At 43.7% G+C, this 144,179-nt stretch overlaps 2 protein-coding genes across 2 annotated transcripts; both read right to left on the bottom strand.

The window, feature by feature from the left end:
- Positions 1-32,807: 32,807 nt before the first annotated feature.
- On the bottom strand, positions 32,808-84,361 carry FAXC (failed axon connections homolog, metaxin like GST domain containing). The gene is made up of 6 exons (XM_077289674.1): positions 83,901-84,361; positions 72,209-72,344; positions 44,592-44,788; positions 44,183-44,400; positions 38,248-38,364; positions 32,808-34,886 (listed from the first exon to the last, which is right to left on the bottom strand). The coding sequence occupies exons 1-6, from the start codon at positions 84,161-84,163 to the stop codon at positions 34,597-34,599; spliced, it is 1,221 nt and encodes a 406-aa protein (XP_077145789.1). The 5' UTR covers positions 84,164-84,361; the 3' UTR covers positions 32,808-34,596.
- Positions 84,362-108,921: 24,560 nt separating this feature from the next.
- COQ3 (coenzyme Q3, methyltransferase) lies at positions 108,922-139,474 on the bottom strand. Its single transcript, XM_077289673.1, has 7 exons — positions 139,156-139,474; positions 133,231-133,309; positions 118,904-119,053; positions 118,143-118,242; positions 117,344-117,586; positions 116,421-116,580; positions 108,922-113,956 (listed from the first exon to the last, which is right to left on the bottom strand). Exons 1-7 carry the CDS (start codon positions 139,250-139,252, stop codon positions 113,769-113,771), a joined length of 1,017 nt encoding a protein of 338 aa, XP_077145788.1. The 5' UTR covers positions 139,253-139,474; the 3' UTR covers positions 108,922-113,768.
- Positions 139,475-144,179: the final 4,705 nt, after the last annotated feature.

The raw sequence follows: 144,179 nt of genomic DNA, 5'->3' as shown, positions 1-144,179 counted from the left end.
TGTGCTTCTATTGTGGTGATTCAACTCATGTTATATCAGCATGCTCTAAACGTACAAAAAAGGTTGATAAGTCTATTTCAATTGGCACTTTACAGTCTAAGTTTATTCTGTCTGTGACCTTGATTTGTTCATTATCGTCAATTACCGCGGATGCCTATGTCGACTCTGGCGCCGCTTTGAGTCTGATGGATTGGTCCTTTGCCAGGCGCTGTGGGTTTGATCTAGAGCCTCTGGAAGTTCCTATACCTCTGAAGGGTATTGACTCTACACCATTGGCTAGTAATAAACCACAATACTGGACACAAGTGACTATGCGTATGAATCCAGACCATCAAGAGACGATTCGCTTCCTTGTGTTGTACAATCTGCATGACGTTTTGGTGCTCGGATTACCATGGTTACAATCTCATAACCCAGTCCTTGACTGGAAAGCTATGTCTGTGTTAAGCTGGGGATGTCAGGGGGCTCATGGGGACGTACCTTTGGTTTCCATTTCGTCATCTATTCCCTCTGAGATTCCGGAATTTTTGTCTGATTATCGTGATGTTTTTGAGGAGCCTAAGCTTGGTTCACTACCTCCTCACAGAGATTGCGATTGTACCATAGATCTGATTCCGGGCAGTAAATTTCCAAAGGGTCGTTTATTTAATCTATCTGTACCTGAACATGCTGCTATGCGAGAATATATTAAGGAGTCCCTGGAAAAGGGACATATTCGTCCTTCTTCATCTCCCTTAGGAGCCGGTTTTTTCTTTGTATCTAAAAAAGATGGCTCTTTGAGGCCGTGTATTGATTATCGACTCTTGAATAAAATTACAGTCAAATATCAGTATCCTCTGCCACTGCTGACTGATTTGTTTGCTCGAATAAAGGGGGCTAAGTGGTTCTCTAAGATTGATCTCCGTGGGGCGTATAATTTGGTGCGAATTAAGCAGGGGGATGAGTGGAAAACCGCATTTAATACGCCCGAGGGCCATTTTGAGTATTTAGTAATGCCTTTTGGTCTTTCAAATGCCCCTTCAGTCTTTCAGTCCTTTATGCATGACATTTTCCGTGAATATTTGGATAAATTTATGATCGTGTATCTGGATGATATTTTGATTTTTTCGGATGACTGGGATTCTCATGTCCAACAGGTCAGGAGGGTTTTTCAGGTTTTGCGGGCTAATTCCTTGTGTGTGAAGGGTTCTAAGTGTATTTTTGGGGTTGAAAAGATTTCTTTTTTGGGGTACATTTTTTCCCCCTCTTCCATTGAGATGGATCCTGTCAAGGTTCGGGCTATTTGTGATTGGACGCAACCTTCTTCTCTTAAGAGCCTTCAGAAATTTTTGGGCTTTGCTAATTTTTATCGTCGATTTATAACTGGTTTTTCTGATGTTGCTAAACCTTTGACTGATTTGACCAAAAAGGGTGCTGATGTTGCTGATTGGTCCCCTGCTGCTGTGGAGGCCTTTCGGGAGCTTAAGCGCCGCTTTTCTTCCGCCCCTGTGTTGCGTCAGCCTGATGTTACTCTTCCTTTTCAGCTTGAGGTCGATGCTTCCGAGATCGGAGCTGGGGCGGTCTTGTCGCAGAAAAGTTCCGACTGCTCCGTGATGAGACCTTGTGCGTTCTTTTCACGAAAATTTTCGCCCGCCGAGCGAAATTATGATATTGGTAATCGGGAGCTTTTGGCTATGAAGTGGGCTTTTGAGGAGTGGCGTCATTGGCTTGAGGGGGCTAGACATCAGGTGGTGGTATTGACTGATCACAAGAATTTGATTTATCTTGAGTCTGCCAGGCGCCTGAATCCTAGACAGGCGCGCTGGTCGTTGTTTTTCTCTCGGTTTAATTTTGTGGTCTCATACTTACCAGGTTCTAAAAATGTGAAGGCGGATGCCCTTTCTAGGAGTTTTGAGCCTGATTCCCCTGGTGATTCTGAACCTTCAGGTATCCTTAAGGATGGGGTGATTTTATCTGCTGTTTCCCCAGACCTGCGACGGGCTTTGCAGGAGTTTCAGGCGGATAGACCTGATCGTTGCCCGCCTGGTAGACTGTTTGTTCCTGATGATTGGACCAGTAGAGTCATCTCGGAGGTTCATTCTTCTGTGTTGGCAGGTCATCCCGGGATCTTTGGTACCAGGGATTTGGTGGCTAGGTCCTTCTGGTGGCCTTCCCTGTCTCGAGATGTACGAGTTTTTGTGCAGTCTTGTGATGTTTGTGCTCGGGCCAAACCTTGTTGTTCTCGGGCCAGCGGATTGTTGTTATCTTTGCCTATTCCGAAGAGGCCTTGGACTCACATCTCTATGGATTTTATTTCTGATCTCCCTGTTTCTCAGAAAATGTCTGTCATCTGGGTGGTGTGTGACCGTTTTTCAAAGATGGTCCATTTGGTGCCCTTGCCTAAGTTGCCTTCCTCATCCGAGTTGGTTCCTCTGTTTTTTCAAAATGTGGTTCGCTTGCATGGTATTCCGGAGAATATCGTTTCTGACAGGGGGACCCAGTTCGTGTCTAGATTTTGGCGGGCGTTCTGTGCTAGGATGGGCATTGATTTGTCTTTTTCGTCTGCGTTCCATCCTCAGACTAATGGCCAGACTGAGCGAACTAATCAGACCTTGGAGACTTATTTGAGGTGTTTTGTGTCTGCGGATCAGGATGACTGGGTTGCCTTTTTGCCGTTGGCGGAGTTTGCCCTCAATAATCGGGCTAGTTCTGCCACTTTGGTTTCTCCTTTCTTTTGCAATTCAGGGTTTCATCCTCGTTTTTCTTCCGGTCAGGTGGAGTCTTCGGATTGTCCTGGAGTGGATACTGTGGTGGATAGGTTGCATCGGATTTGGGGACAGGTGGTGGACAATTTGGAGTTGTCCCAGGAGAAGACTCGGCATTTTGCTAACCGCCGTCGTCGTGTTGGTCCTCGTCTTCGTGTTGGGGACTTGGTGTGGTTGTCTTCTCGTTTTGTCCCTATGAGGGTTTCTTCTCCTAAGTTTAAGCCTCGGTTCATCGGCCCGTATAAGATTTTGGAGATTCTTAACCCCGTGTCCTTTCGATTGGACCTCCCAGCATCTTTTTCTATCCATAATGTCTTCCATCGGTCATTATTGCGCAGGTATGAGGTACCGGTTGTGCCTTCCGTTGAGCCTCCCGCTCCGGTGTTGGTTGAGGGTGAATTGGAGTACGTTGTGGAGAAGATCTTGGACTCCCGTGTTTCCAGACGGAAACTTCAGTATCTGGTCAAGTGGAAGGGCTACGGTCAAGAGGATAATTCTTGGGTGACAGCCTCTGATGTTCATGCCTCTGATTTGGTCCGTGCCTTTCATAGGGCTCATCCTGATCGCCCTGGTGGTTCTTGTGAGGGTTCGGTGCCCCCTCCTTGAGGGGGGGGTACTGTTGTGAATTTGGTTTTTGGGCTCCCCCGGTGGTCACTGGTGGTACTGGACTTGTGTGCTTCACTTTCTCTGTTCACCTGTTTCCATCAGGATATGGGTGTATCCTATTTAGCCTTGCTGCTCAGTTATTCCAGTGCCGGCCATCAATGTAACCAGAGCCTTTCTGTTGCATGTTCCTGCTTCTAGACTACTATCAGCTAAGTTGGACTCTTAGTCCTAAGTTTGTTTTGCATTTTTGTTCCAGTTCACAGTTATGTTATTTTTCTGTAGCTGGAAGCTCTTGTGGGCCGAAATTGCCACTCCGGTGTCATGAGTTGACACATGAGTCTTAAAGTAATTTCGGGATGGTATTTTAATAGGGTTTTCAGCTGACCGTGAAGTTCCCTATTGTATCTTCTTGCTATCTAGTAAGCAGACCTCGCTTTGCTGAACCTCCCTTCATACTGCGTATGTCTTTTCCTCTGAACTCACCGTCAATATATGTGGGGGGCTTCTGTCTCCTTTTTGGGGGAATTTCCCTATAGGTAAGCCAGGTCTGTCTTTTCCTCTATTAGGGTTAGTTAGTCCTCCGGCTGGCGCTAGGCGTCTAGGGATAAAACGCAGGTACGCCACCCGGCCACTGTTAGTTGTGTGGTAGGTTTTGCTCACGGTCAGCTCGAGATTCCATCACCCAAGAGCTAGTCTGTTGTTTAAGTTCTCTGACGTTCCCTTGCCATTGGGAACCATGACATTCTATATACTGACTCTGGGCATTTAGTCCTTGCCGGTGAAACATTTGTTTTCCTGTGCAAGTGCTAAAGCTGAGTAGCTGGACTGGAGTCGTAGTAGTAGTAGTGATCTGTTGACTGCTGTTGTACGTGAGAGTTTATATCCTGGTCCCTATTACTATTTAGTTTATTCCTCCCTTTCCCTATCCTACTCCCTAATGTTGGTGAGTGCTTTTGCATGATAGTGGTTTTCTGTTATCCTGGTTTTATCTTTGTGTCTTGTTTATCTTACATTTCTGTCCCATGCCTCATGGGGGTGGGGGAGGGGACAGTTAAGGGTTTAAGAGGAGCATAGTAAGGTTGGAGACCCAGGCCTCTCTACCTTCAAGAGTACCCCTTGGACCGGGATAGTTAGGTTCCCAGTTTCAGGGACAGATTGAGGCCCCTCTCCCTTACTAAAAACTGTCACAGCGTGACACATAAGCATAGAGGCAAGAGGATGAAATGCAATATTAAAAAAAGTTAGGAGCAAAGGTATCATATAAAACAAAATATCTACACATCAAACTAACCAAACATATGGCATATATATCACTTCTTGGGCACATTGAAGTATCCAATATAGTGACGCAGAGACAAGTAGAGGATCCACATATGTTATGTTACAGAAAACATGAAAAGACATGAACAAACGGATAATGCGTTTACTAAGGGTGATCAAAAAATATATATAAAAAAGATTAATGCGAGAATATACATCAGTCACAAACGTATGTGGGTAGTAAAGATAGGTGTCGCATGTGCCAAAACAATTACCACCTCATAATGGTAGAGTCTATATGTCCATAACACAGGTAAATTTAGGTACAGTACAGACCAATAATTTGGACACATCTTCTCATTCAAAGATTTTTCTGTATTTTCTATGAAAATTGTACATTCACACTGAAGGCATCAAAACTATGAATTAACACATATGGAATTATATACTTAACAAAAAAGTGTGAAACAACTGAAATTATGTCTCATATTCTAGGTTCTTCAAAGTAGCCACCTTTTGCTTTGATGACTGCTTTGCACACTCTTGGCATTCCCTTGATGAGCTTCAAGAGGTAGTCACCGGGAATGGTTTTCACTTCACAAGTGTGCCCTGTCAGGTTTAATAAGTGGGATTTCTTGCCTTATAAATGGGGTTGGGACCATCAGTTGTGTTGTGCAGATGTCTGGTGGATACACAGCTGATAGTCCTACTGAATAGACTGTTAGAATTTGTATTATGGCAAGAAAAAAGCAGCTAAGTAAAGAAAAATGAGTGGCCATCATTACTTTAAGAAATGAAGGTCAGTCAGTCTGAAAAATTGGGAAAACTTTGAAAGTGTCCCCATGTGCAGTTGCAAAAACCATCAAGAGCTACAAAGAAACTGGCTCACATGAGGACAGCCCCAGGAAAGGAAGACCAAGAGTCACCTCTGCTTCTGGGGATAAGTTTATCCGAGTCACGAGCCTCAGAAATCACAGGTTAACAGCAGCTGAGATTAGAGACCAGGTCAATGCCACACAGAGTTCTAGCAGCAGACACATCTCTACAACAACTGTTAAGAGGAGACTTTGTGCAGCAGGCCTTCATGGTAAAATAGCTGTTAGGAAACCACTGATATGGACAGGCAACAAGCAGAAGAGACTTGTTTGGGCTAAAGAACACAAGGAATGGACATTAGACCAGTGAAATCTGTGCTTTGGTCTGATGAGTCCAAATTTGAGATCTTTGGTTCCAACCATTGTGTCTTTGTGTGACGCAGAAAAGGTGAACGAATGGACTCTACATGCCTGGTTCCCACTGTGAAGCATGGAGGAGGAGGTGTGATGGTGTGGGGGTGCTTTGCTGGTGACACTGTTGGGGATTTATTCAAAATTGAAGGCATACTGAGCCAGCATGGCTACCACAGCATCTTGCAGCGGCATGCTATTCCATCCGGTTTTTGTTTAGTTGGACCATCATTTATTTTTCAACAGGAAAATGGCCCCAAACACACCTCCAGACTGTGTAAGGGCTATTTGACCAAGAAGGAGAGTGAGGGGTGCTACGCCAGATGACCTGGCCTCCACAGTTACCAGACCTGACCCCAATCGAGATGGTTTGGGGTGAGCTGGACAGCAGAGTGAAGGCAAAAGGGCCAACAAGTGCTAAGCATCTCTGGGAACTCCTTCAAGACTGTTGGAAGGCCACTTCCGGTGACTACCTCTTGAAGCTCATCAAGAGAATGCCAAAAGTGTGCAAAGCAGTAATCAAAGCAAAAGGTGGCTACTTTGAAGAACCTACAATATAAGACATATTTTCAGTTGTTTCACACTTTTTTGTTAAGTATATAATTCCACATGTGTTAATTCATAGTTTTGATGCCTTCAGTGTGAATGTACAATTTTCATAGTCATGAAAATACAGAAAAATCTTTGAATGAGAAGGTGTGTCCAAACTTTTGGTCTGTACTGTATGTCCGTAGACCAGATAAATATAGATGTTGGTGTAATTAATGAGGCAAAATATTAAAGAATACCTGAATTGTCATGAATCCCCAATGGCTAGGGATAGCACAGGACAAGCAAAGTACAAATAAATAACGGACGAGCTCTAGGGTGATGGAACCTGGGCTGACCGCTGCCCTACGCCTGACAAACGCAACTAGAGATAGCCAGGGAGCGTGCCTACGTTGGTTCTAGACGCCACGCACCAGCCTAAGAGCTAACTAGCAGGAGCGCCGCTGATGCCACGAGCGCCACCAGAGGCCCCTTACCTCCAGCCCCCCTGTTTACTGGACAATCCTGTCCTTGCCACGGCCAGAGTACTCTCAGGTGGAGTCTCTTACTAGGTGCACTATAAGAGGTCTTCCATCTGTAGCCTCATCGTAGCTAATGCTACCTATTTACTTGCATTGTCAGAGAAATCTTACAATAGCCCCACATTAACAGCAACGCAAGATTTCATCCTGTGGCACAATAGGACTATCGCAATTTATTCTGGGCCACTACCATACCATAAAGTACCCTTACCGGCTTTGACAGATTGTATCTACAGTACCACTAAGCAGGGCTATCCGTCTATTATAAATTAAATATTATGCAAGATTTTCTATATGCTACAAGGATATCTTTCGTACTACACCACTATTCACCTTGCTAAGCGACCTCTTGACAAAGACTCGGGAAGAGTCGAAACGTTGTCAGTTTGACTTCTGGTCGCAACTTTGCACTGTTGAATAGTATATCTAAAAGCACTTCAATAAATTCACCTTTTGCATATGATACCTTTAGAGTGTGCGGTGTATTAAGTTTAGTCTAAGAGCTAACTAGTACTGCAGAGAAAATAAAGACCTCACTTGCCTCCAGAGGAATGAACCCCAAAAGATATAGTTGCCCCCTCACATGTATTGACGGTGAAATGAGAGGAAGGCACACACATAGAGATGATATACACTCACCGGCCACTTTATTAGGTACACCATGCTAGTAACGGGTTGGACCCCCTTTTGCCTTCAGAACTGCCTCAATTCTTCGTGGCATAGATTCAACAAGGTGCTGGAAGCATTCCTCAGAGATTTTGGTCCATATTGACATGATGGCATCACACAGTTGCCGCAGATTTGTCGGCTGCACATCCCAAAGATGCTCCATACAAGGCAGGATGGATCCATGCTTTCATGTTGTTTACGCCAAATTCTGACCCTACCATCCGAATGTCGCAGCAGAAATCGAGACTCATCAGACCAAGCAACGTTTTTCCAATCTTCTACTGTCCAATTTCGATGAGCTTGTACAAATTGTAGCCTCAGTTTCCTGTTCTTAGCTGAAAGGAGTGGTACCCGGTGTGGTCTTCTGCTGCTGTAGCCCATCTGCCTCAAAGTTTGACGCACTGTGCGTTCAGAGATGCTCTTAGGCCTACCTTGGTTGTAACGGGTGGCAATTTGAGTCACTGTTGCCTTTCTATCAGCTCGAACCAGTCTGCCCATTCTCTACTGACCTCTGGCATCAACAAGGCATTTCCGCCCACAGAACTGCCGCTCACTGGATTTTTTTTCTTTTTCGGACCATTCTCTGTAAACCCTAGAGATGGTTGTGCGTGAAAATCCCAGTAGATCAGCAGTTTCTGAAATACTCAGACCAGCCCTTCTGGCACCAACAACCATGCCACGTTCAAAGGCACTCAAATCACCTTTCTTCCCCATACTGATGCTCGGTTTGAACTGCAGGAGATTGTCTTGACCATGTCTACATGCCTAAATGCACTGAGTTGCCGCCATGTGATTGGCTGATTAGAAATTAAGTGTTAACAAGAAGTTGGACAGGTGTACCTAATAAAGTGGCCAGTGAGTGTATATAGATTTAGCAAATTGAGGCCCGCTGTAAACTAGAAAGCAGAACGATACAAAAGGGGACTGAGCGGTCAGCAAAAAACCCTAATCAAAAAACCATCCTGAGATTACAAGAACCCATGTGCCAACTCATGGCACATGGGGAGAACCTCAGTCCACTAGAGCTACCAGCTAGCATAGAGACATAATAAGCAAGCTGGACAAAAAACCAAACAACTGAAAATCAGCACTTAGCTTATCCTGAAAGATCTGGGAGCAGGTAGGCAGGAACCAAACAGAGCACATCTGAATACATTGATAGCCGGCAAGGAAATGACAGAAAGGCCAGGTAAAATAGGAAACACCCAGCCTCTGATGGACAGGTGGAAACCAAAGGCCGCAACCCACCAAAGTCACCCAGTACCAGCAGTAACCACCAGAGGGAGCCCACAAACAGAATCCACAACAGTACCCCCCCCTTGAGGAGGGGTCACCGAACCCTCACGAGAACCCCCAGGGCGATCAGGGTGAGCTCTATGGAAGGCGCGAACCAAATCAGTCGCATGAACATCGGAGGCGATCACCCAGGAATTATCCTCCTGACCATAACCCTTCCACTTAACCAAATACTGGAGTTTGCGTCTGGAAACACGAGAATCCAAGATCTTCTCAACAACATACTCCAATTCTCCCTCCACCAGCACCGGAGCAGGAGGCTCAACCGAAGGAACGACGGGCACCTCATACCTCCGCAACAACGACCGATGGAACACATTATGAATAGCATACGATGCTGGGAGATCCAAACGAAAAGATACAGGGTTAAGAATCTCCGAGATCCTATAAGGACCGATGAACCGAGGCTTGAACTTAGGAGAAGAGACCTTCATAGGGACAAAACGAGAAGACAACCACACCAAATCCCCAACAAGAAGTCGGGGACCCACGCGGCGACGGCGATTAGCAAACTGCTGAGTCTTCTCCTGAGATAACTTCAAATTGTCCACCACCTGATTCCAAATCTGATGTAGCCTGTCCACCACCATGTCCACTCCAGGACAATCCGAAGACTCCACATGACCAGAGGAAAAACGAGGATGAAACCCCGAATTACAAAAAAAAGGAGAGACCAACGTGGCAGAACTAGCCCGATTATTAAGAGCAAATTCGGCCAGTGGCAAAAAAGCAACCCAGTCATCTTGGTCAGCAGAAACAAAACACCTCAAATAAGTTTCCAAGGTCTGATTAGTTCGCTCCGTCTGGCCATTCGTCTGAGGATGGAATGCAGACGAGAAAGACAAATCAATGCCCATCTTGGCACAAAACGTCCGCCAAAATCTAGACACAAACTGGGATCCCCTGTCAGAAACGATATTCTCCGGAATCCCATGCAAACGAACCACGTTCTGAAAAAATAAAGGGACCAACTCAGAGGAGGAAGGCAACTTAGGCAAGGGCACCAAATGAACCATCTTAGAAAAGCGGTCACACACAACCCAGATAACGGACATTTTCTGTGAAACCGGGAGATCAGAAATAAAATCCATGGAAATGTGCGTCCAAGGCCTCTTCGGGATGGGCAAGGATAACAACAACCCACTGGCCCGAGAACAGCAAGGCTTAGCTCGAGCACACACTTCACAAGACTGCACAAAGGTACGCACATCCCTAGACAAGGAAGGCCACCAAAAAGACCTGGCCACCAAGTCTCTAGTACCAAATATTCCAGGATGACCAGCCAACACAGAAGAATGGACCTCGGAGATGACTCTACTGGTCCAATCATCCGGAACAAACAGTCTTTCTGGTGGACAACGATCCGGTTTATCCACCTGAAACTCCTGCAATGCACGTCGCAAGTCTGGGGATACGGCGGATAATATTTCCCCATCCCTAAGGATACCAGTAGGCCCAGAGTCTCCAGGAGAGTCAGGCACAAAACTCCTGGAAAGAGCATCTGCCTTCACATTCTTTGAACCTGGTAGGTATGAAACCACGAAATTGAAACGAGAAAAAAAACAACGACCAACGAGCCTGTCTAGGATTCAAACGCCTGGCAGACTCAAGGTAAATGAGATTCTTGTGATCAGTCAAGACCACCACACGATGTTTAGCACCCTCAAGCCAATGACGCCACTCCTCAAATGCCCACTTCATGGCCAAAAGCTCCCGATTACCCACATCATAATTGCGCTCGGCGGGCGAGAATTTTCTAGAGAAGAATGCACATGGCTTCATCACCGAGCCATCAGAACTTCTCTGTGACAAAACCGCCCCCGCTCCAATCTCGGAAGCATCAACCTCAACCTGAAAAGGAAGTGAAACATCTGGTTGACACAACACAGGAGCAGAAGAAAACCGGCGCTTAAGTTCCTGAAAGGCCCCCACAGCCGCAGGAGACCAATTAGCAACATCAGCACCCTTTTTAGTTAAATCAGTCAAAGGTTTAACAATACTGGAAAAATTTGCAATGAACCGACGATAAAAATTAGCAAACCCCAAGAACTTCTGTAGGCTCTTAACAGATGTAGGTTGTGTCCAGTCACAAATTGCCTGAACCTTAACGGGATCCATCTCAATAGTAGAAGGAGAAAAAATGTACCCCAAAAAAGAAATCTTCTGGACTCCGAAGAGACACTTTGAGCCCTTCACAAACAGAGAATTGGCCCGCAGAACCTGAAACACCTTCCTGACCTGTAGAACATGAGACTCCCAGTCATCAGAAAACACCAAAATATCATCCAAATACACAATCATAAACTTATCCAGATATTCACGGAAAATATTGTGCATAAAGGACTGAAAGACTGACGGAGCATTGGAGAGTCCAAAAGGCATTACCAAATACTCAAAATGGCCCTCAGGCGTATTAAATGCGGTTTTCCACTCATCACCTTGTTTTATCCGCACCAGATTATACGCACCGCGAAGATCTATCTTAGTGAACCACCTAGCCCCCTTAATGCGAGCAAACAAGTCAGTCAATAATGGCAATGGATACTGATATTTGACTGTAATCTTATTCAGAAGGCGATAATCTATACAAGGCCTCAGGGAACCATCTTTTTTTGCCACGAAAAAAAAACCTGCTCCCAGAGGGGACGAAGATGGACGAATATGTCCCTTTTCCAAGGACTCCTTAATATAATTCCGCATAGCAGTATGCTCTGGCAGTGACAGATTAAATAAACGACCCTTAGGGAACTTACTGCCAGGAATCAATTCTATAGCACAGTCACAATCTCTATGAGGAGGGAGCGAATTGAGCTTAGGCTCCTCAAAAACATCCCTATAGTCAGACAAAAACTCAGGGATCTCAGAAGGAGTAGATGAAGCGATAGAAATCGGAGGTGCATCATCATGAACCCCCTGACATCCCCAGCTTAACACAGACATTGTTTTCCAGTCCAGGACAGGATTATGAGTTTGTAACCATGGCAGACCCAGCACTAGTACATCATGTAAATTATACAGTACAAGGAAGCGAATCACCTCCTGATGAACGGGAGTCATGCGCATGGTCACTTGTGTCCAATACTGCGGTTTATTCATAGCCAATGGTGTAGAGTCAATTCCCTTCAGAGGAATAGGGACTTCCAGAGGCTCCAGACTAAAACCGCAGCGTTTAGCAAATGACCAATCCATAAGACTCAGGGCAGCGCCCGAATCCACATAGGCATCAACGGAAATGGAAGACAGTGAAAAAATCAGAGTCACAGACAAAATGAACTTAGGCTGCAGAGTACCAATGGCAAAAGATTTATCAAGCTTTTTTGTGCGTTTAGAGCATGCTGATATAACATGAGCTGAATCACCACAATAAAAACACAATCCATTTTTCCGCCTATAATTTTGCCGTTCACTTCTGGACTGAATTCTATCACATTGCATAGTCTCAGGTGCCTGTTCAGAAGACACCGCCAACTGGTGCACGGGTTTGCGCTCCCGCAAACGCCGATCAATCTGAATGGCCATAGCCATAGACTCATTCAGACCTGTAGGCGTAGGGAACCCCACCATAATATCCTTAATGGCCTCAGAAAGACCATTTCTGAAGTTTGCAGCCAGGGCGCACTCATTCCACTGAGTAAGCATCGACCATTTCCGAAATTTTTGACAATATATTTCCGCTTCATCATGCCCCTGAGAGAGGGCTAATAAAGCCTTTTCAGCCTGAATCTCCAGGTTGGGTTCCTCATAGAGCAATCCCAATGCCAGAAAAAACGCATCCACACTGAGCAATGCAGGATCCCCTGGTGCCAATGCAAATGCCCAATTCTGAGGGTCGCCCCGCAGGAAAGATATTACAATCCTGACCTGTTGAGCAGGGTCTCCAGAGGAGCGAGATTTTAAAGAAAGAAACAATTTACAATTGTTCCTGAAATTCAGGAAGGTAGATCTATCTCCAGAGAAGAACTCTGGAATAGGAATTCTAGGTTCAGACATGGGAGTGTGAACAACAAAATCCTGTATGTTTTGAACTTTTGCCGCGAGATTACTCAGGCTGGAAGCCAAACTCTGGACATCCATGTTAAACAGCTAAGATCAGAGCCATTCAAGGGTTAAGAGGAGGTAAGAAGCAGCTAGACAGCAATTAAGGGCTAGGCAGCAAAACTCTGAAGGGAAAAAAAAAAAAAATTTTTTTCCCTTAAACACTTCTTTTTCTCCTGCTTCAGCCCAAACAATTAACACTTTGTGGGCCGGCTATACTGTCATGAATCCCCAATGGCTAGGGATAGCACAGGACAAGCAAAGTACAAATAAATAACGGACGAGCTCTAGGGTGATGGAACCTGGGCTGACCGCTGCCCTACGCCTGACAAACGCAACTAGAGATAGCCAGGGAGCGTGCCTACGTTGGTTCTAGACGCCACGCACCAGCCTAAGAGCTAACTAGTACTGCAGAGAAAATAAAGACCTCACTTGCCTCCAGAGGAATGAACCCCAAAAGATATAGTTGCCCCCTCACATGTATTGACGGTGAAATGAGAGGAAGGCACACACATAGAGATGATATATATAGATTTAGCAAATTGAGGCCCGCTGTAAACTAGAAAGCAGAACGATACAAAAGGGGACTGAGCGGTCAGCAAAAAACCCTAATCAAAAAACCATCCTGAGATTACAAGAACCCATGTGCCAACTCATGGCACATGGGGAGAACCTCAGTCCACTAGAGCTACCAGCTAGCATAGAGACATAATAAGCAAGCTGGACAAAAAACCAAACAACTGAAAATCAGCACTTAGCTTATCCTGAAAGATCTGGGAGCAGGTAGGCAGGAACCAAACAGAGCACATCTGAATACATTGATAGCCGGCAAGGAAATGACAGAAAGGCCAGGTAAAATAGGAAACACCCAGCCTCTGATGGACAGGTGGAAACCAAAGGCCGCAACCCACCAAAGTCACCCAGTACCAGCAGTAACCACCAGAGGGAGCCCACAAACAGAATCCACAACACTGAATACAAATTTGCATGTATTATAGCAAGCTCAAGAAGGCACACAAAATTATCCTAAATATATATATAAATATCTTTTTTTCTCTATATATATATCTATATATATAATTGTCTAAGGGGTACTTCTGTCTGTCTGTTTGTCTGTCTGTAACGGAAATCCCGCGTCGCTGATTGGCGGCCGCAACCAATCAGCGACGGGCACAGTCCGGCCGAGAATTAGTCCCTCTCTACTTCCGTCCAGTCAGTGCCCGATGCCTGTTCCATACTCCCCTCCAGTCAGCACTGACACAGGGTTAATGGCAGCATTAGCGGACCGCGTTATGCCGTGGGTAACGCACTCCGTTAACACTGCTATTAACCCTGTGTGACCAACTTTTTACTATTGATGCTGCCTATGCACTCCTGACGTAACGTAAATGTCCATCTGATGTCGGGGAGAGGTTATTCCCATTTTAAACATTTCACACATTTCCTCATCATGTATTTGCAGTCTGCCTGACTACTGGATGAGCCCTTTCCCCTACTCTCACACAGATATGAGAGGGAGAAATGCTCGTGAGAACACAGAACACAAACATTAGTAACAGCAAGATGCTTTTTAGTTTTTATTATTTGTGTCCACTGTGTGTTTAGGTAAAGTATACAAGGAGTGTATATGAATTTGTATAATATGTGTGTATATACAGTGCAATGTTTGTATCATAGCACACAAATGAAAGTTGGACACATACTATGGTGTGTTGGAGCACATTGCAGCAATATTTATTTTATGCTAAACATCTTCCCTAGACTTACTCAATCTTTTATTTGTGGCCACACAGAAATATTGCTCCTAGCGTTGCTTATTAGTCACCTTAAAGGGTTTCCCAGAGGAACAAAAGTTAATTTTAACCAAAAGCTCTTGGAATAATAAGTTCCAAAATTGGATGTGTTTTATGTATTTAAACAATTTAAAATGTTCCTGTGCTGAGGTAATCTTATAGATGCGCCCCTGCTGTGTACTGTATAATGGCCGAGTCTGACCGTACAGGAACATGGTCTGATCATATCACAGCTCCTGGACAGAAGTACCCAGAAATGGATGGAAACAAAGTTCTGAAGTGTCCACATAGCAAGAGAAAGAAAGCACGGCACTGCTACTACTATCTTCCCACTATGCCCACTGCTATGTGCCGCTGCTGTGCCAATTTTTATGCCTTTTATGGGACACTCGGGTGCTCCTGATCCAATCAGATATAACAGTCCATTCGTAGAAAAAACAGTAGTGCACTCACCAGTCCTCTTGTAGTACGATCCTTTATTTAGAACATGTGCAGGTAAAATATAGGGAGAACGTGGAATGAAAGGACGACGGCCGTTTCATGCTGCTGCACTTCTACGGGTCCTGGTGTCGAAAGGAAATGGGGAGAAACCCTTTAACTGCCACCAACAAAGGGACCTCCCCTCCTGACATCACAATAAAATGTAAACCAAACCGTGAATAAACAGTGATGAAACATATATCAAACAATAAAATAAAAGCAACTGATAACCACATAACATCAAATAACCATTGTATCAGAATAATGTTCTTAAAAACTCCGCCATATCAATCTTCTCATTTAGACCTAGAGGGCCCATCGCGTTCGTACGAAGGATCCATTTCCCTTCCGCTCTGAGAAGCAATCTATGAAGGTTCCCCCCTCGTTTAGGTAACATAACTTGTTCTATCCCCGCAAAGCGCAAAATATTTGTATTGCCTGCATGAATTTGTCTTACATGGCTAATTAGCCTAGGGGCTCCCCTTCCTGTCCGGATGGAGTTAAAATGCTCCCTTACTCTGACAAACAGCGGACGGATAGTTTTCCCGATATAGAAAAAGCCGCACGGGCAGGTAATAACATAAACTATATGTGTGGACCTGCATGAAATAAACTGTCGCACATAATGGGAAATGGCTCCGACTTGTACTCTTTTGCCCGTAATATGAAACGAACAGAAATTACAGTGGCCGCATTTGTGATTCCCCTTAGGGACCCCACCTTCCAACCAACTGACCTGATCATTCTCAAAACAATTCTGGACCAAAAGATCTTTTATATTCCTCCCGCGTCGACATGCAAACAAAGGGCCATTTTTAGTCATTTCTGCCAAATCAGCATCTTTTTCCAAAATGTGCCAATTTTTACGAATAGTAGATCTGATATATTTATCCATAGGGCTAAATTTTAATGAAAAACAAACTTTTTTTCGTCTTTTTTTTGTGACCTCCTCAATGACACTAAGAGAGTTATAAACCGCATTATCGGCAGCTCTCTGCAAAGCTGAATCTAGTAACGGGCGAGGGTAGCCTCGTTGCTCAAACCTCTTATATATTTCCTGCGATTGTTTTTCAAACCCAATAAATGTACTATTCGTTCTTTTAACTCTCAAAAATTGGCTATACGGTAAAGCCTGTTTGGTGTAATGAGGATGTGCACTTTCAAAATGTAAAAGTGAATTAGATGCTGACAATTTGCGGAAAACTTCAGTATGAATTCTGCCTTCATGTACTGCCAATTTCACATCAAGGAATTCCAGAGTGTTTCCTCCAAACTTAGACGTGAACTTTAGATTCATGGTGTTGGAACGATCCAAGAAGGTGACAAACTGTGAGAAGTCCTTCTGTGAACCGTCCCACACCACGAAAATATCGTCCACGTAACGCAAGTATAATTTAATATTTTTGAGAAAAGGATTATTCATAGAATAAATAAATTTATTCTCAAAGACTGCCAAGAAAAGATTAGCTAGGGTACCTGCTACGGGCGTACCCATAGCGGTCCCCTCTATTTGCGCATACCAGTTTTTATCAAATTTGAACGCATTATGTTTCAAAATAATAGTGAGACCCTCACAAATAAATTCTGTGGTGTATTTATCCGTAGGGGTGTTATCCAAAATTTCTCTGATGGCTTCTACCCCATGTCATGTGGAATCCTGGTATATAGGCTTTCTATATCTATAGAAGTCAAGAAGAAATTTTCCTGCCAATCAAAATTCTTAACAACCTGTAAAAACGCTTTGGTGTCTTTAATGTAAGATGGAACATCATGTAACAATGGGCGTATCAGCCAATCCAAGTACCGGGACAAAGGCTCTGTAACAGAGCCTATGCCCGACACTATAGGGCGGCCAGGGGGGCAACTTAAGGATTTATGCAGCTTTGGTATGTGATACCAGTGTGGCTTTAATGGAAATTCTGGAAAAAGTTTTTCTACTTGTCTATCTTACCTAATTCAATATACTTCCGCAAAAATGATCGTAAAAGATTTTTATATTTGGTTGTGGGATCTGTTTTCAAAATGATGTATGTATTACTATCAGACAACTGTCTTAATGCCTCAGCTACATAATAATCCTTACTTAAAATCACAGTATTGCCCCCTTTATCGGCAGCCCGTATCACTGTATCAGACCAACTTTGCACTTCTTTTAAAGCTGACAACTCATTTGATTTCAAATTAGGCGGAAACTTACCATAGATCAAAGCCTCCATATCTTTGTTAATTTGGGCCTCAAAAATATCTATAGTACTGCCCGGGGAAACCGGTGGCATAAATGTAGATTTTATACCGCCTAAAAAGGGTACATTAGATGCTGCTCGTGATTTAAACAAATCTATCTCTGGTTCAGTAAGACTTAATAATAACTGAGTGTCCTCTCTCATATCAACTGTGGAGTCTTCCGCAACTAAAAACCCCATGGACCCCACCTTACAAGGGACCTCTGCTGGACGTGGAATTGGCACTGTTTTTTTATTAATTGTGAAATTTTTAAATAAATGTATCTTTCTCACCGCCTTAAAAAGAACAATTTTAAATTCTACTAAATCGAACTTCTCTGGCAAACAAAAATTAAGACCTTTAGACAAAACCAAATAATGTGCTTCGTTGAGCACATGGTTGGTGAGGTTGATAACCGAACTTGAAGGTGTCTCTATTAGTGATGAGCGAACGTGTTCACTCGAACCTGGTGTTCGATCGGACATTAGGGCGTTCGAAGGTGTTCGGTATTCGGCCGAACATCTCGCAGTACTCGAGTGAAATCTCGTTTTTGTTTTTCTCATTTTTGGCGGTTTTTCAAGGAGCCAATCATGTTAGGTGAGCCTTCTAAGCTACTAGCATGACGTAGGGACATGTACAAGACGAGAGCAGTGAGTGGCTGGCCAGATCAGGTGACCTGACCAGCCAATAGACTGCTTTCATTATGTTCGGCGCTTTCAGCCATTTGCAGTGTGAAAGAGCATAGGGACAGACGTGCTGGGGGGACTGGGAATTGATAGGGACTAGAGCAGGGACAAAGACCAGAATTAATCAGGCAGGCAGGGTGCAGAAATCAACAGCCCTTGTCAGGGCTAATCTACGTTTACTACTACTAGTCCTCTCTTGTATTTGCTGGCTAGCTGTGTGGCAGCTGGGACCAGGAGTGCAGCGGCCGCCATCTTAGCTGCGCACTCACTGTCTCAGTGCCAAGTCTCAATCTCAGTCTCCAAGTCAATCTTTATAGGCATTAGGCATTAGGCAGGGATCGTGTGTGCATTAGGCTGGGCTTTATAGTGCGGCGTCCGCCATTTTGGGCGAACGCCGCACTATTAGAATATCGGCTGCTGGATGTTCCTCAGACTCCATTTAGCCTCCAGCACACGCTGTCTGTAACCTCATTTGTGCTGCTGTCTGGGACTTGTAGTGCCTCAGACTCCAGCACACGCTGTAACCTCATTTGTGGTGCTGTCTGGGACTTGTAGTGCCTCAGACTCCAGCACACGCTGTAACCTCATTTGTGCTGCTGTCTGGGACTTGTAGTGCCTCAGACTCCGTAGAGTGGTACAGCACACGCTGTCACCTCATTTAATAATAATAATATTAATTAATAACAATAATTAATAAATTAAAAAAGGAAATATTTGCGGCCTAAAAATAAAACCGCATAAGATATAAAAATGCATTTTTGAGTGATACAGATATACCACACCTGGCCCAAAAATATTTGTTTAGTGTACACATAAGCGCAGTGTACAGAATACGCAATTCTGCCACATATATAGTATATATATATAGTATAGAATACCCTACATTCTAATCCAAGATTTTGTGTGTCCAAAAAACCGCATTAGATAAAAATTGCATTTTTATAGCACGCCATATCTAATAGTTAAAGAAATAAAGGGTATTTGATGTGAAGAAATACCACAAATATAAACACAGTTTTATATCTGTTACTGGTACCCAAGTTTTGTGGTTCAAAAATACGCTCTGTATTTAGTGACTAGGCCTGTTGCCAGATTTGTGCACGCCATATCTAATAGTTAAAGAAATAAAGGGTATTTGATGTGAAGAAATACCACAAATATAGACACAGTTTTATATCTGTTACTGGTACCCAAGTTTTGTGGTTCAAAAATACGCTCTGTATTTAGTGACTAGGCCTGTTGCCAGATTTGTGCACGCCATATCTAATAGTTAAAGAAATAAAGGGTATTTGATGTGAAGAAATACCACAAATATAAACACAGTTTTATATCTGTTACTGGTACCCAAGTTTTGTGGTTCAAAAATACGCTCTGTATTTAGTGACTAGGCCTGTTGCCAGATTTGTGCACGCCATATCTAATAGTTAAAGAAATAAAGGGTATTTGATGTGAAGAAATACGACAAATATAAACACAGTTTTATATCTGTTACTGGTACCCAAGTTTTGTGGTTCAAAAATACGCTCTGTATTTAGTGACTAGGCCTGTTGCCAGATTTGTGCACGCCATATCTAATAGTTAAAGAAATAAAGGGTATTTGATGTGAAGAAATACCACAAATATAAACACAGTTTTATATCTGTTACTGGTACCCAAGTTTTGTGGTTCAAAAATACGCTCTGTATTTAGTGACTAGGCCTGTTGCCAGATTTGTGCACGCCATATCTAATAGTTAAAGAAATAAAGGGTATTTGATGTGAAGAAATACCACAAATATAAACACAGTTTTATATCTGTTACTGGTACCCAAGTTTTGTGGTCCAAAAATAAGCTCTGTATTTAGTGACTAGGCCTGTGGCCAGTTTTGTGCACGCCATATCTAATAGTTACATAAAGAAGGGGTATTTGATCTGAAGAAATACCACAAATATAAAACACAGTTTTATATCTGTTACTGATACACATCAGTTTGCTGTAAACCAAGGTTTGGTTGCATAAAATACGCTCTTTACCGAATAGTCCTTTTTGCAACACGCAATATATCCTCTGTTTGGACAAATAGAGTGTATTTCACCTTCATAACTAGCTTTTCTAGCATAACCTTTACAATGGTGAACCCCAGGGGTAAGGGACGAGGACGAGGACGTGGTCGTGGGCGTCAAAGTGAGGTTGCAGGCAGAGGCCGTAGTCCTGGGCAGGGTGACACAGTACCTGCTTCTGATGGAGCACTGGAACGCCGCAGAGTACCCTTTTCTAGCTTCCTGTCCCAATTTACAGTGTCACGTGGCACACCCCTATTGGATCCCCAGCAGTGCGAACAGGTGATCAACTGGATAGCGGATAATGCATCCAGTAGTTTATCCACCGCCCAGTCTTCCACGCAGTCCACCAACGCTAGCCAAGGGAGTGGACCTCAGGATCTTTCAGCTCAACCTCCTCCCGCCCAGCCTGGCCCCTCCTTGGAAATTAGTGATTCAAATCCTGCATACTCCCAGGAACTGTTTTCCCAACCCTTCCTAGATTCACAAAGCACTGCTGAGCAGCAACCTGACCAGTGGGTCTGTCCCGATGCCCAAAATAGAGAGCTTTCCCAGTCTGTGGGTGATGAAAGTGGGGATTTACAAATAGTCTGTGGAGAGGTGTCTGAGGATGAGACACGGGTGTCAGACAGTGAGGTGCTTGTCAGTGCAGTAATTCCCAGGGGGGAGCAGGCTGATGAATGGGAGGAGGAGGAGCCGGTGGATGATGAGGTGACTGACCCCAGCTGGGTTGTTAGGCCTAGTCAAGAGAGTGCTTCGGAGGGGGAGGCAAGTGTAACATCAGAAAACGTTGCAAGAGGTAGACGTGCGACCAGAGGGAGAGGCAGGGCCAGAGTAATTTCATCAGACAGAGGTTCAACAAGTGAACCAGTTTGGTCGAGGCCTCGGTGTTCTAAAGTCTGGAGCTTCTTTAAAGAAAGTGAGGAGGACCGACGGACTGTGTTGTGCAACCTGTGCCACACCAAGCTCAGTAGGGGAGCCACCACTAGCAACCTAAGCACTACCAGCATGCGCAGGCATATGAGTGCTAAACACCCAACTCATTGGAATCAAGGCCGTTCACCTCCTTCTGGTCGCACCGCTGCTCCTTCCCCTGTGTCACATGCTGGCTCTGCCAGTAACTCCCCAGCCCAGGAGCCCGGCACCAGCGACTCCCGCCATGCAACCACCCCTGCACCTTCACCATCCCCCCCACAATCCACCAATGTGTCCCAGCGCAGTGTTCAGCTGTCTTTGCATGAAACATTTGAGCGCAAGCGCAAATATGCCTCCACCCACCCACATGCACAGGCCTTAAATGTCCACGTCTCCAAACTCCTGAGTTTGGAGATGCTGCCCTACAGGCTGGTGGAGACGGAGGCATTCCGCAACCTGATGGCGGTGGCTGCCCCTCGCTACTCCGTCCCAAGCCGCCACTATTTTTCTCGATGTGCCGTCCCAGCACTACACCAGCACGTGTCTCAGAACATCAACCGTGCCCTGACCAACGCGGTTACAGAAAAGGTCCACTTAACCACGGACACGTGGACCAGTGCTGGGAGGCAGGGACACTATATCTCCCTGACGGCACATTGGATTAATTTGGTTGAGGCTGGGACAGAGTCTGAACCGGGGTCAGCTCATGTGTTGCCCACACCCAGGATTGCGGGGCCTACCTCGGTGACTGTTTCCCAGGATTACTATACTTCTCCCCCCTCCTCCTCCTCCTCCTCCTCCTCCTCCACAAACACCACTTGTAAATTTCCATCCGTGGACACGCCACCTTCAGTCGGCAGCTGCAGTCGCAGCAGGACCGCAGTGGGCAAGCGCCAGCAGGCGGTGCTAAAACTGCTGAGCTTAGGTGACAAGAGGCACACTGCCCAGGAGCTGTTACAGGGCATGACGGCTCAGACGGATCTTTGGCTGGCGCCGCTGAACCTGAAAGCAGGCATGGTCGTGTGTGACAACGGGCGTAATCTGGTGGCGGCTCTGCAACTGGGCAGACTCACACACGTTCCATGCCTTGCCCACGTGTTCAATCTGGTGGTTCAGCGGTTCCTCAAGACCTACCCCAATCTGTCAGATTTGCTCACCAAGGTGAGACGCATCTGTGCCCATTTCCGCAAATCCACCACTTATGCTGCCACCCTGAGGGCAGTGCAACGGCGCTTACAACTGCCAGCTCACCGACTGTTGTGCGACGTGCCAACGAGATGGAATTCCACCCTACACATGTTAAACAGGGTTTACCAGCAGCGCAGAGCCATTGTAGACTGTCAGATGACCACTTCCACCAGAACCGGTAGTCAAGTTAGTCAGCTTCCTCAAATCTACAATGAGGAGTAGACGTGGATGTCTGATATATGTAAGGTGTTAAGCCACTTTGACGAGTCAACACTGATGGTCAGCGGGGATGACGCCATAATCAGCGTCACCATCCCGCTGCTTTGTCTGCTGAAAAAATCATTGCTCAGCATGAAGTCTGAGGCGCATCGATTGTCACAGGAGATGGGGGAAGAAGAGTTGACTGAGAGCCAGAACACCAGCCAGTCTGTTTCTCAGAGTGTAACTGAGGAGGGGGAGGAGGAAGATGAGGATGAAGAGGAGGAGACTGTGGGCGAGACTGAAGACGGTACCCATTCCCTCTTCTCAGTTCAGCGTGTTTGGGCTGAGGAGGAGGAGTTGGAGGAGGAGGAGGAGGAGGAAATGGAGAGTCGGCCTGTTGCGGAGGGGGAATTCTTACGTGTTGGGACTCTGGCGCACATGGCTGACTTCATGTTAGGCTGCCTTTCCCGTGACCCTCGCGTGAGAAAAATATTTTCCACCAGCGATTACTGGGTGTTCACCCTCTTGGACCCCCGGTACAAGCACAACTTTTCCACTCTAATTCCTATAGAGGAAAGGAGTATGAGACTGCATCAATACCAACTGGCCCTGGTGCACAAGCTGAAAATAGCCTTCCCATCTGACACCGCTAGCGGCAGAGGACGTGGTTCTGAGGGCCAACAAGCGAGGGAGAGGAGGGGAGCAGGCAGCTTGTCAAGCGCTGGCAGAGGATCAATCTCCAAGGCCTTTGCCAGTTTTATGTCACCCATGCAAGAGTATGCCACCAATCCACAGTCTAGACAGAGTAGAGGCGAGATTTACAGAAAGATGGTGAAGGACTACCTAGGTGACCATACCAACGTCCTGCATGATCACTCTGCTCCATACAACTACTGGGTTTCAAAGCTGGACACGTGGCCAGAACTGGCACTGTACGCCTTGGAGGTGCTGGCTTGCCCTGCCGCTAGCGTGTTGTCAGAGCGGGTCTTCAGTGCAGCTGGTGGCATCATCACCGATAAGCGTACACGCCTGTCAACTGACAGCGCTGACAGGCTGACGCTTATCAAGATGAATAAAGCATGGATTTCTACAGATTTCCACTCGCCACCGTGTTAAAGCAGCTCAAACTGAAGTCTGTCATGTCACCGTGCCACTCTCCGTGCTGACGCTGCTGACGCCTCCACATGCTGGGTCTTCGCTACCTCCAAACTATGTAATTGTGCCACTCTGTGGCCTCAATGTGTAAGGAATGATGCTGCTGCCGCCTCCTCAAGGGTCCGTCACCGTGCCACTCTCCGTGCTGACGCCTCCACATGCTGGGTCTTCGCTACCTCCAAACTATGTAAATGTGCCACTCTGTGGCCTCAATGTGAAAGGAATGATGCTGCTGCCGCCTCCTCAAGGGTCCGTCACCGTGCCACTCTCCGTGCTGACGCCTCCACATGCTGGGTCTTCGCTACCTCCAAACTATGTAATTGTGCCACTCTGTGGCCTCAATGTGTAAGGATTAAGGAATGATGCTGCTGCCGCCTCCTCAAGGGTCCGTCACCGTGCCACTCTCCGTGCTGACGCCTCCACATGCTGGGTCTTCGCTACCTCCAAACTATGTAATTGTGCCACTCTGTGGCCTCAATGTGTAAGGAATGATGCTGCTGCCGCCTCCTCAAGGGTCCGTCACTGTGCCGCTCTCCGGCCTGATGCTGCCTCCGCATGCCGTGCCCATAGCTGCCATGCTGTGTCAGGCTCAATTTCGGTGTGTTTCACCTGCTACCTCATCAAAGTGGGTCACTCTGTCACCACAAAGCTGTTGGCCATAATTTGGCGTAATGGTGCATTTGGGCAGCCTCAGAGGCAACTATGCATGCTGCCCCTGCTGTTTCCTGTCCATTCCAGTGTTGTTTCCATCATTTTCTGAGCTTCCCAGGTTTTTAGGCGACCTTCCCTGTGCAGAGCTTTGGTCCCGCTGAAAAATGTTCGAGTCTCCCATTGACTACAATGGGGTTCGTTATTCGAAACGAACACTCGAACATCGGGAGATGTTCGACTCGAACAACGAGCACCCGAACATTTTAGTGTTCGCTCATCACTAGTCTCTATTATGTCATTGGTCTCCAAGAGACTTGTTTCCTTTTCCATTGATTTCCGACTTCTGGTCCTTCTGCCGCCGCGGCGCGTCTTACGTCCAAAGGGATTGTGGCCGATGAAGTCTGGTTGGTGGATGTAGAAGCACTGGTAGCTCCGAAACTTTCATCATTGGCACTGGAGTCTGAGTCGGTAGTAAGATAGTCTCTTTTATTTTTTCTCTGGAAGTTTTTATTCCTTTGATATCTTCTCACATTTCTGCGGTTACCTTGCTGTTGATTGAACCTTTTCCATGAGAAAATTTTGCCCTACTCAAAATCCCCCTTATCTCTGATGAATTTGTCACGTTTTTTCTGTTTGATATCTATTTGTAAATTGACCAGCTTGTTGTCAAGTTTTTTTTCCAAAGTTGACCACTGAGTTTCTGATAATCTGGTTTTTAATTCTTCTTTTGTCTTAGCAAGTTCTATTTTAGTGCTTTCATAATTAGTCACATTTTGACGGAGCACTAGTGCCAAAAGATCTTGAGAACATTTCAATAAGATTTTTTCCCATTCTTTTGTAAATTGAATATTATCTTGAAATTGCGACATTTCCTTCCAAACTCGGAGCCCCCGAGGGACTCTGCCACAGTCCATGTATGATTTAAGGGAATTATTGGTCCAAAATAAATTGACTTCTCGTTCGGCAGTGTTGAACAACTTAAATTCTAGTGTCTTAGTGCTTAAAGAAAAAATTTCATCGTGGGTTTCACATTCAGAAAAATATGAATCCACGTTCTCCCGTCCTGCTAAAAGTTCAACGGACAAAGGCAAGGCATCAGGTTCCATGCTGTGGGAATCACAGCTGGTGATAATCACCTGTAGGCAAACTAAATTAGCTTGTATGGCTGACGATGGGGGGTAGCGTGCTCAGTGTTGAAAAAAGTTTCAAATGACCACATAGCAAGAGAAAGAAAACCTGGCATGCGCAAATAGAGGGGACCGCTATGGGTACGCCCGTAGCATGTACCCTAGCTAATCTTTTCTTGACAGTCTTTGAGAATAAATTTATTTATTCTATGAATAATCCTTTTCTCAAAAATATTAAATTATACCTGCGTTACGTGGACGATATTTTCGTGGTGTGGGACGGTTCACAGGAGGACTTCTCACAGTTTGTCACCTTCTTGGATCGTTCCAACACCATGAATCTAAAGTTCACATCTAAGTTTGGAGGAAACACTCTGGAATTCCTTGATGTGAAATTGGCAGTGATTGAAGGCAGAATTCATACTGAAGTTTTCCGCAAATTGTCAGCATCTAATTCACTTTTACATTTTGAAAGTGCACATCCTCATTACACCAAACAGGCTTTACCATATAGCCAATTTTTGGGAGTTAAAAGAACGAATAGTACATTTAGTGGGTTTGAAAAACAATCGCAGGAATTATATAAGAGGTTTGAGCAACGAGGCTACGCTCGCCCGTTACTAGATTCAGCTCTGCAGAGAGCTGTCGATAATGCGGTTAATAACTCTCTTAGTGTCATTGAGGAGGTCACAAAAAAAGAAGAAAAAAGTTTGTTTTTCATTCAAATTTAGCCCTATGGATAAATATATCAGATCTACTATTCGTAAAAATTGGCACATTTTGGAAAAAAATGCTGATTTGGCAGAAATGACTAAAAATGGCCCTTTGTTTGCATGTCGACGCGGGAGGAATATAAAAGATCTTTTGGTCCAGAATTGTTTTGAGAATGATCAGGTCAGTTGGTTGGAAGGTGGGGTCCCTAAGGGGAATCACAAATGCGGCCACTGTAATTTCTGTTCGTTTCATATTACGGGCAAAAGAGTACAAGTCGGAGCCATTTCCCATTATGTGCGACAGTTTATTTCATGCAGGTCCACACATATAGTTTATGTTATTACCTGCCCGTGCGGCTTTTTCTATATCGGGAAAACTATCCGTCCGCTGTTTGTCAGAGTAAGGGAGCATTTTAACTCCATCCGGACAGGAAGGGGAGCCCCTAGGCTAATTAGCCAGTAGGACAAATTCATGCAGGCAATACAAATATTTTGCGCTTTGCGGGGATAGAACAAGTTACGTTACCTAAACGAGGGGGGAACCTTTATAGATTGCTTCTCAGAGCGGAAGGGAAATGGATCCTTCGTACGAACGCGATGGGCCCTCTAGGTCTAAATGAGAAGATTGATATGGCGGTGTTTTTATGAACATTATTCTGATACAATGGTTATTTGATGTTATGTGGTTATCAGTTGCTTTTATTTTATTGTTTGATATATGTTTCATCACTGTTTATTCACAGTTTGGTGGGTGGGTTTACATTTTCTTGTGACGTCAGGAGCGGAGGTCCCTTTGTTGGTGGCAGTTAAAGGGTTTCTCCCTATTTCCTTTCGACACCAGGACCCGTTGAAGTGCAGCAGCACGAAACGGCCGTCGTCCTTTCATTCCACGTTCTCCCTATATTTTACCTGCACATGTTCTAAATAAAGGATCGTACTACAAGAGGACTGGTGAGTGCACTACTGTTTTTTCTACGAATGGAAAGTTCTGAAGTGGTCAGCAATGAGTCCGGATCTAAATCCCATTGATCCTGCAGAGAGATCTTAAAATTGCTGTTGGGAGAAGACAACCTTCAAATATGAACGAAGTGGAACAGTTTGCAAAATAAGTGTGGTCCAGAATTCCAGTTGAGAGGTGTAAGAAGCTTGGTGATGGTTATAGGAAAGATTCATTGCAGTTATTTATTCCAAAGGGTCTGCAACCAAATATTAACCCCTTTACCCCCAAGGGTGGTTTGCACGTTAATGACCAGGCCAATTTTTACAATTCTGACCACTGTCCCTTTATGAGGTTATAACTCTGGAACGCTTCAACGGATCCCGGTGATTCTGACATTGTTTTCTCGTGACATATAGTGCTTCATGATAGTGGTAAAATTTCTTTGATATTACCTGCGTTTATTTGTGAAAAAAATGGAAATTTGGTGACAATTTTGAAAATTTTGCAATTTTCCAACTTTGAATTTTTATGCAATTAAATCACAGAGATATGTCACACAAAATACTTAATAAGTAACATTTCCCACATGTCTACTTTGCATCAGCACAATTTTGGAACCAATTTTTTTTTTTTTGTTAGGGAGTTATAAGGGTTAAAATTTGACCAGCAATTTCTCATTTTTACAGCACCATTTTTTTTTAGGGACCACATCTCATTTGAAGTCATTTTGAGGGGCTATATGATAGAAAATAACCAAGTGTTCACCATTCTAAAAACTGTACCCCTCAAGGTGCTCAAAACCACATTCAAGAAGTTTATTAACCCTTCAGGTGTTTCACAGGAATTTTTTGAATATTTAAATAAAAATGAACATTTAACTTTTTTTCACAAAAAATTTATTTCAGCTCCAATTTGTTTTATTTTCCCAAGTCTAACAGGAGAACATGGACCACAAAAGTTGTTGTACAATTTGTCCTGAGTACGCCGATACCCCATATGTGGGGGTAAACCACTGTTTGGGCGCATGGCAGAGCTCGGAAGGGAAGGAGCGCCATTTGACTTTTCAATGCAAAATTGACTGGAATTGAGATGGGACGCCATGTTGCGTTTGGAGAGCCCCTGATGTGCTTAAACATTGAAACCCCCCACAATTGACACCATTTTGGAAAGTAGACCCTCTAAGGAACTTATCTAGATGTGTGGTGAGCACTTTGACCCATTAAGTGATGCACAGAAGTTTATAATGCAGAGCCGTAAAAATTAAAAATCATATTTTTTCACAAAAATGATCTTTTTGCCCCAATTTTTTATTTTCCCAAGGGTAAGTGAAGAAATTGGACCCCAAAAGTTGTTGTACAATTTGTCCTGAGTACGCTGATACCCCATATGTGGGGGTAAACCACTGTTTGGGCTGTAACAACTCTGCTGGCATCACGGCATGGCCTCTCATCTCTCAACTATCTTACCCACTGCTCCAGGCCATGATGTGGTTTCTGTTTCATGCCAGCTCCATATTCTGTGTCTCTGCTCTCTGCATACTTCCTGGCTGTGTACATAGGGGGGCGGTGCCTGAACTCTCTGGTTCTTATAGGAATCAGGTGCATCTGTCTAATCTGTTCCTGACCAATTGCCAGGAGGCCTCCAGTGTTTAGTGCAGCTCCACCCAGTGGTCTGGGCCTGTGCAATGTGTTAGCTCAGTTTGTGTTTAGCTTCTGAGTTTGCCAGGCCTTGCTCTGTGTTACTCCCTCTCTGGAGGCTTTACTCTGTATTCTTGCCTTGATCTTGTTGTCCACCCTCCAGGAGGCAGAATATCCTGGTGCCTGTGTCTTTGTCCTTGTTTCTTGTCTTGTTCCATTTCCTTGTCTGAACTTAGTCTTATCTCGGTCTCCTTGTCTGTGGTTTCCTTCCCTGCTGTGTCTTTCCTCGTGTTCTCAGTCTCCTTACACTCCGCACTCTTGCGGTTCTGCCTGCTCTGTACCTTTGTGGCTTTACCTCTGCTCCGCACTCCTGCGGTTCTGCTCCTTTCTACTCTGCTTATCTTCTGCTGCTGCAGTAATCTCTTGCTGCAGCTCCTCTCCACATTCCTTGTGGCTCCGCTCTGCTTAGCTTCTGCAGCTGCAGTAATCTCTTGCTGCAGCTCCTCTCCACATTCCTTGTGGCTCCGCTATGCTTACCTTCTGCTGCTGCAGTAATCTCTTGCTGCAGCTCCTCTCCATATTCCTTGTGGTTCTGCTCTGCTTAGCTTTTATTGCTGTGCTATCTCTTGCTGCTCTACTGCTCCTATCCACAGCCTTGCGGTTCTCTTCTTGTCTGAACAGGTCCCAACCTGTTCCTTCATACCTCATTCCTTTCTGCTTGTTTCCTTTCCTGCACCTCCTGTGTGAACAGGTCCCTACCTGTTCCTCCATACTTCATATCCGTACCTACACCTCCAGTGTGAAGAGGTCCCTACCTGTTCCTTCATACACCACATCAACCAGCCCTGTATTCTCTGCCATGACTGCCAGCCCTGTGTTCTCTGCCAACCCTGTGTTCTCTGCCAGCCCTGTGTTCTCTGCTGTGCCTGCCAGCTCTGTGTTCTCTGCCAGCCGTGTTCTCCGCCGTGCCTGCCAGCCCTGTGTTCTCTGCTGTGTCTCTGCCAGCCCTGTGTCTCAGCCGTGCCAGCCTACTCATCTGAGTTTCAGCCGTGCTCTTCTGCCAGTCCTGCCTGATGCCCGCACCAATCCTGGTGTTCCTGTCTCCCAAGTGGGATCAGCAGCCACAGCCAGACACCACCCTGGAGTAGCACCTGGCAGCTGCCTGCAGCACAAGCCTGACCTCACCATCAGAGGCTCCAGTGAAAACCCAGGCAGTTGTCATAGTCACGCCCCTTCCAGGGTAGTCTGGTTTGTGGCACAGTGGGGCCACAAACCCCCCGAGCTCACGCCCACCAGTCAGGGCGTGAGCGTGATATGGGCGCATGGGAGAGCTTGGAAGGGAAGGATCGCAGCTTGACTTTTCAATGCAAAATTGACAGGAATTGAGATGGGACGCCATGTTGCGTTTGGAGAGCCACTGATGTGCCTAAACATTGAAACCCCCCACAAGTGACACCATTTTGGAAAGTAGACCCCCTAAGGAACTTATCTAGATGTGTGGTGAGCACTTTGACCCATTAAGTGATTCACAGAAGTTTATAATGCAGAGCCATAAAAATAAAAAATCATATTTTTTCACAAAAATGATCTTTTCGCCCCCAATTGTTTATTTTCCCAAGGGTAAGAGAAGAAATTGGACCCCAAAAGTTGTTGTACAATTTGTGCTGAGTACGCTGATACCCCATATGTGGGGGTAAACCACTGTTTGGGGCACATGGGAGAGCTCGGAAGTGAAGGAGCGCTGTTTGACTTTTCAATGCAAAATTGACAGGAATTGAGATGGGACGCCATGTTGCGTTTGGAGAGCCACTGATGTGCCTAAACATTGAAACCCCCCACAAGTGACACCATTTTGGAAAGTAGACCCCCTAAGGAACTCATCTAGATGTGTTGTGAGAGCTTTGAACCCCCAAGTGTTTCACTACAGTTTATAACGCAGAGCTGTGAAAATAAAAATTCTTTTTTTTTTTTCGACAAAAATTATTTTTTAGCCCCCAGTTTTGTATTTTTCCAAGGGTAACAGTTGAAACTGGACCTCAAAAGTTGTTGTCCAATTTGTCCTGAGTACGCTGATACCCCAAATGTGGGGGGGAACCACCGTTTGAGCGCATGGCAGAGCTCAGAAGGGAAGGAGCGTCATTTGGAATGCAGACTTAGATGGATTGGTCTGCAGAGGTCACATTGCGTTTGCAGAGCCCCTAATGTACCTAAACAGTAGAAACCCCCCACAAGTGACCCCGTATTGGAAACTAGACCCCCCAAGGAACTTATCTAGATGTGTTGTGAGAACTTTGAACCCCCAAGTGTTTCACTACAGTTCATAACGCAGAGCCGTGAAAATAAAAAATCCTTTTTTTTTCCACAAAAATTATTTTTAGCCCCCAGTTTTGTATTTTCCCAAGGGTAACACTAGAAATTGGACCCCAAAAGTTGTTGTCCAATATGTCCTGAGTACGCTGATACCCCATATATTGGGGTAAAACCCTGTTTGGGCGCACGGGAGAGCTCAGAAGGGAAGGAGCACTGTTTTACTTTTTCAACGCAGAATTGGCTGGAATTGAGATCGGACGCCATGTCGCGTTTGCAGAGCCCCTGTTGTGCCTAAACAGTGGAAACCCCCCAATTGTAACTTAAACCCTAATCCAAACACATCCCTAACCCTAATCCCAATATTAACCCTAACCACACCCCTAACCCTGACACACCCCTAACCCTAATCCCAACCCTATTCCCAACCGTAAATGTAATCCAGACCCTAACCCTAACTTTAGCCCCAACCCTAACCCTAACTTTAGCCCCAACCCTAACTGTAGCCTTAACCCTAGCCCTAACCCTTGCCCTAGCCCTAACCCTAACCCTAGCCCTAACCCTAACCCTAGCCCTAACCCTAACCCTAGCCCTAGCCCTAACCCTAACCCTAATGGGAAAATGGAAATAAATACATTTTTTAAATTTTTTAATTTTTCGCTAACTAAGGGGGTGATGAAGGGGGGTTTTATTTACTTTTATAGCGGGTTTTTTAGCGGATTTTTATGATTGGCAGCCGTCACACGCTGAAAGATGCTTTTTATTGCAAAAAATATTTTTTGTGTTACCACATTTTGAGAGCTATAATTTTTCCATATTTTGGTCCACAGAGTCATGTGAGGTCTTGTTTTTTGCGGGACGAGTTGAAGTTTTTATTGGTACCATTTTTGGGCACGTGACATTTTTTGATCGCTTTTTATTCTGATTTTTGTGAGGCAGAATGACCAAGGTGGTCCATTGTGATTTGGAGCCGAGTGGCTAGCACCACAACTGACCAAGGTGGTCCATTGTGATTTGGTGCCGAGTGGCTAGCACAACGACTGACCAAGGTGGTCCATTGTGATTTGGAGCCGAGTGGCTAGCACCACGACTGACTAAGGTGGTACATTGTGATTTGGAGCCGAGTGGCTAGCACCATGACTGACCAAGGTGGTACATTGTGATTTGGTGCCGAGTGGCTAGCACTACGACTGACCAAGGTGGTCCACTGTGATTTTGTGGATTTGTTACATATAAACCCTTTAATGGATCCAAAGCGGGTTTGGACTTGCCTACTACAGTGCCAAGGCATGTGGTGAATCTGGACTCTGAGCTCCAAAGATTTTTCAGATGACAGTCCTATTTTGCGCTGTCTTACAAGCCAACCAACACTAATGTCTATATCTCATTGGACGATTCACAAAAAAAAACTGTGACCTTATTGATGATGAGATGATATATATCCTGTATGTGAAATTTTAGCAAAAAAGATTAGTATAAAGTTAACAGACGAGGTGTCAATGTGGAAGAAAGGTGATTCTGTCAGCTAAATAGGAAAGGGTTCTTTACAGTTAGAGCAGTCAGACTGTGGAATGCCGACCACAAAAGGTAGTAATGGCAGACACTATAACAGCTGTTAAAAAGGGCTGGATGATTTCCTCAGTACACATAATTGTGGTTTATAGAAAATTTAGTGGCAAAAAATGTATAATTGGTGGAGAAAAGTTGAACTTGATGGACCCAGGTCTTTTTTCAACCTATGTAACTATGTAATGATCTGCACAAAGAGAAGGGTGGGCTCTCTAGATGATCAAAAGGATTTCAGCTGGTCCGCCAATACAAAATTATGTAAAATAATGAGTAAATATTAACAATAATAAATCTTTTATTCATATAGGACTATCCATTTCTTTAAGCCAACAAAGTGATACAGGCATAATAAACATCTGTAAATTAAAAAAAATCTCATCATTCTCATCCCCATTGCATAAAGAGTTGTATATAAAGTCTATAAGGTTCTCTTCTCAGTAGATGATGCACATGTGACCACACGCCATCTATGTGGTAGACTCCACTAAACCTCCATAATGTGTGTCCTTCTAAGAAAGCAATGACCTGCAGTTAAGCAATGACAAGCACCAAGGAGAAGCAGAAAATCTATTTTTTCCCCCCATAAGGTGCTTCGGTTTACACAGATGTAACTAAATTGGAAAGTGGTAAGCAGAACAAAATATATTTTGAGCTGGAGAACAAATCGATGTTATGGCAGAACGGAGGAAAGGATTTTCTTAGCAAGCAATGGCAGACTTCCTCAAAGATGATCACTACCAACAAGGCATATCATGAAGGTCTCTGTGAAATAACCATGTTGTCCGCAGTCCTTGCTGGTTCTTGACGTGTAGATCTTCACTTTTGGGTCCTGCATGGTTCATGCACTCGCACAGTATAGCGTGTTTCAGGGAGCACATCCACACAAGGATATTACCAGCATCAACACACAAATGTGTCACACGTATCTAAGAAATTCTCGAGGAATGGTGTATTTCTCTAGGAAGAGGCAGTTCTAAAGCCACGTTCTGCACAAGACCTATCTTTCTGTTCCCACACCTAAGAGCACTGTTTATAGGGATGGCGGTGCTAGAACAGAATGTAGGTATGCCAATCACTAGGTATGCCTCTGTGGTGCCCGAGCCCACAAAGATCTGTACTGGATCAACTAGCTTTATATCATACTACTGGGAGAAGGAGTCTCCGTAATGTTTTTCTAAAAAAATAATTAATGGGGTTGTCCAGTCATATGACTTATCCTACCTTATATGTCACCAATATTAGATCTGTCACAGTCCAACACCCGGCATTCCCACCCATCCATCCACCAAATGTAAACAGCAGAGCTTGGGATGTGAAGCTCCATTCAATGTGTAGCAGCAGCTGCCAGGTACAGTTCCTATCTGATATTGATGCCTATTCTCTCTAATAAGAGCTGATCTGCAGTACTCTGCAGCAGCCGCTACACATGCTCAGCGCAGTTCCATTCAAAGTTTACATATGGTTGTTATTACCAGTTGGTCAGTGAAGGTGCTGGGTGTCGGACCCCCACCAATCTGTAATTGATGATCTATCCTTAGGTAAACAATATCACATGACTGGATAGCCCCTTTAACAATCACATTGATATACATGTGCATAAAACCAGCATTTGGATTCAAGGTACCTATTGCAACTCGTATAACTCATCTTTCTGGCAAAGCAAAAAGTGCAAGCTAAACATAGACTATGGACCACCATACTGACAGCACGCACATTCATTAGACGCTATCGCATTAACGTTTTTGGCTACGACGCTATAGACACTTCTGCTACAACAGTTTACTCGATTATCCACTGCAACGCCTGCACCGTTGGCAGCAAGACATTTGGAATAGTTATGATCAAGTTTTAAAGGCAAAGATTGAGAATCGTTTTCATCTTGTGACAAGTAACACACGTATTCATATAATATTAATGTTAAACATCTCCAGCGGATTGTATGTTCTAGTCGCGTTGTCTGACAGATATAAGGCTTTTATAAACCAATGATGTGTGCAAAACCTGTACGGATACTATAATGTTAGGATGGGGCTCTCCCAAGTAACCCCCAGTAAAGGCTGTGTGCTTCACTTGCATTGCTCATGATCTGTAAAGTCATCCATTTCCATATCCGAGTCAAAGAGCGAATGTCCTGTAAAGTCAGTATCTGGTGTCTGAGAAATGCTGTTTTCTGTCCCCTCATCATCAAAAGTCCCTGTCCTTGAGTAAAAGCTGAAGTCTTGCAGGGGAGTATGTGTCTTGCTGTCTTCACCGCTGTCATCGGTTTCATATAGTGAGTTGTCATTGTCATCATGCCACTCCGGCCAGAATTTCCTTCTTATTCTTTCACAGTACATGGCCAGATTGATGAGTTCCCCTATAGGAGAGAATAATACCATAAGAGTGTGTAAGGAGCGTTTTAACAGCAACAGATCTGTGCCAAGGTTGTATACAGTCTGTACCTATCCAGTGTCAGACAACATAAATGGGCCCAATTATTTGTCATGTTTATTTTTATTGTCTTGTGGTATTTCTGGAACCACATGTTTTATGAATTTTGTGCAAAGTAAAAAAAGGGCGGGAGGAAGGATGGAAGGAAGAAGAAGGAAGGAAAAAAGAATAAGGAAGGAAGAAGAATAAGGCAGAAGGAAGGAAGGAAGAATAAGGAAGGAAGGAAGAATAAGGAAGGAAGGAAGAAGAAGGAAGGAAGGAAGGAAGGAAGGAAGAATAAGGAAGGAAGAAGAATAAGGCAGGAAGGAAAGAAGGAAGGAAGAATAAAAAAGGAAGAAAGAAAGAATAAGGAAGGAAGGAAGAATAAGGAAGAAGAATAAGGCAGGAAGGAAGGAAGGAAGGAAGAATAAGGAAGGGAGAATAAGGAAGGAAGAAAGAATAAGGAAGGAAGGAAGGAAGAATAAGGCAGGAAGGCTGGAAGGAAGAATAAAGCAGGAAGGCAGGAAGGAAGAATAAGGAAGGAAGAAAGAATAAGGAAGGAAGGAAGAATAACGAAGGAAGAATAAGGAAGGAAGAAGAAGGAAGGAAGAAGAATAAGGCAGGAAGGAAGGAAGGAAGAATAAGGAAGGAAGAAAGTATAAGGAAGGAAGAATAAGGAAGGAAGAAAAATAAGGCAGGAAGGAAGGAAGGAAGAATAAGGAAGGAAGAAAGAATGAGGAAGGAAGGAAGAATAAGGAAGAAAGAATAAGGAAGGAAGGAAGGAAGGAAGAATAAGGCAGGAAGGAAGGAAGAATAAATAGATAGATTCCCATTTTTGAGTGCCGCCTGCCTTATTTTTATATTATCTGCTTTTTGGGCTGCAACCAAAGGGTTGGCATCTATCCTTAATTTTGAAGCTGGTTCTGTGTCCAGACTAGAATAACCGATTAATAATGGAGTCTCATTAGAGAAAATGGTTCTTGGTGTGGCGTTGCCAAGAAGCTGTCATGTTATTGTCCCTGAATACTGGATTCCGTCGTCATTACCAATTATATCTCCTCCTCTAAAATTGGCCTTTCAGGGATACAAACTATATACAGATAAAGTTGTTGCCCAGGCCCCACACCCCCTACAATTAAAATAATGTATATCTTTGCTGTGTATTGTAATGTAGTATGCTGATACGCTAACTGACCATAAGTTCATTTCACAAATAGTGTTGTATTTTTATAATTGGACACTAGATGGCAGTACGCCATCATAACATCAAATAGAAAATACAATGAGAAGCAGTTTACCAGCCTTAACCCCTTGTTCGATACATTATACATATTATACTGTATGTAAAACAAAAGATCGAAATGTAGTTCAAAATAATGGCAGCGCCCAAAGTCTAGGTACAAAAAAATGTAGATGCCTTTATTCTATCGTACAAATAAAGGAAAAAAAAAGTGAAGAATCTGCACTGCTGGTTAAAAAAAGGAAAATCCAAATTCACATTGGGATATTAAAACGGTTTTTATTCAGTCTACGTGTTTCTAGGTACCTTACTTCTTCCTCGGGACAAAAAAAACTTATGACAACAGGATGCTGCTATCTAATGTATAGACTGGTGAATTTACAAGCAATAAAGTTTGTATTTTTTTTCTGAAACGGAGAAATGGTCAAAATTACAAAACAAATTCCAGTGCTTTCAGACCTCAAATAATGCAAAGAAAACAAGTTCAAAACAAATCATTTAGGAACAACAATACTAATGTCTTAACTCAGGAAGAGTTCAGAAATCAATATTTTGTGGAATAACCATGATTTTTAATCACAGCTTTCATGCGTCGTGACATGCTTTCCATCAGTCTTTCACACTGCTTCTGGCGCAGAAATGTAAGCAGTTCTTCTTTGTTTGATGGCTTGTGACTATCCATCATCCTCTTGATTACATTCCAGAGGTTTTCAGTGGGGTTCAGGTCTGTAGATTGGACTGCCCATGACAGGGATTTGATGTGGTGGTCTCTTAATTTTTGCCAGACCTGTATAGACTATATGAGACATTTTGCAATTACGGTATTTACCCCAGATGGAAATCAATATACCGGTTTGCTTATTTGTATTTGCACTTTAGTATTTCTATTTTTTTCTTGCACTATCTGGAGTTTTTTATATACTTATTTCATGATATGCGCCGTTTGAAATTCCTTTGCATGTCCATTGATGACAATATTTATTGTCTAAATGAAATGTAATTTGTTAATATTAATATGACCACATCTAGGTTTGTTCTCTCTGTGTTCCTTATTTAATTTTTACTGAGGGTCTTTCATTATATTATTATTTATTTATATAGCACCATTGATTCCATGGTGCTATACATGAGAAGGGGTTAAATACAAATTACAGATATCACTTACAGTAAGCAAACTAACAATTACAGACTGATACAGACACACATATGTACATATGCTTCTAAGATATATGCTATTATTTATGTTTCCTGTTAACCTCTACATGTAGGTGTATATGCATGTGTATACGATTGTCCTCTGAAATCCCATTTTAATCATTGTTAATAAATAGTCTGAGGCCATGTGCACACGGTCAGTATTTTTCGCGTTTTTTTCGCGTTTTTTCGCTATAAAAACATGATAATAACGCGAAAAAAACGCTAACATATGCCTCCCATTATTTTAAGTGTATTCCGCATTTCTTGTGCAAATGTTGCATTTTTTTCCGCGAAAAAAAAGCAACATGTTCATTAAATTTGCGGAATTGCGGGGATTCCGCACACCTAGGAGCCCATTGATCTGCTTACTTCCCGCACGGGGCTGTGCACACCATGCGGGAAGTAAGCAGATCATGTGCGGTTGGTACCCAGGGTGGAGGAGAGGAGACCATTTTTTTATTTTTTTATTATTTTTAACATGATATCTTTTTACTATTGATGCTGCATAAGCAGCATCTATAGTAAAAAGTTGGTCACACTTGTCAAACAGTAGTAGTAGTGTGACCAACCTGTCAGTCAGTTTTCCAAGCGATGCTACAGATCGCTTGGAAAACTTTAGCATTCTGCAAGCTAATTTCGCTTGCAAAATGCTAAAAAAAAACGCAAAAAAAACAGGAAAAAAACGCAAAAAAAAATGCGGATTTCTTGCAGAAAATTTCTGGTTTTCTTCAGGAAATTTCTGCAAGAAATCCTGACGTGTGCACATACCCTAAATGTATATGGGAGATAATGGTTACACATTTTAACATTTGTCCATGATCACAGAATGTAACACTGCAGTTGACATATTTTCCTTTGCTCTTGTATTTACCTTTTATTAGTCTTTCTGGTCTTGTTCCCGGTAACGTCCACATTGCCTGAGCCAAATGTCCAAAAACAGTAGCATCTAAGCTTGAAAATTTTGGTCCCATGAGGTACTTTTTATCACCTAGAGAAAATCAAGTATTTCTTTAAGAATTTGTCTTTAAAGGAAACCTCATAGCTGATTTAGCCTTGAACCACGAGCTTGCATGAATCAGAGTCTCCATCATTTCAGTAAGGTATGTTTCTGGTTTATCACAGAAAACACTGAAAAGCCTCCTGAGGACCACAAGTCTCAGATGACTAGTCCAAGAGGCTGGTCCCCACCCCACTCTCCTTAAGAGACAAATGTCTCGCAATACACACATAAGGAGACCAGTTACTCAAGGGGAGCATGGCAGGAGGAAGACAAGCCACCTGTGCAGCACTGTCCATGGTCTGCTTTTTAATATATGTGTGACGCTAGACACTACTCAGGGACATGCCATGAAGCAGGGTAGTCAAATGTTCCGGGGTCAGATACCAAGAGAGCAAGTTGCAAACTAAAGGGGAAAGACAAAGGTGTAGTCAGGTCACGGTCCGAGGTCAGAATATCAGGGAGATAGTGGATCAGAGCAAAAGGGCTAGGCAAACGTATAATCAGAGGAAAGGTCCGAGGTTAAGAAGCACCTCTTCCGACAAGCCTACAACCTGCCGTAACCACCGATCAACCAACCGCTGCACGATCAGCTCTATCCTCACCTGCTGTATTCTCACCCATCCCTTGTAGATTGTGAGCCTTCGCGGGCAAGGTCCTCTCTCCTACTGTACCAGTTATGACTGGTATTGTTCAAGATTATTGTACTTGTTTTTATTATGTATACCCCTCCTCGCTTGTAAAGCGCCATGGAATAAATGGCGCTATAACAATAAATAATAATAATAATAATAATTAGATCAACAAAGAGAGCACAAGAATAGAAGGCAAACATGCACCACCTGGCAAATGGTACGATCGGCAGAGATCTGGGCCTGACAGCTTATCTAAGTATCTGGGTAATCACTTGGGACAGGGAATACCTGAAGGAAGCTCAGCACCTCCCAGTCACAGATTGGACAGCTGAGCTGTCTATCAAAATGCGACAGCTCCGTACGCCCCTGCACCAGATAGAACAACTGAGTTGTACAGTATGTTTTCCATGACATACCTGGCTAAAATGACACAGACTTTAATTCATACATAGTTCGGGCAGCATAAGTCAGCTGTCAGGTTCATTTTAACCATTTTGTGCATCATAATTCTCTTCTGTGTTAAACATGTCATTCAGATATAAATACAGGAAAGGATTAATTAAAGCAAAGTCAGGATATAGAATCAATTCGGATGCTGGTGGAGGAGCATGTAACCAGACTTGTCCACCAGTATCCTCAAATGGAAAAGCAGTTTTCTTTTGTGAGGTTTTCAATTGGACAAGGCACCTGGACAGGTCTGGTCACTGCTCCTCCACCAGCAGCCATTTTATGGACTGGAGAGTTATGAAGTCTGTGAAAAAAGCTGCACTAACAAGATCAGGAGGAGAAACTGTCACACCTGCATAATAGTGAGTGCCACAAAGTCATGTCCCCAACACATCTGATAAAATAAAGATAATGTGGCCGACCTCGTTATCTCAGTCTGCAGCCAGCGATACACAGTGTAATACAGAGGATATAGGAGGCAAACGGTACAAAATATTTAATAAGACCCAATTTCAAAAATTATTTTTTTGCCCCAAACTGCTTGTTTGGAAAAAGCTTTGAAGAGGTTATTCCATTGAGACAGAGTCTCAGGGTCTCCTATATCCCCTGAAAGGGCCTTATGCACTTTAAGGCCCTTTGGGATGCAGTCAAAAGCTATATACCTCTCCAGAGTAGCAACCTCCCACATGTCCCGCATTTCTTTAATTAAAAGTTGTTCTAATGTTTTTAATGATTTAATGATAGAGGTGATGTCCTCCTTATTAGAATTGGGGGTCGCTGGATGATATGATGAATTAAAGAATCTTTGTATATTGGTGATTCGATCTTTTCTGTCATTCCATAGATCACCCATACTTGGTTGGAAAAGAACAGTGCTAGTGTCAAAAAGGGTAGTATAATACAGCAGCCTACTCAAAACGGCGGAAAAAATGTAGATATAAAAACAACCTGAGTGGCGCCCGGTATTAAAGGGTTACTATTCCTGCTGCGAATAAAACAGTTACCACCATTAACTGTGTAGTAAAGAAAAATTAACCTAGAGAATGGATATAAAATATCCGTATTCGCGCTAATAAAACCCTAGTAATAAAATGTAGATAAACTAACGCACATACAGGCGGACCAAGATGGCTCTGTAAACTGTAGGCCTCTATTCACACAGCATGCATTTTGTAGCACTGGGCAGCCCGCCTGTATGTGCGTTAGTAATAGGCTGTAAACCAGATGCTCTGCATTGCCTGTGTGAACAATGCCACATACAGACTGTTATCTCTTATCTTTTTGTGCACTAATGCCAAACAACCAATACTGGATTGAAAGTGGTTGTTTCATCGGTATTTTTTGCACCTGTGTTGTTGCCATCATTAATCGGGTCCGATGCGCCCTGCTAGTGCATTTGCTTGGAGGCTTCAGCAGGTAACCATCTCTGCTTTTTTTCTCTGTGATTTTTTTGTCAATTTTCTGGAGGATTTTTAAGTCCTCTTTGTGCGTCTGTGAGCTTTTTCTCCATCCATCTTCAGGTTTTCTTCAAGAATGGTCCTGTATTTGGCTTTATCCATCTTCCCATCAATTTTAACCATCTTCCCTGTCCCTGCTGAAGAAAAGCAGGCCCAAACCATGACGCTGCCACCACCATGTTTGACAGTGGGGATGGTGTGTTCAGGGTGATGAGCTGTGTTGCCTTTACGCCAAACATATCGTTTGGCATTGTTGCCAAAAAGTTAGATTTTGGTTTCATCTGAGCAGAGCACTTTCTTCCACATGTTTGGTGTGTCTCCCAGGTGACTTGTTGCAAACTTTAAACATTACTTTTTATGGATATCTTTGAGAAATGGCTTTCTTCTTGCCACTCTTCCATAAAGGCCAGATTTGTGCAGTGTACGACTGATTGTTGTCCTTTGCACAGACTGTCCCACCTTAGCTCTAGATCTCTGCCGTTCATCCAGAGTGATCATGGGCCTCTTGGCTGCATCTCTGATCACTGTTCTCCTTGTTTGAGATGAAAGTTTAGAGGGACGGCCAGGTCTTGGTAGATTTTCAGTGGTATGATGCTCCTTACATTTTAATATGATCCCTTGCACAGTGCTCCTTGGGATGTTTAACCCCTTCATGCTGCGGCCCTTTTTCGTTTTTGTGTTTTCGTTTTTCGCTCCCCTCCTTCCCAGAGCCATACCTTTTTTATTTTTCCGTCAATATGGCCATGTGAGGGCTTGTTTTTTGCGGGACGAGTTGTACTTTTGAAAGTCATCATTGGTTTTACCATGTCTTGTACTAGAAAATGGGAAAAAAATTCCAAGTGTGGTGATATTGCAAAAAAAGTGCAATCCCACACTTGTTTTTTGTTTGGCTTTTTTGCTAGGTTCAGTAAATGCTAAAACTGACCTGATATTATGATTCTCCAGGTCATTACAAGTTCATAGACACCAAACATGTCTAGGTTATTTTTTATCTAAGTGGTGAAAAAAAATTCCAAACTTTGCTAAAAAAAAAAAAATGCGCCATTTTCTGATACTTGTAGCGTCTCCATTTTTTGTGATCTGGGGTCGAGTGAGGGCTTATTTTTTGCGTGCCGAGCTGACATTTTTAATGATACCACTTTTTGTGCAGATACGTTCTTTTGATCGCCCGTTATTGCATTTTAATGCAATGTCGCGGCGACCAAAAAAACGTAATTCTGGCGTTTCGAATTTTTTTCTTGCTACGCTGTTTAGCGATCAGGTTAATGCTTTTTTTTTATTGATAGATCGGGCGATTCTGAATGCGGCGATACCAAATATGTGTAGATTTGATTTTTTTTTTTGTTTTATTTTGGATGGGGCAAAAGGGGGGTGATTTAAACTTTTATATTTTTTTTATTTTTTTCATATTTTTAAAAACATTTTTTTTTTACTTTTGCCATGCTTCAATAGCCTCCATGGGAGGCTAGAAGCTGGCACCACTCGATCGGCTCTGCTACATAGCAGCGATCTGATGTTCGCTGCTATGCAGCAGAAATGCAGGTGTGCTGTGAGCGCCGACCACAGGGGGAGCTCACAGCAGGCCGGCATTAGTAACCATAGAGGTCTCAAGGACCTCTATGGTTACCATCCTGATGCATCGCCGACCGCCGATCATGTGACGGGGTCGGCGATGAGGTCATTTCCGGCCGCCCGGCCGGAAGCGCCGGTTAAATGCCGCTGTCTGCGTTTGACAGCGGCATTTAACAGGTTAATAGCGGCGAGTGAATCGCGATTTCACCCGCCGCTATTGCGCGCACATGTCAGCTGTACAAAACAGCTGACATGTCGCAACTTTGATGTGGGCTCACCGCCGGAGCCCACATCAGAGGGGGAGACACGACATGCGCAGTAATAGTACGGCGCATGTCGTGAAGGGGTTAAAGTTTTGGAAATCAGTTTGTATCCAAATCCGGCTTTAAACTTCTCCACAACAGTATCACGGACCTGCCTGTTATGTTCCTTGGTCTTCATGATGCTCTCTGTGCTTCAAACAGAACCCTGAGACTATCACAGAGCAGGTGCATTTATACGGAGACTTGATTACACACACAGGTGGAATATATTTATCATCATTAGGCATTTAGGACAATATTGGATCATTCAGAGATCCACAATGAACTTCTGGAGTGAGTTTGCTGCACTGAAAGTAAAGGGGCTGAATAATATTGCACGCCCCACTGTTCAGTTTTTGAATTTCCACCAAAATTTTAAATAACCAATAAATTTCGTTCAACTTCACAATCGTATTCCACTTGTTGTTGATTCTTCACCAAAAATTTACATTTGGTATCTTTATGTTTGAAGCATCATATGTGGGAAAAGGTTGAAAGGTTCCAGGGGGACGAATACTTTCGCAAGGCACTGTACCTAGTGTACTCACGCAGCCAGGCCCTGGCTCATGCTGCCGGTGGTTTGGGCAGCATGAATTGCGAGACAGGTTCCCTTTAACGTTTCTATTTTTATAGATATGATTATAGAATTATGTAAAATGATAGGCCAAATTTGATGGCAAATAATAGTACTCATGGCTGAAAGTTGCTTCTACTATACAAGTTAATAGGACATTTAATATTTAATGATACTCTTTTAGACCTACTCGTTCCTGGGCAGAGAGCCAAGATATCCTGAACTGCAAACTCCATGACAAACATTGTCACAATCGCCCAAATATGTGCATTAAATGTTCACTTAAACACTGCTCATCTCAATGGAAGAATCAAATGAAAAGTGATATTCCACAGTGCCGAGCTGTAAATCAATGACTAGGTGCAATTCAGCATAGACAGCAGTGATCTGAGCTATCATAGCGTGTTCTATCCTACACTTTCAAATACTGTATACCTAATAAGGCTAAGTTCCTAACTACCCTGTCCATATCACAAGGCATCTTTTTGCATCAGTTCAGGTAGGTGCTATATATTTAGAGGATTAATTCATCATTTTTCTGTGAAAGAGCTACATGCACATATAAATTGTTTGTGGGGTGAAATCCCGCTGACTGATTCCCTTTAAGTAAAAATTCCATTTATCTCTGATCCCAAAAGATAAGGAGACAAGGGAAACCAAAATGATCAGGGAAGCAATAGCAGTCAGTTACCGTACATGGTGACCCTAAAAACAACTGATTACAGGACTTTTTATAGTATTACTAATGACTGCAGACATTCTGAAATCCTAACACAGACAACCAGATGGGAGGAAAAAAATGTAAGATTATGAGAATATTACCCAGAAGTCCAGCTAGCGATCTCATATCTTTCTCCATTAACCTATAAATCTCTTCTTCTGAGAAGCGTCCAATACCCTGTCCGTACATTTCACGTTTCACAATGCCCTTAGTCAGGTGGCACAAAATCCACTTCAACAAGTCACTAAGTGGTCCAGGAATGGTGATCATTTTCTCAGTCTCGTGTAGATTATCCACCCACTGGCAATAGGCTAATGTCCTGCAACAAAAAAATAAAAATAAACTGATCCAAATCTCTAACAGACCCCCACATCCTATGTGCCATTTATAAATCTGGTGACTTATGTGGCAGAGGAGTTCTTGGGCTCCATCAGGCGCCAATACCTTACTGCACCTGCACCTTTGTCACCCTTATAGCCATGCGCAACTGACAGAATCCCAAAGACTCACCAATAGAAATGGTCTTCAACCATTTTTGTCACTGCTCTGGAAACTGCTCTTTCATGTGGATTGAGGTTTTTGTTCAAATTGACTCCAAGTTTTTCCTCTAAAAAGTCAATAATAAACTCAGTCCCAGAAACCCTTGTATGGTTGTATTCTATCCATGGCATTTTCCCCTGAGGTGACAGCTTCCCATCAAAGTAGTTCTAAAAGGGAAAAAATGCATTAAATTACTCAACATGAGACTCTTAACATTATAAGGGTATTCCCAACATCAAAATGTATGGCATATCAATGTCTGAAAGACGTCTGTCCCACCTCACAAAGTGGTCTGTAGATACACAATCTGGAAATATGGGACCTGTACCAATGTGAAGAATGAGGGGTCCCTAGACCTGCTTTGTGAGGTAGTATTCACACATTTTAAGACATTCATGCCATATAATTCCAAGTTGGAAATATTATATAGCCAAAAATGAACTTTTCATAAGTTAAGTCTTGGTCCTAAAAACCTGTGGCAATGTAAACTTACAACATAAGATGAGACATGTGAGAGGCATTTGTAAGTGAAAAGCGCAAATCTCTGGACAGCATATCATCAATTAGGCTTTTGAAATTCTGCCATTTGCCTGCATTTATCATTACAGACTGTGTTGGAGCATGATCATGTCTTAATAGCGGCCATTAGAGCACCGTTCACAATGGAAACATATATCAGTCCTGCATGCTGATAAAGTTGGGAGAGAGAGCTACTGATCACATGTGAAAGAGTCAGGGAAAATTGTTAGGATTACATCTGTCATAAACCCATGTAATGCAACATTCTCTTTTTACTAGATGGAGGCCCTATGCTATCGCATCGGGAGGGCGGTAATGTCATGATGGGGGCAGGCTTTGCAGCGTTGAGAATCCCCACCACCACCATGTGCTCACCCACCTATCCACTCTCTCTTTCCCCATGTGCTCACTTCTCCCGTCTGTGCTCTCTTCTTTGACCTGTCTACCCCATGTGCTATCCCCCTTGTCTGCTGTCTCTCTCCTTCCTGTGCTTTGTTCTCCCCTCATGTGCTGTCCCATTTGAGCTGTCTCCTCCCTGTGCTCTGTCTCTCTCACTCCTGTGCGCTTTCTCTCTCCCCATCTGCTGTCTTCTCCTCTCATGTCATCTCTTCTTTGACCTGTGTACCCCATATGCTCTCGCACACGGTCAGTTCTTGGGAAAACCCCTTTAAAACTGCGCATGCGCAAAATTATAATGCTTTTCCTAACCCAATCTGACGTCTTAACAACTATATCTTAAACCACCCTTCCTACAGCTCTCATATTCTCCTTGCCATTAAGTACCATTTTGATCTAAATGATAACCAGGAAGTCTCAGATACGACTCTCTGGTGTGCTCATAAAGCTAACCTAAGGGGCCACTTTATTAAGCAAGCCGCTCACAACAAAAAAACTAGACAAATGCTCTATACAGATATTTCAAGCAAATTAACCTCCCTACATAGGCTCCATAAGCTGGTCTTCTCCAAAGATAGAGCACAAGAGATTACTCTTCTCCATCAACAACTGCATGAACTAAATCTTTATAAACATGAACAAGTGGTAAAGAAATTAAAAATGTCCTACTACTGGCATGGGAATAAACCGAGTACTCTACTAGCCAAACAAATAAAATCTCAGAATTCTAAATCTTGTGTACCCTTTATAAGAAACTTTGATAATATTAAGGTAATGAATCCTCAAGACATTGCTAACGAATTAGCAAATTCCTATCACAAGCTATTTAATTTAGAAACTGACCCAATTACCCCACAACCAAACATGGATATAATTACATCCTTCCTTGATAAAGTTAAACTACCGTGTCTTAGTTCGGCTCACTTAGCTGCACTTTCCTACCCCTTCACAATTGATGAAGTCTCTAAAGCAATTGACTCACTTAAGTTAAATAAAGCTCCAGGCCCTGATGGGTTAACAAATTAATATTATAAAAAATATAAAAGTTCCTTGTCTCCGTACCTGACAAAATTACTTAATGAAATCATTAAATCAGAAACCTATCCTAGGGAAATGCTCAAAGCATTGATTTACCTTACCCAAACCTGGGAAAACTCCAGATACCTCTTCTAATTTTAGACCAATCTCTGTTAAATTCAGATTTAAAATTATACGCTAAAGTTCTTTCAATTAGACTACTCGATATTCTGCCCTTACTTATCCATAGAGATCAAGTGGGGTTGGTTAAAAACCGCTCGCCACTTCATTAATATCATATTGGAAGTGGATTGTCAAGGAATGCCCTCTCTGCTCCTCACGTTGGATGCTGAGAAGGCATTCGACCGAGTACATTGGGGATACCTCAGGGAAGTGTTGAGGAAATTTGGATTTGCTGGCCCTATTCTGTCTTGTATCATGGCTTTATACACCTGCCCTTTGGCACAAATATATTCTTCATGAGTTCTGTAAAATTAGTTTTCAATTACTAATGATACAAGACGGGTGCCCATTGTCCCCTTTGATTTTCACCTAATATTGGAACCTTTTGCCCAGGCCATTCATTCCGCCCCTAATATTACAGGTATAAGGATAGGAAAAACAGATCATCGAATAGGGCTGTTTGCGGATGACGTGATCTTAAGTATAGCAAACCCACTGGAGTCATTTAGAGGTATAACTCAAATTATTAAAGGGAACCCGTCACCCCCAAAATCGATGCTGAGGTAAGCTCACCATCATCAGGGGCTTATCTACAGCATTCTGTAATGCTGTAGATAAGCCCCCGATGTTACCTGAAAAAGGAGAAAAAGAGGTTATATTATACTCACCCAGGGGCGGTCCCGCCGCGGTCCGGTCAAATGGGTGTCTCAGGTCTGCTCCGGCACCTCCTATCTTCATTCCATGATGTACTCTTCTGGTCTTCACGCCGCGGCTCCGGCGCAGGCATACTTTGTCTGTCCTGTTGAGGGCCTCTCTGACCTTACCGGCGCCTGCGCACTGCAGTACTTTGCTCTGCCCTCAACAGGGCAGACAAAGTACGCCTGCGCTGGAGCTGCGGCGTGAAGACCAGAAGAGGACGTCATGGAATGAAGATGGGAGGCTCTGTACCTGAGACGCCCATTGGAGTGGGACCGCCCCTGGGTGAGTATAATCTAACGTCTTTTTCTCCTCTTTCAGGTAACATCGGCGGCTTATCTACAGCATTACAGAATGCTGTAGATAAGCCCCTGATGACGGTGAGCTTACCTCACCATCGATTTTGGGGGTGACAGGTTCCCTTTAAGGACTTTGGAAATGCTAACTATTATAAAGTTAATGCTTCTAAATTGACGATTTTGGATATTGGTATTCAGCCTAGCCTCGAAAACTCATTAAAGCAGATATTTCCCTATAGTTGGGCAGAAGGGGCTATTCCATATCTGGGTATTTCGCTCACTTTCCCAAACAAGAATCTGGAAAGAGAAAACTTTTGTGCATTAATACATACTATAGCTGGGGAAATCAAGAAATACAGTAAATTTCCAATATCATGGATTGGAAGAATTTCGGTGGTAAAAATGATGTTGCTTCCTAAGATACTATATTATTTCCGGAACGTGCCTATATTGGTTCCAGCACATACTTTGAAGTTGCTGCAGAGTTTGATATTGAGATTTATCTGGAACGCTCAAAAGGCCAGAATTTCGGCAAACATTCTATATTTGCCACTAAAAAAGGGGGGTTTGGGATGTTCAAATATACAAAGATACTACCGTCTTCTTTGTTAGACCAACTAAGGTGCTGGTGGAATAACGACACTTCTAAGCCTTGGGTAGATCTAGAATCCAGTATAGTAGAACATGAGAAAATGTCCCACTTCCTATGGCACCAAAGATTATCAAGGAATTTCTCTCCCATTCCATTCCTTAAGCTAGATGATTGGATAGAAAGAGGAATAACTCGATGGGGAACTTGATGCAAGCTAATACTCTGTCTCCATTTTCTTCACTGGTGGAGAAATATAGCATTAGTAAGAGAGACTTTTTCAAATATCTTCAAATTAGAAATTTTATGTACAGTATGAATAATGGGTCAGAAAGCTTAAAATCTGACTATGAATACTATTTTTCTATTAATAGGGACTCTTCTAAAGGGATTTCTAGAGCATATGAAGCTATAAATTCTTTCACTGAGCTTAAATCTTTGCCTTTTGTTACAAGGTGGGAAAGAGCCTTAGGCTGTACTTTTAGCCAGGAAGAATGGTCACAGGCATACCAGATAGACAAAAAGTCTTCACATTGCATAAACCATTTGGAAACCTCTAGGAAGATCTTGTACAGGTGTTATTATACCCCGTATCGTATCAATAAGGCTAGTTTCACATTTGCGTTTAAAACCGCAGCGTTTAAAACGCATCCGCAAGTGATGGAAAAAACGCATATAAACGCGTTCAAACGCGGCATTTTTTAGACGCATGCGGTTAAAAAAAGGCCGCGTTTGTACGCGTTTATATGTGTTTTTTCCTGCGTTTGCGTTTTTGGTACGCATGATGAGAAATTTCACAAGAGAAAAATCAAGATAGACACCGCCAATGGGACTACAGAGGGCGTGTATTATGACGAAACGCGGAAAGGTATAAATGTCCCCCAAAAGAAATTCATGAATAGCTGGTTTTTGTTCATTCTGCTTCACAAAAATCGGAATAAAAAGCGATCAAAAATGTCACGTGCCCGAAAATGTTACCAATAAAAATGTCAACTCGTCCCACAAAATACAAGACCTCACATGACTCTGTGGACCAAAATATGGATAAATTATAGCTCTCAAACTGTGGTAACGCAAAAAATATTTTTTGGAATAAAAAGCGTCTTTTGTGTGACAGCTGCCAATCATAAAAATCCACTAGAAAACCCGCTATAAATAACCAAACCCCCTTCATCAACTCCTTAGTTAGGGAAAAATTAAAAAATTAAAAAAATGTATTTATTTCCATTTTCCCATTAGGGTTAGGGCTAGGGTTAGGGTTAGGGCTAGGGTTAGGGTTAGGGCTAGGGTTAGGGCTAGAGTTAGGGTTAGGGTTAGGGCTAGGGTTAGGGCTAGGGTTAGGGCTAGGGTTAGGGTTAGGCTTAGGGTTAGGGCTAGGGTTAGAGTTAGGGCTTGGTTTTCCTCCAAGATGTAGCCTGTCTGTGTCTCGTCTGCTTCAGAGTCTGGTGAGAAGTTACCTGCAACTGTCCACACCCTCCCTTTATCACCTTGATGGTGGGGGGTGGCTTATCAGTGTCTAGACTTATTTTTCTCTATTGAAACGCATGCGTTCAAAAACGCAACCAAACGCATGTGTGTTATGGTTTCCAATGGCAAGGAAACATCAGAAGCATAGAATAAACGGACAAGCTCTCGGGTGATGGAAACTAGAGCTGACCGCGATGCTAAACCTACACACCACACTAGAAGTAGCCAGGGGGCATTCCTGCGTTGTCTCGAGATGCCGCGCGCCAGCCGGAGAACTAACTACCCCTGGTAGAAGAAAACACAGTCCTGGCTTGCCTCCAGAGAATGTCCCCACAGGAGATAGCAGCCCCCCACATATAATAACGGTGAGAGCAGATGAAAAGACACACGTAGTATGAAAGCAGATTTAGCACAGAGAGGCCCGCTAACTAAATAGCAGAAAGATACAACAGAGGACTTCGCGGTCAGCTGCAAAACCCTTCAAAACACCATCCTGAAATTACCTTAACTCATGTGACAACTCATGCCACTGGAGTGGTAATTTCAGCCTAACAAGAGCTTCCAGCTGCAGAGATTCACATAAGTGCAAACTGGACAAAACATACAAAAATAGACTTAAGGACTAAAGTGTCCAACTTAGCTGAGCAGAAAACTGGGAGCAGGAACATGCAACAGAATCACTCTGGATACATTGATGGCCAGCATTAGAATGACTGAGGAGCAAGGTTAAATAGGATACTCCCACATCCTGATAGGAACAGGTGAACTGAAGGCAAAGCTTGCAGGACACCAGTACCACAAGAGACCACCGGGGGAGCCCACGAACCGAATCACAACAGTACCCCCCCCTTAAGGAGGGGGCACCAACCCTCACAAGAACCACCAGGGCGATCTGGATGAGCCCTATGAAAGGCACGGACCAAATCAGAAGCATGAACATCAGAAGCTGTAACCCAAGAATTATCCTCTTGACCGTAGCCCTTCCATTTCACCAGATATTGAAGTCTCCGTCTGGAAACACGGGAGTCCAAGATTTTCTCCACCACGTACTCCAATTCACCCTCAACCAGCACAGGAGCAGGAGGCTCAACAGAAGGCACAAGTGGTACCTCATACCTCCGCAATAATGACCGATGGAAGACATTATGGATAGCAAAGGATGCTGGGAGGTCCAAACGAAAAGACACAGGGTTAAGAATTTCCAAAATCTTATAAGGACCGATGAACCGAGGCTTAAACTTAGGAGAAGAGACCCTCATAGGGACAAAACGGGAGGACAACCACACCAAGTCCCCAACACGAAGACGAGGACCAACACGACGATGGCGATTAGCAAAACGTTGAGTCTTCTCCTGGGACAACTCCAAATTGTCCACCACCTGCCCCCAAATACGATGCAACCTATCCACCATGGTATCCACTCCAGGACAATCCGAAGACTCCACCTGACCAGATGAAAAACGAGGATGGAACCCTGAATTGCAAAAGAAAGGGGAGACCAAAGTGGCAGAACTGGCCCGATTATTAAGGGCAAACTCAGCCAACGGCAAAAAGGAGACCCAGTCATCCTGATCAGCAGACACGAAACACCTCAAATAAGTCTCCAAGGTCTGATTAGTACGTTCCGTCTGGCCATTTGTCTGGGGATGAAATGCAGACGAAAAAGACAAATCAATGCCCATCCTGGCACAAAACGCCCGCCAAAATCTGGACACAAACTGGGATCCCCTGTCGGAAACGATATTCTCCGGAATACCATGCAGCCGAACCACATTCTGAAAAAACAGGGGCACCAACTCAGATGAGGAAGGCAGCTTGGGCAAGGGCACCAAATGAACCATCTTAGAAAAGCGGTCACACACCACCCAAATGACGGACATCTTCTGAGAAACAGGGAGATCAGAAATAAAATCCATAGAGATGTGTGTCCAAGGCCTCTTAGGAACAGGCAAGGGCAACAACAACCCACTAGCCCGAGAACAACAAGGCTTGGCCCGAGCACAAACATCGCAAGACTGCACAAAAGTACGCACGTCCCGAGACAGGGAAGGCCACCAGAAGGACCTAGCCACCAAATCTCTGGTACCAAAAATTCCCGGATGACCTGCCAACGCAGAAGAATGAACCTCCGAGATGACTCTATTGGTCCACTCATCCGGCACAAACAATCTACCAGGCGGACAACGATCAGGCCGATCCGCCTGAAACTCTTGTAAAGCACGTCGCAGGTCTGGGAAGACAGCAGACAATATCACCCCATCCTTAAGTATACCCGTAGGTTTAGAATCACCAGGGGAATCAGGTTCAAAACTCCTAGAAAGGGCATCCGCCTTCACATTCTTAGTACCTGGCAGATACGAAACCACAAAATTAAACCGGGAGAAAAACAACGACCAGCGCGCCTGTCTAGGATTCAGACATCTGGCCGACTCAAGATAAATCAAATTTTTGTGATCAGTCAAGACCACCACCTGATGTTTAGCACCCTCAAGCCAATGACGCCACTCCTCGAATGCCCACTTCATCGCCAAAAGCTCCCGATTACCGACGTCATAATTTCGCTCGGCGGGCGAAAATTTTCGAGAAAAGAACGCACAAGGTCTCATCACTGAACAATCTGAACTTTTCTGCGACAAAACCGCCCCCGCTCCGATCTCGGAAGCATCAACCTCCACCTGAAAAGGAAGAGAAACATCAGGCTGGCACAACACCGGAGCAGAAGAAAAACGGCGCTTAAGCTCCCGAAAGGCCTCCACAGCAGCAGGAGACCAATCTGCAACATCAGCACCCTTTTTAGTCAAATCAGTCAAAGGCCTGACAACGCTAGAAAAACCAGTTATGAATCGACGATAAAAGTTAGCAAAGCCCAAAAATTTCTGAAGGCCCTTAAGAGAAGTCGGTTGCGTCCAGTCACAAATAGCCCGAACCTTCACAGGATCCATCTCAATAGAAGAGGGGGAAAAAATGTACCCCAAAAAAGAAATCTTCTGAACCCCAAAAACACACTTTGAACCTTTAACAAACAGAGAATTGGTCCGCAAAACCTGAAAAACCCTCCTAACTTGTTGAAGATGAGATTCCCAGTCATCCGAAAAAATCAAGATATCGTCCAAATACACAATCATAAATTTATCCAGATATTCACGGAAAATATTGTGCATAAAAGACTGAAAGACCGAAGGGGCATTTGACAGACCAAAAGGCATCACCAAATACTCAAAATGGCCCTCGGGCGTATTAAATGCGGTTTTCCACTCATCCCCCTGCTTAATTCGCACCAAATTATACGCACCGCGAAGATCAATCTTAGAGAACCACTTCGCCCCCTCAATGCGAGCAAATAAATCTGTCAGCAATGGCAAAGGATATTGATACTTGACTGTGATCTTATTCAAGAGTCTATAATCAATACAAGGTCTCAAAGAACCATCACTTTTAGCTACGAAAAAGAACCCCGCTCCAAGAGGAGACAAAGAAGGACGAATATGTCCCTTTTCCAAGGACTCCCTAATATACTCTCGCATGGCAGCATGTTCAGGTACAGACAGATTGAATAGACGACCCTTAGGAAATTTACTGCCAGGGATCAAATCTATGGCGCAATCGCAATCTCTGTGAGGAGGAAGAGAATTAAGAGTAGATTCCTCAAAAACCTCACGATAATCAGACAAAAACTCAGGAATTTCAGAGGGAATAGATGAAGCAATGGAGACCAAAGGTGTGTCCCCATGATTTCCCTGACATCCCCAGCTTAGTACAGACATTGTTTTCCAGTCAAGGACTGGGTTATGAGTTTGCAACCATGGCAATCCCAGCACCAACACATCATGTAGATTATACAGTACAAGGAAGCGAATCACCTCTTGATGGTCTGGAGTCATACGCATAGTCACTTGTGTCCAGTATTGTGGTTTATTACTAGCCAATGGTGTAGAATCAATACCCTTTAAAGGTATAGGAACTTCCAGAGGCTCTAGATCAAACCCACAGCGCCTGGCAAAGGACCAATCCATAAGACTCAAAGCGGCGCCAGAATCCACATACGCATCCGCAACAATAGAAGATAACGAACAAATTAGAGTTACAGACAAAATAAACCTGGACTGCAAAGTGCCAATAGCAGAGGATTTATCAACTTTCTTTGTTCGTTTAGAGCATGCTGATATAACATGAGTAGAATTTCCACAATAGAAGCACAAATGATTTTTGCGCCTGTAAATCTGTCGTTCGCTTCTGGACAGAAAGCTATCACATTGCATACTCTGTGGTGCCTCTTCAGAAGACACCGCCAACTGGTGCACAGGTTTGCGTTCCCGTAAACGCCGATCAATCTGAATTGCCATTGTCATGGACTCATTCAGACCAGTAGGCGCAGGAAACCCCACCATGACGTCTTTTACAGCATCAGAGAAACCTTCTCTGAAAATTGCCGCCAGAGCGCACTCATTCCACTGAGTAAGCACAGACCATTTTCGAAATTTTTGGCAATATATTTCGGCTTCATCTTGCCCCTGAGAGAGGGCTATTAGGGCTTTCTCAGCCTGAATCTCCAAATTTGGTTCCTCATAAAGCAACCCCAAAGCCAGAAAAAACGCATCCACATTGAGCAACGCAGGATCCCCTGGTGCCAATGAAAATGCCCAATTTTGGGGGTCACCCCGCAGTAAAGAAATAACAATTTTTACTTGCTGGGCAGGATCTCCAGCAGAATGAGATCTCAGCGAAAGAAACAATTTACAATTGTATTTAAAATTTAGAAAACAAGATCGATCTCCAGAAAAAAACTCCGGTATAGGAATTTTAGGTTCAGACCGAGGAGCATGTAACAAAAAATCTTGTATATTCTGAACTTTAGAGGCAAGATTATTCAAATTGGTAGCCAGACTCTGGGGATCCATATTTCAACAGATAAAGTCTGAGCCATTCAGGGGTTAAGAGGAGAGGAAAACAGGAGACTGCAATTAGAGCTGGAGTGCAACTTCAGAGGAAGGAAAAAAAAAAAAAAAAAGGTTTCACACAGTTCCTTTTCTCTCCTGCTTCAGCCTATAGATTAAACATTTGGGCTGGCCATACTGTTATGGTTTCCAATGGCAAGGAAACATCAGAAGCATAGAATAAACGGACAAGCTCTCGGGTGATGGAAACTAGAGCTGACCGCGATGCTAAACCTACACACCACACTAGAAGTAGCCAGGGGGCATTCCTGCGTTGTCTCGAGATGCCGCGCGCCAGCCGGAGAACTAACTACCCCTGGTAGAAGAAAACACAGTCCTGGCTTGCCTCCAGAGAATGTCCCCACAGGAGATAGCGGCCCCCCACATATAATAACGGTGAGAGCAGATGAAAAGACACACGTAGTATGAAAGCAGATTTAGCACAGAGAGGCCCGCTAACTAAATAGCAGAAAGATACAACAGAGGACTTCGCGGTCAGCTGCAAAACCCTTCAAAACACCATCCTGAAATTACCTTAACTCATGTGACAACTCATGCCACTGGAGTGGTAATTTCAGCCCAACAAGAGCTTCCAGCTGCAGAGATTCACATAAGTGCAAACTGGACAAAACATACAAAAATAGACTTAAGGACTAAAGTGTCCAACTTAGCTGAGCAGAAAACTGGGAGCAGGAACATGCAACAGAATCACTCTGGATACATTGATGGCCAGCATTAGAATGACTGAGGAGCAAGGTTAAATAGGATACTCCCACATCCTGATAGGAACAGGTGAACTGAAGGCAAAGCTTGCAGGACACCAGTACCACAAGAGACCACCGGGGGAGCCCACGAACCGAATCACAACACATGTGCTTAAAAACGCATGCGTTTACATAGACAGCAATGCGTTTTTTTGTCGCAATCCTTGCGCAATCGACCGCATGCGTTTCCTGGCGGCAAATAGACGCCTCTAGAAATTACTACAAGTTGCATTTCCGCGCCAAGCCGTAAACGGCAAAAAAACGCATGCGTCGTCAAACGCGGCAAAACGCGAGAAAACAAAAAAGCATGCGTTTTTAATGTTAAATATAGGAAAAAAAACGCAGGCTTTTTTTGCGGTACAAACGCTGCGGCAACAACCGCAAATGTGAAACCAGCCTAAGATATTCCCACAAACATCAGCTTTATGCTAGAGGTGTCATTGAGAAGTGGGTGATTTGTTGCATATTTGGTGGTCATGTCCCCTAATCTGCACTCACTGGTTATAGATTTATAGTATGATTTCAGAGGTACTGGGATATGACATAGTGTAGGATCCTCTAACAGCTTTATTATCTCTGAAATTGGTGTGACTCCAATACGAGGATGCAGTAATTACAAGCCACATCCTTACAGACACAAGAGTCAATATAGTAAAGAATTGGAAAAGTGTTACAATTCCTTCACTTTAGGAGACAATGAGAAAAATTCATTATAACTATATTATGGAACACATGATAGCCAGTCACCTGGGCAGGGCTAAACAATTTAAAGTTATCTTTGAAAAATGGTTTATTTACTCGAAGTACTCTTGTGATTGATAGAAATTAAAACTCCTAACATAAATATCTACTATATATTTGTCTAAGGGTCACTACCGTCTTTCTGTCTGTCCTTCTGTCTGACTGTCACGGAAATCCCAAGTGGCTGATTGGTCGCGGCAAAACAGCCACGACCAATCAGCGATGGGCACAGTCCGGCGGCAAAATGGCCACTCCTTACTCCTCGCAGTAAGTGCCCTCTCCATACTCCCCTCCAGTCAGCGCTCACACAGGGTTAATGGCAGCGTTAACGGACCGCGTTATGCCACGGTGTAACGCACTCCGTTAACGCTGCTATTAAGCCTGTGGGACCAATTTTTTACTATTGATGCTGCCTATGCAGCATCAATAGTAAAAAGATCTAATGTTAAAAATAACAAAAAAATAAAAAATAGTTATATACTGACCGTCCGTCGACCCCTCGGATCCAGAACAGGCCTTTCCCACTCCTCGCGACGCTCCGGTGACCGCTCCATGCATTGCGATCTCACGAGATGATGATGTAGCGGTCTCACGAGATCGCAACGTCATCATCTCGCGAGACCGCAATGCACTCTTGGGACCAGAGCACGCGAGGAGCATCGGTAAACGCTTTGCCTGGATCCGGGGGGGCCAACGGAAGGTGAGTATGTAACTATTTTTTTTTAATTTATTTTTTTTTAACAGGGATATGATGCCCACATTGCTATATACTATGTGGGCTGTGCAATATACTACGTGAGGTGCAATATACTACGTGGGCTGTGCAATATACTACATGGGCTGTGCAATATACTACGTGGGCTGTGCAATATACTACGTGGGCTGTGCAATATACTACATGGGCTGTGCAATGTAATACTTGGGCTGTGCAATGTACTACGTGGGCTGTGCAATGTACTGTGTGGGCTGTGCAATATACTACATGGGCTGTGCAATATACTACGTGGGCTGCGCAATATACTACGTGGCTGTGCAATATACTACATGGACTGTGCAATATACTACGTGGGCTGTGCAATATACTACATGGGCTGTGCAATATATTACATGGGCTGTGCAATATACTACGTGGGCTGTGCAATATACTACGTGGCTGTGCAATATACTACATGGCTGTGCAATATACTACATGGGCTGTGCTATATAATACGTGGGCTGTGTTATACACTACGTGGGCTGTTATATACTACGTGGCCTGTGTTATACACTACGTGGGCTGTGTTATACACTGCATGGGTTGTGTTATATACTGCATGCGTGGGCTGTTATATACTAGGTGAGCTGTGTTATATGCTATGTGGGCTGTTATACACTCCGTGGGATGTGCTACATACTACGTGGCTGTGCTATATACTCCGTGGGCTGTGTTATATACTCCGTGGCTGTGCTATATACTCCGTGGGCTGTGCTATATACTCCTTGGGCTGTGCTATATACTACGTGGCTGTGCTATATACTACGTGGCTGTGCAATATACTACGTGGCTGTCCTATGTACTACATGGCTGTGCTATGTACTACGTGGCTGTGCTATGTACTACGTGGGCTGTTATATACTACGTGGCCGGCCACGAACAATCAGCGACAGGCGCAGTCCGGATTGGTCGCGGCCGGCCGAATCCTGTGTATTCACTGTATTATTCTAAAATCTTCATAAATAAACTACATACATATTCTAGAATACCATCTAGTCCATTATAATCCTTTGTTTACAGTTAGGCAGCATAGAATACCTGATATTTGTTATGTAACATTATAAATTGTCAAGGTGAGCACTTCATAACTGACATTACCAAAAAGAACAATTATTTGTGTTATTTGACTTATATGTGTAAGTCTGGGTTATTGTTAAAGATTCTCTGGTTCCTTGTATGGAAGTAATTTGGAATATTGACCAAATCTTGTACTATTGGTTAATGATTGCAATTATTTGAATGGCAGTTGTCAATGTATCTTCTTACTCTGGAACCAATAAAGTTTCTGTTATAAAAAAAACTGAGCATGCACTCCTCCTGTACGAAGATGGCGGCGGTCAGTGAATCATTTGGCTGATCCCGGCAGCAGCATGTTCACGACGGTGTTCCAATGGTGTTACTGCGCAAAAGGCTGCGTATGGCATATACAGTGTGTGTGTGTGTGTGTGTGTGTGTGTGTGTGTGTGTGTGTGTGTGTGTGTGTGTGTGTGTGTGTGTGTGTGTGTGTGTGTGTGTGTGTGTGGTGCGTACAACGTATACAGTGTGTGTGTGGTGTCCCAATATGGCGGTTGGTGAACTTCTTCCGCTTGGAGTTCTGGGATCCGGACACATCTGGATGGAACAGGATGTGAAGACATTACATGGTAAGTATATATTAAGATAATCAATGATATTCATCGATTAAATCATGACATGGGGCTGTGTTCCCCAAGATTCCTGTACTTTGGTGGGACATTTGGTGGGCATAACCTCCATCTGCCTTATGTACAGAGGAATGACCCTATTTTCTCAGAGTGAGGTGAGATACTGGAGGATCTAGGATTGGTCTCTAGAAATGTGGCACAGAGGAGATCACGTTTTTTTAATCCACAGGGTATACCAGACTCCACAGGTAATGCCTAAAATGAAGGTGAGGATGCAATGCATTCTTGGGACTGGAGCGTCGCGAGGAGCATCGCTAAACGCCTTCGCTGGATCCGGGGGCCGACGGAAGGAGTATATAACTATTTTTTAATTTAATTCTTTTTTTTAACAGGGATATGGTGCCCACATTGCTATATACTATGTGGGCTGTGTTATATACTATGTGGGCTGTGTTATATACTGCGTGGGCTGTGTTATATACTACGTCTCTGTGCTATATACTAAGTGGGCTGTGTTATATACCACATCGCTGTGCTATATACATCGCTGTGCTATATACTACATGGGCTGTGTTATATACTGCGTGAGCTGTGCTATATACTGTGTCTCTGTGCTATACACTATGTGGGCTATGCAATATACTACATGGCTGGGCAATATACTACGTGGCTTTGTTATATACTGCATGAGCTGTGCTATATACTACGTGAGCTGTGCTATATACTACGTAGCTGTGCAATATATTACGTGGCTGGGCAATATACTACATGGCTGTGTTATATACTACGTGAGCTGTGCTATATACTACGTGAGCTATGCTATATACTACGTGGCTGTGTTATATACTATGTGGGCTGTGGTATATACTACGTAGCTGTGCAATATATTACGTGGCTGGGCAATATACTACATGGCTGTGTTATATACTGTGTGAGCTGTGCTATATACTACGTGAGCTGTGCTATATACTACGTGGGCTGTGTTATATACTACGTGGCCTGTGTTATATACTACGTGGGCTGTGTTATATACTACATGGGCTGTGCTATATACTGCGTGGGCTGTGTTATACACTGTGTGGGCTGTGCTATATACTACGTGGGCTGTGTTATACACTGCGTGGGCTCTGCTATATTCTATGTGGGCTGTGTTATACACTGCGTGGGCTGTGCTATATACTGCATGGGCTGTGCTATATACTACATGGGCTGTTCTATATACTACGTGGCTGTGCTATATACTATGTAGCCTGTGCTATATGCTACGTGGGCTGTGTTATATACTATGTGGCCTGTGCTATATACTATGTGGCCTGTGCTATATGCTACGTGGCTGTGCTATATGCTACGTGGGCTGTGTTATATGCTACGTGGGCTGTGTTATATGCTACTTGGCTGTGGTATATTTCTCTGCTGTATCTGTGCATCATGAATCGTGGTATGTGTTAAAGAGGGGGGCCCACTGAGACTCAGGGCCCAGGGCCCTCAAAAACCTGGAACCGGCCCTGGCTTCACTGATTGGTCACGCCCGGCCGGCCGCGAACAATCAGCGACAGGCTCAGTCCGGCCGCGAATTGTCGCGGAATTTGAACCACACTTCGCTAATTGGTCGCGCCCGGATGGCCGAATCCTGTGTATAAATTGCATTATTCTGAAAACTTCATAAATAAACTACATAAATATTCTAGAATACTCGATGCGTTAGAATCGGTCCACCATCTAGTTCAGTCATATTGAAAGTTTTTCATAGATTCCCTAGCTCCCACATAACCACAGTAATCTCATGCTCTATAAAGGCCCCGTCACACATAGCGATTTACCAACGATCACGACCAGCGATACGACCTGGCCGTGATCGTTGGTAAGTCGTTGTGTGGTCGCTGGGGAGCTGTCACACAGACAGCTCTCTCCAGCGACCAACGATCAGGGGAACGACTTCGGCATCGTTGAAACTGTCTTCAACGATGCCGAAGTCCCCCTGCAGCACCCGGGTAACCAGGGTAAACATCGGGTTACTAAGCGCAGGGCCGCGCTTAGTAACCCGATGTTTACCCTGGTTACCAAAAAAAACAAACAGTACATACTCACCATCTGATGTCCGTCAGGTCCCTTGCCGTCTGCTTCCTGCTCTGACTGAGTGCCGCCGTACAGTGAGAGCAGAGCGCAGCGGTGACGTCACCGCTGTGCTGTACTTTCACTTTCACTTTGCGGCGCTCAGTCAGTGTGGGAAGCAGACGGCAAGGGACCTGACGGACATCAGATGGTGAGTATGTACTGTTTGTTTTTTTTTACATTTACGCTGGTAACCAGGGTAAACATCGGGTTACTAAGTGCGGCCCTGCGCTTAGTAACCCGATGTTTACCCTGGTTACCAGTGAAGACATCGCTGGATCGGTGTCACACACACCGATTCAGCGATATCAGCGGGACCTCAACGACCAAAAAACGGCCCAGGCCATTCCGACACGACCAGCGATCTCACAGCAGGGGCCGGGTCGCTGGTACGTGTCACACATAGCGAGATCGCTACTGAGGTCGCTGTTGCGTCACAAAACTTGTGACTCAGCAGCGATCTCGCTAGCGATCTCGCTATGTGTGACGGGGCCTTAACACTACTTGATCTATTATTCATGGCCGCTGATAATTTGGAAACTCCATTAGCTGCTCCTTTTGATCTGTTTTCATAGATTTATCTGATCTGAGGACATTATACAGTCAGGATGCCAGTGCTAATTTAAAGATGTCTGTGTTGCCCTGCTATCTTTAGTGTCTTCCTGGTTCTGTAGAGGGTTTATCAATAAGTATCCAAAATTGGGAAACCATCTATGGCTTCCCTCATAAAACTCAACATTCTACATAATAGTCATTTGTGTAATTAAATACTGCATGGCATACATAACTTACTGCCATTTGGGAGCCACACAAAAAGGCTATTGACTGTAAAAGAGTCATAAACTGTAGAGAAATTTTCACAGATATTGTCGCATAGTTCTTGTAAAAACAATCACTTGTGTAATTTATTATTTATTTAAATTTGCAAACATTCTTGAGATATTAAAGAAGCACCCCATCTAAATATTCACCCTCTTAATATATTGCAGTCATCATATACGGTATATAGAACTATGCACCTACAATTGCTTATTTTGCCCTTCTACCAAGTTATTTCTTCTCTTTTCCATTAGGTCTATGACATCACGTGATTAAAAACTGACTATCTGATTCCTTCTAAACTATGTAGAAACAGGAAGTCAATTTTCCCTGTATGAGTAATAAGTCACTGTAAAAGTCTATGGCAGGGAGAAGAGGGAGCAGCCCGGTCATGAGGTGAAGAGGGGAATGATTTCTGCAGGAACAAGAGACTTCATGTTACTGCATAGAGCAGAGAAAAGAGAAGAGTTAACTAGGTATCAGAAAGGCAAGATGAGCAATTGTAAGAATCCAGTGCCATATAACATGACTGCAATATATTAAGAGGATTAAAACTTTGATGGGAATGCTTTCTTAACACTTTGATTTTTACAGTTCATTGCCTAAGAGACACCAACCACCACTGTTAGGCCAAACATGCACAGTGCTTACAAACTCTTTTCCAATGAGCTTGTAAGCATTGAATTGAAGCTAACTGGGATTACTGGAGCATACTGGTAGCTCTGAATCCCAGTCAGCCTCAGTAGAGTGCTTAGAAGCTAGACAACAGCGGTGATCGGTCGGCTACACGACGATCTCTAAGCAAAAGAAAATTGTTGCACTTTCAAGAACAGCTGCAAGTTTTAACAAACTGCATATTTTAAAAGTGATTGTATTTACATTTATAAATCAACAATAAGACAGCACGGCGGCTCAGTGGTTAGCACTGCAGCCTTACAGCACTTGTGCTCTGGGTTCCAATCTCACTAAGGACAATATCTGCAAAAACTTTGTATGTTCTCCCTGTTTTTGCATGGGTTTCATGTCACAATCCAAAGACATACTGCTAGGGAATTTAGATTGTGAGCCCCAATGAAGACAGTGAGGATAACATGAAGATAAGCTGGGTTGAGAAGAGAAAGTTGAATACATCCTAAGTAAGCTAAGTAGGAATGACAGTCATTAATCCATACCATACTGCCCAATGGCTTAAGGAAGCTAAAAGCATATACAGGTGCCAAAAAGCAGTACCCCATAATAACTCCTACTCATGTATTCATTCATTCATGCTTACCCATGAGTCAAGGGATGGCTCCCCCAACTCGCCCAGCAGCCCCTTGACGCGCGTTTCGCGGTCAAGCTTTTTTGAGAAAGCTTTCCCTTCTCAACCCAGCTTACCTTCATGTCTCCTCCATATTTCCTCTCTGTATGTGCAATATTAGTGTTCTATTGATTGATTTATTTATGTGTGATTTTTGTTTCGATAAAAGTCTTCTTAGCTGCTATTATGTTCTGTGGGACTTTTTTACTCCGTTTTTTAGTTTTTTATATTTCTTGGAGTTGTCCTGTTAACCCAGTGATTTTGGGTGTTGATGTTGGGAGAGTTGTACTTCTTCACTCTCGGCCACAATTTAATGTTATGCTTAGTGATTATTGTTCTGAGTATCACAATGTCTGGTTGATTAGCCAACACCTGCTTAACAGTCTGGATCTTGAAGTCCCACAGAATTTTAGCCCTTTCATTTTCCACCCCTTTACTCTGTCGCCTCATTGGGGGACACAGGACCATGGGTGTTATGCTGCTGTCCACTAGGAGGCGACACTATGCATAATCTGAAAAAGATTAACTGTGGCTCCTCCTGTGCAGTATACACTCCTGGACGGCATCAGCCTTCTCCAGTTTTTGCTTAGTGTCGCATAGGAGGCACACCTAAAAGATTTTTTACTCCGTTTTTTCCGACGGGATTACAGATGAAGAAAAGAGGGTCTCCTGTGAGACTCCCGGCATGGCTCCTTCCTCGGCCCCCTATTATGGGGTGCCCAGTTGAAGTAGAGATGGCTATTCCCCATGTTGCTCCTTCCCCAGTCCCTCGGGTGCTGGTTCGAAGTCAAGACCCCCCCTCCTTCCCCAATTCCTTTTGGTTTCTGGGTTGAGGTCGAGGCGAGGATAAAGGCCCCTGAAGGTGACAACAGCACCCTCCCTATCCCCCTCTGGGGGTATTAGGTTGGGACACCTCAGGTAGGGCCTGTACAGGCAGGATTCTACAGCTCCCAGCAATGGGCCTGCACACTGCGCCTGCATCCAGGGACCCCAGCCCAGCTGCGGGCTCCTGTTGGGGCCGGGGGGAGTGCAGGCAGGCATGGCACATACAGACACAGTGCTCCCTGCGCCCCTGTCTCTGCGGCAGCACCAGCTCTATACTGCCTCAGGGAGACCCCTACCGGGCTCCCTCTTCTGCTTATAGCCCCACCGCCATCCTGCCTTTAAATCCGGAGGGGTCCGGTTCAGATCCGACCCCCTCCCGGACTTTCGCGCCGGCCTGGAGCCCTTCTGGGCCTCAGGCATCTAATTTAGACCCCGGCTTCGGCCTAACTGAAGCTGCTGCCTCCTCTCCGCCCCCCAGCCCGCCCCCCGGATGACAAATATGACACTCTACAGTGTCATAAAGGGGGTGGATCGAGACAGAAAGGGCGCGTTTTTACACAGCCTTGCTGCCTTTTTCCAGCTCTCCGCCCCCTTCTCCTCCTTTCCTCTCTGTCTCAGCAGCCATTTTCGGCTGCAGATTAACCCTGCATCACCCGGTCTGCAGGACCAGGACCAGGCAGCCAGTCTCCTGGGGGCACAGGACTGTGGATCTTCGGCACTGGACCTAGGGGCACACTGGTGGGGTAAGATCACAGCTGGGTTTTTTTACTCAGCTGTGAATCCATATTACCTATAAGGCTCCCCTATAGGTTTCTCTACCCCTGTAAGGTCCTGTGCTGGCAGCACTTCTGCACTCTGTGCACTATGCCGGGCTCAAGGTCCAAGAGAACCAGGCAGAACTGCTATTATGCATTCTGCACAGCCTGCAGGACCGCTCTCCCCAGTAGTAGCACGTACCCGCGTTGTCAGAACTGTATACAAACTAAAATGCCTCGGTGTCTAATGCCACGCCGGAATGGGCTACTCAGATATCGCAATCTATGATGCAGTCTATAGATAACCTAACCTCCACATTGCTTCAGGCTCTGCAGAGTCATGCCCCGGCTATGACCGTTACCCAGCAAAGGGAGAGCTTGACTCAGGAACAAGATGACCCTGGCACATCCACATCTAGGTCAGGACACAAGCGGACCCATAGATCAAGTCCATCTGCGTCATCCCATAGCACACGGTCATCCCCCTCTAGGGAGAGACACCGTAGCTCCAGGTAATCTAGACCGTCCCATTCCAGGGACAGACAATGCAGATCTCCGCAATCCCCGACCAGAAAAGGCCTCCTCCCCAGCCCACTCAGCAGGGGACGCCTCAGTGATACACAGGATTCGGAAGGCATCTGCGACTCTGACTCAGACAGAGAAACAGAGGGGTCCCTGATCCCAATCCCTCCTAGCAATACAGCGCTAGCTGAGGACATAATTTCATCCATCCATCGGGTGCTGGACATTTCTGATCCGCCACCAGAGGCCCCAGAACATAAGATTTCCTTTGAAGGACCTCTGAAGCCACCTAAGGGTTTCTCTAACCACCCAGAGTTTAAGGCGACCCTTAAAAAGAAGCTCTCACAGCCTGAGAAAAAATTCGCTAATCGCAAATATCTGGAGGCGAGGTACCCCTTCCCACAGAAGGACACCAAGGAATGGACAGATCCACCTGAAGTGAACCCCCCAGTCTCTAGGCTAGCAGCACAGACCCTCCTTTCACTGCCAGATAGCTCAACCCTCAGGGACGCAGCAGACCGGCAGGTAGAAAGCATGACTCGTTCAATTTTCGAGGCAGCAGGGGCATCCCTGGCTCCCGCGTTCGCCTCAGTTTGGGCTGCCAAGGCCATTCTGGCCTGGGCAAAGAATTTACAAGCTCTCCAAGCATCCGCTCCTGAGCTGTCGGACCAAGCGGTTCAAATAGCAGTTGTAGCAGACTACATGCTCCATGCAGCTCTGGATTCAGCAAGGGGAGTAGCGGGGATAGCATCAAACGCCATCATGATTCGGCGTATCCTCTGGCTTCGGGAATGGAAAGCGGACGCAGCCTCAAAGAAGTCCCTCACGCACCTCCCCTACCTCAGTGGGAGACTTTTCGGTGAACAGTTGGACACTATGATATCCAACGCCACCGGGGGTAAGAGTACTTCTCTTTCCCAACTGAAACCTAAACGCACTTACAAGAAGCGTAACCAAACTCGATTCCAATCCTTTCGGAATTCCTCCGGCTGGTCCGTCTCGCGTCCAGCACAAAATCGTAACCGTTCGCCACGCAGGGACAACTCACGATCGACACAAAGGTCGGACAAGACCTGGCAGTCAAAAGCAGGCCAGCCTAAGCCCAGAGGAGGAAAATCTCATACTTTCTCCTCATCATGACTCACGGACTCCGGAAGACACCACACCAGTAGGCGGCCGACTTTTGCTCTTTCATCAAGTCTGGCTGCCTATTACAGAAGACAGGTGGGTCATGGAACTAGTGTCTTCCGGATACAAAATAGACTTCACCTCCAACTCACCGGACCGATTCTTCCTCTCTGTCCCCCCAAAACCGCCAGCCAAGGCTCGTGCCTACCACCAAGCGGTCTCCTCGCTTTTTCAAGCAGGAGTCATAGTACCGGTACCCACGACCGAACGCTTTCGAGGGTTCTACTCCAATCTGTTCGTAGTTCCCAAGAAAGGAGGCAGCGTACGGCCCATACTAGACCTAAAACAGCTCAACAAATATGTACGGGTCCGTCATTTCCGCATGGAGTCCCTTCGGTCCATCATTGCGTCCATGGAGAAGGGAGAATATCTCGCCTCCATAGACATACAAGACGCATACCTGCATATACCCATTGCACCTGCCCATCAGAGGTTTCTCAGGTTCGCAATAGGCCAGGACCACTACCAATTTGTGGCTCTCCCTTTCGGACTCTCCACGGCTCCCAGAGTGTTCACCAAGGTCATGGCAGCTACCATGGATGTCCTGCACTCCAGAGGCATAGTAGTCGTTCCATACCTGGACGATCTACTCATCAAGGCTCCCACCTTCAAGGACTGCGAGCTCAGCGTCTCAATCACAACCGATTCTCTGTCGCATGGGCTGGTTAATCAACCTACAAAAGTCATCACCAACCCCGAGTCAGTCCCTGACCTTCCTGGGAATGTTATTCAACACCTCCAGGGGTCTAGTGCTCCTTCCCAAGGACAAGGCACTGGCTCTCCGACTAGCAGTTCGCACCCTCCTCCGCAAACCCCCTCGATCTCTCCAGTTTGCCATGAGAGTCCTCGGCAAGATGGCAGCAGCAATAGAAGCTGTCCCATTTGCCCAGTTTCACCTCAGACCTCTCCAACTAGCCATTCTCAAGTCCTGGGACAGGAATCCCTTTTCTCTCGACAGGGAGTTCCAGCTAACGTCGTCAACCAGGAGGTCCCTGCACTGGTGACTCAAGCCAACCTCACTAGCAAAGGGGAAATCCTTTCTCACAGGTCAATGGAAGGTTCTGACCACCAACGCGAGCCTGACGGGTTGGGGTGCGGTGCACCTACACCACAGGGCACAGGGCAAGTGGTCCCCAGTGGAAGCGACCATGCCCATCAACATCCTGGAAATTCGTGCCATCCTTCTGGCATTGAGGGCCTTCCATCACTTACTGGCAGCCTCTCACATCAGAATACAGTCGGACAATGCCACGGCTGTGGCATATGTGAATCACCAAGGGGGGGACCCGCAGTACCCAGGCGATGCGAGAAGTGTCACACATCCTCCGCTGGGCGGAGGACACAGGGTCGGTTCTTTCGGCGGTCCACATTCCGGGTGTGGACAACTGGGAAGCAGACTTCCTCAGCTGACAAGGAATAGACTCGGGAGAGTGGTCTCTCCATCCCGAAATTTTTCAACAGATCTGTCTCCGCTGGGGGACCTGTTATGATCTGGCGAACCAGGCAGAGGTCCTACACCTCCCAACAACAATTGATTACTGGCAAGGACTAATGAATCCTGCACGCCTAAATACCCCAGTCAGATCTGGAATCAGCAGATACACCTGACCAGGACTGCATCTCAGGGGCAACTGCATTACCACCTACAACCACAGGAGGGAGCCCAAAAGCAGAATTCACAACAGGGACCCCGGATGTGGACCTAATGGCATCCCACTTCAATGCCAAGGTCTACAACTTCATGGCCAGAACACACGATCCGCGGTCGCTCGGAGTAGACGCTCTGGTTCAGGACTGGACCCAGTTCCAGCTTCTGTATATTTTTCCACCTCTCCCCCTGATATCCAGAGTGGTGAGGAAGATCAAACAAGAGGGAGTTCCAACCATCCTAATTGCACCGGACTGGCCCAGACGCACATGGTACGCCGACATCGTACAACTCACAGCAGACGCCCCCTGGCGTCTACCCGACTGCCACGATCTTCTATCACAAGGCCCGTTCTACCACCAGAACTCAGGGGCTCTCAATTTGACGGCGTGGCCCTTGAGACCTGGGTTCTAACCCAGGCAGGGCTCTCGACGGACGTCATTGGAACCATGATCAGAGCACGGAAACCTGCCTCTGCCAAGATTTATTACCGTACCTGGAAAGCTTTCTTTACCTGGTGCGAATCTCGTGGCCAGATCCCACTCCCTTATTCCCTACCCAAAGTACTTGGTTTTCTCCAATCGGGTCTGGAGGCCTGGCTGTCATTGGGCTCGCTTAAGAGCCAGGTGTCAGCCCTCTCAGTGCTTTTTCAAAGGCGCATTGCTACCAAGCCGCAAGTAAGGACTTACCTTCAGGGGGTTTCCCGATTGGTTCCCCCCTACAGACGACCACTAGAAACGTGGGACCTCAACCTGGTCCTGACAGCATTGCAGGAACCACCCTTCGAACCCCTTAAGGAGGTCCCGCTCCGCCTTCTTTCCCAGAAGGTGGTTTTCCTGGTAGCAATCACCTCGCTATGCAGGGTGTCTGAACTGACAGCACTCTCCTGCAGACAGCCCTTCCTGGTTTTTCACCAGGACAAGGTAGTTCTTTGTACGGTCCCATCCTTCCTTCCGAAGGTTGTGTCCGACTTCCACCTCAACGAGGAAATTTCACTGCCATCCCTTTGTCCGGTTCCGGTTCATAGAGTGGAGAAGGCTCTGCATACGCTTGACCTTGTCAGGGCATTGCGTATATACGTGTCTAGGACTGCGTCCTTCCGGAGGTCTGATTCTCTTTTCCTCCTTCCGGAAGGCGGCCACAAGGGTCTGCCAGCTTCCAAAGCTACCCTTGCCAGGTGGATCAAATCCACCATACAAGAGGCCTACCGCCTTAAGAATTCTCCTCTTCCAGCCGGTATTACGGCATACTCTACACGGGCGGTAGGGGCCTCCTGGGCCACTCGGTACCAGGCTTCGGCACAACAAGTGTGTAAGGCGGCCACTTGGACTAGCTTACACACGTTTACTAAACACTACAGGGTTCATACCCAGTCCTCAGCGGACGCGAGCCTGGGTAGATGTGTCCTGCAGGCGGCGGTGCCCTAAGTATAGGGGCCTGTCAGCACAATATTCATCCATTGCTTCCCACCAAGGGACTGCTTTAGGACGTCCCATGGTCCTGTGTCCCCCAATGAGGCGACAGAGTAAAGGAGATTTTTATGTACTCACCGTAAAATCTCTTTCTCTTAGCCTCTAATTGGGGGACACAGCTCCCACCCTGTTGCTCTTTCCGGGCCGTTGTAACTGTTGAGTTCTCATATTGTTTTCTTGAGCTCGTACATAGTTGCCGTCTTACAGGCATAATTATGTTATTCATGTTACATAGTTGCCTTCTTACAGGCATAATTATGTTATTCATGTTACGTTCCTCCTACTGCTTTTGCACAAAACTGGAGAAGGCTCATGCCATCCAGGGGTGTATACTGCACAGGAGGAGCCACAGTTAATCTTTTTCAGATTATGCATAGTGTCGCCTCCTAGTGGACAGCAGCATAACACCCATGGTCCTGTGTCCCCCAATTAGAGGCTAAGAGAAAGGGATTTTACGGCGAGTACACAAAAATCTCCTTTTTCTGGGGTCTCACACCAGGACTTAGGGAGACTTAGCCCATATGCTGTGCAGATATTCCTGTATACAATCACCGCTACTTGGTTGTGGCATTCGGTATACACTGTTCCTGCTTGCATTTTGCATCCTGCCACTGTGTGCTGGACTATTTCTGAGGTTTCTTTGCATAGTCTGCACCTTGGGTCTTGTCTTGTGTGATAGATTCCTGCTTCTATGGATCTGGTAATTAGTGTTTGCTCTTGTGCCGCTATGATTAGTGCCTCTGTGCTGTCTCATACATACACAAGGCAAGAGAAACGGGATCTGAGGAAATATATATACTGCTCAAAAAAATAAATGGAACACATAAACAAAAGAATATAACTCCAAGTAAATCAATCTTTTGTGAAATCAAACTGTCCACTTAGAAAGCAACACTGTTTGACAATCAATTTCACATGCTGTTGTGCAAATGAAATAGACAACAGATGGAAATTATTAGCAACTATCAAGACACACTCAATAAATGAGTGGTTCTGCAGGTGGGGGCCCAGACCACATCTCAGTAACAATGCTTTCTGGCTGATGTTTTAGTCACTTTTGAATGGTAATTGTGCTTTCACACTCGTGGTAGCATGAGACGGACTCTACAACCCACACAAGTGGCTCAGGTAGTGCAGCTCATCCAGGATGGCACATCAATGCGAGCTGTGGTGTGAAGGTTTGCTGTGTCTGTCAGCGTAGTGTCCAGAGGCTGGAGGCGCTACCAAGAGACAGGCCAGTACACCTGGAGATGTGGAGGAGACCGTAGGAGGGCAACAACCCAGAAGCAGGACCGCTACCTCAGCCTTTGTGCAAGGAGGAACAGGAACTGCTATTGGCTGATTTGGAAGTGACGAATGAATGACAAGCAGTACATGCGCAGTAAGGCCTAAGGGATGCCGAGAACGGCGTTTATGTACATTTACTGCTGACTAAAAGCAATGAACGCCTGGGTGAGTTATCCCCTATTAATGAAAATCACATGATAGCACTTAAAGATTTTAATAAATATTATGCACTTTGGATTGTATATCTTATAGTAATATGATATTTAATAGCACTGGCACTTTCTAATGGATGTATTAGTGGCACATATTGTATGATTATGTCTGAATATTTTCTTGTAATACACTATATTTGTTAATTTGTATTGATTATAATTCACTAAGTATGACCTATATACAGTATATGTGTATACACAAGGTTGATTCACTGCTTGAGAAAGATTTTTGAACCCGAAACGTCACCACGCCATGTGGACCCAATAAAGTCCACCTTATTTTGAAAATTTTGGATTACTGCTTTCCATTTTTCTTCTTTTGATTATTGGCAAATATGGATTAATTGCTGGGAGGCCTTGCACCCATCTATTATAAGTGCTGGGTTTTTTTCTTTCTTTCTTTCTTTCTTTCTTTCTTTCTTTCTTTCTTTCTATCTACCTATCTATCTATCTATCTATCTCTATCTATCTTTATCTATCTATCTATCTATCTATCTATCTATCTATCTATCTATCTCATATCTATCTATCTATCTATCTATCCCATATATATCTATCTATCTCATATCTATGTATCTATTTATCTATCTATTATCTATCTATCTATCTATCTATCCCATATCTATCTATCTATCTATCTATCTATCTATCTATCTATCTATCCCATATCTATCTATCTATCTATCTATCTATCTATCTGTCCCATATCTATCTATCTATCTATCTATCTATCTATCTATCTATCTATCCCATATCTATCTATCCCATATCTTTGAAAAATTCTCAACATGAGCTGAAATGTTGCTGAGATGAGCTATTAAACTAAGCACTTTTGTCTTGGACTCTGCATGGTGTGCTGTCTCCCTTTTTTGAATACTACATAAGGTTTGGTTCGTGCATGGGCGCTTGCACCCACATTGTGAATTTTTTGTGCTGTTCTTATTTTTTCTATTTTTATCTATCTAATCTATCTATCTATCTATCTATCTATCTATCTATCTATCTATCTATCTATCTATCCCATATCTATCTAATCTATCTATCTATCTATCTATCTATCTATCTATCTTTGCACATATAACACGTAACCATCTGTCATTTCTATTCTGTATTTTATTGCAGTATGTGTCACACAGACGGCACACGGATGTCACATAGATTGTACACATTTTCCATTTCCGAACACATCAAGATGTGTGAAGAGGGCCTTACCATTATTAAAGTATTATTGTCTATCCTTGGCAAACCAATATGCAAACGTTTAGGCCATGCCTCTGGCCTAATAGACAAGTGTAGCTATTAGGTCTGGGGCAATGATAAGGGCCCCTGGCATTCTTAGAAACAAACAACCAGTATTTGCATTGCAAGGCAACCATTGGACAAAAGGTTTTCATTTTCAAAAATTGACTAGCACGCAATACAGAGTATAATATTATGCAGTTTACCTGATATGGTAAGTCAGCCATTCTAAGGTAAGTTTCCATTTTCAGGCAGAATGGAGATAAACTAGGTACACCGTTGTTTGGCCTTGAAAACTGGTGTAATATAATAGCATCTTTGGAATCAATTTCTTGCTCTTTCCTGAAAAAATATATACACATAAATTAAACCAAGAAGAAAAATATATGGACCTAAGGCAGCCACAGCATCGATAGACATGTCACTGATATGCAAATAATGTTAAAATGGAAACAAAATGTTCCATATCGAGTATGAGCACCACATGCAGAAATACACGCACTTACACACATGCCATGCTATCAATGAGGTTATTTATGATTTTCTGAACAATGTGCTGCCATGCTCAATGCACTTTTGCAAATCATCAATATCTGCTGCTGGCAGCTCCCTTAGCAATTTCCAATAAATCATGTCCTAGATGTACTCGATGGGAGACAAGTCCGGAGTCCATTTTTTCATCATTTGCATATCATTAATATCTCTATCATGTACTGACAGCAAATACAAGTAACTTGGATAGGAGGACACACTTTTGCAATTGGCTGTTTCCATAACTTCCACATACTAGCATATGTGTAGCTTGGGTATATCTTTCACAAATGGTTTCCCCTAAAAAGAAGACAATCACCTACCAATGAAATACAAGCAATGTAATTTTAGGTAGAAGTACAACAGGCTTATTGATTTCAACATTCAGAGAAGACACAAATCTTTCAAGTGAGCCTGTCACCAGGATTTCCCAGTATAAAATATGGCTACTACCCTTAAGGCCTTTCTTACAGCATTCTAGTAAGCTGCATGTAAGTCACCTATCCCCTCTGCATTGCACAAAAAATACCTTTTATTATCCCACCATACAGTGTAGTCCGGTACAATGGGCTTCGGTGTCTCCTCTCCTTGCAATTGTTGTCCTCCTGCTTGCTTCATGTCGATGACGCGTCCTACGTCATCCACAGTGTCCCACAATCGCGGTACTGCACTAGTGTACTTTGCTCTGCCCTGCTGAGGTCAGAGCAAAGTACTGTAATGCGAATGGTCAGTAGAGGCCAAGGAGCCTGATGACCCAGAAATAAAGCAGGCGCATGGGCATTACAGTACCTTTCTCTGCCCTCAGCAGAGCAGAGCAAAGCTTGCCTGTGCAGGAGCACACGGGGACATTGTGTGGATGACATAGGATACATCATCCTCATGAATCAAGCAGGAAGACAGTGATGGCAACGATAGAGGAGGCACTGGATCAAGACCAATCAGACTGAGCACTGTATGGGGTATTTTTTGTGCCATGCAGTGGAGTTTGGGGACTTACATAAAGCTTACTAAAATACTGTAAAAAAGGCCTTAAAGGTGGTACCCGTACTTTATATTGGGAAAACCTGGTGACAGGTTCCCTTTAAGCAGAGCATTAAAAAAAAAAAAAAATTCAGAGATGGCACAGAAGAGCATATCTTACAACTTTGCGGCCACTGCATAGTAATCTTCTTCCCACTAATTTCCTAGATTACCCTTTCATTGCACCCATAAAGTATGAAGCCAACAAAAGTGCCACATGATACCCACACAGTGAATTTCTCCACAGTACCCACCACATGCACAGTATGACACTACTGTACCCCACGGCACAGCATGATCCCCCAACTGAGACTCCCACACAGCCCTCCATGCAGTATAATGGACGTACATACAATATAATTGCCCAACACCTCACCACACTGAATAATGGCCCCTAGTAGCCCTCCAAGCAGTTTAATGGCCCCCACACACTTCTCCACACAGCATGATGGCCCAAACATAGCCTTCCAAATATTATAATAGCCCTTACATAGTCCTCCATATAATATAATGTACTTCCCATAATCCTCCATATAGTATAAAACCCTCCATAGTCCTTCATATAGTATAATGCAACCTCCATAGTCCTCCATATAGTATAACGCACTACACCCAGTCCTCCATATAGTATAATGCACCCCATAGCCCTCTATACAGTATAATGCACTCCCATAGTCCTCCATATAGTATAATGCACTCCCATAGTCCTCCATATAGTACACTCCCTGACAGAAGTTATGTTGCTTATCCATGTTATGTAAATAAAAGCTTATAACCTGACATTAAATCCATCCAATGGTTTAATAAATTATTCTTTTGAAAGCTGAAACCCTCCGAAATGTGGTTTAGGTTAAGAAAATAAATTGGCATCAATGTAGAAATATTGATCAGTTAATGGACACAGAATGGTCAGATTTTGACAAGACAAATGTTTTGTTGCCTGGTCATATAATGCACCCAATCTACAACACTTGTCATGGATTGTGCCCTTGCGGCTTGCTGGCCATCCTTCTCTGTTACTACAGTAGTTGTGCCCTTCCACACATGAATTTTTGTATGTGCCTTGTCTGTTTTTGCGTATTCAGTTTCTGATGTTAAGTTAATATATATGTTAATAAAATTATTGGCATGTTTAAAAAAAACATTTTTGTTTGGACTTGTACTCCGTTTTTCTGTGTAGGATATATGTTTTTTTGGAGTGTCCATATTATTTATATCTCATCTATAAAACTGGCACATGGCCATTTAGGATATTTTTGATATGTGTCAGTGGGTTTCTTATCTATTAACCACTGAGGATTGCTGGACGTCTATCTGTTGATGTTGCCTCTTTCTCCTACTCTACCACCAACTTCAGCACAGCAAGGGGAAAACGACAGCAGACTGTCCTGAAGCTCATCTGTTGGGTGCGACAAATCCCATAACGCACAGGAGCTGTGGAATGGAATCAAACAGCAGACAGATCAGCGGTTGGTGACAGTGAACCTCAAGCCCGGCCTGGTGGTGTGCGATAACGGGCGAAAAATCGTAACTGCTCAGGGTCTAGCTGGTTTGATGCATATCCCTTGCCTGTCGAATGTGCTGAACTTGGTGGTGCAGAGCTTCCTGAAAAATTACCTACACATGTCGGAGCTGTTGCTGAAAGTGCAGGCAGTGTGTGCGCACTTTCTGCCTGTCTACACTTCAGCGTCACTTCTGCCTTTCCACTCAGTGACTGTTATGCAACGTACCAGCAAAGTAGAACTCTGAAAAGAGTGTGCGAGAAGCAGGCAGTAGTGGAGTTTCAGCTGCAGCACACACGGCTGAGTTGCTCTGCAGAACAACACCACTTTACCACCAATGACGCCATCATCAGAGTTACTATACCACTTACCGTATATACTCGAGTATAAGCCGAGATTTTCAGCCCAAATTTTTGGGCTGAAAGTGCCCCTCTCGGCTTATACTCGAGTCACGGTCGGCGGTGGGGTCAGCGGGTGAGGGGGAGAGGGCGCTGAGGCATACTCACCTAGTCCCGGCGATCCTGACGCTCCCCCTGCCTGTCACACTGTCTTCGGGTGCCGCAGCTCTTCCCTTGTCACGTGGGACCGCTCATTAGAGAAACGATTATGGACTCCACTCCCATAGGGGTGGAGCCGCAAATTCATTTCTCTTATCAGCGGTGCTGGTGACCGCTGACAGAGGAAGAGCTGCGGCACCCGAAGACAGTGTGACAGGCAGGGGGAGCGTCAGGATCGCCGGGACTAGGTGAGTATTTTATATTCACCTGTCCACGTTCCACCCGCCGGGCACCGCTCCGTCTTCCTGTCCTCTGGCTCTGACTCTTCAGGTCAGAGGGCGCGATGACGCATATAGTGTGCGCGCCGCCCTCTGCCTGATCAGTCAGTGCAGAGAGACGCCGGGACGGGACGCTGAGGAGCTGCAAGCAAGAGAGGTGAGTATGTGTTTGTTTTTTTTATTGCAGCAGCAGCGTTATATATGGCACAGATTTATATGGCACATCTATGGGGCAACGGTGCAGAGCACTATATATGGCACAGATTTATATGGCACATCTATGGGGCAACGGTGCAGAGCACTATATATGGCACAGATTTATATGGCACATCTATGGGGCAACAATGAACAGTGCAGAGCATATATGGCACTGCTTTATATGGAGCATCTATGGGGCCATAATGAACAGTGCAGAGCATATATGGCACTGCTTTATAAGGAGCATCTATGGGGCAATAATGAATAGTGCAGAGCATATATGGCACTGCTTTATATGGAGCATCTATGGGGCCATAATGAACGGTGCAGAGCATTATTTATGGCACAGCTTTATAAGGAGCATCTATGGGGCAATAATGAACGGTGCAGAGCATTCTATATGGCACAGCTATATATGGAGCATCTATGGGGCAATAATAAACGGTATGGAGCATTATATATGGCACAGCTTTATATGGAACCTCCTTTGGGGCAATAATGAACTGTATGGAGCATCTATTTTTATTTTTGAAATTCACCGGTAGCTGCTGTATTTTCCACCCTAGGCTTATACTCGAGTCAATAAGTTTTCCCAGTTTTTTGTGGCAAAATTAGGGGGGTCGGCTTGTACTCGGGTCGGCTTATACTCGAGTATATACGGTATATGCCTGCTGGAAAAAAACAATTCAGGCTATATTGGATGAGGTGGTGGCACCGGAGAAAGAGGAGCAGGGCCAATTCACACTGTTATCAGGTCTGTCATCCAAATATGGCTCAGAGGGTGAGTTACTGTCCCAACAGCAGCCACGTACCCAACTGTACAGCCAGGGGGCAGTTTGGGAGGATGATGAGAAGGAGGATGAGGAAGAACAACCGTGTTCAGATCAGGGTGGAACTCCGATCAGCTCACGGGCATCACTGGAGTGTGGCTGGGGGAGATACAGAGTACCCAGACAATACACCTCCCACCGAGGACAGCTTGTTGTTGCCTCTGGGCAGCCTGGCACATATGAGCCAATACATGCTGCAGTGCCTTCGCAACAACCGCTGAGTTGCTTATATTGTTATCAGTGCAGATTTCTGGTTGGCCAACCAGCTTAATCCCCGCTACAAGGACAATGTACCATCATTACTTTTGTCACTGCTGCGAGAGCACCAAATGCGCGATACAAGCAGATGCTGGTAGAGAAACTACTAATGGCTTTCCCAACTGACAGCGGGGGCTCAGTGGAAGAACAAGACAGAGGTAAAGGACGAAGTCCCCAATGCAGCTGGGGTACCATCAGCATCCCGGAAGACAGGATTAGCATGGCCGAAATGTGGCAAAACTTTATGAGCACACCACAACATCAGGCACCACCTTCTGATACAGTGTGCATTAGCAAGAGGCAACGTTACAACAACATGGTGGAAGAGTACCTGTCCACACATCTCCACATACTAACAGATGAGTCTGCCCCATGTAACTTCTGTGTCTTCAAATTGGAAACAGGGCCTGAGCTTACCCTTTATGCCTAGGAGGTGCTGGCCTGCCCTGCAGCAAGTATGTCGAAACGTGTGTTTAACACGGCATGGGGTGTGATCACAGGTGCATCCGTCTGTCCACATTCCAAGTGGGTAATCTAACATTCCTTAAAATGAACCAGGTGTGGATTCCACAGGACTTGTCCATACCTTAGGATGACTAGACAAATAGCCGCACTCAGATAATATTCAACTCTATTTGCCATGTGTTTCATTTGGGTGCCTCCTACCCAAATTAAAAAAAACAAACACCTGTGTTGGCCACCTCCTCCAACACCTCTTCCACCTACACTCACCGGCCACTTTATTAGGTACACCTGTCCAACTTCTTGTTAACACTTAATTTCTAATCAGCCAATCACATGGAGGCAACTCAGTGCATTTAGGCATGTAGACATGGTCAAGACAATCTCCTGCAGTTCAAACCGAGCATCAGTATGGGGAAGAAAGGTGATTTGAGTGCCTTTGAACGTGGCATGGTTGTTGGTGCCAGAAGGGCTGGTCTGAGTATTTCAGAAACTGCTGATCTACTGGTATTTTCACGCACAACCATCTCTAGGGTTTACAGAGAATGGTCCGAAAAAGAAAAAAAATCCAGTGAGCGGCAGTTCTGTGGGCGGAAATGCCTTGTTGATGCCAGAGGTCAGAGGAGAATGGGCAGACTGGTTCGAGCTGATAGAAAGGCAACAGTGACTCAAATCGCCACCCGTTACAACCAAGGTAGGCCTAAGAGCATCTCTGAACGCACAGTGCGTCGAACTTTGAGGCAGATGGGCTACAGCAGCAGAAGACCACACCGGGTACCACTCCTTTCAGCTAAGAACAGGAAACTGAGGCTACAATTTGTACAAGCTCATCGAAATTGGACAGTAGAAGATTGGAAAAACGTTGCTTGGTCTGATGAGTCTCGATTTCTGCTGCGACATTCGGATGGTAGGGTCAGAATTTGGCGTAAACAACATGAAAGCATGGATCCATCCTGCCTTGTATGGAGCATCTTTGGGATGTGCAGCCGACAAATCTGCGGCAACTGTGTGATGCCATCATGTCAATATGGACCAAAATCTCTGAGGAATGCTTCCAGCACCTTGTTGAATCTATGCCACGAAGAATTGAGGCAGTTCTGAAGGCAAAAGGGGGTCCAACCCGTTACTAGCATGGTGTACCTAATAAAGTGGCCGGTGAGTGTATATCACCATGTCCAGCTCTTCCTCCACTTGGACCTATGTATCATAGTTCTAGATAGCTAGTTTTAGTTTTGTTAAATCTAGGTTGTTGTAATTCAGTTCCATAAGAAAAGAAAATAAAATAAAAAAAATACAAAAAATACCATAAAAGGCAAAAATAAAACCAGTGTTGGAATACCCTTGAAAAAAATCTAGAAAAGAGGCACTGATGGGTGGGGTTAGTGACACAATTTTTGGGCATGCATGTTAAATGCCACTGTCAGAAAGCAGCATTTAACATGTTAACATCCGTAGCTGTTAGGAGTCCATGGCAGCTGATCAAATTAGCTATCATGTGCTTGAAAAGGTGTGGGCTCAGAGCCAAAGCCCGCGTTAAAGAGGGGGAGACAACTTATGACGTACCTACAGGTCATAATTTGTAAAGGGGTTAACCCATATCTAACGGTTTATTGTGCCAAAAGCCACTGTGTGTATTCTTTAACTCATATCTGTGTGAGTACTTTGCCTTTAAGCCGCTGTGGGTACTCTGAAACTCTGATTGGGGGTACTGTGCCCTATTGTCTGGGTGTGAAATTTTTAATCAGCTTCTTTGGGGAAAATGTGAAAATATGCTCTGTGGGAGAAATTTGTTATCAGCTTCTATGAGAGAAATGTGGAAACATGCTTTGTGGGTGAGATTTGTTATCAGCTTCTGTGGGGTAAATGTGGAAACATGCTCTGTGGGTGATATTTGTTAGTAGCTTCTGTGGGGGAAATGTTAAAACATGCTCTGTGGGTGAAATTTGTTATCAGCTTCTGTGGGGTAAATGTGGAAACATGCTTTGTGGGTGAGATTTGTTATCAGCTTCTGTGGGGTAAATGTGGAAACATGCTCTGTGGGTGAAATTTTGTAACTGGACTGCTGTAGCAAGCCTTGAGGTGGACTGCCAGCTTGATCCAAGATCATACTGTCAGCTTTTCATGGGTGGCATTTGTAACGTACGCTACTGGAGCGGACATTGGAGCTGTGGGGGTACTGTGCCCCATGCTCTGTGGGTGAAATTTCTAAGCTGCATGTATTGGGGTACTGTGCCCCATACTCTTTGGGTGAAATTTTTAACTGGACTGGCGGTAGTAAACCTCAGTCTCTGTGGAGTCACTGTTAAAATGTTTATGTCTTTCATTTACTTTCTATTTTACCATGATTGCTATGGTGACAGAACCCCTTTAAGTCATTTCCCTATCCATATTTATTTGCAGGGCAATTGTCCTGGTGTTATACCCATTTTTCTTCCTTTTGCAGCCCCATAGCGCTTACTCTGACCATTTTATGGCCCTGAGGTTCAGGTCATCATTGACTCATATAGGGTTCGGTGTCCGGGGTCAAGTTCGGATCCCGAACCAGACTTTTTAAAAAGTCTGACAGAACCCGGTGAACCCGAACATCCATGGGTTCACTCATCACTAATTCTGTTCCAAGTTGGTTTCCAACTTCCAACTGTCCCATTCAGTCTTGCTATGCTTTTGCCTTTTAACCCATCCTGGCCTCTCATCCTGACTCTTATCCTCCTGCTAATGGCAGGAATTACTTATAATCTAACTTCCCTTTGCCTGCAAACATCACCCATGTTGGTGGATCCAGAATAATGAGACCTCAACTGTTTTTACTGCTTCAACAATGTTCAAACTGTTTTTATATAGGGATTAATTAAGGAATAACCAAGTTATGCCAAGGTCCTGGTACCAACAAAATACCAGCAATGTAACAAACATCTGTTTTAAAATGGTGCTGAAAGATAAATGGCATAAGCTAATGGTGTTTTTATTAATATTATTATTATTTCACATCTCAATATTCAGAAACGGTATAGTAATATATACAAGAACTCTTGTAATGTCTATCAGTCATCGAGGTGTTTAATTCAAGAAGCAAAGAAATCAGGCATTGAAAAACACAGGAAAGTTGTTAAACATCAGATTTCAACAATGGTTCAATAATTAAAAAGAAGAATTGTTGTGTTTTTTGTACTGACAATGGAAATACTAGAAAGCTGAACTGGATACTGTCAACAGGATTTCCGTTATTAAACTAACCTTTCAGCGGGCAGCTGGTTCAGCCAAGACTGTAATTAAAATGGTGACTAGTCATGGCTTCATTACCACCCAGATGAGTAATAGGCAGTGCATGATGATTTTATAACTTCAATCTTCCTATCCTTGGGAGACTGTAGGCTTCCACAGGGGAACCTCTTACTTATGCCACAAAAACAGCTCTGACACGTTTAGGCATAGACTTTGTAAGATCTCTGATGAAGTCCTGTTGTATCTTGCACTAAAACCTTACTGCAGATACTTTAAATCCTGTTAGTTGGTGAGTTAGGGCCCCCATGACTCAGACCTATTTTCCTAGCACGTGTTACTGATGGTTGGTAATGGACATCTGGAGAAATTGAAGGTCAAGTCAACAGACTGAACTCTTTGTCCTGTTCCTCAAACCATTGCTGAACCATTTCCGTAGTTTCTAGACCTGCTGTGCTTGAGATGTTCTGACCCAGTAATCAAAATGTGTCCCTCGTCAAAGCAGCTTAGGTCCTTATTCCCTTTTCTTCTGCTTTTAACATATCAACATCAAGATCTGACTTTGCACTTGCTTCCTAACATTTCCCACTCTATGACTGGTTCCATCCTCAAGAGGTAATCAATATAATTAACATCAACTGTTGTTATTGACATCACCTGTTATGGAGGATGGATGGATGGATGGATGGATAGACAGATAGATATGAGATATATACATTAGATAGATATGGGATAGATAGATAGATAGATAGATAGATAGATAGATAGATAGATAGATAGATAGATAGATAGATAGATAGATACAGTAGCTAGATAGATATGAGAGAGATAGATATGAGATAGATAGATAGATAGATATGGGATAGATAGATAGATAGATAGATAGATAGATAGATAGATAGATAGATAGATAGATAGATAGTGTCATATTGCCTGAAGTCAGAAGAACAATTCATTCTCAATTCCTGCATCAATTATTTACAGATATAATTTGTGCCAGTCTGGTCATCACTTTCATCCCTTTTGCCTGCTGTCCATAACTGATCAGTGTTGACAATTGACAGCGAGACTAGTAAAGTTGCTCTTTACTGACAAATAAAAGCATGTATTGCTACTTCCAAGCTTTCCATACAAGCACTATTCCCACTGGGGCTTACAATCTAATTTCCCCATGTCCCCATACTTACACACAAACACTGCAGGGCACATCAACCTAACTGTAGGTTTTAAGATTTGAGGAAACCATAGTGCCTGGGGGAAATCCCAAAATGTATGGGGGCTGCATACAAACATCATGCTTCTAGTCTAATATAGGCCAGTTATAAAAATTACTTCTTTATCACTCCAATCAGGGCCGGCGTCAGCACCCCGGCGTACCCGGGCAAGCGCCGGGGCCCTGGCGAGACAGGGGGGCCCATTCAGGGCCGGCGTTAGGGGCAGGCAGCTGCCAGTGCCTAGGGCCCCTGCTCCCCCAGGGGCCCTCAGCTATCGGCACATCACGCAGCCGCTATGGGGCCCCTGAGAGGCAGGGGGGCCCGCCTGCCGCCAGCGCTGACTCCCCCGCTGCATTGAACTAAACCGGCATCTGCCGGTAAAGTTCAAAGCAAAATGATGGATGAGAGAGCGTCACCTGACGCTCCCTCTCCCATCATTCCCCGCTCTGCCTCTGACACTGCGGGTGCGCGATGACGTCATCGCGCACTCGCTGTGTGTCAGGCAGTGCAGCGGCAGCCGCCGAGACCGGAGCAGGGAGCAGCACGGCGCGGGCACGTTGAGAGGTGAGGAGTGTTTTTTTTGAGTGAGTACTGGACTATGGGGCCATTCTTGGGGGGAGGGGGGCTGTTCTGTATACTACAGGTCTGTGCTATATACTACATGTCTGTGCTATATATAACATGTCTGTGCTATATACTACATGGCTGTTCTATATACTACGTGGGCCATGTTATATACTACGTGGGCTGTTATATGCTACGTAGGCTGTGCTATATACTACATGGCTGTTCTATATACTACGTGGGCTGTGTTATATAATATGTGGCTGTGCTATATACTATATGGGCTGTTATATGCTACGTGGGCTGTGCTATATACTACATGGCTGTTCTATATACTACGTGGGCTGTGTTATATGCTACGTGGGCTGTTATATACTACATGGCTGTGTTATATGCTACGTGGCTGTGTTATATACTACATAGGCTGTGTTATATACTACATGGCTGTGTTATATGCGATCATGAATCGTGGTATGTGTTAAAGGGGGGGCCCACTGAGACTCTTTCGCCCGGGGCCCTCAAAAACCTGGAGCCGGCCCTGACTCCAATACTCCACTCCAATAATACACCAGCAGTGCCAGAGCCCCAGGAGCCTGCAGACCTCTCACAGACAGTCTGTAGTGGACTCTATTAGCAGAGTATAGACTGCTGTAAACAGAATTCTGATTCACAAAGCATAGGTGATAACCATGCCCTCGCTAGCCCCCATTCGATTACATTATTGTCATTATGCGATCCTCTCATGTAATATCATAGGAAAAGACACTGCAGGTACAGAACACTTATTGATGGTAAATTCTCCTGTATTATACTAATCCCTGGCAGCACCTTTGTGTTTGGCTATATACATAGTTGTATACTGCAGTAATATGCAATCCTATGTATTTATCACACTAGTATTGACATTATGGTTACAAACATGTAACATAATGGAGCAGGGAAGCCCCCGCTGCTACTCCATAACTGGGGTCCACACCTAATGTTGTTTACAGCAGGAGCAGCACAACACCAGCCTGGTGATAGGAAACACTAGAAAAACCAAACCGTTCATGAGAAAAGGCAGAAATGATTGCAATGTACAGAAATGCAGCATGTTAGACCCCCAGGAAACCTTACTGGTCATGGTCTCCAGAGCCAGATTGGGAGATTAACAATATTAAGTGAAAGTGCTTCATTGTATCTAGAGAGGATTGCTGCTCCTTGTAGGATCCAGGGCTAAGCAGTATCAAGATGGGCTGGACCAAGGACTATAGGACAGAGAACACTAGTGGTGGGCCAGGGCATCCTCAGGTCCTCCTGCATGCCATGTATATGGGCAGCCTTACCTGATTGCCAGCAGCTCATGAAGAAGGTAAGCAGCAGCTGCCAGCAGGGCTCCTCCAGTTAGGTAAAGGGTTTTCTTCCACCAGGAGTCAGATCCCAGTCCTGACATAACGCCACCGTAATCCTGCAAAGGGAAAGCGACGATGTCCCCATAAAAGGAGTAGTTGTCCTCAGCTCCAACACAGCAGCACAGGGAGAAGCTCTGATTCCTGCTCAGATCAACCACACAAGACCTGGAGGAGACTAGACCAACACCCCAGTGCATACTGTGTGGCCTGTCCTCTTCCCCTGCACCCTGATAGATGCATTAAAGGATAGACACCAAGGAAGGCTACATAGACAGAGAAGGAGCAGGCAGTGGGTGATGATGATGATGATGGGCAGGGAGGAGGCAGCAGCATGTGGGCTGGGATGTGCCTCTCCTCCTCCTCACTGGTGCCTGGTCTTAGCTTCCTCTTTGTGTGCTGCTGATGTCATGCTCCATCCTCACTGATGAAGATGCTTCTGGGAAAATGCCGGAGGCTGTGACTGCAGATATATAAGCGTGTATACATGCTGGGATACAAGAAACCTGCACATAGTACTTCTGTTGTGAAGGAAATAGAAATCACCAGTAAATATATGTCCTTCACGTGCCCTTGTATCATACTATAATTCTGTATATTTACTTTATATTTAAAGTTGTTCCTTCACTTTCTACTTTCCAACAGCCAGGAACGTACATCTAAACCAAACTGGCAGAGCTGAAGGTTTAGGTCAATACATAGATAAGGATAAGCTGACGTGTATTTTTTCTACATTCATCGGGTGAAATAAGTATTGAACATGGCAACAATTTTCTAAGTAAATACAGGTGCATCTCACAAAATTAGAATATCATCAAAAAGTTAATTTATTTCAGTTATTCAATACAAAAAGTGAAACTGACATATTATATAGAGTCATTACAAACAGAGGGAAGTATTTCAAGTGTTTATTTCTGTCAATGTTGATGATTATGGCTTACAGCCAATGAAAACCCCAAAGTCATTATCTCAGTAAATTAGAATACTTTATAACACCAGCTTGAAACATTATTTTAACATCCGAAATGTTGGCCTACTGAAATGTATGTTCAGTAAATGCACTCAATACTTGGTTGGGGCTCCTTTTGCATCAATTACTGCATCAATGCAGCGTGGCATGGAGGCGATCAGACTGTGGCACTGCTGAGGTGTTATGGAAGCCCAGGTTGCTTTGATAGCAGCCTTCAGCTCGTCTGCATTGCTGGGTCTGGTGTCTCTCACCTTTCTCTTGACAATATCCCATAGATTATCTATGGGGTTAAGTGTTATGAACTGGTGGTTTAGGAGCAACATGGGACGTGCTCTGGAGGAGTTGGTACCTGTACTGACCGCAGTTCCTGAGCTTAACACAACACTAGAAGTAGCCATGGGATGTTCCTGTCACTCCCTAGACATCTCGTCACAGCCGGAGGACTAACTGCCCCTAAAGATAGAAACAGGAAAGCTATCTTGCCTCAGAGAAAATCCCCAAAGGATAGGACAGCCCCCCACAAATATTGACTGTGAGTGGAGAGTGAAATGACATACGCAGAATGAAAACAGGGTGTAGCAAAGGAGGCCAGTCTAGCTAGATAGATAGAACAGGACAGAATACTGTGCGGTCAGTATTAAAAACTAGAAAAATCCACCACAGAGTTTACAAAATCTCCACACCTGACTAAAGGTGTGGAGGGTTAATCTGCTTCCCAGAGCTTCCAGCTTAACTGAATAAACCCATAGAGACAAGCTGGACTAGAAAAAACATAGAAAGTGTAGAAAGATTAAGTCCACAACAAGTGGACTGCAAAAGAACAAAGCAAGGACTTATCTTTGCTGAACTGGTCAGAATATCAGGGAAATCCAAGCAGAGATGTGAATCCAACCAGGAACCATTGACAACTGGCACTGGCTGAAGGATAGAGCCAGGATAAATAGCCGAGCCAGAATAAACGATCAGTGGAAGCAGCTGCTGACTGCTAAATCCAAGGAGCAGCAGTTCCACTTAAATCCACCAGAGGGAGCCCAAGAGCAGAACTCACAAAAGTGCCACTTACAACCACCGGAGGGAGCCCAAGAGCGGAATTCACAACAGTACCCCCCCCTTGAGGAGGGGTCACCGAACCCTCACCAGAGCCCCCAGGCCGATCAGGACGAGCCAAGTGAAAGGCACGAACCAAATCGGCGGCATGGACATCGGAGGCAACAACCCAAGAATTATCCTCCTGGCCATAACCCTTCCTCTTGACGAGATACTGAAGCCTCCGCCTCGAAAAACGAGAATCCAAAATTTTCTCCACCACATATTCCAACTCCCCATCAACCAACACCGGGGCAGGAGGATCAACAGAGGGAACAACGGGCACCACATATCTCCGCAACAAAAATCTATGGAAAACATTGTGGATGGCAAAAGAGGCTGGAAGGGCCAAACGAAAAGATACCGGATTGATAATCTCAGAAATCTTATAAGGACCAATAAACCGAGGTTTGTACTTAGGGGAAGAAACCTTCATAGGAACATGACGAGAAGATAACCAGACTAAATCCCCCACCCGAAGCCGGGGACCAACACACCGACAGCGGTTAGCAAAACGTTGAGCCTTTTCCTGAGACAACGTCAAATTGTCTACCACATGAGTCCAAATCTGCTGTAACCTGTCCACCACAGAATCCACACCAGGACAATCAGAAGGCTCAACCTGCCCCGAAGAAAAACGAGGATGAAAACCAAAATTACAAAAGAAAGGCGAAACCAAAGTAGCTGAACTAGCCCGATTATTAAGGGCAAACTCGGCCAACGGCAAGAAAGCCACCCAATCATCCTGATCAGCAGACACAAAGCATCTCAAATAGGTTTCCAAGGTCTGATTAGTTCGCTCAGTTTGGCCATTTGTCTGAGGATGGAACGCTGAAGAAAAAGACAAATCAATGCCCATCCTAGCACAAAAGGCCCGCCAAAACCTAGAAACAAACTGGGAACCTCTGTCAGACACAATATTCTCCGGAATGCCATGCAAACGAACCACATGCTGAAAAAACAATGAAACCAAATCAGAGGAGGAAGGCAATTTAGGCAAAGGTACCAAATGGACCATTTTAGAGAACCGGTCACAAACCACCCAGATAACAGACCTCTTCTGGGAAACAGGAAGATCCGAAATAAAATCCATGGAAATATGCATCCAGGGCCTCTCAGGGACTGGCAAAGGCAAAAGCAACCCACTAGCGTGGGAACAGCAAGGCTTGGCCCGGGCACAAGTCCCACAGGACTGCACAAAAGAACGCACATCCCGCGACAAGGAAGGCCACAAAAAGGACCTAGCAACCAAATCTCTGGTACCAAAATTTCCAGGATGACCAGCCAACACTGAACAATGAACCTCAGAAATTACCTTACTAGTCCATCTATCAGGAACAAACAGCTTCCCCACAGGACAGCGGTCAGGTTTATCAGCCTGAAATTCCTGAAGCACCCGCCGCAAATCAGGGGAGATGGCAGAAAGAATTACCCCTTCTTTAAGAATGCCAACCGGCTCAAGGACTCCAGGAGAATCAGGCAAAAAACTTTCTTCGATTCTTAGATCCCGGAAGATACGAGACCACAAAATCAAAACGGGAGAAAAACAGGGACCATCGAGCCTGTCTAGGGTTCAGCCTCTTGGCTGACTCGAGGTAAATCAGATTCTTATGATCGGTCAAGACCACAACGCGGTGCTTGGCTCCCTCAAGCCAATGTCGCCACTCCTCAAATGCCCAATTCATAGCCAACAACTCCCGATTACCAACGTCATAATTGCGCTCCGCAGGCGAAAACTTTCTGGAAAAAAAAGCACACGGTTTCATCAAAGAACCATCAGAATTCCTCTGAGACAAAACGGCCCCTGCCCCAATCTCAGAAGCGTCAACCTCAACCTGAAAAGGAAGAGAAACATCCGGCTGACGCAACACAGGGGCAGAAGTAAATCGGCGTTTAAGCTCCTGAAAGGCCTCAACAGCCGCAGAGGACCAATTCGTCACATCAGCGCCTTTCTTCGTCAAATCGGTCAGGGGCTTAACCACACTGGAAAAGTTGGCAATGAAACGGCGATAAAAATTAGCAAAGCCCAAAAATTTCTGAAGGCTCTTCACCGATGTGGGTTGAATCCAGTCATGAATGGCTTTGACCTTAACAGGATCCATTTCTATAGACGAGGGAGAAAAAATAAAACCCAAAAAAGAGACCTTCTGAACTCCAAATAGGCACTTAGACCCCTTCACAAATAAAGCATTATCACGAAGGATCTGGAATACCATCCTGACCTGCTTCACATGAGACTCCCAATCATCGGAAAAAATCAAAATATCATCCAAATACACAATCATGAATTTATCAAGATAATTGCGGAAAATATCATGCATGAAGGACTGAAATACAGAAGGAGCATTAGAAAGCCCGAAAGGCATCACCAGGTATTCAAAATGGCCTTCGGGCGTATTAAATGCAGTTTTCCATTCGTCACCCTGTTTAATACGAACAAGATTATATGCCCCTCGAAGGTCAATCTTAGTAAACCAACCAGCCCCCTTAATCCGAGCAAACAAATCAGAAAGCAAAGGTAAAGGGTATTGGAATTTGACCGTGATCTTATTAAGAAGGCGATAATCAATACAGGGTCTCAAGGAGCCATCCTTCTTGGCAACAAAAAAGAATCCCGCTCCCAATGGTGACGAAGACGGCCGAATATGCCACTTCTCCAAAGACTCCTTGACATAACTCCGCATGGCGGCATGCTCTGGCACAGACAGATTGAAAAGTCGGCCCTTAGGGAACTTACAGCCAGGAATCAAGTTAATAGCACAATCACAGTCCCTATGTGGAGGAAGGGAACTGGACTTGGGCTCATCAAATACATCCTGGAAATCCGACAAAAACTCAGGGACTTCAGAAGAGGGGGAAGAGGAAATTGACATCAAAGGAACGTCACAATGTACCCCTTGACAACTCCAACTAGTCACAGACATAGTCCGGTGCTGGATTGGAAATCTATGTTCCTGTAACCATGGAAAACCCAGCACAACAACATCATGCAAGTTATGCAACACCAGAAAACGGCAATCTTCCCGATGTGCTGGAGCCATGCACATGGTCAGCTGAGTCCAATACTGAGGTTTATTCTTGGCCAACGGTGTAGCATCAATCCCCCTCAAAGGAATAGGGCTCTGCAAAGGCTGCAAGGAAAAACCACAGCGCCTGGCGAATCCCAAGTCCATTAAGTTCAGGGCAGCGCCTGAATCCACAAATGCCATGACAGAAAAGGACGATAATGAGCAAATCAGGGTCACAGATAAGAGAAATTTAGGCTGTACGGTACTGATGGTAACAGACCTGGCGACCCTCTTAGTACGCTTAGGGCAATCAGAAATAACATGAGCAGAATCACCACATTAAAAACACAGCCCATTCTGACGTCTGAATCCCTGCCGTTCTGCTCTAGTCAAAATCCTATCACATTGCATAGGCTCAGGACTCCGCTCAGAGGACACTGCCATATGGTGCACAACTTAGCGCTCGCGCAGGCGCCGATCAAACTGAATGGCTAGAGACATAGATTCGCTCAAACCAGCAGGCGTGGGGAACCCCACCATAACATCTTTCAGGGCTTCAGAAAGACCCTTTCTGAAAATTGCGGCCAGAGCATCCTCATTCCATTTAGTGAGCACAGACCATTTTCTAAATTTCTGGCAGTATAATTCTGCCACTTCCTGACCCTGACATAGGGCCAACAAGGTTTTTTCTGCATGATCCACAGAATTAGGTTCGTCATACAATATCCGAGTGCTTGAAAAAATGCGTCTATATTAAGCAATGCCGGATCTCCTGATTCAAGGGAGAATGCCAAGTCCTGAGGGTCACCACGCAGCAGAGAGATGACGATTTTAACCTGCTGAATGGGATCACCAGAGGAATGGGGTTTCAAAGCAAAAAACAGTTATTTTTAAAGTTCAGAAACTTGGATCTGTCCCCAAAAAACAAATCAGGAGTAGGAATTCTAGGCTCTAAAGCCGGAGTCTGGACAACATAATTTTGGATACTCTGTACTCTTGCAGCAAGTTGATCCACACGAGAAAACAAACCCTGAACATCCATGCCAGCGCCAAAATCCTGAACCACCCAAAGATTAAGAGGAAAAAAAAGACAAAACAGACTGCAGAAAAAAAATGGCTCAAAATTTTCCTTTTTTCCTTCTTTTGAGATGCATTTAATTCATTTTTGGCCAGTTGTACTGTTATGAACTGGTGGTTTAGGAGCAACATGGGACGTGTGAGCAGAACTCACAAAAGTGCCACTTACAACCACCGGAGGGAGCCCAAGAGCGGAATTCACAACAGTTAAGGTCAGACGATTTTGCTGGCCAGTCAAGCACAGTGATACCGTTGTTTATAAACCAAGAATTAGTACTTTTGGCAGTGTGGACAGGTGACAAGTCCTGCTGGAAAATTAAATTTCCATCTCCAAAAAGCTTGTCGGCAGAGTGAAGCATGAAGTGCTCTAAAATTTCCTGGTAGATGGCTGTGTTGACTTTGGTCTTGATAAAACACTGTGGACCTATACCAGCAGATGACATGGCTCCAGAAACCATCATTGATTGTGGATACTTCACACTAGACTTTAGAAATCAAGTTCCCAGAGACTGGAGGAAGAATGGTGAGGCACACAATCCAAGCAGCTTGAGGTCTAGTGATGTTTCCACAATCAGTGATGGTTTGGGGGGCTATGTCACCTGCTGGTATAGGTCCACTGTGTTTTATCAAGACCAAAGTCAGCGCAGCCGTCTAAAAGGAAATTTTAGAGCACTTCATGCTTCCCTCTGCAGACACGTTTTTTGGAGATGGAAATTTCATTCTCCAGCAGGACTTGTCACCTAACACCTAATAACAGTATCACTGTGCTTGACTGGTCAGCAAACTCGTCTGACCTTAACCCCATAGAGAATCTATGGGGTATTGTCAAGAGGAAAGATGAGAGACACCAGACCCACCAATGCAGACGAGCTGAATGCTGCTATCAAAGAAACCTGGGCTTCCATAACACCTCAGCAGTGCCACAGGCTGATCACCTCCATGCCACACCACATTGATGCAGTAATTGATGCCAAAAGAGCCCCGACCAAGTTTTGAGTACATTTACTGAACATACATTTCAGTCATCCAACATTACAGATTTTAAAATAATTTTTCATCTGGTGTTATAAAGTATTCTAATTTACTGAGATAATGACTTTTGGGTTTTCATTGGCTGTAAGCCATAATCACCAACATTAACAGAAATAAACACTTGAAATAGATCACTCTGTTTGTAATGACTCTAATATATGAGTTTCACTTTTTGTATTGAAGAACTGAAATAAATTAACTTTTTGATGACATTCTAATTTTGTGAGATGCACCTCTATATTTCTAAAGGTGCTGAACATCCCTGTGTCGGTCAGTCGTGTGATCTGCTCTCACGTAGCTAGGCATGATATAATTCAGTGAGTTTTACTGTATACAGCAATGCTGTGGTAGGGTTCGGCAATCGCAGCTTCAAGTTCCCTAAGGGGATCAGGACACACCGTAAAGAAAAAAAATGAAAAAAAAAAGTTCAAATCATGCCATTTTCCCCAGATAATGTGAAAGTGTGAAAAGAAATATACATATTTGTTATCAACGTGTCCAGAAAAGTCTGATCTATCAAAATATAAAATTCATTAATCCAATAGGTAAACACTACAAAGAAACAAATGTCTAAACTGCAATTTTTTGGCTGCCGAACCTCCAAAAAAAATGCACTAAGAAGTAATCAAAGTGTCGCACTGATACCAAAATAGTATCAATAAAAATATCATGCCACCATGCAAAAAGCAAACTCTAAAAGACTATGTTTTTCCTTTTTCCGGTAAACCGTATGATAAAATCATTTGTGCTATTCAAAAGTACAACTAGTCCTACCCAAATAATCCCTAAATTCACTTTGTCAGACGGAAATGAAAAAAACCATTAAGGGTATGGGAAGCAAGGGAGTGAATTATGAAAGCGTGAAAACAAACAATTGCTAGGTCCTTAAAAAAGTTGCCCACTACTTTGACAACTCATTTTCATAGCACATGCTTAGCCTTTTCAGTTTTTGAATTTCCAAAAACATGTAAAATAACCAATAAATTTCGTTAAACTTCACAATTGTGTTCCACTTGTTGTTGATTCTTCACCAAACATTGACATTTTGCATCGTTATGTCTGAAGCATGATACGTGGGAAAAGGTTGAAAAGTTCCAGGGGCCGAATACTTTTGCAAGGCACTGTAGATCAAGAAGGGGTTGTCCTAGTAGTGGACAACCATTTTAACGGGTCAGTTGATCCATCATTTGTGAAAAATCTATCCTTATGGTAAATTTTCATCCTTTTGCACTTTATTGAAAATTATGCCACTTTTTCAAAGGCAAACTACATTTAGGTGCACTGTAGTCTTCTAAGTGTTGTGCCACATTGGGGAATATGTTACATGCACTACATTCAGCTCTACAGCAGTCATTAAAAAAATAGTAAGGCTCTGTGTACACCTGCAATGTACCTTTCATTTTTCAAGAGCATCTGTCAGCAGGAGCTGCCGTCCTAAGCCATCTACTGTATATGGGCATGCAAGTCATAAAAAGTTGAGTTCTTGACTTGATGTCTGGGATCTGATGTGATTTCAGAGAAATCCACATTTTACTTATATGCAAAAGAGCTATTGAGATCTATGGGCCTGACACTGATCTGCATGAGAATCTGTCTCTAGAGCATATGTTACATAAAAGGGGGCATTACTAGGGTGAAACATGTAATTACTGACAGTCTACTCTCATAATCACACACAGCTCTGCAGTGAGATCAGATCACAGTACAGCAGAAGTGAACTTTTTCTCATTCCAGCACATTTCCATTATAGTTGTCTTCTAAGAATGCTGTCAGAAGTGCTGTAGAGCTGTGCCTGATTATAAGGAACACAGCACGGCAAGTTGAACTTTGTCTCATTACAAACATAAACACATTTGCAGTTGTTCAAAAAACAAGAAAATACGAATGGCACTGAGAAGCGCACTTTACTCACAGGTATCGCAGGGTGGACTCTGAATCACGGATACGTTGCAGTGGTGTGACCACACTGTTGAAGGTGCTTGCTGAAGAAAACACATGAAGAAAATCCCATAAAGAAGAAAAATAGCAGCAACACTTCGGATGTTTGTGATGAATATCCTTAGTCCTTTATTTCTCAATGAGTTACATGGACAAGGTAATGCAGGCAGGACAAGTGCAGGTTATGCAGGCTAGAAAGACAGGACGACGGCCGTTTCGCGTTGTTCACGTGTGGACCCGTGGAAGCGTGAACAACGCGAAACGGCCGTCGTCCTGTCTTTCTAGCCTGCATAACCTGCACTTGTCCTGCCCGCATTACCTTGTCCATGTAACTCGTTGAGAAATAAAGGACTAAGGATATTCATCACCAACATTTGCAGTTGTCCTCTCATAGTGTTTCAGCTTCCATTTCACAGGCAGCCAGTGTGGGGTGGAGAAGTACAGCAGTGCTGAGAGCGCTGTGGGAGGACAACTGCAAATGTGTTTGCAATGAGACAAAGTTCAGAACTGATGTACTGGATTTGTTAAGACCTCACTGCAGAGGTGTGTGTGAATATGTGATCAAAGAGAATTTATGCCGCATTCAGCTTCATTTTTTTACTATTAAATTTGACGATGAAGATATAAACAACCAAGTCAGAAGATGCATCACCTACACAGTGATGGTCAAAATTGTTGTTACCCCTCGTTTAATGACAGAAAAACCCACAATGGTCACAGAAATAACTTGATATCATCACTTCCCTGCACGATCACCGCCAGAGCTTGGCTCAGCTGAAAACCGAGCTCCTGCGGTAATAGCCAAGGTCGGTGCACCGCCCCTGCGCAATTAACTCTCCAAATGCCATGATCAATAGCAATCACAACATTTGGAAAGTTGTGAGAGGGAGTTGGCTCCCTCTCTCACCCCATCAGCACTCCAGTGACTTAATCACGTGGAGCCAATGGTTGTCATGGCACCCAGAGGTGTTCAAAACAGCTGACATGTCCCGGCTTTGAGGTGGGCTCAGCGCGGAGCCCACATGAAAGCAGGGGATCCAACCTCTGCAGTAATAGTATGGCGGAGGTCGTGAAGGGGTTAAGGTATGGAGACTGGCTAGGCCACTCCATGACCTTAATGTGCTTCTTTTTGAGCAACTCTTTTGTTGCCTTAGCTGTATGTTTTGGATCATGGTCTTGCTGGAAGAACCAGCCATGACCACTTTTAATGTCCTGGCAGAGAGGAGATTGTCACTCATGATTTTACGGTGCATGGCTCCATCCATTCTTCCATTGATGTGAAGTAGTACTGTGCCCTTAGGAGAGACACCCCCCCAAAACATAATGCTTCCACCTCCATGCTTGACAGTGGGGATGGTGTTCTGTGGGTCATAGGCAGCATTTCTCTTCCTCCAAACACGGCGAGTTGAATTAATGCCAAAGAGCTCAATTTTTGTCTTATCTGACCACAGCACCTTCTCCCAATCACTTGCGGGCACTGCAGGATTTTAAACCTTTCCGGCGTAATATGTTACCAATGGTTTTCTTAGTGACTGTGGTCCCAGCTGCCTTGAGATCATTAACAAGTTCTCCACCGTGTAGCTTTAGGCTGATTTCTCACCTTCCTCATGATCAAGGATAACCCACGAGGTGAGATTTTGCATGGTGCCCCAGATCAATGTCGAATGACAGTGATTTTGTATTTCTTCTATTTTCTTACTATTGCACTAACAGTTGTCTCCTTCTCACCCAGCGTCTTACACATGGTTTTGTATCCCATTCCAGCTATGTGCAGGTCTATGATCTTGTCCCTGACATCCTTAGAAAGCTCTTTGGTCTTGTCCAGGTTATAGAGGTTAGAGACTGACTGATTGAGTCTGTGAATAGGAGTCTTTTAAAAAGGTGTCTATGTAAGGCTGGTTTCACACTTGCGTTTTGATCTGCAGCGTTTTTAAAAAAAAACGCATGTGGTGAAAAAACGCATGAAAACGCATGCAAACGGTGCGTTTTTTAGACGCATGCGTTTTTGCGGCAAAAAAAAAAACGCGGGAAAACGCGGCGTTTTCCCACGTTTACATGCGTTTTTTCCCGCGTTTGCGTTTTTGAAACGCATGCTGAGAAGTGTGTGACAGCTGCCAATCATCAAAATCAACTAGAAAACACACTATTAATAGAATTAGCTAGGGTTAGGGTTAGGGTTAGGATCCCTAGGGTTAGGGTTAGGGGTAGCTTTTTATTAGAATGTCCTGGTCACCAGGTCACTGATAAGCCACCCCCCACCATCAAGGTGATAAAGGGATCCAAACCCTAACCCTAACCCTAACCATAGGGATCCAAACCCTAACCCTAACCCTACCCCTAACCCTACCCCTAACCCTTGGGATCCTAACCCTAACCCTACCCCTAACCATAACCCTTGGGATCCTAACCCTAACCCTACCCCTAACCCTACCCCTAACCCTAGGGATCCTAACCCTAACCCTAAGGGTTAGGATCCTAACCCTAACCCTAAGGGTTAGGGTTAGGATCCCTAGGGCTAGGGTTAGTATTCCTAGGGTTACTAGGGATCCTAACCCTAACCCTAACCGTTACCCTAGGGATCCTAACCCTAACCCTAAGGGTTAGGATCCTAACCCTAACCCTAAAGGTTAGGGTTAGGATCCCTAGGGTTAGGGTTAGGATCCCTAGGGTTGCTAGGGATCCTAACCTTAGGGTTAGGGTTAGGGTTTGGATCCCTATGGTTAGGGTTAGGGTTTTCTTGTTTTTTTTTGTGTTTTCTTGTGTTTTTCTATAAAAACGCATGCGTTTTTAACGCAAACAAATGCATGTGCTTAAAAACGCATGCGTTTACATAGACATCAATGCATTTTTTTGCCGCGAAAAAACGCATGCGTTTTTTCGCGGCAAAAAAACGCCGCTAGAAATTACTACAGGTTGCATTTCTGCAAATGAACGCACGCGTCCAAAAACACATGCGTTGCCGAAAACGCGTCAAAACGCATGCGAAAAAATGCATGCGTTTTTAATGTTAAGTATAGGAAAAAAAACCGCATGCGTTTTTTTGCGTTTTTTAGTGCTAAAACGCAGCTTACAAAGACGTAAGTATGAAACCAGCCTAAGACAGCTGTCTTTAATGTAGGTAACAAGTTGATTAGGAGCGTCTAACTGGTCTGTAGGAGCCAGAACTCTTAATGGTTGTTAAGAGATCAAATACTTACCGTATATACTCGAGTGTAAGCCAAGGCACCTAATGTTGCCACAGAAAACTGTGTAAGCTTATTGACTTGAGTATAAACCGGGTATACATTGCCCCCTCATCCTTGTCCTGCTATGCGTGGCTTCCCCGTCTTGTCCTGGTATGTGTGGCTCCCCTTTTTTGGCCTAGAATGTGACTCCCCCATTTTTTCCTGGTATGTGTGGCAACCCCGTCCTGTCCTGGTATGTGGCTCCTCCATTTTGTCCTGGTATGTGTGGCTCCCCCGTTTTGTCCTGGTATGTGGCTCCATTTTTTCCTGGTATGTGTGGCAACCCCATCCTGTCCGGATATGTGGCTTCCCCATTTTGTTCTGGTATGTGTGGTTCCCCCTGTTGTATGCATGGCTCCACGGTCCCGCATGGCTCCCAGGGTCCCGCATGGTTCGTAGGATCCCACACGGCTCCAACGGTCCTGCATGGCTCCCACAGTCCCACATGGCTCACACTCCCCCATTCTTCTCACCCTCCTCGCGCGTCCCTGCATCTCTGTCCCGATGCCTGCAGCTCTTCCTTGTTCCTGTGCTCAGCAGTCAATTGGTACTGCTCATTAAAGTAATGAATATGCGCTCCACGCCTATGAGAGTGGAGATGCGTGCATATTCATTACCTTAATGAGCGGTACCACCTGACCACTGAGCACAGGAATAGGAAGAGCTGCCAGAGCCAGGACAGATGCAGGGACTGAGATGCAGCGACGGAGGGTGTGTATTGATGTCTTCTGGAAGCCAGCAACTGCAGCTGTCACTGTGCTACAGCCGCCGGCTCCCCGCTTCCCCTCCCCAGCCGGCTTTCTGGACAATAAGTCGTGTATAAGCTGAGGGGGAGGGGGGGTTTTCAGCCAAAAAAAATGTGCTGAAAATCTCGGCTTATACACGAGCATATATGGTATTTCTCACTGCAAAATGCAAATAAATTTATATAATGTATACAATGTGATTTTCTGAATTTTATTTTTGATATTCTATCTCTCAATGTTAAATTTAATCTACCCTTAAAATTATAGACTTTTCATGTCTTTGTCAGTGGGCAAACTTTCAAAATCAGCAAGGGATCAAATAATTATTTTCTTTACAGTATACCTCATGAGGAACGGCATACAAAATAAATAAAACCAATTCTTCACCTGCTGTTGATTTGTTTATTCTGCCTCCCAAAGATAGCAGTAAGGCTCGGCTCACATTTATCCTGCACTCTATGCCAAGCGCTAACACCGTGATTTCTGTGTAAATCTCTGAAATACGTGATTCAGATGAACTTAGGCTATAATGAGGCAGATGGAGGCACTGTCATCTGTTATCGGAAAAATAGGGAGCTTCCACATTACTGGTCGCACAAATGCTCTGGAAAAGTGAGCGGCCCCCACCAAAATAAATCCAGCAAAATCTGCGCATCCAAATCTCCCTCTTCCTGAGCCCCACAGCGTGCTTCAACCACATTTTATGTCCATATGTTTGGCATTACTGTAGAGAGGAGAGCCAATTTAATTTATGGGAAGCGTGTCTCCAGAAGCATAAGTTGGGTGCAATGTAACGGGCACTGCTATGGCACATTTGTATTTTCACTTAGCAACATCCATTGCTAACAAAAACATAATTTCACCTGCAGATGAATTCCCAGAGGGGTGTAATTTCCAAATTGGGGATGATTGAGTGGGATACTCTGCTCTTCTGGCACTTAGGAGCTCTGTATATGGAGTCCGAAAACTATTCTACAAAAAATTTGTTCTCCAAGAGTCTAATAGCGCTCCGTTCCGCTTGAGTCTCGCCGTTTGGCCAAACAGTACTATACTGTATAGCCACACATGAGGTATTGCCACGTTCACAAAAAATTATGTAACACATTATGTGGTCATTTTTACCTATTTCCCCTTGTGAAAATGTAAAATCTGGGGCTAAAACAACATTATAGTGGTAATAATTAAATTTTCTTTCTTCAACGCTCAATGGTATAACATTTTGTGAAACTCATGTGGTGTCAATATGATCACTACACCTCTAGATTAATTCATTAACAGGTGTAGTTTGTAAAATTGGTATTCACAGATTGTCAAAGGAAAATAACCCTATTTAAAGACCATAAAAATTAACTTTTAATCAGACTATTTAATGGAATAAAACTTTTAAAATCTACTTAGTCAGTATATGTCTCAGAATATTCGTATACTACGTATTGTATTGAAATTATATTCACTGTCCTAATAACAATATATTCTTTTTGAATTAGAGTATATTGCTGAGGCCGCTACCTACATTAACCCATTTGACAACAACCCATAGATGCACTGACTAGCTACTAAAAAAGCTCCTAAGCCTCCCCAACATGTTTCACCAGTTAGGCTTCATCAGGGGGTTGAGGCTATAATAGCCATTTCTCGTGCAGTATAAGTGATTAGGTGACTTTATTCTTCGGGTCGGTGCGATTACAGCGATACCATATTTATATCGGGTGTTTATGTTTAGCTGCTGTCACACACTTAAAGACATTTGCTTTTTTTCCAAAAACTAGTTTTTGCCTCACCATATTTTCAGAACTATACTTTTTCCATATTTCTGCTGACAAAATCATTGAGGGCTTGTTTTTTGTGGGACAAGTTGTTGTTTTTATCTGTATCATTTTCGGGATCATGACATTTTTTGATCGCTTTATAGTCCGATTCTTGGGAAGCAGAACAAGAACAGCAATTCAGGAAATTTTTAGTTTTTTTTTTCTTTTGATTGATAAGTCAACTTTATTCTTCTGGTCAGTACAATTACAGCAATATCCCATTTATATATATATATTTTTTAATGTTTTGGTGCTTTTACACAATAAAAACTGTTTTCGAAAAAATATTTGCATCGCTTTATTCTTAGAGTGAGAGCTATAACTTTTTTATTTTTAGGCTGGACAAGATCACGTTTTCAGCTATACAATTTTTATTTACATTTGTCTTTTTTATCGTGTTTTATTCCACTTCTTGTTTGGCGGTATGATAGCACAACATTGTTTGTTACCTTGTGGGACAGTTTCATAGGTTGGGTCATTCCAGACACACCAATACCAAATGTGTACTTTTGTTGTTTTTTTTTTCCTAATAATGTTAATTTATGGGTAAAATAAATACAGGTTCTTCTCACAAAATTAGAATATCATCAAAAAGTTAATTTATTTCAGTTCTTCAATACAAAAAGTGAAACTCATATATTATATAGAGTCATTGCAAACAGAGTGATCTATTTAAAGTGATTATTTCTGTTAATGTTGATGATTATAGCTTACAGCCAATGAAAACCTAAAAGTCATTATCACAGTAAATTAGAATAATTAACAAATAAACACCTTCAAAGTCTTCCTAAGCATTTAAAAAGGTCCCTTTGTCTGTTTCAGTAGGCTCCACAATCATGGGGAAGACTGCTGACTTGACAAATGTCTAGAAGACTGTCATTGACACATTGACAATCTTGGATTCCCATCTCCTCATCACCTTTGCGATGGCAGCTCAGTGTAACCCATTCTATTGCAATTCCATCATCGTGGGTCTGCAGACTTTTCAATTGTAGTAAGCACACAACCCAACCACGTGAGCATGATTGCCCACATTTTTCCCACTTATTACCTGGATAAGACCCTATTGCTCTTTTTGTCCTCCTAGTTTTCCACTTCAACTATAATACTAGGCAACCACCCCCTCCATGAATTGGTAGGTGTGTGAATGGTCGCTTTATCAATATTTTGCACCTGTGTTGCCTCCACATTTATTCAGAGGGGCTACTGCATCTTGCTTTAGTGCATTCGTTTTCTGACCTGTGTTGGTAAATAAGGCTGCCTTTTTTCTATTTATATAAATTTGGCTGGAATATATTGTGGATGCCATGCTGCATTTGCTTGGACCCCGATGTGCCAAAACAGCAAAAAAAACCAAACCCTTCACAAGTAACCCCAGTCATCGTTTCCTACCTCCTGCTCAATGCATAATTTACTAAACCATATCAGACAGATGTCTGTCCAGCCTCTGTTTGAAGACTTCCATTGAAGGAAAACTCACCACCTCTTGTGGCAACCTGTTCCACTCATTGATCACCTTCACTGTCAAAAACATTTTTCTAATATGTAATCCGTATCTTTTTTCAGTTTCGTTCCTTTGCTTTTCATGTTTCCATGTGGAAATGAGAATAAGGATGATCCCTCTACACTGTGACATCCCTTCAGATATTTGTAGACAACTATCAAGTCTCCTCTTAGCCTTCTTTTTTGTGAACTAAACATTGCCAGAACCTTTAACCGTTCCTTGTAGGACAGTTTGCATTCTGGTAGTTCTTCTCTGAATGTTCTCCAGTTTTCAGTCTGTTTTAAAATGTGCTGCTCAGAAGTGGACACAGTATTCCAGATGAGGAATTCATAAACAGAGGTTATGACCAACTTGATGCTTCACATGATTTTATAGTATTGGGCCATGAAAAGTACATATTACATTTTTTCCACAAACATGTTGCTCTAGCACCAATTGTTTATTTTCACAAGGGTAATAAGAGAAATTGCACTACAAAGTGAGAGCCACCCCAACACCCCACCCCCATGTGACCCCATTTTGGAAATTGCACATCTTAAAGAATTTATTTAGGGGTGTAGTGAACATATTACACCAACAGGTGATTTACGGAATTTTATAACATTGTCCCAAGAAAATGAAAATTTAAATTTTTTCCCAGGAAAATGTTGCTTTAGCCCAAGGTACCAAAACAGAAGGAACTGTCTACAGGTGACCCCATTTTTGAAATTACACCTATAGGGATTAATCTATGGGTATGGTTTGCATTTTGACCCTTCCAGTGTTTCACAGAATTTTATATTGGGATGTAAAAATGAAATACTTTTTTTGTGCTTTAGCCCTAAATTTCTCATTTTTACAAGAGCAGCAGGAAAAAATGGACCTCACAATTTGTTGTGCAATTTCTCCCAATTACCGTATTTTCTGGATTATAAGACGCACTTTTTTCCCAAAAATTTGGGGGAGGAAATGGGGGGTGCATCTTATAATGCAGATTTACCTTACTAATACTGTTGCTACAGGCCGCAGAGTGGGATAAGGTGGTGTCCAGAGGTGCTGTGGGTGCCCGGCGGTGCTACGTGGGCATCCGGTGCTACTGCGGGGGGACCATTTCTTTATCAGAAAAAAATACAAAATGTATTGCTTGGAACTTTGGAGACATGTTGTCAGAAGTTTATAGAATGAAAGAACAATTTACATTTTACTCAAAAATATACCTATAAAGTGAAAAACTGAACATTTTGCAGTGGTCTCTTAATTTTTGCCAGAGCTGTATGGATATATTTATAATTAATTTATAATTAGAACTTGGTCTTATATTTTGATCTGTCATATTACATCCACACTATGACATGACCTTTATTCTTTTAACAGCTACCAATATTATTGTTCTCATGTCTAACATTATATCTCACAAGTGATATATATGCAGCTGTTCCTATATTGTGCGGCCCCTTTTTCATAGCTCGTCACCGCATATGTATCCTTCGCCCTTTGCCCTGAAAGTGTATTTTTAATTAATAAAATGTACTAATTTTTCTATCAATCTGGACTATTAAGAGTCAATTTGTTTCTTTGTGCATGTTCGGGCACAGTGCAAAGCTCAGAAGGGAAGAGGTGCCATATTGAAAGCCGATTTTGCTGGAATGGCGAGGATGCCATGTCACATTGGCAGAGCCCCTGAGGTGCCAAGACAGCAAACAAAACCCATATGTGTCCCCATTTTACATACTACACCTCTCAATGTATTCATCTAGGGGTGCTGTGAGGATAGTGACACCACACGTTTTACAGAATTTTATACCACTGGGTGGTGAAGAAAAAATAATCACATACTTAGCACTAAAATGTTGTTTTGGCCCAGATTTTACATTGTCTCTAGGGAAATAGGTAAAAATTGCCTCATAAATGGTTATACAATTTCTCCTTAAAGTGGAAATACCCTATGTGGCTGTACAGTATGGGCACATGGCAAGGTTTTAGGAAGGAAGAATAGGTGATCTCCCGATTCACAGGACAACCACTTTAATGCAGTTATGGCCTTGCACAGGCTTATATCCATTTACAGTCTTCAGTTATAAAGTAAATTAAGCTGGTCATACATATTAAATAGCTGTAAGTAACAATTCCTCTACCTCCTCTAATGAAACTTAGCTTGCATCTTTATAGGGAAACCTATGAACACCTGACTTTCTTGCAATCAATTCTGCAAACATAAAGCAGTCAAGTCTTTATATTTCCTACAATCGGTTAATTTGCGAATGATAAATATATTGTACATCGTAGAAAAATTTATAAAAGGACGTGTGCTTTCCTATACTGATACACCAGACTGAGCAGTGGTATGCAGATGCAGCATTGACGTCATCGGCTACTACAATGAAAGAGACTATTCATAATATTTTTTACGTGCCTCCATTCCTTAGTGCAATGTACCGTGAGAGACATTTGGCAGCCCGCTCATCATATGTCTTTATTTGCCCTTGCCAGTTTAAATGAAGCTCATATTACAGCAGAAATAGCCAGTCAGTAAATCTATTCTTGTGCCATGTAATGTAACAGATCTGCAATGACCGTCCCCAACGAATCATGTGCCACCATATATCACATAGAAAAGAGGCATGAATAGTAAACATGCTACATATGTACACCGCTATGGGAAGAATAGCCTCGATAGGAATACTAGAGTTCACTAATTAATTAATGGGCATGTCCACAGTTTAGAATAAAATGAGGTACACCGTGTACCTTAGCTGTAAGCCCCAAAAGCCGGCGGACCTTTGGTCTCACAAGCTATGTTCTAGCTTCCCAACCTTTACATGGTTAAGATGTTCCACAAACATCTGTATCCAAGGTCCATAATGGTACAGGCTTGAATTGAGCTGTTCAGTGAGCAATACCTGTGTGAGGAACTAAATAATGACTTATTTCATGATACAGGGGCATATTGGCAACTGCACAGAGAACACAAGAAAACAGAAAAATTGAGAGTCCTCGGATGATGATCCCTTTTAATAGCAAACTGAGAATATCATGACAATGAGCTGAAATTATACAAAACCCAAGTATTGTGATACGATTAAGGCTATATGGCAACTCTCACTGACAACCATCGCACGACTGAAGTTTGTACGCTGCCACTTCTACTTGCAGCGCTATAGCAGCAAAAGGGGTTCCATTATTGCAGATAACGCTATTTTTAACTTATATAAATGTACAGAGTATGCTATACTCGATGCGTTTCTGCTCAAATAATGGGCTCATCAGGAGTACATACTATGCAAGTTCATCAACAATTAACCACTTTGCATAATCAATATACAGTGGTGCTCAAAAGTTTACATACCCTGGCAGAATTTTTGCTTTCTTGGCCTTTTTCCCAGAGAATATGAATGATTACACCAAAACTTTTTCTCCACTCATGGCTACTGGTTGGGGGAAGCCATTTATTGTCAAACTACTGTGTTTTCTCTTTTTAAATCATAATGACAACCCAAAACATCCAACTGACCCTGATCAAAAGTTTACATATCCTGGTGATGTTGACCTGATAACATGCACCGAAGTTGACACAAATGGGTTTGAGTGGCTACTAAATGTAACAGCTTCACCTGTGACCTGTTTGCTTGTAATCAGTGTGTGTGCATAAAAGCTGAGAGAGTTTCTGGGATCCAGACAGACTCTTGCATCTTTCATCCAGCCACTGACGTTTCTGGATTGTGAGTCATGGGGAAAGCAAAAAAAATTGTCAACGGATCTACGAGCAAAGGTAGTTGAACTGTATAAAACAGGAAAGGGATACAAAAAGATATGCAAGGAATTTATAATGCCAGTTAGCAGCGGTCAAACTGTGATTAACAAATGGAAAATCAGGGGCTCTGTAAAAACAAAACCACGTTCAGGTAGACCAACAAAAATGTTGTCCACAACTTCCAGGAAAATTGTTCGGGATGCAAAGCAAAACCCACAAATAATATCAGCTGAAATACAGGACTCTCTGAAAACTAGCATTGTAGCAGCTTCAAGAAGCTCAATAAGGAGGCACTTGAAGAAAAATGGACTGCATTGTCGAGTCGCCAGAAGAAAATCATTACTGCGCAAATGCCACAAAGTATCTCGCCTACAATACGCAAAACAGCACAGAGACAAGCCTCAAAACTTCTGAAACAAGGTAATTTGGAGTGATGAGACCAAAATTGAACTTTTTGGCCACAACCATAAACGTTACACATTTGGAGAGAGGTCAACAAGGCCTATGATGAAAAGAACACCATTACTACCGTAAAGCACGGAGGTGGATCACTAATGATTTGGGGATGTGTGAGCTACAAAGGCACAGGAAACTTGGTCAAAGTTGAAGGAAAGATGAATGCAGCACGTTATCAGCAAATACTGGAGGCAGATTTGTACTGATCAGCCTGGAAGCCGTACATGGGACGTACTTGGACGTTCCAACATGACAACCATCCAAAACACAAGGCCAAGTTGACCGGTCATTGGCTACAGCAGAACAAAGTGAAGGTTCTGGAGTGGCCAGTCTCAGTCTCCTGACCTCAGTATCATTGAGCCACTCTGGGGAGATCTCAAGCATGCAGTTCATGCTAGACAGCCCAGGAATTTACAGGAACTGGAGGCTTTTTGCCAAGAAGAGTGGGCAGCGTTACCATCTGAGAAAATAAATAATAATTTTTATTTATATAGCGCCAACATATTCCGCAGCGCTTTACAACTTATAGAGGGGACTTGTACAGACAATAGACATTACAGCATAACAGAAATCACAGTTCAAAACAGATACCAGGAGGAATGAGGGCCCTGCTCGCAAGCTTACAAACTATGAGGAAAAGGGGAGACACGAGAGGTGGATGGTAACAATTGCTTTAGTTATTTGGACCAGCCATAGTGTAAGGCTCGGGTGTTCATGTAAAGCTGCATGAACCAGTTAGCGGCCTAAGTATGTAGCAGTACAGACACAGAGTGCTATTAACTGCATAAAGTGTATGAGAACATGATGTGAGGAACCTGATTATGTTTTTTTTTTTTTGTTTGTTTTTTTTTAATAGGCCACACAGGGAGTTAGGTTAATGCATTGAGGCGGTAGGCCAGTCTGAACAGATGAGTTTTTAGGGCACGCTTAAAACTGGGGATTGGGGATTAATCGTATTAACCTAGGTAGTGCATTCCAAAGAATAGGCGCAGCACGTGTAAAGTCTTGGAGACGGGAGTGGGAGGTTCTGATTATTGAGGATGCTAACCTGAGGTCATTAGCGGAGCGGAGGGCACGGGTAGGGTGGTAGACTGAGACCAGAGAGGAGATGTAGGGTGGTGCTGAGCCATGGAGTGCTTTGTGGATGAGGGTAGTAGTTTTGTACTGGATTCTGGAGTGGATGGGTAGCCAGTGTAATGACTGGCACAAGGTAGAGGCATCGGTGTAACGGTTGGTGAGGAATATGATCCTGGCAGCAGCATTCAGGACAGATTGGAGCGGGGAGAGTTTGGTAAGAGGGAGGCCGATTAGTAGAGAGTTACAATAGTCCAGACGAGAATGAATAAGTGAGACAGTAAGAGTTTTTGCAGAGTCGAAAGTAAGAAAAGGGCGAATTCTAGAAATGTTTTTGAGATTCAGATAAGAGCGAGCCAGTGATCGGATGTGGGGGATGAATGAAAGCTCGGAATCAAGGATGACCCCAAGGCAGCAGGTATGTTGCTTGGGAGTAATGGTGGAACCACACACAGAGATGGCAATGTCAGGCAAAGGTAGGTTAGTAGAGGGAGAGAACACGAGGAGTTCAGTTTTTGACAGGTTCAGTTTCAGATAGAGGGAGGACATTATGTTAGAGACAGCAGTAAGACAATCACTGGTGTTTTCTAAAAAGGTCGGCGTGATAACAGGAGAAGAGGTGTATAATTGGGTGTCGTCAGCATAGAGATGGTACTGGAAACCAAATCTACTGATTGTTTGCCCAATAGGGGCAGTATACAAAGAGAAGAGGAGGGGGCCTAGGACTGATCCTTGAGGAACCCCAACAGTAAGGGGAAGGTGAGAGGAGGAGGAACCAGCAAAACATACCGTGAAGGATTGGTCAGAGAGATAGGAGGAGAACCAAGAGAGAACGGTGTCCTTGAGGCCGATGGAGCGGAGCATAGTGAGGAGGAGCTGATGATCCACAGTATCGAATGCTGCAGAGAGATCTGTCATGGTTCCCAATGGCAAGGGAACATCAGAGAACTTAAATAACAGACTAGCTCTTGGGTGATGGAATCTCGAGCTGACCGTGAGCTAAACCTACCACACAACTAACAGTGGCCGGGTGACGTACCTACGTTTTATCCCTAGACGCCCAGCGCCAGCCGGAGAACTAACTAACCCTAATAGAGGAAAAAACAGACCTGGCTTACCTCTAGGGAAATTCCCCCAAAAAGGAGACAGAAGCCCCCCACATATATTGACGGTGAGTTCAGAGGAAAAGACATACGCAGTATGAAGGTAGGTTCAGCAAAGCGAGGTCCGCTTACTAGATAGCAAGAAGATACAATAGGGAACTTCACGGTCAGCTGAAAACCCTATTAAAATACCATCCAGAAATTACTTTAAGACTCATGTGTCAACTCATGACACCGGAGTGGTAATTTCGGCCCACAAGAGCTTCCAGCTACAGAAACATAACATAACTGTGAACTGGAACAAAAATGCAAACAAACTTAGGACTAAGAGTCCAACTTAGCTGATAGTAGTCTAGAAGCAGGAACATGCAACAGAAAGGCTCTGGTTACATTGATGGCCGGCACTAGAATAACTGAGAAGCAAGGCTAAATAGGATACTCCCATATCCTGATGGAAACAGGTGAACAGAGAAAGTGAAGCACACAAGTCCAGTACCACCAGTGACCACCGGGGGAGCCCAAAAACCAAATTCACAACAGAGATCCAAGAGAATTAGCATGGAGTAGTGACCATTAGATTTAGCTGTTAGTAGGTCATTAAAGACTTTAGTGAGGGCAGTTTCAGTAGAGTGTAAAGAGCGGAAGCCAGATTGAAGAGGGTCAAGAAGAGAGTTAACAGAGAGAGCGGGTAAGACGGGAGTGAACCAGGCGTTCGAGGAGTTTAGAGATGAAGGGAAGATTAGAGACAGGTCTATAATTAGCGGCACAATTTTGGTCGAGGGAGGGTTTTTTAAGTAATGGATGTATGATGGCATGCTTAAATGAGGGAAGAATACCGGAAGTGAGGGAAAGGTTGAATATTTTTGTTAGGTGAGAGGCGACAGCCGGGGAAAGGGACTGGAGATGTGACGGAATGGGGTCACTGGTGCAAGTGGTCGGGCGAGAAGATGCAAGGAGCCTGATTACTTCTTCTTCTGTAACTGGTTCAAAGTCAGAGTGAACTAGATGCAGTGGGGGAGGACAGTGCATGGTATGAAGAGATTGGGAGATGATTTCCTGTCGAATGTGGTCAATTTTTTCTTTGAAGTAATTGGCCAGATCGTCAGCGCGGAGATCCGTGGTTGGGGCCTGCTCTCTTGGGTTGAGTAGGGACTGGAAAGTGTCAAAGAGACGTTTAGGGTTATTTGACAGTGAGGTGATGAGGGTGTTGAAATAGGTTTGTTTGGAGAGGTGAAGGGCAGAGTTGTATGTTTTTAGCATGAACTTATAATGGATGAAATCTTCGGGTAGATGAGATGTTCTCCACAGACGTTCGGCGCACCTGGAGCACCGCTGCAGGAAACGTGTTTGCAGCGTGTACCACGGTTGTCGCCGTCTGTGCCGAGTTGTTCTACATATAGGAGGTGCAGCTTCATCCAGGGCACTTTGCAGGGTTTCATTGTAATGCTTCAGAGCAGAATCAGGACATGAGATGGAGACGATTGGGGCCAATGAGGACTGCAAGTTCTTCATAAGTTTCTGGGTGTTAATGGCCTGTATGTTTCTATAAGTGTGGAAAGTGGGGGTGACCTGAGCGGGATGGCAGTTCTTGATAGAGAATGAAAGAAGGTTGTGGTCAGAGAGCGGGAGAGGGGAGTTTGTGAAATCATCCACTGAGCAAAGCCGGGAAAAGACCAAGTCAAGGGAGTTTCCATCTTCATGCGTTGGAGAGTTAGTATGCTGTGAGAGGCCGAAAGGGGAGGTTAGAGATAAAAGGTGAGAAGCAGATGGGGAGAGGGAAGAAGCAATGGGGATGTTGAAATCACCCATGATAAAGAACCTCATCCACGACTACCACAAAAGACTTCAAGCTATGATACGATAAACTTTATTGATCTCGAAGGAAATTATGGTATTACAGCAGCGTTCCAAAAAGCATTTCAAACATTACATTACAAATAGCATTACATAAAGTAATTACTAGACACAGATCTTACACATGACTAACCACATTACGTAACAAACAAATTTAAGTGAATGTAGGTACTTAAATCTCCGATCATTGCCATTAGTGCACCAGCCATAGGTCATTGTCGTCTTTCACCCTTAGGAAATTGTTATATACCCCCATAGCAGTAGGCACAATCGATTTCCTGAATCTCTCCATCTTGCACCCAAGTAGGATTAGACGACTGCTGAATGAGCTCTTCTGCTTCAAGAACAGTTCATTATAGCCCTACACTTCATCTGAATCCTATCTTCCACTACCTCCTCAAGAGTCAAGATGGAGGCCAACAGCCGCGCTTGCCTTCTTGATAAGTTTGTTGAGCTTATTAGCGTCAGCTACTTGCACACTACTGCCCCAGCAAATGATGGTAAAAAAGATGGCGCTTGCCACAACGGATTGGTAAAACATTTTGAGCATTTTACTGCACACATTGAACGACCTGAGCTTCTGTAGAAAGTAGTCTGCTCATTCCGTTCTTGTTATCCTTCTCCGTATAATACCTCCAATCAAGTTTGCCGTCAAGGTGAACCCCCAAATATTTGTAGCTTTCAGCCATCTCCACCTCCTGGCCAGCAATAGTGATTGGTAAGTAATCATCCTTTTTCCTTCTATAACTCACCAATTAATAACTCACAGAATTTTTGGAGGTGACAGATCTGATTTATACTGAAAGTCAGCTGTATACAAGCTGTCATTGATGTTAGGGGGGGCAACACACGGTGTTAAGAAATGAGGTATGGGACCTTTTGATCAGGGTCATTTGGATGTTTTGTGTTGTCATTATGATTTAAAAAGAGAAAACACAGTAGTTTGACAATAAATGGCTTCACCCAACTACTAACCACGAGTTGAGAAAAAGTTTTGGTGTAATCATTCATATTCTCTCAAAAAAGGCCAAGAAAGCAAAAATTCTGCCAGGGTATGTAAACTTTTGAGCACAACTGTAATATGCAGTAATACTTAGGTCATAGGTAGAGTGGCGATAGTCCCCTTGGTAAGGTGCCCTGTGTATAAAATGGATATTATGACCAGATAGGTGGACATACTGCGCAATAGCAGTTCACGGCGTGGTTCCACCATGTCACATGTATTTAAGTAAAAACATCCTTATCTGCAATGTACCCTGTATATACTACTGTGTGCAGTGCTTTAGATCTACTCTGGAGCCTAGCATACACTGTATATTTAGGGATATATTCTCATTTGCAATATACAAGGTATATAGTGTTGAGTGCAGTGCTTTAGATCAACATTTTCTGAGGCTACTATATGCTGTGTTGATTCCATCTGATAATAGTTCTACATTAATTAGTATTGCTCTGCTTGCTGAATTGTTTGGCTGGCTAACTATGTCATAATACCGATACCTACAGTATTTAACTGGCAGACTTACCTCGTTAACTGAATAACATTCTGTTTATTGATTGGTTTTCCCTGTACACCAAACTGGTGTATGGACATTTAAAATTTAGCCTTCACATATGGTGCGGATGGCTACTACCCATCATAGAGCAGCTGTACTTCGTCATTAACCTTTGGGCTGTGGCCTTGTCTGCAGGACATCTATGACTGGGCTAATGACAAGTCTGTCTGTACCAGGATTTATCTAGCTGTATAATTAATAGGTTATTTGAGCTGTTATCCTTATAGGGTTCAACGGGGAATACCAGGGAAAGTAAATGGTGAGTGCAGGCACCACAATAAAGTGGTGTTTTCAGAAGCATACAGTCTGAATGCATACAGATTACTATACACTAAATTAAGACAGTTGTTCGGTGGTCTCTCATACGTTTCTCGTCATCTGAGTACACATATATAAAGGTTGACACTGAACGACTGCCGATCAGCTGCTTGTTTGCCGATTGGCAGTGGTTTATTAGCCCGTTTACACCAGTAGGCTGTGCTTCACATGCACACTGAACGATCAGTAATAGATGGCTCAGCGTTCATACACCGCCACTGTTCTTGGCAGCACAGCTTCTGTACACACTGGACAATGCACCACCGATAATTATGATCTTTTATGCAAACCAAACCAAATTATTTCAGCCAGTGAAGGAGTGTTTTGCTCATTCTTTGGGTGATCGACGAATTGTTTAATTGCACGATTATGGCACAACGAGTGTTCCTAGAAACACTCATTAAAGATATAACAGACCCTATGACACATACAAAACAAATTTGTTGAAATGTGGTTTTATTTTGATCAGGTGGGGAACAGAGAGCTGTTTTAGTCACTGCCAGATATGTGATATTTTTGCTATGCAAATATGGCATTAAGACACTGATTAAAAATTTATCGCAATTCTCATCCAAAGCTGAATTCTCCTCGCAGCATCTAAAAAGCTGGCACTAAAAGCCCTGTATAAGCACTCTGCTATTACGGACAGAAGTGCTGCTGTTACTTAACAGCTCTACAGTTTTTAAGCGTAATAAACAGTGATGAGCGAGTATACTCGTTGCTCAGGTTTTCCTGAGCACGCTCGGGGGTCTCCGAGTATTTGTTAGTGCTCGGAGATTTAGTTTTCGTTGCCTCAGCTGTGCATGATTTACGGCTGTTAGACTGCTAGGGAATCCTTACATGTATTCAAGCTACCAGACAACCCCCACATGTACTCAGGCTGGCTAGCAGCCGTAAATCATGCAGCTGCGTCAACAAAAACTAAATCTCCAAGCACTAACAAATACTCGGAGACCCCCCTAGCGTGCTCAGGAAAACCTGAGCAACGAGTACACTCGCTCATCACTAGTAATAAACCCTTCAAATTCTTTATCTGTCAGCTAGAGGTAGAACTCCTCTACAAGATATTCATATTTGTCTCACACCAAATTAAAGGGGTATTCTCAAGAGCAAAAATTCATTTTAATCAACAGATCTTGGAATAATAATAATTTCCACAATTGGATGTGTATAAATAAAATGTTCCTGTGCTGAGATAATCTTATAAATGTGCACTGCTGTGCAATGGTCGTGTCTGACCGTACAGGCTCTGATCATACCACATCTCCTGGGTAGGAACAGAGTATACAGACATTACAGCAGGGGATCACAGAGGAATCTTTTTGTTAAGTAAAACATTTCCCTGCCTGTTTTTAAACAATGTTTTACTTCAAAAAAAAGAATAATTTGCAATCCTGTGTTGTAATGTCTGTATACTCTGTTCCTGCCCAGGGGCTGTGATATGTGTAGACCATGTCCCTGTACGGTCAGACACAGCCATTACACAGTACACAGCAGGGGCACATTTATAAGACTATCTCAGCACAGGAACATTTAAAAAAAAAAAAAATCTAGTTGTGGAAGTTATTATTGCAAGATCTGTTGATCTAAATGATCTTTTGTTTGTGGGAATATCCCTTTAAGCAAGGTCACCACATATCCAGGCTATGAGGATAATTTTTCTTCTGGCATCAAAACAAAAATGTCAAAATGGCATCAGTAGTCATCTTATTTTTTCACAACTTTCTACTGCAAAACCTATGACGCTAGAGTGACAAAAGCCACATTTTTGTAAAGTATTCTGATTGGGCTCCCGGAGATCTCAACAACTGATGAGCTAGATGAATGCGATCAGTAAACTATGGAATCCGTTCCTGCTTCAGTTTATTACTTATTAAACTCAGTTATATAGCACCAAGAATTCCAGGGTGCGTTACAGATATCACTGGGGCTCCCTCTAATGTGGAACTGAGACATGGAAGAAGACCGAGGAAAAATACTGGATGACTCCATAGATGGGAACAAGGCTTAAACGGGGTTGGCCACTACTGAGACAACCCCTTCTCATACCCCAATAAAATAAAAAAGCGAAGTGTTTGCACTCGCTCTCGTGCGGTTGTAGGATACGGGACTCCGGCACACAATCAGAGCTGGCGTCACTGCTCGCCTTTGAAATGGAACATAAAGAGGAAGTCAGATCAGCTGCAGCCCGGACATCATCTTCATGTTCCATTTCTCCAAAAGGGGGTGAGGAGAGGTGGAGGGGTGCCACTGAAGCCAGCGTTGATTGGGTGCCAGAGTTACATGTCGCCACAACTGCACAGGAGCAGCGGGAACAGAGCCAGCACAGGAGGAGAGTATAGGCTTTATTATTTCATCTGGTCCAAACATTTAGATCAAGAAGTAATTCTTGCCACCTAAGTAAGGCTTTGTTCACATGTGTTTCTGGAACTACAGATATGTTACATCAAGCACCTATCAGACATCTATGCCATACCCTTATGGATAAGCCATAAACCTTTAGAAAGTGGGAATATGCTTTATTAAAAAAAAGTCAGATAGTCTAGTATTGCTCTGAGCTATATCCGTGTTAGTAACCTGATGATATGGATTAGGCAAAAATCACATCACACAAATAAAAGCCCATTATCTGATTATAAATTACACATATTACATTTCACCCTTCCATCAATTAGCAGAATTACAGGCTGTGCCTGCCAACACATTCTCAAACATCCTTTCTGCCAGAATCAGGTAGCAAAATGTTTCTGACACTTGCACATTTATTAAAAGGGAATCTGTCAGGAGGTTTTTGCTAAGTAATCGGAGAGCAGCTTGATGTAAGAACTGAGAACCTAATTCCAATGATGTGTCACTTATTCGGCTCTGTACTGTTGTTTCAATATAATCAATGTTTTAGCAACAAGAGATTACCAATACAGGACTAGGTTTCTTGTTCCTCCTAATCAACTGTTCCCACCACTGATTAGCCGTTTTCTGTCAATGTAGTGTACACAAAACACTGAAAATCTGTTCTACAGGGCTCAGCATTCTGATCACTGCTAGATCTGCAGCAGAGAAAACAGTGTATCAAAATGACAACATGCAGATCAGTAAGTGACAAATTGATGAATTAAAGGTTTCAACCCCTACATCATGCTACTCTCAGATATAGCAAAATCATGGAGACAGGTTCCCTTTAACAAGAAATCAGTCAAGCATGTTTTAGCAAAAAGAAAAAACAAAAAGGTAATATAAATAGTACTGTGTGAACATAGGTGTATCCTCACTTAATCCAATATTTAATGTCAAGTTTATCTTTAACAGAAGTCTATGACATCTTCACATGGATGCCTCCGCTGCCTTGGGATGGCCCTGTTCTTTTTCATATACCATATCTGTGGGCTGCTCTTGTGCGACCATCTTCATTGCATGAATAGCATAGTTAACGCTTGTGTCATCAAACCATCGCCAAGAACCCATCAATGGGTTGTACAGCATGCCCCTCAGCATATCCACCACAAATCCATCTGGAAAAACACACACCAATATCAGCAACATAGTTTAATTTTATAAATCTGAAAAAAACGTTTTGCAATAAACATGCCAGTGTATCTATAGTACCTAGCTTGTCCTGCAAAAGACGCTCCAGTGCTTTTCCTGAAGCGTCTTTTTTTTTTAACGTCTTTTCTGATTATCTTTTGCGATGGCTTGGTCAAAGGCATTTTTTTTATTACACATATTAAATTAATCGTGAGCAGCTTCCAAAAGGATGGTCCCAGATGAATGGCCAGAACACTTCTTTTAACTGTTTGGCAGCTTTGGAAGCCAAACGTAGAGAAAATGTTAAAAAGACTTAGAAAGCCGTTTTTACATTACTATGCATATTCTTTTAAGCTTTTTTTTTTTTTTTTTAAAGCACAAACACTACTAAATATGGTGGTTTAATTCATGTGGTTAAGGTTACTATAAAGGATTTTCCTCGCCACTTCAGTTACACACAGTACAGACCAAAAGTTTGGACACACCTTCTCATTTAAAGATTTTTCTGTATTTTCATGACTATGAAAATTGTACAGTCACACTGAAGGCATCAAAACTATGAATTAACACATGTGGAATTATATACTTAAAGCGTGAAACAACTGAAAATATGTCTTATATTCTACAAAGTAGACACTTTTTGCTTTGATGACTGCTTTGCACACTCTTGGCATTCTCTTGATGAGCTTCAAGAGGTAGTCATCGGGAATGATTTTCACTTCACAGGTGGGCCCTGTCAGGTTTAATAAGTGGGATTTCCTGCCTTATAAATGGGGTTGGAACCATCAGTTGTGTTGTGCAGAATTCTGGTGGATACACAGCTGATAGTCCTACGAAATAAACTGTTAGAATTTGTATTATGGCAAGAAAAAAGCAGATAAGTAAAGAAAAACGAGTGCCATCATTACTTTAAGAAATGAAGGTCAGTCAGTCCAAATAATTGGGAAAACATTGAAAGTGTCCCCAAGTGCAGTGGCAAAAACCATCAAGCGCTACAAAGAAACTAGCTCACATGAGGACCGCCCCAGGAAAGGAAGACCAAGAGTCACCTCTGCTTCTGAGGATAAGTTTCTCCGAGTCACCAGCCTCAGAAATCGCAGGTTAACAGCAGCTCAGATTAGAGACCAGGTCAATGCCACACAGTTCTAGCAGCAGACATCTCTACAACAACTGTTAAGAGGAGACTTTGTGCAGCAGGCCTTCATGGTAAAATAGCTGCTCGGAAACCACTACTAAGGACAGGCAACAAGCAGAAGAGACTTGTTTGGGCTAAAGAACACAAGGAATGGACATTAGATTAGTGGAAATTTGTGCTTTGGTCTGATCTTTGGTTCCAACCACTGTGTCTTTGTGCAACGCAGAAAAAGTGAACGGATGGACTCTACATGCCTGGTTCCCACCGTGAAACATGGAGGAGGAGGTGTGATGGTGTGGGGGTGCTTTGCTGGTGACACTGTTGGGGATTTATTCAAAATTGAAGGCATACTGAACCAGCATGGCTAGCACAGCATCTTCCAGGGGCATGCTATTCCATCCGGTTTGCGTTTAGTCGGACCATCATTTATTTTTCAACAGGACAATGACCACAAACACACCTCCAGGCTGTGTAAGGGCTATTTCACCAAGATGGAGAGTGATGGGGTGCTACGCCAGATGATCTGGCCTCCACAGTCACCAGACCTGAACCCAATCGAGATGGTTTGGGGTGAGCTGGACCGCAGAGTGAAGGCAAAAGGGCCAACAAGTGCTAAGCATCTCTGGGAACTCCTTCAAGATTGTTTGAAGACCATTCCCGGTGGCTACCTCTTGAAGCTCATCAAGAGAATGCCAGGAGTGTGCAAAGCAGTCATCAAAGCAAAAGGTGGCTACTTTGAAGAACCTAGAATATAAGACATAATTTCAGTTGTTTAGACTTTTTTGTTAAGTATATAATTCCACATGTGTTAATTCATAGTTTTGATGCCTTCAGTGTGAATGTACAATTTTCATAGTCATGAAAATACAGAAAAATCTTTAAATGAGGTGTGTCCAAGCTTTTGGACTGTACTGTAGGTTGAAAATAAGACCTAGTTCCATCAAGTTCAACCTTTCTCCACCAATTGTACATTTTGTCACTAAAATATCTATAACCCACAATATTTGTACTGAGAAAATCATCCAACCCTTCTTTAAAAGCTGTTATAGTGCCTGCCATTACTACCACTTGTGGTCGGCATTCCACAGTCTGACTGCTCTAACTGTAAAGAACCCTTTCCTATTTAGCTGCCGGAATCGCCTTCCTTCCACCCAAAAGGAGTGTCCCCTGGTCCTTACTATGGCCTTTGGAAGGACCAAGTCATGTGCCAATCCTTTGCACTGACTACACATACAAGATCTCCTCTGAGACTTCTTTTTTCTAAGCTAACCAAACAACTTTTCCAACCTCTCATTCATTTTAAAACAATTACTTACTGGATTCAAGGAGTCTCTCCAACTCTACAGGCGAGATGAACTTGTCCCAGTCGTGAGTACCTTCTGGTACAAGGGTCATCACCTTCTCAGCCAGCAATATTCCAAGAAGGTAGGAAAGCTTGGTTTTATTGATCGTGGTAATAAAAAGGGAACCACCTGGCTTCCAAGAAAGAGAAAAGAGACTTGTCTGCATCAAATAATATTAACTCAGTCTGTACAGGGAATATTTTTGATGTTCTTCAATGACAAGTTCAATTTACGTTGAGGTGTAACTAAACTCTGTTACAAATTTTTCTATACATATATTGTACTCAAAAATTCCCTGCAGATAATTGGAGGTCTGGGTCCCAAGACTACCGATCAGTGAAGAGCATAGCTCAGGTGGCATAAGTTCACAAAGTGGAGTACAGACTTCTGGGCTTCAATATATTTAGGTATTTCCGTCATATCTCTCTCTTAAAACACCTTAAAAAGTTGCAAAGTGTTGGCGCAACATAGGATTGTGCAAAAATGTTGTGACTTGACGTTTTTACCAGCTGCACCAAAGTGAATGGAGCTAGCGTGGGACAGGGGCATGGCAATGTCCACCCCTCTAATTCTTGATCAGTTCTGGCTTACCTTACACTGGAAATCTTGCTCCAGTGACTGACTGAAGTAAGATTTATGGCAAGGCCCGCATAATTGTTAAGCTGATTCATTAACATGCACCTCTTACTCCGGTAAGCCCTTTCATTGAGACTGGATTGTACAATGCCAATTCTAGTAAATCGGGGCCAGACTATTGGATCCTCACTACGTCTGCTCGTGCGCACAGCCTTGGGACACATCATGCCACTGATCTGCAGTGCATTAAGGGTCTACAAGATACAGAAAAAATTATACCAAAGTTACAAACCATGGTAAAAAGAAGCCAACCCTTATACCTTCAAAACTTGAAAGCAGCTTTGGATAAAAGACTCCACGTCGTTCACATGTTCTACAACTTCTGATGCCACAACTGCATCAAAGCTTTCCATGCCATTCTCTAGAAGATCTTCTAGTGAGCAATGTCTGTACTGGACACATTTGTCTAGGTCTGGGTCGAATGATTTGTGCAGATCTCCAGTGCGAATGTTATCTTCTACAGGATCTATTCCCATGACAGCAGCACCAAGTCTGCCCAGTGGCTGCAACAGAAAAACATAACATGGTCTAAAATGGAGTTTGTCATTTATTATTATTTGCTTATTTTAGTAGATTCCACCACTCTCCACAAATTCTACAGCAGCTTTTCTTAGAAATCATTCTTTTGAAGTTCCCAAGATAATGCTCTTGGATATGTATAAAACAAATTGACCACTAGAAGTTACAGTTCTTTCTTGCCCCTACAAAACTCTTCAAGTGTTCAATAAGTGCCGACGGTGTAGGGTCACATCCCAATAATGGGGTGAATTATAGTTACTGTAGTCATTCGTTTACAGGAGAAATAACGGAGGAATGACACAATGGTCTAAGAGAAAGGGTCTACAGAAATTAATTTTTGAGGAGTACATGCATATACTACAATGGGGGCGGGCTAAAATGAATAAAGAGTTACCATTACAAGGCAGAATTGTGAACAGTGATATTAAAGGTGGGTGCGTGCCATCACTGATGGAATATTCCAGTCTGCAATTGCTCCTTTTTAGGTTTTGTACTTAAATTAATTCTAAATTGTTGCTGACAATATTAGTTTTCAGTTACCTCAGACAATAGTCCTCCACCGCAGCCAACATCAAGTAGCTTGATGCCCGCCAGAGGGCTCCCAACATCGTGGTTATGGTTTTTGCTCATTAGAATGTCTCTGGGGGTAAAATAGAGGATTACAAAATTAATTTTTATGTTCCTATCAGTGCTTTGAATGTGGATAACTGTCCTATTAACTATAACAGGAGGATCTGCTTATTAAAGGGGTTTTCTATGCTTATAATACTGAAGACCACAGGATAGGTCATCAATATCAGATCAGTGGGGGTCTGACACTGCCTGGCTGTTATCAACTCCAGCTGGATGTAAACATGGAACAGAGCTTAACCGTACAGATCCATTAAATGTCCAGTGGCCGCTGTCATATATGATTAGGAGCTGATCTGCAGTGGCCGCTACACACTGAACGGAGCTGTATTGTACAATTCCTCAGGGTTGATAGCAGCTGATCAGTGGGGGTGCTGGGAGATGGACCGCTGACATATATTGAGGACCTATCCTGAGGTCATCAATATTATATGATTGGACCATCCACATGAATACAAGTTATACGTCACAGACAGGTGTCTCAGCAACATGTTTCCCTTTTGAAATTACGGTAACAATCCAAACAGGATAATGGGGAGGTCATGGCAGGAGAAGAAGCTATATGCTTTTCAGGATTTTTTTTTTTTTTTTTCGTGAAAAGCAAAACTAAAGTACGGTAAAATTGTCATACCTTTTACTATAAAGGCTTCCTACTTTTATATGAAGCATACCTTATAAATGGCACTCTTATATCGTTCATTGCATGGAGGGCACAATATACACCTTCTTCATCCCACCATTTCGCTGACCATGCCTGGAATTTCTTAACCTCAATGGGATCCACGCTATGTGCGGTGCTATATGGCCGACTTAAACAGCAACTGTACAAATATCACAACTTACAATTAATTAAAAATCCAAAAGTGTAGTTAGACCAGTGATTAAAATGCTATAAAATAAACATGTAATGGCAGTTTGTGTAAGACAAAAAGCTGTGCTGCTACTAAAATATGCAATAACCATGTACACAAGGACTGGTGTTAGTAAACTGACGCTGTATCAGTTTCATTTTTTCTATATGTAAATATCGATACATGTAAATGCATAGGAATGTATCTTGCATGTAGTCCTTCTTTTCCTCTCTGCATGCGCTCTGTAAACATTCAGAAACCTCCTCTGATCCCCAAAACATCCAAAAATAACTAGAAGATGGAGAGGAGGGGGATGCAGCTGCAGGTCCCGCCCCTTTCATGTTCAGGGACATTATATGATTTGATAGGGGAAATGAAAGTGGGAAACATCTGATTGCCTAAGAACGCTAACATCTCCTTTAAAACCACAGGTGTAGAGAGAAAATATATAGTATAAAAAAAAACCAAAAGGCGTACAAATATGCATTTCATGTACATCTTACTATTTTAGTGAAGGAAACAGAAAATTTGAGGGGAATTATTTAGTGAAATCGGTACAAGTTACACTGAGTATTTATATGGAACCCATAGTGTACGGTATTTCATATGGAAGTATGCAGAGTTTCTTTCTTCTCATTCATGCAGATGCCAAGAAACAAAAATGCATGCTATATTAGGCCTCATTCACACGTCCATGGTTACAGTGAGTTATCCAGGACTATATCATTTTTTTACTACAGTCCTAAGAACTAACAGGCAGGTAGCTGCTAACTATATGCCTATTGTGCCAAGCTCCGATGTCTGCCAGCACTGAGCAGTTACAGACTGCTCCTGGAGGCGATTCACTGACGTCATGACGAAAGAGCAGCAGCTTCTCACCCGGTCCGCAATGTTGATGTGTCTGCCGACTGCTAGCTCCCCGCTGCTAGCTCCCCGCTGCTTAACTGAGACAAGAAGCCGGCTGTCAATCAGCATGAGATCAACAGCAATAACCAGTCGACAGAGCAGCCCGGAAGAGGAAAAGCATGACACGGAGCACATGAGTCATCGGCATGAGCGGTTGGTGACTGCTTTGAGCAGGGCTGTGGAGTCGGTACGCCAAACCTCCGACTCCTCAATTTCCCTGACTCCAACCCCACAGCCCGGCCTCACTAGTGAGCATGTACATAAAGTGCAGCACAGATTCATCGCCACTAAAAGCCCAGATCCTTAGATCAGGAACAGAACAGACATTTATAGGACAATTCAGAACTTTGCTAAATTCATATGAAAACATTTACAGCACATCCTGCACTGAACTACTGCACCCAATTATTATATATTTTAGGATTCAAAGTCTATTCATTTCATGCCGACTCCACCAAAATGGGCACCGACTTGGAGCCCGGCTGTAAAATAGGCAGCCTTTGTTATCAACTACCTGCCTGTTGGTTTTTACAGTAAAAAAATATATAGTCATGGGCGAGCCCTTCAAACACATACGTTAAAAAATGGTACCCGTGTAATCCGTGTTTTGGATCAGCATGTCAGTGTGTGGTCCGCTTTTACCATCAGTGTATTTCACAGATAGCAAAGAATAAGAGAAGAATTATAATTCATCTATGTTAAATAGGTACATCACGCCATCTGTGTGCTGTATGTGTTTTTCACAGACCCATAGACTTGTGTTAGCGCTTTTCACAAAAAAAAAAAAAAACCACAACATCTCTCCATAAGTTTTGGACAGACAGATGATCCGTGAAAGAACAGGGACATCTCAATAGCACCGTAAATTATAATAGGTACGTGTTGTATTTGTGAAAAAAAAAAAATGAATGATACAGCATGAACATCTGAATGAGGTCTTACAAATATGTTTTTCCTGTTCACGATATTTCACTATTCCTCTGCAATACAGTTTTATACTAAGGCGCCATAAGGCAGCACAGTGTTTACCTTCGCTACATAGCATGGAACTGGACGTCATGTGCCACTTACAGGCTCCAGGTATACAACTTCAGGCAGATCTGTCAGAGCATTTCTCAATAAAAAACTGCATACATGATTAAATGGATCTCTTAGGCCTGTCAAAATTACTGGATAATCTCTATCCTAAAGAAAAGCTATCTTCAGAAAATGACTAAAGGTTTTAGTGTTAAATGAATTTTTTGGGTAATATTTTTTCTTCTTTATCACCGCTTGCATTACCCCCTTCACCACTTTGCAAATTTCCATTTTTGCACTTTCGTTTTTCACTCCCCTTCTCCATAACTTTTTTTTATTTTTCATCAATATGGGCGTGTGAGAGCTTGTTTTTTGCAGGACGAGTTGTACTTTTGAATAACACTATTGATTTTACCATATAGTGTACTGGAAAAACAGTAAAAAAAAAAAAAAAATCCATCTGTGAAGAAAATGCAAAAAAAAAGTGAAATTCCCCAATTGTTTTGTTGTTTGTTATTTTAATTTACCATGGTAACTAAATGCTAAAAGTGACCTGGCAGTATGATTTTCCAGGTCAGTACGAGTACACGAATACCAAACATGTATATGTACTTTTTTATGTAAGGGGGTCTTATAGTCTAGCAGATTGTAAAAATTTATTTTTCTTTGCAGATTTTTTCATGTACTTAGTGTGGAGAATATATCTGCGATATACAAGATGTAGCTTGATTAGCAGTATTAAAAAGTTATAGAACCTTATAGGGAAAGATTTCCAGCGCGCTTGGCCCGCGTGGCACACAACAGAGAATTCCGTCAGTCTTGTGTGCGTGCATGCTTTCTTAGCTTTTCGACTAACTTGCTCAACAGCTGATCGGAGATTTAATAGGATGATTATTTGCTGGAACGCAGTTGTTGGTGCAAAAGCACAAAACACAAATTGTTCAACTCACTCATTTGAACTTTTGCTCTGAAACATCTTCATTTGGGTCCAAAAACTGTGAACATAGCTAAGTTTTTGGCAAGAATTATCTTAAACCCCCTCACGACCTGGGACACATCCATACAACCAAGTTGGTAAGTACTTACCGACCTTGGACATATGGACACATCCATACGATTTTGCCCACACAGGAACTGTGCGAGCACGATCGCCTGCACCACACTAATGGCAGTTTAACCCTCTAAATGCTGTGATCGATATTGATCGCAGGATTTAAATATCGATCGCAGGATTTAGAAAGCAGGCAGTGGGGGCATGCTCCCTCCACTCTCTGACTGACGCCCCCCATACCTTCATTGCGAGGGGCCAATCATTGCCATGGTGACCCGATGTCATCATGGCAACTTCCAGGTCACCAAGCTCTAGAAAGTTAGTTAGATCATAAGCAGTGCATGATCCAACTAACTTGTGTCTGCAACACTGACAGGTTATAAGCGTACAGCAATGCTCCTACATGGCTATGCTTTCTGCGATCAGTGGATTGAGTTGAAGCTTTTGTTGGGATCATTTTGGATCACATTTTTCCAGTGCTCTACACTGAGCACTAACATCTTCAAGAGACAACACGATTCAGATGAAACCCCTGAGGGAACCATTCATTATGAGGCAGCAGAGTTACTCTGGACTCCGTTCGCCCTCTGTTCAGCGTCCTTTTCAAAAGTGCACAAAACTGGACGACTGCAATTATATACACACAAAGACAGACACCGTCCGGTCATAGGCCAAACAGCATCCACAGTGTCTCGATCTGCCTCATAGGAAATCTCCAGCTGGGGGTTCCGTATGAATCATGTATTTCAAAGAATTACACGAGAACCGGGTATAAGCACTCAGCGCAGGACAAATGTGTGCCAAGCCTTACTGCGATCTTTGGGAGTCAGAATGAACAAATCAACAGGTGAAGAATTGGTTTGATTTATTTTTTATGCCATTCATTGTGCGATATAAGTTAGACAATTTTATTCTTTGGGTCAGTGCGATTACAGTGATAACAGATTTTTTTTTATGCTTGACTGCTGTCACACTAAGGGCTCATGCCCACTTGTGATGAAATCAGACGAATTCAATCCGATAAAAAAATATATATATATATATATATATATATATATATATATATATATATATATATATATATATATATATATATATATAATATCAGATTGAATTTGGACCAATGTTACTATGATTGTTCGCTCATCTGCATTTTTTTTTTTTCAGCTTGGATCGGATCACAATCGGGCTGGGGGAAAAAAAAAAAAAAAAAAAAAAAAAAAAAAAAAAAAAAATCGCCGCATGCAGCGATTGTAATCAGAAAATGGATTGCATCCCGCAATTGAAGTCAATGGGTGCGATTAAAAAAAGAAAAATAACGTTCCTAATTTGTGCAGTTCCTGTTTTGGAGACATATTGCTTTAAGTTTCCGGTCTTGACGCTTTGATGTCTTCCTTGGTCTACCAGTATTTTTGCCTTTAACAACCTTCCCATGTTGTTTGTATTTGGTCCAGATTTTAGACACAGCTGACTGAACAACCAACATCTTTTGCAACATTGCGTGATGATTTACCCTCTTTTAAGAGTTTGATAATCCTCTCCTTTGTTTCAATTGACATCTCTCGTGTTGGAGCCATGATTCATGTCAGTCCACTTGGTGCAACAGCTCTCCAAGGTGTGATCACTCCTTTTTAGATGCAGACTAACGAGCAGATCTAATTTGATGCAGGTGTTATTTTTGGGTACGAAAATTTACAGGATGATTCCATAATTTTTTCCTCAGACTTGAGCGATTCCATAATTTTCCCCTATGCTTGGTTAAAAAAAAGTAACCATTAATGACCAACACATTTTTTATTCTTGATTTCTTTTAGTGTTTCTTAACCCCTTCCCGACATGTGACGGAATAGTACGTCACATGTCGGGACCCCCGCTTTGATGTGCGCTCCGGCGGTGAGCGCACATCAAAGTCGCGACATGTCAGCTGTTTTTTACAGCTGACATGTGCGCGCAATAGCGGCGGGTGAAATCGTGATCACCCGCCGCTATTAACTAGTTAAATGCCGCTGTCAAACGCAGACAGCGGCATTTAACTACCGCATCCGGCCGTGCGGCCGGATATGAGCGCATCGCCGACCCCCGTCACATGATCGGGGGTCGGCGATGCTCCTCCATTGTAACCATAGAGGTCCTTGAGACCTCTATGGTTACTGATCGCCGGTGGCTGTGAGCGCCCCCCTGTGGTCGGCGCTCACAGCACACCTGCATTTTAGCTACATAACAGCGATCTGATGATCGCTGTTATGTAGCAGAGCCGATCGGGCTGTGCCTGCTTCTAGCCTCCCATGGAGGCTATAGAAGCATGGCAAAAGTAAAAAAAAAAGTTTTTAAAAATGTGAAAAAAATAAAAAAAATATAAAAGTTTAAATCACCCCCCTTTCGCCCCAATCAAAATAAATCAATAAAAAAAAAAAACCAACCTACACATATTTGGTATCGCCGCGTTCAGAATCGCCCGATCTATCAATAAAAAAAAAGCATTAACCTGATCGCTAAATGGCGTAATGAGAAAAAAATTCGAAACGCCAGATTTACGTTTTTTTTGGTCGCCACGACATTGCATTAAAATGCAATAACGGGCGATCAAAAGAACGTATCTACACCAAAATGCTATCATTAAAAATGCCAGCTCAGCACGCAAAAAATAAGCCCTCACCTGACCCCAGATCACGAAAAATGGAGACGCTACGAGTATCGGAAAATGGCGCAATTTTGTTTTGTTTTGTTTTTTGCAAAGTTTGGAATTTTTTTTCACCACTTAGGTGAAAAATAACCTAGTCATGTTAGGTGTCTATGAACTCGTAGTGACCTGGAGAATCATAATGGCAGGTCAGTTTTAGCATTTAGTGAACCTAGCAAAATAGGCAAGCAAAAAACAAGTGTGGGATTGCACTTTTTTTGCAATTTCACTGCACTTGGAATTTTTTTCTCGTTTTCTAGTACACGACATGGTAAAACCAATGATGTCGTTCAAAAGTACAACTCGTCCCGCAAAAAATAAGCCCTCACATGGCCAAATTGACGGAAAAATAAAAAAGTTATGGCTCTGGGAAGGAGGGGAGCGAAAAACGAAAACGGAAAAAGCTCCGGGGGTGAAGGGGTTAAAGCCAGAAAGTTGCCATTTGAAATGACTTTAGTTTTGTGCCATGTCTGTGATCTGCTTTTTTTCTACAAAATTAACCCCTTTACCCCAGGGTAGTTTGCACGTTAATGACCGGCCAATTTTTACAATTCTGACCACTGTCCTTTTATGAGGTTATAACTTGGGAACGCTTCAATAGATCCTGATGATTCTGACACTGTTTTCTCGTGACATATTGTACTTCATGATAGTGGTAAAAATGTCTTTGATATTACTTGCATTTTTGTGAAAAAAAACAGATTTGGCGAAAATTTTGAAAATTTCCAACTTTGAATTTTTATGCCCTTAAATCACAGAGATATGTCACACAAAATACTTAATTTCCCACATGTCTACTTTACATCAGCACAATTTGGAACCAATTTTTTTTGTTTTTTTGTTAGGGAGTTATAAGGGTTAAAAGTTGACCAGCAATTTCTCATTTTTACAGCACCATTGTTTGTTTTTTTAGGGACTACATCTCATTTGAAGTCACTTTGAGGGCTCTATATGATAGAAAATAATCAAGTGTAACACCATTCTAAAAACTGCACCCCTCAAGGTGCTCAAAACCACATTCAAGAAGTTTTATTAACCCTTCAGGTATTTCACACAAATTTTTGGAATTTGAAAAAAAAAATAAAAAAATGAACATTTACTTTTTTTTTTTTAAACACAAAAATTGTACTTGAGCTCCAATTTGTTTTATTTTACCAAGGGTAAAAGGAGAAATTGGACCCCAAAAGTTGTTGTCCTATTTGTCCTGAGTACGCTGATACCCCGTTTGGGAACATGGCAGAGCTCGGAAGGGAAGGAGCGCCATTTGGAATGTAGACTTAGATGGATTGGTCTGCAGGCGTCACATTGCATTTGCAGAGCCCCTGATGTACCTAAACTGTATAAACCTCCCACAAGTGACCCCATATTGGAAACTAGACCCCCCAAGGAACTTTGAACCCCCAAGTGTTTCACTACAGTTTCTAACGCAGAGCCGTGAAAATAAAAAAATAATTTTTTCCCACAAAAAATGATTTTTTTTAGCCTCCATATTTTTATTTTCCCAAGGGTAACCAGAGAAATTGGACCGCAAAAGGTGTTGTCCAATTTGTCCTGAGTATGCCGATACCCCATATGTTGGGGTAATCCCCTGTTTTGACGCACGGGAGAGCTCAGAAGGGAAGGAGCACTGTTTTACTTTCTCAACGCAGAATTGGCTGGAATTGAGATCGGACGCCATGTCGTGTATGGAGAGCCCCTGATGTGCCTAAACAGTGGAAACCCCCCAATTCTAACTGAAACCCTAACCCAAACACACCCCTAACCCTAATCCCAACCCTAACCATAACCCTAACCACACCCCTTACCCTAATCCCAAACGTAAATGTAATCCAAACCCTAACATTAGCCCCAACCCTAACCCGAACGGAAAATACATTTTTTTTAATTTTATTATTTTTCCCTAACTAAGGGAGTGTTGAAGGGGGGTTTGATTTACTTTTATAGCATTTTTTTAGCGGATTTTTATGATTGGCAGCTGTCACACACTAAAAGACGCTTTTTATTGCAAAAAATAGTTTTTGCGTCTCCACATTTTGAGAGCTATAATTTTTCCATATTTTGGTCCACAGAGTCATGTGAGGTCTTGTTTTTTGCGGGACGAGTTGACGTTTTTATTTGTAACATTTTCGGGCACGTGACATTTTTTGATCACTTTTTATTCTGATTTTTGTGAGGCAGAATGACCAAAAACCAGCTATTCTTGAATTAATTTTGGGGGGGCGTTTATACCATTCCACGTTTTATAAAATTGATAAAGCAGTTTTATTCTTCGGGTCAGTAGGATTACAGTGATACCTCATTTATATTTTTTTTTTTATGTTTTGGCGCTTTTATACGATAAAAACTATTTTACATAAAAAATAATTATTTTTGCATCGCTTTATTCTGAGGACTATAACTTTTATTTTTTCGCTGATGATGCTGTATGGCGGCTCGTTTTTTTTGCGGGACAAGATGACGTTTTCAGCGGTACCATGGTTATTTATATCTGTCTTTTTGAGCGTGTATTATTCCACTTTTTGTTCGGCGGTATGAAAGTGTTTTTTGCCTTTTTTCTACGGTGTTCACTGAAGGGGTTAAATAGTGGGAGTTTCATAGGTTGGGTCGTTATGGACGCGGCGATACTAAATATGTGTACTTTTATTGTTTTTTTTTTATTTAGATAAAGGAATTTATTTACTGGGAACATACATATACATACATATATATATATATATACATATATATACATATATATATATACACATATATATACATATATATACATATATATACATACATACATACATACATACATACATACATATGTATGTATGTAATTTTTTTTTTTCTTTTTTTTTTTAAACACATGTAAAAAATATTTTTTTTACTTTATCCCAGGGTGGGACATCACTACATATTGTCAGATCGCTGATCTGACACTTTGCACAGCACTGTGTCAGATCAGCGATCTGACAGGCAGTTCTCCAGGTGAGCAGGCGCTTGCAAGCCACCTCCCTGCAGGACCCGGAAGGAGCCCCGTGGCCATTTTGGATCTGGGGCCTGCAGTGAGGAGGACGTAGGAGACCCTCTGAACAACGCGATCACATCGCGTTGTTCCGAAGGTCTCAGGGAAGCACGCATGGAGCCCCCTCCCTGCGCGATGCTTCCCTATGCCGCCGGAACGGTGCGATCATTTTTGATCGCAGTGTTCCGGGGGTTAGTGTGCCGGGAGCGGTGACCGACACATTCTGACAACATGTCTCCGAAGTTCAAAGCAATAAATTTTGTATTTAATTTCTGAAAATGAGAAATGGTCAAAATAACGAAAAAATGCATTGCTTGCAGACCTCAAATAATGCAAAAAAAGAAAAAAAAGTTCATAATCATTTAGGAACACCAATACTAATGTTTTAACTCAGGAAGAGTTCAGAAATCAATATTTTGTGGAATAACCATGATTTTTAATCACAGCTTTCATGCGTCTTGGCATGCTTTCCACCAGTCTTTCACACTGATTTTGGGTGACCTTATGCCACTCCTGGTACAAAAATTTAAGCAGTTCTTCTTTGTTTGATGGCTTGTGACTATCCATCTTCCTCTTGATTACATTCCAGAGGTTTTCAATAGGGTTCAGGCCTGGAGATTGAGCTGCCCATGACAGGGTTTTGATGTGGTGGTCCTTCACCACACCTTGATTGACCTAGTTGTGTGGCATTGAGCATTGTCCTGCTGGAAAAAACAGTCAAAGTTGGGGAACATTTCCTGAGTAGAAGTAATCAACTGTTTTTCCAGGATAACCTTGTATGCGGCTTGATTCATACATCCTTCGCAAAGAATAACCTGCCCAATTCCAGCCCTGCTGAAGCATCCCCAGATCATCACCGATCCGCCACCAAATTTCACAGTGGGTGCATGACACTGTGGCTTGTATGCCTCTCCAGGTCTCCGTCTAACCATTAGACGACCAGGTGCTGTGCAAAGCAGAAAATTAGACTCATCAGAGAAGATTGCCTTACTCCAGTCCTCTATGGTCCAATGTTTATGGTCTTTGGAAAAACTTCAGCCTGGCTCTCCTTTGCTTCTCATTGATGAGCTTTTTTCTAGCTTTATATGACTTGAGTCATGCCTCCAGGAGCCTGTTACGAACCGTTCTTGCCATGCACTTCACCCAGCTGCCGTTTGCCATTACTTTTGTATGTCACTTGATGTCATACTGCGGTTGCTGAGTGACATTTGAATAAGATGACGGTCATCCCAGTCAGTGGAGAGTCGTTCTCGCCCTCTGCCGGTCTGTAGCTTTGTTGTCCCCAACATCTGCTGCTTGACCTTGTTGTAATGGACTGCCATCTTAGAAATTTTAAGGATGGAGGCAACATGACGCTCACTATATCCTTCTGCTAGTAAAGCAAGAATTGAGGCCTTCTTTTCCTCACTCAAGACTTTTCTTTTCAACTCCTTTGGCATGGTTAAAAGTTATTTTTTCATTCCTATTACTTTTGGGATGTTATTAGCACTTGTTTTGCCATCCAGCTTGTCCTATTGCATGAGGATTGTGAACACCACAGCAGTGTTTTTTATACTTTCCTTCGTTAAATAAAATTTGGTCCAGGTGATCACCTAATCGGAAGCACATTAAGTAGAATGAGGTGTACTCTGGTTGGAATTTAACTGACACTTGAATGGAATGGCTGTCAGAGATGTAGAGAAGCTGATTTTAGATAAAACTGTGCAGTGGTCTCTTAATTTTTGCCAGAGCTGTATATATGTGTTTCCAAGAATATTTCATTTAAAAACGATGTGTAAATAACAGAGAATTGATGAATGTAAATGCTCATGTTAAAATCGCATTGCAATCAGATAGCAATCGCACTGCATTCTGATGTAAATTGGATGCTAGGCGTGAAAAATCGGATTATACTCGCAGAAATAGCGCATGACACTAGCATTACACTTGTCCGACTCTCCTGCATCAAAATCAGACTGAATTTTAATTCGCTAGTGTGTGTCCAGTAGTGTTGAGCATTCCGACACTGCAAATATCGGGTATCGGCCGATGTTCGCTGTATCGGATTTTCGATACTGAGTTCCGATATTTTTTAAGATATCGGATACCGGAATCAGAAGTTCCTATAGTACAATGATGCACTATAATGTAGTGTGGGCGGTGCGTGAACGTGAAGGGGGGGGGGGGGGGGGTTGTCTGTGCGGCCTGCCGGGGGTCTGTACGGGCCTGCCGGGGGTCTGTGCAGCCTGCCGGGGGTCTTTACGTTTGTGTGCAGGCATCGTGCCTGCTACAATGGCAGTGATTGACACATTAGCCAGTGATGGGACAGTAGTAGTCCCATCATCCGGCTAATGTGTTGAATGTAAAAAAAAACCCCACAAACACACATACTACATACATACATACATGCTACACACATACTACATACATACTACATACAATACATTCATACATATAGACATACAGTACATATAACAGTACATACTCACCATTACTTGTCATTTTGATCCCCGAAGCCAGTGTCATCTGTAAAAAATATGAAAACAACAAACAACCAATATACTCCCTGATCCGCAGAAATCCACAAGTGTCCCACGACGATCTCCCGTGGAGAACGGCAGCATCAGCTGATGCGACCGCTCTCTAGGGGCACCAGGAACACAATGACGGGAGGAAGGTATCCTTCCGCACTGTATTCCTCCGCCGCTGTAAAAAAAAAAAAAAAAAATAGTCCCTAGTCTCACTTTTGGCATTGCTGTGTGAGAAATTTTTCCACGCAGCAATTGCCATAAAGTGAGACTTTTAACTCTAGTAGCCTCTCAGTGATGCACTGCAGGAGCCATTGTCTCCTGTCTGTGTCACTGAAGGTCCTATAGAGCAGTGACATCACCCGATGTCACTGTTCTATAGGGGAGATCGTTGTGGGACACATTAATTGGACTACGGCGGACAGGTAGTATACGGTTTATTATTTTACGTTTTTTGCAGGCGCTGAAGTATGGTAAAATGAAAAATATTAAAATACTTTTTTTCCTAATGTGTGTGTTTTATTAACCCTTTACTAGTATTGGATTAATAATGGATAGGCGTCTTATTGATGCCTCTCCGTTATTAACCCGGCTTAATGTCACCTTACAATTGCAAGGTGACATGAACCCCTTATTACCCCATATCCCACCACTACACGGGAGTGGGAGAGAGGGGCTTTTCTGGGGCGGCTGCGGACTGGTATTTGTAGCCGGGGGGGGGTGGCAATATCCATGGCCCCTCTCTAGGCTATGAATATCAGCCCGCATGTGCGGAAGAAAATGGCAGACGCGACGGACAAAAAAAAAAGTTCGCTTGAACGTTTTTTCGTGCCGATGGTCCGCCAAAACACGAAGGATCCATTGCACGGCGGACGCGACCCCCGGCAGGCCGCACAGACCCCCGGCAGGCCACACAGGCCCGTACAGACTCCCGGCAGGCCCGTACAGACCCCCCCACGGTCACGCACAGACCCCGCCTGCACACACAGATGCAGTCTCCGCCCACGCACCACCCACACTCCATTATAGTGCACCATTGCACTATAGGAACTTCCGATTCCGGTATCCGATATCTTAAAAATATCGGAACTCCGTATCGGAAATCCGATACAGCGAATATCGGCCGATACCCGATATTTGCAGACCTGAGAGGCCCGCACAGACCCCCCAGCAGGCCGCACAGACCCCCGGTAGGCTGCACAGACCCCAGAGAGGCCCGCACAGACCCCCGGCAGCATGCCGCACAGAACCCCGGCAGGCCCGTACAGAACCCCGGCAGGCCCGTACAGAACCCCGGCAGGCCCGTACAGACCCCCGGCAGCATGCCGTACAGACCCCCGGCAGCATGCCGCACAGACCCCCGGCAGGCCCGTACAGACCCCCTCGAGAGGCCTGTACAGACCTCCGGCAGGCACGCACAGACCCCCCACGGTCCCACACAGTCACGCAGTCTCCGCCCACGCACCGCCCACACTCTTCCCCCCCTCCAGAACAGGATGTACAAGGACAGAAAGGGCTTATTTTCATTCCGATATTTGTGTCCCATTGACTTGCATTGATTTCCGGTATCGGCGATATCCGATATTTTTTTGGATATCGGCCAATCCAATCCGATACCGATATTTCCGAATATCGGAAGGTATCGCTCAACACTAGTGTCCAGCCTAAAAGACATTTTATTTATTTTTTTTTGCAAAAACTAGGTTTTTGCATCACCATATTTTGAGGGCTATCATTTTTCGATATTTCTGCCAACAGTCCTGTGGCTGATTGTTTTTTGTGGGACAAGACAATGTTTTCAGCTATACTATTTTTATTTACATTTGTCTTTTTGATAAGAGGTTTATTCCAGCGTTATGATGAAAAAGGCATTCACTGAAGGGGGTTAACTAGTGTGATTCTAATAGATCGGGTCGTTACGGATACGGAGATACCAAATATGTGTATTTTTGTTGTGTATTTTTATATAAAAATGAGTATTTGTGTAATATTTTATTTCATCATCCTGTATTATTTTTTTTTATTATATATTTTTGCAAAAATACCTTTTTTTTTTTTTATTAGCCCCTCTATGCTTTGATTTCTAGTATAATGCATTGCAATACACCAGCATTTTAAAGTATTATACCTGTACGGAAAGGTTCTTAGACCATCCTTTGAGCAAGTTTTAAGAAGCTTTCCGTAGCTTGTTGACTCGGGGGAAGCGGGTATGTCAAGACGTTGTGGGGTCCCCGATAAAAAGGCAGAGGGAGCTATTGATTGCAGCATTTAGGTGGTTAAACAGGTAGGGATTTTGATGGCACCGTCCCTGGCTGTTAGTGCAGGAGCTCAGCCACTAGCAGGGCAGAGTTCCTGCTGTGATGGGGCAGGAGGTGTTGATATTTCAGCACTTTCTGACCGATCCTGCTGTGACTGATCAGTCAGTCAGATTGGCTGACTGATCACAGCGCCCTTAGAGCAGGGACAGGCGGCATGGGTCCCCAGTACCTTTTCCCATGCCACTCAGCAGTCACTGACAGTAGTCGGCACTTAACTGTCACTGAACGTTATAGTGCAGGAACTGACACCCATCATCCCATGCTATGTGGTTAAGTACATGTAACACAAAAATCTGAATTAAACAATAGTAATTTTTTTCTGTCAGTTTCCCATTTAAGCATTTTATGAATCCAGTTATAAGATGAAATAGCTCAAGAGTCCAAGTGTATTCAGTTTCCTCAAGCCCAGCATAACTGAGCTTGTACTGAGCAATGTGAGATTTCAGCAGCAGAGAGGTAGGGGACATTGAGGAGCTGTCAATCAGGTTAGGTGGACAGAGATTGAGTGTAACCTTTCAAAAAGGACTATACAGCAAATTCTGACATGGATTTTCACAGTAAACACATGATACTCATCAGTTCTAGTATATCTATTTAGTAACGCTTATCCACTCTGAGTTAGTCTGACGTTTAAAACTAAAATCTCAATCAAAATGCTTACTTTCTACTTGATCCAGATGCAGCGTTGATACTGCCATTTAATTCAGACACCTTCCGAACATCTGGTGGAAGACATGTGGCTAGCAACAACAAAAAAAGGAAATAGAAAGCTTCTTGTTAAAAAAAACACAACAAAAACAGCAGGAAAAGCTAGATCTGTAACATGCAGTACCTCCATTCTCTGCATAAGGCCATGTTAACATGTTCAGTATTTTACATAAGTACAGTTGTGCTTAAAAGTTTGCATACCCCGGCAAAATATTTGCTTTCTTGGCCTTTTTTCAGAGAATATGAATGATAACACAAAAACTTTCTCCACTCATGGTTAGTGGTTGGGTGAAGCCATTTATTGTCAAACTACTGTGTTTTCTCTTTTTAAATCATAATGACAACCCAAAACATCCAAATGACCCTGATCAAAAGGTCCCATTCCCCATTTCTTAATACTGTGTATTTCCCCCTCTAACCTCAATGACAGCTTGAAGTCTTTTGTGGTAGTTGTGGATGAGGTTATTTTCTGTTCAACTCCTGGTTTTGGCTTACGAATGCTGATGTAAAATACTGACCAGATACTGAATGTGTGCACGAGGCCATAAAAGATAAACTCCCCTGATACTACACAACCATCTCCTGTGCGATGCCAGAGATAGAAGAGCGATCTCTATACTCTACTCAAGATTGAAATGGAAACGTCAAGAAGGAAAAGTCGTGAGAGTATGGAAATCACAGGATGGATAGACATGTTAAAGATAAAGGAATCAATAGTGCTCTAAAAATATAATAATAATATAGGCAAATGATGAAAAAATGGAATAAAATCTTGATCACTCAATCTTGATTTATTCACAATAGAGTATGAGAACCACACACTGAAAGCCTTCCTTGGCATGCTATGAGATTATTAATGGCACTTGGCACGCAAATCATTAAGATCCACTTTTGGCAGCTCCCTTCACAATTCCAACCAATGACATCCCAGATGAGCTGGATGGGAGATGAGTCTAGAGATGCTGCAGGCCATGGTAGCACGTGTAGGCCGCAGCATAGTTAGGATGCTCACAGAAGAACAAACATGCGATCTGACGTTGAGGTGTTGAAAAGCATTGACAGGGACATTGGAGAAATGGCGGAACGTACCACTGATTCCACTACTAAATCAATGTAACACCAAGCTGTGTACCCAGAATGACTAGGCCCAGTGGGACATTCCCCAGTGAAGGCCTATTCATGGCGGTGTTCATGTAGTCTCCAGCCCAATCTCTGGCTATCACGCCATCGAGACAAAAGTGAGACTAGAGTACATCTCTTGTGAAATTGGTATAAATTTTTTTTCATCATGTTCCATACGAGCCCTGGGAACTATGGCAAACTTGGCTGAGACTGGCGTAAAAATTATTACAGTATGGCATCCATTTGTATACAAGCACAAAAATGTACAGTAACAAATAGCTCCCTATGTTAATAATTTCAATGTGCTGGTAAAAGTCAGATGGAATTTGGATGATCCCTGTGACATATGTTTTTATGTTTCTGCGCACTCAGACTTGAATAAGCCTATTGTGTGCAATTTTTTTATTCACATGGTCTGCGTGAAATAACTCATCTGACCCGTCAGCCCAAATGAATTACATTGGTCAGGGTATCGTCTGTGTGCTATCCGATTTTAACATGGACAGCACACGCATCTATACGCTGTTAGCATGAGCCTTTAACGACTCAGACAATTTTCATTGTTGTGCTTTCATTTTTTTCTTCCCCTTCTTCCAAAAGAGCCGTAACGTTTTTATGTTTTCGTCAACGTAGGCGTATGGAGGCTTGTTCTTTGTGGGATGAGTTGTTTTGAATGCCACCATTTATTACCATGTAATGGGAAAAAAAGTTCAACTGCAGTGAAATTAAACAAAACAAAAAACAATTCTGTCATGTTTTGGGGGATTTGTTTTCATGCTGCTCATTGTGTTATAAAAATTACCAGGAAAAATTGTATGTTACGTCAGTACAATAACAAAGATATCAAACATTTTGTTGTTTTAATGGCCAAAAAAAAAAAAAAAAAAAGTTTGTGGACATTTTCTCAAACCTGCAACTTCTATTTTTTTTTTTTAATTAGTGCAGTGACTGAAAGAAAAAAAAAAAGGAAACAATTCTGGCATTTCATTTTTGTCCAGGTTGGCATAATTATATACTTTGATAGACTGGAGTGTTTGGAAAACGATAGCAAAAATACTTATTTTTTTAATAGGGGCTAAGGTGGGGTAGTTGGAATATATATATATATATATATTTATATATATATATATTTTTTTTTTTTTTTTTTTTTAAACCATTTTTACTATATTTAATCCCATTAAAGAATTTGAACTTGCATTTATATATTGCAGTACTTAGGGAAATTTTGAATCTCCACTGGAGAATGAGCTGCTGCAAACGCGGCCTCCGTGACCTCGTCAAGGTTACCACGGGTCACTGAGGCTGTGTTCCCAGCCGGGCCCTTGAACTGCAGTGACCTCAGCACCGTGAGAAAAAGTCTCACAGATCAGCGCTCAGCTCAATGAGTTCACTGTAGATCACCACGAGAAATTTCTTTCGGTGAACTCACTGAGTAAGTCGCTTCACCCTCAGCTCAGTGAGAAAAAGTCTGACGATCACAGCAGTTCAGGGGCCCGGATTGGAACGCAGTCTCAGTAACCCACGGTAACCTCGATGAGGTCACTGATGCTGCGCTTGTAGCAGCTCATTCACCAGTGGTTTTCAGCCTGGAAGGTCACATCTTGGCACCGCCCAGGTTGAAAACAATTTATCCCAGACATGGATTACAGAAAGGGACAGAACGATGGACAGGTGATGGATATTGCTGTTTTTTTGTTTTTACAGAAGACCATGGCTTCAATGGACTGGGGAGTTAGGTAAGTATAACTATGTTTGAGATTTTTAAATAAAAAAAGGAAAAGTGTTTTTTATTTCAAATAAAAGGACTTTATTCTTGTTGTGTGTTTATTTACAATATAACTATAGGATTAGTAATGGATGGGTGTCTTATAGATGCCTCTCCATTAGTAATCCGTGGGTTTGATGTCACCTGACAATACAAAGGTGAAATCAACCCCACAAATATAAACCCCACTTGCCACCGCTATAGGGCAAGTGGGAAGAGCCGGGCAAAGAGCCAGAATTGGCACATCTAATAGATGCGCCTTTTTTGGCTGACTGCAGGCTGCTATTTTTAGGCTGGGGGGAGGCCAATATCCATGGCCCCTTACCAGCCTGAGAATACCAGACCCCAGCAATCTGCTTTAGTGTGGCTGGTTGTCAAAGATTGGGGGACCTACAATGTTTTTTTTTTTAAAATAATTAAAAAATACGAAGTGGGGACTCCACTATTCTTGATAACCAGCCTTGCTAAAACGGACAGCTGAGGGTTGCAGCCCACAACTGTCAGTTTGCCTGGTTATCAAAAGTTCAGGGGAACCCTACTTAATTTTTTTTTAGTATTTATTTATAGTGCAGGCGTCGGCTGAGGAATAGTCCCATTAGCCGCCACCTGCTCTCACTGTTGTCCGTTGAATACAACTCTCAACTTTGTCCCATGCTAGCGCTGATTTCTGCACGAGCAGGGGACAATTATGCGAGCCGTTTCCAGCACCCAGTGAAGGGGAACAGCGCAAGCAGTACCGCAGATTCCCAGGCGCTGGTACGTGGCACACGATTGCCACAAGTATTAAACACACATATACTGATATTTCCAGTACTGGAAATATCAGGATGTGTGAAAGAACCCTTAGTTGCATGTCACACACTGATAACGCCACCCTTTTCATAAGCTCTGGAAGCAGATTCTCATGCAGATCATGACCGAAAGCCATTTTCTGAACTTCCGCTCATGTGCAGTGTGCCTCTAAAGCCAGGATGCGTATACCTGGCTTCAAAGACGCAGTGACGATGCTGAAATGAACAGTGCACATGCGTGAGATTTGCATCAGCTAGCGATCACGCCAACGTGTACAAATTATGTTAGCACGCCCACAGGGGGGTGACAACATGGAAAGAGGACTGACTAGATTGGGGAAATTAACGCCCCATCGACTAGTTAAAGCCTTAGTTAGCATAGGAAAAGGGGACATGGCTCAGTGGTTAGCACTATTGCTTTGCAGAGCCGGACTCCTGGGTTCAAATCCCACCAAGGACAACATCTGCAAGGAGTTTGTATGTTCTCCCCGTGTTTGCAAGGGTTTCCTCTGGAGTCTCTGGTTTCCTCCCACACATCAGACATACCGATAGGGAATTTAGATTGTGAGCCCCAATGGGGACAGTGATGATGTCTGTAAAGTTTTATGGAATTACTGGCGCTATATAACTGAATGAAATAAAACATTATAAATGCTTTTTTATGCCTTGGTTTCACCTAATCTTATATAGGACTGGTTAGGCAGGGAACTTGCTCATACATGGGTGAATGCTGCTGGGTTGGAGGGCACAGGGGAGCCGACAGGTTCACTTTAAGTTGTTAAAACTATAGCGATGGGACAAATTATTCTGTAGAGAGCTGAAAGCCAAGTGCAACAGAGCAGACTACGCTAATTTGATAATTTACATAATGGGTTCAAACAGAAATATACACAAATGTCACACTGATGCCCATTTATCGGACATTGTTATTGAGAATATAATGGGTCAAATGTAACAGACTGAACACGGTTCTTGATTCAAAAGAAACCGTCCAGGACCCCACAACAATGTGGTGCGACCCTGCCCCAGACTGCCTACACTTTCTGCCCCAGCACTGCTCATGGTGCCAGTCCCGCATGCCTACACTTCCCGCCCCAGCACTGCTCATGGTGCCAGTCCCGCATGCCTACACTTCCCGCCCCAGCACTGCTCATGGTGCCAGTCCCGCATGCCTACACTCCCTGCCCCAACACTGCTCATGGTGCCAGTCCGGCATGCCTACACTTCCGCCCCAGCACTGCTCATGGTGCCAGTCCCGCATGCCTACACTTCCGCCCCAGCACTGCTCATGGTGCCAGTCCCGCATGCCTATACTTCCCGCCCCAGCACTGCTCATGGTGCCAGTCAGGCATGCCTACACTTCCTGCCCCAGCACTGCTCATGGTGCCAGTCAGGCATGCCTACACTTCCCGCCCCAGCACTGCTCATGGTGCCAGTTCCGCATGCCTACACTTCCTGCCCCAGCACTGCTCTTGGTGCCAGTCCCGCATGCTTACACTTCCCGACCCAGCACTGCTCATGGTGCCAGTCCCGCATGCCTACACTTCCTGCCCCAGCACTGCTCATGGTGCCAGTCCCGCATGCTTACACTTCCTGCCCCAGCACTGCTCATGGTGCCAGTCCTACAGGCCTACACTTCCACCCCAGCACTGCTCATGGTGCCAGTCCTACAGGCCTACACTTCCACCCCAGCACTGCTCATGGTGGCAGTCCCGCATGCCTACACTCCCTGCCCCAGCACTGCTCATGGTGCCAGTCCCGCATGCCTACACTTCCTGCCCCAGCACTGCTCACGGTGCCAGTCCCGCATGCCTACACTCCCTGCCCCAGCACTGCTCATGGTGCCAGTCCCGCATGCTTACACTTCCTGCCCCAGCACTGCTCATGGTGCCAGTCCCGCATGCCTACACTTCCTGCCCCAGCACTGCTCACGGTGCCAGTCCCGCATGCCTACACTCCCTGCCCCAGCACTGCTCACGGTGCCAGTCCCGCATGCCTACACTTCCTACCCCCATTCCTGGCACAGACTAGTGTCAGTGTATGGCAACTATAGGGAGGCTCCACATCTGCCAGTGACGCAGTACGGGCGGGAGACTCGAGCTATCAGACCCCAGGGACCTGTCCGTCCACCCACCACTATGCGTCAATGTCATCCAGGGACACTAGGGGGCAGAGGCGCTCACTCACATGCGGCCATTACCTGAGCAGCATGCTGTGTGCACGGCTCTGTGGAGCACGGCTGCCCGGGAGGGAAGGGCACACACACGGCTCCACACAGAGGCCATGCTGCTACTCATCCAGCGACAACTTCCGGAACTGCCGCCAGTCCGCCTGCCGGTGACATCACTTGACGTGACTGCCCGGAAACAACACAGCCGGTCCTTATACGGGGCGGGCGCTATACGTGTAGTCAGTCACTAAGCTTGTGGTAGGGGCTCGTGTACAATGGCGCCGGTCTTCTCAGCTCCGCCCTGCAGCTCCTCCAGTGTACACTGTTCCGTGGTGGCTGAGCTGACAGGAATGGAGGGGATCACAGGAGCTCCATGCTTATGTGTCTGCAGGATCCTGCGCAGGAATAAGGCGGGAGGAAATGTTAGCACTGCCCTGTTATACTTACTAGAGACGTGCAGCTACAGCCATATATATGTATTAGACTGCGCCAGTAATTCCACCGCGCTTTACAGGAGTCACCACTGTCCCCATTGGGGCTCACATATATACCATGATATGTGACATGCAAGTGAAAAATAAATCTTGAGGCAAAAAAAGAATTTGGTTACTATTATTTCTTGCCGTTACAGGATGAAAGTCACAGCGGCGGTTTGCAATAAAGGAAGCACTGGAATGCTGCAGCTATGTAGGCTGACTTGCCTGCAGAATTGCAGGGCATTTGGCTACTGGTCTTTTCGTAAAGTTTAAAGTGCTTCTGTTTATTATTACTAGATGGTGGCCCGATTCTAACGCATCGCGTATTCTAGAATGTATGTAGTTTACTGCCACGTAGTATACAGCACAGCCATGTAGTATACAGCACAGCCACGTAGTATACAGCACAGCCACGTAGTATACAGCACAGCCATGTAGTATACAGCACAGCCACGTAGTATACAGCACAGCCATGTAGTATATAGCACAGCCATGTAGTATATTGCCCAGCCATGTAGTATATAGCACAGAGACATAGTATATAACACAGGCCTCGTAGTATAGAGCACAGCGATGTACACTCACTGGCCACTTTATTAGGTACACCTGTCCAACTTCTTGTTAACACTTAATTTCTAATCAGCCAATCACATGGCGGCAACTCAGTGCATTTAGGCATGTAGACATGGTCAAGACAATCTCCTGCAGTTCAAACCGAGCATCAGTATGGGGAAGAAAGGTGATTTGAGTGCCTTTGAACGTGGCATGGTTGTTGGTGCCAGAAGGGCTGGTCTGAGTATTTCAGAAACTGCTGATCTACTGGGATTTTCACGCACAACCATCTCTAGGGTTTACAGAGAATGGTCCGAAAAAGAAAAAAAATCCAGTGAGAGGCAGTTCTGTGGGCGGAAATGCCTTGTTGATGCCAGAGGTCAGAGGAGAATGGGCAGACTGGTTCGAGCTGATAGAAAGGCAACAGTGACTCGAATCGCCACCCGTTACAACCAAGGTAGGCCTAAGAGCATCTCTGAACGCACAGTGCGTCGAACTTTGAGGCAGATGGGCTACAGCAGCAGAAGACCACACCGGGTACCACTCCTTTCAGCTAAGAACAGGAAACTGAGGCTACAATTTGTACAAGCTCATCGAAATTGGACAGTAGAAGATTGGAAAAACGTTGCTTGGTCTGATGAGTCTCGATTTCTGCTGCGACATTCGGATGGTAGGGTCAGAATTTGGCGTAAACAACATGAAAGCATGGATCCATCCTGCCTTGTATGGAGCATCTTTGGGATGTGCAGCCGACAAATCTGCGGCAACTGTGTGATGCCATCATGTCAATATGGACCAAAATCTCTGAGGAATGCTTCCAGCACCTTGTTGAATCTATGCCACGAAGAATTGAGGAAGTTCTGAAGGCAAAAGGGGGTCCAACCCGTTACTAGCATGGTGTACCTAATAAAGTGGCCGGTGAGTGTATATTGCCCAGCCACGTAATCTATACCACAGCCACATAGTATATAGCATAGCCCATATAGTATATAGCACAGAGATGTAGTATATAACAGCCCACGTAGTATATAGCAATGTGGGCACCATATCCCTGTAAAAAAAAGGATTAAAATAAGAAATAGTGATATACCCACCCTCCATCGGCCCCCCGGATCCAGCCGAGGCGTTTACCGATGCTCCTCGCGACGCTCCGGTCCCAAGAGTGCATTGCGGTCTCGCAAGATGATGACGTAGCGGTCTCACGAGATGATGACGTATGCATGGACCAGTCACCGGAGCGTCGCGAGGAGCTGGAAAGGCCTCGGCTGGATCCGGGTGTCCATGGTAGGTGAGTATATAATGATTTTTTTTATTATTATTTTTAACATTAGATATTTTTACTATTGATGCTGCGTAGGCAGCATCAATAGTAAAAAGTTGGTCACACAGGGTTAATAGCAGCTTTAACGGAGTGCGTTACACCGCGGCATAACGCGGTGTAACGCAGCCATTAACCCTGTGTGAGCGCTGACTGGAGGGGATTATGGAGCGGGCGCTGACGGCAGGGGAGTAGGGAGCGGCCATTTTGCCGCCGGACTGTGCCTGTCGCTGATTGGTCATGGCCATTTTGCCGCGACCAATCAGCGACTTGGGATTTCCGTGACAGAAAGAAAAACGGAAGTGACCCTTAGACCCTTCAATTATATAGAAGATTGTTAAATATGTTTATGCAAATCACACATCAACTCTTTGTGCTTGTCAGGTTATTTGGTGGGGTGGTTTTAGGAGGTGGGGAGAGGGGATTTCCTAGGTTGGTGGGGCGTGTTTGTTTGGGGGGTTGCCGCAGTCTGCTTTTTGCAGCCTTTTCAATTGCATTTTTTGTTTCTCTTTCATTTGAATAGGGAAAAAAACACTGCAGAAATGCTGAATGTAGACGTGCAACAGATTTTATAAAAAAAAAGTGTCTCCTGGCCGGTGTCCGTGTCTGACTGGTGTACTGGGACAGGGTGGAATAGTATAGTAGACTACACTATTCCATACAAAAGAATCATATAGAGGAAGTGGTGTAAAATGACCAAAGTGACAAAAGAATCAGTAAAAAAATTACTTTGATAAAATTTAAAAACAGTAAAAAGTATATCAAACTTAGTCATAAGATGTTGCCGTGCAATATAACAGAGGAATACAAAGATATCCTACAGGTAGCATGAAAAGTACAAGGTAAAACTATAACCAGTGAATCACAATGTGGCAAGGAAAGTTAAATGAAATCCAAACATGGGTATGAGGTAAACAAGTGGAATGTCACAAAGGTAAGTATAGGAGAGCACATGTTATAGTATGTAAAGTATAGGATGTTTACCTAGGATGCCGGAGTCCCTACGTACGTTTCGGTGTGAGAGCCTTTCTCTATATGATTCTGATCTATATGATGTAGAGCCATGTTTTAGTCCTTTACACATACTGTATTGTATTACATTTGCTACCTTCACATATGATGCCATATTTTGCTATTCCATACAATAGTATAATAAGCCCTGTTTACACTGCGCTTCTGCCTGAGTCCCCCTAAAATAGGACTCACATTATCGCCGATGGGGCCACAGACTGCACTGGCACAAGCAGAGTTCAAATGAGTTCCATTTGTTTTTTCTGAAACTGACTGATTTATTTTGTTAGAGTCTTAGTTTGTGTTTTTTCATGTAAAAGTATCCATTTTTCTGTGGCTATTGGAACAGATGGACACGTTCAGAAAAAAAAGCACATATATAAAGTATATACACAGAAACAGTTTATATACAGTACATGCAGTATGCTCACATACATATACAGTTTATATATTTACACAATATACTGCAAACATGCAGTATACATATAATAAATACACACAGACACACTATATACACGCACCACAGATATACACAATCATACTATATACTGCACATGTACACACACATATATACATTCTGTATATGTATACTTACCAGATCCTGCTGATTTACTTGTGCTGATCCCAGGGCAGTAGTTTAGGAGCAGCCATGATGAGTAGCAGGGAACACAAACAGACAGGGCTGCAGGTATCTTCCTGCCCCCCCATGTTGTACATCCTCTGTAGTCCTGGAGAGATGCACTCCGGGACTACAGAGGATGTACAACATTATTCACTGTAAGTAATGCTGTACACCCTCTATGCACTTCCTAAGGGGGCTGCAGATGCAGGGCTCCCATTTGTGAGTGAGGGCACTGGGCATCTGCCTTGTTTGCCAGCCCCAAACGCCAGCCCTCACTACAGCCCAAGCTCAAGCTTCCAAAAAACAGTCCCAAAGCATAATGCTGCCTCCACCATGCTTTACTGTGGGTATGGTGTTCCTTTGGTGATGCACAGTGTTGGCGGTCCAGCAAACATATCTTTGTAATTATGACCAAAAGGTTCAACTTTGGTCTCATGAGATCATAACACGTTTTCCCGCACGCTTTTGGCGGACATATTGGTTAGGTTCTTCCATATTGCTATGAAACAGGCCTATAGTTATCAGCCTCTTGGACCAATTTCCTTCTTGTCTTTACATCAAGTTTTGAGGGTCATCCAGTTTCTAGGTAATGTCAGTTTTGTGCCAAATTTAAGCCACTTCTTGATGGCCGTCTTCAGAGAGTGCTGTGACTCCTGTGGCCTCCTTCCTGTGGCTCCTCAAGGCGACTGTTACACAAAGATTCTCATGGATTGAAACATCACCTCTCGCAATCCAGGAGCACCTATTTATATTTGCACATGCTTGTAGCAAATATAACCCTTCATTTCCTATCTGGGGAGAAGAACATTCGCACTGATGCTCTCTCCAGCTCCGTGGTATCGTCAGAGGAGGAGGAGCCTCGACTAATTGTTCCCTCTGAGAGTCTGAGAACTGTGGCTCCGGTGTCAAAAGAGTCTGTCCCTCCGGGCAAGACTTTCGTGCCATCCAATTTGCGACCGGAGGTTCTCTCTTGGGCTCAATCGTCCAGAGTGGGTGGACATTTTGGGATCAAAACGACATCTGAGCTTCTGGTGAGGATGTACTGGTGGCCACATATGGCCCGTGACGTTAGAGA

The sequence above is a fragment of the Ranitomeya variabilis genome, chromosome 2 (genome assembly GCF_051348905.1).
Source record: "Ranitomeya variabilis isolate aRanVar5 chromosome 2, aRanVar5.hap1, whole genome shotgun sequence".
NCBI lineage: Eukaryota > Metazoa > Chordata > Amphibia > Anura > Dendrobatidae > Ranitomeya > Ranitomeya variabilis.
Note: the sequence above shows the minus strand (reverse complement) of the source record. Positions and strands in the feature narration are given on the sequence as shown.

Excerpts from the sequence above, each read along its gene's own strand:
- FAXC (XM_077289674.1), bottom strand. The coding sequence starts at position 84,163 with ATGCACTGGGGTGTTGGTCTAGTCTCCTCCAGGTCTTGTGTGGTTGAT. Across the intron at positions 72,345-83,900 it reads CATGAGCTGCTGGCAATCAG|GAAAGAGCAAGAAATTGATT; the intron begins GTAAGGCTGCCC and ends ATATTTTTTCAG. Across the intron at positions 34,887-38,247 it reads ACCAGAAAGACTAATAAAAG|GGGAACTCATCAATCTGGCC; the intron begins GTAAATACAAGA and ends TCTCTCCTATAG.
- COQ3 (XM_077289673.1), bottom strand. The coding sequence starts at position 139,252 with ATGAGTAGCAGCATGGCCTCTGTGTGGAGCCGTGTGTGTGCCCTTCCC. Across the intron at positions 133,310-139,155 it reads GCACACAGCATGCTGCTCAG|CCACATGTCTTCCACCAGAT; the intron begins GTAATGGCCGCA and ends TGTTGTTGCTAG. Across the intron at positions 119,054-133,230 it reads GCATCTGGATCAAGTAGAAA|TTGCTGTTTAAGTCGGCCAT; the intron begins GTAAGCATTTTG and ends ATATTTGTACAG.